The sequence below is a fragment of the Pelobates fuscus genome, chromosome 4 (genome assembly GCF_036172605.1).
Source record: "Pelobates fuscus isolate aPelFus1 chromosome 4, aPelFus1.pri, whole genome shotgun sequence".
Lineage (NCBI taxonomy): Eukaryota > Metazoa > Chordata > Amphibia > Anura > Pelobatidae > Pelobates > Pelobates fuscus.
In genome coordinates, this window is record NC_086320.1 from 203,146,894 (window position 1) to 203,291,072 (window position 144,179).

General features: G+C 41.9%; 1 protein-coding gene across 1 annotated transcript; it reads right to left on the minus strand.

The window, feature by feature from the left end:
* Positions 1 to 36,889: 36,889 nt before the first annotated feature.
* Positions 36,890 to 111,473, minus strand: UBE2QL1 (ubiquitin conjugating enzyme E2 Q family like 1). The gene is made up of 2 exons (XM_063451857.1): positions 109,861 to 111,473; positions 36,890 to 38,025 (listed from the first exon to the last, which is right to left on the minus strand). The coding sequence occupies exons 1-2, from the start codon at positions 110,713 to 110,715 to the stop codon at positions 37,894 to 37,896; spliced, it is 987 nt and encodes a 328-aa protein (XP_063307927.1). The 5' UTR covers positions 110,716 to 111,473; the 3' UTR covers positions 36,890 to 37,893.
* Positions 111,474 to 144,179: the final 32,706 nt, after the last annotated feature.

Sequence of the window (144,179 nt, forward strand, 5' to 3'; positions counted from 1 at the left end):
CTAGCGCTTCTCCCACATTACTGCTCACCTTGCAGAGAGCAGACAGCCAGCCAGCCGTACGATTCACTAGCATTACTTTGACTTCTTTGAACTCTCGTTGGTCAGTCTAGTGAGGGCTACTTCCTCAATCCAACTCAGGAATCTGGAGGACCATACTTTTACATATGGAAGAAAAAAAAATGCAGTGCCTGACTATCATGGTGGAGAGACGTGTTTTATATGGGATGTTTTTTAGAGGGCAAAAATGGCTTTAATTTGATGTGACATATACATATATAAATTCTCATTTATTACAAAAAATGCAAAATAGTGGAAAAAAACATTTCTCTCCAAGTTTTGGCAATAATAGCGTGTGCACAATATATCTAGTTTAAAGAAAAGTTATTCAAAATCAATTCATTTATGTGTCTTGATTTACAGAGTACATCATATGCGTAGGATTTCAGTATATTTTGAAAGTTACAGGTCACAAAATACAAGGACTAAAATTACATTTTAATGTAAAACAATTTTAGAAGTAAGTATGTTTGTCTTGGAAGTTTAATACCCATCACAGACAACAAAATTGCCACACAAAAGTATATATTTATATAAAGTAGACATCACAGGCTATTTACCTAGGGTTATTTTGACACTTTTTATGTAGCTATTTCAATGCCAATCTCTGCCCAATATTGGAGTAAAATTTAGTTTTTTCTCTATTTCTTTTTGACATATTCACCTAACAGCCACCTTAATAACATTGATTTTAATGCCAAATCACTATGGCAGAGTTTTCATGGTGTTTTACCTCAGCGTCTTGTAACAGTGTCATGTACAGTGGTACGTCACCTTGTTTTGTCATGTCATCCTGTCGTATTACCCTGTTGTTGAATTATGTTTACACTAGTGTTGCACATCGTAGTACACATTGTCATTTGCTTGTCATATTGTTTGGTTCTCCACATAGGTGTACACCTAGTTATGTCATCTTGTGTCTCATAACATCCATAGGGTGCTTGGGGTAGGGTACCTTGTCCCTTAATACTAGTGCAGTGTGAGGTAGTTCAGAGGTTGCGTGCTCCGTGACCTGTAGATCTGTTGCGGTGGTGTACTTGGCCATGGGCCTAGGGCTGGTTGTGTGTTTCCAATTTTTTCTGCATGTTGCCATCTTTTGTCAGGTAGAGGGGTGGGGGGGAGAGGGGTCATGAGGACCCGGGTGCAGGCAGGTTGTTGTGGCCTGTGTGAGGGCTTCCCACGTTTCCCACACTACTCTCCAGTATTTGGTTAGAGCTTGTGTGCTCCGTGCCATTTTTTCGTAGTGTTTATTGGTTTCCACCAGCGTTATACATTGGTCTATTGTCGGTAGAGAGGTGTTTTTCCACAGTCTGCTGAGTGCTGTCAATGCTGCAATTGTTATGTGGTAGAGGATGTAGACTTGCCACCTTGGTATGTTTTTCTGGAACAGCATCAGTAGGAACATTTCGGGCAGGAGAGGGAGGTCAACCCCCGTGCATTGTTTAAAGGAACACTACAGTCACCTAAATTACTTAATAAATTACTTAATAAAGCAGTTTTAGTGTATAGATTATTCCCCTGCAATTTCACTGCTCAATTCACTGTCATTTAGGAGTTAAAGCACTTTGTTTCTGTTTATGCAGCCCTAGCCACACCTCCCCTGGCTATGATTGACAGAGCCTGCATGAAAAAAAAAAACTGGTTTCACTTTCAAACTGATGTAATTTACCTTAAATAATTGTATCTCAATTTCTAAATTGAACTTTAATCACATACTGGAGGCTCTTGCAGGGTCTAGCAAGCTAATAACATAGCAGGGGATAACAAAATCTTAATTAAACAGAACTTGCAATAAAGAAAGCCTAAATAGGGCTCTCTTTACAGGAAGTGTTTATGGAAGGCTGTGCAAGTCACATGCAGGGAGGTGTAACTAGGGTTCATAAACAAAGGGATTTAGCTCCTAAATGGCAGAGGATTGAGCAGTGAGGCTGCAGGGGCATGTTCTATACACCAAAACTGCTTCATTAAGCTAAAGTTGTTCAGGTGACTATAGTGTCCCTTTAACTAAGTGTGACACTTTTTCACAGAATTTGCTTAAGGAGGGGCACTCCCACCAGATATGTATCATGGTTCCCCTATATGTTTGGCACCTCCAGCATGTGTCCTGCATGTGGGGAAGGAGCGCTTGAGGCGTGTGGGGACTAGGTAGAGGATTTTGCGGGAGAGTTCTATATGGGACATGGATTTTGTCAATGGTTTATGGGCTTGCAGGAACTCTGCCCATTGTGAGTCAGTCAGGCTACGTGCTGTGTCTTTTTCCCATGCTTTTTTAAAGGTGAGGGAGTCAGGTTGTGTTGAAGTGTGTTCTGTGGCGTAGACTGCGGATTTAAGTTTCTTGGGGGGTTTGAGTTTCATGCTTATTTTCTCCACCTCCAACAGCTGTGGATCCAAAGTGTCATCCAATGGAGGCAACGTTTGTTTGTGTATCCATAATTGCAATTGAATGTAAGGGAAGAGGGCTGTGTTGGGTAAGTTGTGTGTTTTTTAGAGAGTGTCGAATGGTATGGGGGTAGTGCCTTGCAGTATGTGTGAGAGCGTGGTTATGCCATGTCGGTGCCATATCTTATGGTTGAAGTCCTTGATGACGTGTGGTAGGGCAGCCATGGGTAGTGCTGGTGAGAGCTTCCCCATGAGTCCAGTTTTAATGTGGTAGCTATCCGAGGTTTCGAGTGTGAGAGATGTGGTGGGTAGCATAAGGCAGTTAGCCGGCCATTAAGCTTTAGGGAGTTAGGTTACTGTGGTGATCAGGATTCACGCTGCCTGCTTTCGTTCCATGTCTGCCCACGCCAGGGGTTGGTCGTGGTGGAAGGCTGAGAGGAGAGGGCCCATTTTGGCTGCCCTGTAGTACCCTTTCAGATCAGGCATCCCATACCACCTTTGTTAAACAGTGTATACATAGTTGCCCTGGCTACCCTGGGTTTAGCATTGTCCCATTTAAAGGTGTTTAAGATTTTTTGTATATCTGGGAGATACTTTGTAGGCAGTTTGAGTGGAAGTGTGCGGAATATGTATTGAATTTTCGGAAGTATTGTTATTTTTTTTCCCGAACACAAGATACATTTCCCTCTCCACTCTTGTATAATATTCTTTACGTCGCTCAACAGTTTGTGGTAGTTAGCCTTGTACAGGGTAGCAGGTGAGGGGGTGACATTTATCCCTAGGTATTTAAGGTGGTCGTGCGTCCAGTCATATTTGAAGGTATAAAATATCATCTTAGCCATCATCACTAGTTATCATCTTAGCCATCATCACTAGTTATCATCTTAGCCATCATCACTAGACTACTATCATCTTATCCATCATCAATAGTACTAGTTCTACTATCATCTTAGCCATCATCACTAGTTAGCTCCTGGGTTCCAACACCCTCTTTCAGGGTGTTCCCTTTAATATTTGAAGGTATGTTTGAGGTGTAGGGCGTCCTTGGTTGGTACATGAAAACCCAGTGCAAGGGTTTTGAAGACGTTAAGCTTGTCGTATGAACACTTATTGTAGCGTGTAAAGATGTTGTGAAAGTTGGGTAGGGATATATGAGGTTGTTCTAGGGTCAGCAGGATGTCATCTGCAAATAGGGACAGCTTGTGATCCACACCCTGATATTTGATACCGTGTATGTGTGGGTCATCCCGGATCATTTGTGTCAAAGGCTCTAGGGCCAGTATATAGAGTAAAGGGGAGAGTGGGTACCCCTGACACAACCCATTTGTGATCGTGAATTGTTGTGAGATGAATCCCCCATTCGACACTCGGGCAGTGGGTTTGGATTATAACGCCTGTATCAGGGATGTGAATTGTGCTGATAATCCAAACTTTTGTAGGGCCGCGAGGAGGAAGGGCCAGTGTAGCCGGTCGAAGGCTTTCTCAGCGTCTAGTGATAGCAGGACACTGGGTGTCCTCCCCCCCTGTCGGAGGTTTATGATTTTTCTCGTGCCATCCGCAACCTGTCTACCGCTTATGAATCCCACCTGGTTCTTGTGTATCAAGGAGCCTTTTTGAGAAGATCTTGGTTATCAGCTTGACATTTTTTCTCTATTTTGGCATATACGTTATACGTATAACAAGGATTTTGTAATTTGTATTTTGTAAAGCTGGTGTGTACAGAACCCCGTGTTGTGTTCAGCCACATCTGCTGAGTACAACGATACCCCCATCGTATGCCTTTGCCACTATTCTGTGAAGCTCCAATGCCATATAAGAGACCATGCTATTTCAGTTTCTATTGTTAGAATTTTAGATGGTCCTATGTCTGATTTTGTGGCATTATAGCAGTTTAACTGTACAAATAACACCACACAGGCCTTCCATTTGAGAAAGCAGACACTCCAGGGTATTTTATTTGGCATATAGTATACCTTTACTTGACACCAGTTTTTTGACAATTTATTTCAAATTTAGTGGTGAGAAAAAAAAAGATATTCTTTTACCTACATGTTGCATTTTTGCTGGGTATTTCATACATTTGATAAGTTCCACTGTCATAAATTCCCCCCAAGTATGCTCAGTTACATCTTCTGAGTAAAACAATATGCCCAATGTATGACCTAGACACTATTTTGTGAAGTTTCAGTGTTGTACAAGAGACCTGTCAATTTCAGATTTCTAAAGTGTGAATTTTCATAGATGGTTTTGATAGGTCCGTGTTCTATTTTAACTATTTTAGCAGGCTGCTTATTTCCACTACGCCAAAAAGGCATTCTATTTTTTAAAGAAGACACCTGAGGGTATTTCAAAAGACATATTTTAAACCTTAGCGTGAAATCATTTTTCCGCTAGCTTGTACCAAATGTAATGGTAATAACGTTTTTTTTCCTGCCTTTTTTTTTTTTTTTATTCTTTATTTTATCGTGCAAAGTTAGGACAAAGTACGTTTATGTCGGTCAGTGCCACAACAGCATTCTGCCCGGGTTTACACGTTCATACAAATACTGTAATGTGGCATGAATAGACAGTGCACATTTTGTATAGTTAAGACGAATCAAGTATGTAAAACAGGCATAGAAAACAGGCTTATAGTACATTCTTATAAAACAGGCTTATAAAGCAGGTTTGTAAAACAGGCTTATAGAACAGGCTTATTATAGGTGAACATATCCACCTGCAGTGTCACAACATCTAATGCGGGAACATGCAAAATTCACATTAAAACAGATTGCATAAGAGATTGATCTTGAGAGTTATTACTGTGCTCCAAGTCGCTGCATCTGCACATTTTTTGTTAAGGTTATAGTACAAGAGGTAGCTACACAAATTTTCCGTGAAATGGTTAGGGCATAAGTGACACATGCATGTCCTATGTGTACAGGCGTGTGGTTGAAGCGTTAATTGTGAGACCCTCCTATATGTGTGGTTATGAAATGTAAAACTTAAATATACGGCATGCTTTACTGTATAAAACTCGAGTAGAAAATACCAAGAGGTTGCCAGGCAGACAGGCATATGAATATGAGAGTAGGTTACCGGCCATCAGGGAAAGCAACCCGCGTGTGTAACACAACATTATATGATCATTATGGTATTGTTATACAGCTGTCAAGCGCAAATTAGAGAAAAAAAGCAAAACGATCAGGCATTTAGGTTAACTTAAGTGTTCTCTGGTTGTAGCAAGTCTCAGGTAGGGAGGCTGTTGTGTGCTCTGAGCTTGGATCTCTGCGCTTTCCTGGGATGTACGTTCCCATTCAGCCTATGCCCAGCATGGGAAATAACTGTAAAGTTGTGTGGGAGTCCTGATCGGGCTGCAGAGTTGGTATTGGACTGTGGGGTCGTCCGCCGTCTGTATCCGACCGGCAGATCCAGGATTCCCTCCAGCCCTGGTTGGTATAGAAAGCCAGCACCCGTGTTCCACTGACCTGGAGGCCCTGTGGCATCAAGTCTGTCCCCTGTTTGCTGTGGTGTCCGACAGGTGTTCGCCTTTTGTAGGGGCTTTTCAGCCTACTTGGTCGGTGAGTGGAGGCTATGCCTCGGAGTGCTCTCGGCCCAGGTAAGGTGGTCGCTTGTGGTGGCTGTTTCTCCTGAGGGAGTCCGCTCTGCCCCTTCTTTTGCGGGTGTGGTGGGTGGGCTGTGGTGCGGTCTTGGATTTTGCGCCAAAAGGCTTGGAAGATGTCATCCAGCCGCTGTAAAATGTTTGGGATGGTGCTGTGTGGATTTTGCCCAGGCGGGCCATGGTCCTCTGTGGTAGTTTGGCGTTCATCCGCCATTTTGGAGAGTTGCAGTAGCTTGGGAGCAAGTGATATACAGCTAGGAATAGATGCCGATTTAATTTGCTTGTTGGCACGTACAAGCTAGGGTGGACCGGGATAACCCCCACCGGTCCCGGGGGGGGGGGAGGGGGGGGAACAGGGCTGTATTACAGGCTTGGGAGGGCACTAGGTCGCACAGAGCAGGGGATCGGCCGCCTCACCCGTCCGGCGATACTACTAGGCCTCACTCCCTGGACCCTCGACAGATGCTCCGTGCACCCGCGGGCGGCAGACCCGGGGCACCTCTGCTTGCTCCTGAGGTAGGTGTATGTCCTGGTTACAGGCTTTTGTGGTGGTCCTGGCTGGCTGGTGTGTTTTTCGGGCTTAGTGAGATGAGTGAGCTCGGAGCTCACACAAGGCACGTCCAGCCGCCATGATGTCCAGGCCCCGCCCCCTTTTTCCTGCCTTTTTGACTTAAACAGTGAGTTTGTACTGTACATTTTGCAAACCTTATGTGTGCTATGGCTTTATAATATGTCATATGTTGCTCAGCTATATTGTCTGAGTACAGCAATACCCCCATGTGTACCTTTGCCAGGTATATGTGAACATTGAAGGGGCACATTTGAGTCACGGGTATTTACGTTTTTTTTTTTTCAAAATGAATTTTTACGCTGTGTTAACATCCCATTTTGGAGTATTTAGCAGGCTACATATTCCAACTACCCCACAAAGGCATACCATTTCTTAAAGAAGACACCCAAGGGTATTTCAAAAGGCATATTTTTAACCTTTGCTGGTATCAGACAACGTTGAAACATCTCTAATGAGACATGAAGGGGTGTTTTATAAACCCCTACATACTTAACCCAGAATAGGGCTATAACACATACAAATCACCTTGCTGAGATCATTAGAGATGTTTAAACTTTGTCTGATACCAGAAAAGTTTATTGTATGTTTAAAAGCCCTATAAAGGGTTAAATGTGAAAGGGTTTATAAAATACCCCTTCCTGTCTCATTAAAGATGTTTATACTTTGTCTGATACCAGCAAAATTATTTGTATGTGTAGAAGCCCTATAAAGGGTTAAATGTGAAAGGATTTATAAAATACCCCTTCTTGTCTTACTGGAGATGCTTGGCTGATATCAGCATATCTAATGGCTAGTGTAGGAACTCACCTATTGAGGCTTGCCTTGACGTTGCTGGTGAGCATATATATTTAAATGGCCATTGGAATAAAACTAAAGAGCCTCCATTTTGTTTAAATGTACATGGGGATTTAGGCCAGAGCGCAGGTAACGTTCTCTTTGTTTTTAATACCCCTGTATGTACCTTTACCAGGTATATGACAATGTTGAAGGGGCACCTTGGAGACACATCCATTTAAGTCTGAATTTTAACACTGGGTCCATGCCTCACTTTGGAATTTTTTTAGTAGGTTATTTTTACCAATTACTTCACAAAGGCATACCATTTCCCAAAGAAGACAACCCAGGGTGTTTCAAAAGCACATTTTGAACCTTAGCGTGAGATTATTTTTTTTTACTTTTAACCCCTTCCCAACCAGGGACATACCAGGTACGTCTGACAAAAAATGGACGTTAACAACCGCGGATGTACCTGGTACATCCATTACTAAATCCCCACTTACTTGATCGCTGTCGATCCCCCGCCGGTGATCGTGATCCTGGGGTCTGCCTGGAAGTTCAGGCAGAACCCCTCTGCCTGACCCAGCTCTCACGGACAATGTGATCGCGGGGTCCTCGCGATCACATGGCCAGAATAGCCGGCTTGTGCAGTGCCTGCAGGGGGCTGCCTGAGCTCTCAGGCAGTCCCCCTAATATCTGGACAAAAGTTTTTAAAAAGTAAATAAAAGTACTTAGATCATATATATTTATATATGTATGATCTAAATACTTTTATATGCACATACACATACATAAATCATTATTAAATGTGTATTTTAATATTAATCTATATAAAGATATATATTTATATAAATATTAAAATACACTTAGAATAACATTAATTATATATATATATATATATATATATATATATATATATATATATATATATATATATATATTGTGAGAGAAAATGTTGTTGAGGGAATATATATTAGGCCTGATTTACTAAACCGCAGCCTGAGGTTTCTCAATTAAATGCCCCAGGGAGAGATGTTAGGTTTGCAAGATACATTGTTGGTACTCTGCAAACCATGGTAAGGGTCTTCAATAGCACTAGTTGCTATACAACAGCCAGACCAGATCTTGTGTATATACCTTAGGAGTTCCAGAGATGTGAACTAATTGATACTCACCTGTAGCTGGTCAATTAGCAGGCAGACTATTAAAAGAAGGGATCAGTCTGCTGCAGAGTGAGGGAGAAAGAGCCAGAAGAATGACGTGTTTTGCAGCTATATTTTGCTATTGTAAATTGGTAAGTGGTAAAGCCACCCAATTCCAGATAGTGATCACTGTGTTTAGTAAGTGCTCAAACAAGAGCAAGGAATTTTGTTTTGTTTATTTTATTTTGAAGTACCTGTATATTTTGCACCAAATAAATCAGAAAAACTGAGCTGGATGTGTCCTGGACTTTGATTACCCTAGAAGGCTGTGATTACCGTAAGATCTGTGGGGTATTGTTGTACTCATGACTCATGAGACATTACTCTACACAAATGAGTGTTTTAGAGCAGTAAAATTTATTATACTGATAATATCATCGGTGAAATGGCAGTTTGTGTGAAAAATGCAAAAAAAACAATAATATAAATGCTAATTTGGACCAGGGTTTGTGGCTAGATGGCTAGTAAAGAAGACTGGACATACCCCATTTTGAATAACGTTGGTTGTCAACTTTTACAAATGGTATGCATGATGGGGTTAATTTTCATTCCTGGGCTGCTATAATGTCTCAAAGGCAACATTGGCCCAGAAAACCAATCTGCCAAATTTCAATGTGCAAACATGAAAAAGGGGAAAGCCCTACATTTGACCCCTGTAAATTTGCAAAAACCCATAAAACCTGTACATTGGGGGCACTGTTGTATTTAGGAGATGTTGCTGAACATATATTGGGGTTTTCTTTGTCAGGAACTGACACTACATGCCTAAAGTACAATGTGAGAGAAAAATAACACAAAGAAATGACCCAAAGGTTTGACAAAGACTGGTGGTAGAATTAGTGCATGGAAAGTGTTAAAATACCCTAGAGTGTCTACTTTTCAAAAATATATGGTTTGATGGAGGTAAATTACATTGTCCGGCTTCATAAATTTCCCAAATAGGACATGGGTGCACGATGACCAGCTGAGAAAATTCCAAGTTGGAAAACTGGAATGCACACCCCTCAAATAAGGTATTTTAGCCCCCAGAGAACCCATCTGTGAGGGACCAGGAACCAGACAGAGACAGAACTAGATGCAAAAACACCTTTATTAATAAATAACAAATAACCAAAAGCAAAGTCCAGGAATCAAGCAGGGGTCAGTCACCAGAGTGGGTAGTCAGACAAGCCAGGATCAGGAGCACGGAGAGCAGCGGAGTCAGGAACCAGGAACAGGAAACCACACAAGGCAAGGAGGTTCTGGGATTTGCTGCTTAAATAGGCTGACTTGATTAGCAGCAGAGTTGATTACTACTCTCAGGTGAGTAACCATGGCAACATGCTGAAGGAGCTGATAGTAATTACAGCTGAAAACTCAGTCACTGAAACAGAAAGGGTTGCTGTTTAAAACAGCAAAGAAACCCTGACCCTGAAACCCATCACACCTATACATGGGTGGTATCACTGTACTCAAGAGATGTTGCTGAACACATATTGGGGTGTTCTTTGGCAGTCACCTTTAAAGTTCTCAGTACATGTATTCTTAAATTGCTATGTGTGTCAAAAAAATCAACAATGATTTTTTTTTTTTTTTTTTAGTTTGGCACAGATTAGTGGTAAAATGGTTGCATGAAAAGAGTCAAAATACCTGAAAAGTGTAATACCTTAGGTTGTCTTCTTTTAAAAAATATATACATGTGAAGGGTTATTCAGGAATTCCTGCTGATATCCATGTTACAATGTAACTTGCGTTAATTTTGAAAAAAAAAAATGGTTTGGAAATAGCAAAGTGCTACTTGTACTTATTGCCCTATAACTTGCAAAAAAAAAAGCTTAGAACATGTTAATATTGGAAAAAAATTTTTAAATCAGGATAAAATTTAGAAACTATTTAGGATGAGTGATTTTTGGCAGTTTTAGATGCGCAACAGATTTTGGGGGTCAAAGTTAGAAAAAAGTGTTATTTTCATCAAATTTATAATTTTTATTATAGTAAATTATATGATATGATGAAAATAATAGTATCTTTAGAAAGACCATTTAATGGCGAGATAAATGGTATATAATATGTGTGGGTACAGTAAATGAGTAAGAGGAAAATTACAGATAAACACAAAAAACGCACAAATGTAAAAACAGCACTGGTCCGAAACGATAAGAAAATTGAAAAGTGGTCTGGTCAATAAGGGGTTAAAACTTTTTTTTAGCTTTTACATTTTTTTTTTAACTATTTTAAAACTTTGTTTAAACATTTTAAAACTCTTTAAAACTTTTTAAAAGTTTTTTTTACTGTTATCCCCTAACTGGCCTAACAGTAATTCCCCCAAATTTCCACACTAATTTCTACCTACCCTAACTAAATAAATAAATATTTTACAAATATTTAAGTAACTAACTAAATAAACATTTTATTACTTTACAGATTATTGTGTCATCTGCAAACACCGAAACATGGCTTTCAATGCCCATTTCAAGATCATTTATAAATATGTTAAAAAGAAGCGGTCCTAAAACAGAACCCTGAGGGACACCACTTACCACTTTTGTCCAGCATGAAAATTTACCATTAATGACAACTCTTTGTACTCTATCCTTAAGCCAATCTTCTACCCAAGAACAAGAAGAATCATCTAGACCAATTTCTAACCTATTGTGAGGAACCGTATCAAATGCCTTGGCAAAATCCAAGTAGGTCACATCCACTGCAATACCCTGATCTATACTTCTACTTACTTCTTCGTAGAATGCAATTAGGTTAATTTGACATGACCTATGTTTAATAAAGCCATGCTGATTATTGCTAATAATGAATGAATTCCTGAATATTATCCCTTAATATCCCTTCAAATATTTTCCCAGTCACAGAAGTTAAGCTCACAGGTCTATAATTTCCAGGAAAGGATTTTTAACCCTTTTTAAATATAGGAACGACATCTGCCTTCCTCCAATCCTCCGGTACAATACCTGAAACAAAAGAATCTTGAAAAATTAAATACAGTGGTTCACCTATTTCCCTACTTAGCTCCTCAAGTACTCGTGGGTGAATATCGTCAGTCCCCAGAGCTTTATTTACATTACTTTTCTCCAACAGCTGTAGCACCTTGTCCCGAGTTATCCAATCACAAGTTATCGGCAAGTTATTTTTTGCAGCAATCATTTGCATATCGCTTGCCATAGTGTCCTCATTAATATATACTGAAGAAAAATAGTTATTAAAAATTCCGTTTCCTGGTCTTCATTAACTAACAGACCCATCTCTGTTTCCAGTGTACCTACACTTTAAATTTTTTTGTTTTTTTTAGAATAGATGTACTTGAAAAGATTTTTGGGGTTGGTTTTACATCCCTTGGCTATCAATTTCTCATTTTCTAGTTTAGCTACTTTAATTGCCTTTTTGCAAGCATTATTGGCTCCCTTATATCTTATATAGGATGCTTCTGATTTGTCTGATTTAAATGCACTTTTCTTATTTTTAATCTGTTGTTTTACTTCTCTACTAAGCCACATTGGTTTCAATATGTTTGTTTTATATTTATTACCCAATGGTACATACTGAAATGTACCTTTCTAATATTTGTTTGAATAGTTTCCATTTATCCTCAGTGTTTTTTTTCTCTAAGGAGTTTATGCCAGTCCATATGTTGTAGAGCTGCCCTAATCTTACTGAAATTAGCTTTTTTTTTTAATTATATGTTTTAGTATACCCCACGTGTTTTTGCTTTTTTGAGTTTATTTCAAAAATTACCATATTGTGATCACTATTTCCCAAATGCTCCCCTACTTGAATGTTTGTCAAAAGGTCAACATTGTTTGTTATAACGAGATCCAGACAAGCATCCTTTCTAGTTGGTGCTTGTACCTGTTGTGACATAAAGGGGTCATTTAACACATTCAAAAACCTGATTCCTCTTGCTGTTTCTGTTATGCCTATTATATATGTTTGTTTAGTGTGTGCTATTGCCTCTAGTTCCCCCATTTTGTTATATAGGCTCCATGCATTAGTAAGCATACATTAAATATTGTCATGAGTCATTTGTATTTTTGGTGAATTTTCCTCAATATTACATACCTCCTGTTCTGAGCTTTCCCCTCCCCCATCTCCACCCCCTTTATTCTGAGCTAAAGCCCATCTCCTTTATATCCTATCTCCATTTTCTAGATTGCTTTGACCCTCCCCCCTACTACTAGTTTAAAATCTCCTCCAACCTTTTAGTCATTTTATCCTCCAGCACAGCAGACCCTTTTCCGTTTAGGTGCAATCCATCAGGACTATACAGGTTGTACCCAAGTGCAAAATCGGCCCAGTGCTCTAAAAGCCCAAAACCCTCTTTCCTGCACCAAGACTTCAGCCCTCTCTAATCTCCCGCTGCCGTTCTCCTGTAGTGCGCGGCACAGGTAATATTTCTGAAAATATTACCTTGGAGGTCCTTTTCTTTAGCTTACTTCCTAGATCCCTGAACTCACTCTTTAGGACCTTCCATTTTCCTCTGACTTTGTCATTGGACCATGACAGCTTGGTCATCCCCAGCCCCTCCCAATAATCCCTCCACTCTGTCGGCAACATGCCGGACCCGAGCACCCAGGAGACAGCAAACTGTCCAGTTGAGACGATCAGAGTGGCAGATTACCCTATCTACTCTCTTAATAATAGAGTCTCCTACCACCACAACCTGTCTAGCCTTCCTTACCCTCTCAACCCCACCCGTACTAGAGGGGCTGTTCCCACGGCTGTTAGAAGGAACAGCTTCCTGCAGTACAGCTACTCCTGAGCTGATGCTCCCAACATCTTCATTCAAACTGGCAAATCTGTTGCATGAGATCAGGACAAGCTAAACCTTTCCTCTTCCCTCCCCCCTGCTTTCTCGCCCCACTGTTGCCCAGCTATGTGCCTGTTCCCCATCTGTCTTATCTCCCTCTCCACTACCTGCCCCCACTAAACTCTGCTCAGTGAGCAGCAGATTTCTCTCAAGATTGTCAATCTCCCTCAGTGTTGCCAAGCTGTTTCTTGCTCATGATTCCAGTTCCATGCATTCTTCTTTTCTAGTAACCATCTCAGAGGTGCTATTTTCTCTGACAGGTTGAGTATAAACTTTCCCATGTAGTTTACCACACCTAAAACCTCTGCACATCTTTTATATTTTGCAGTTTCTTCATGTTTTCTATTGCCGATATCTTCATGGGATCAGGTCTCACCCTTTCATCGCTGATGATGTCTCCAACAAACATCAGCTCTTTTACTCGTAATTGGCATTTGTCTTTGTTTAGCTTCAAGTTGACTTGTCGAGTAGCTTCTAGAACTTTTCTGAGACGAGAATCATGTTCTTCCTTAGTAGTTCCCCATACGATAATATCATCCATGGAGGTTTCTACACCTTCAATGTGCTTGTTTAGCATGTGAATAGCTTTGTGATAAACTTCTGGGGCAGATGCAATACCAAATGATAATCTCAAAAATCTGTATCTGGCATATGGTGAGTTAAACATACACAATTTTTAACTGTCTTCATCAAACTTCAATTGCCAAAATTCAGAGCAAGGATCTAATTTACTGAAATATTTAGCATTCGCAAATTGCGACATGATCTCTTCACGAGTAGGTAGCTCTCTTTTTTTTCATTGCTTTATTTAAATCGTGAGGATAAAGGCAAATACATAATTTTCCATTTTTCTTATCTACTACTACCAGAGAATTTACCCATTCCCGTTGGTTCATCTATTTTTGCAATGACCCCCATGCTTTCCATTCTATCAAGCCCTGCTTTTGCAAATGGCACTTTTCTGCAGGGATGTACCACTGGCGGTACTGTTTTGTCTATCCTGATGGTGTGTTCACCTGGCAGACAACCAAGTCCATTAAATAAATCACTGTATTCTTCCAGTTTTTAGCACTAGTACTCTTTTCACCAGATTCAGTCTTTCACAAGATGATAAACCTAATATTACTTGAACATTTTTTGGAACCACAATAAAAGATAGAGTATGCACTTCAGTTTTATATGTCACCTTTCACATGTATATTTGCCCCAGAGTATCCTGTAACCTTGATATTCGTCTAGTAGTGTTGGTCTCGGCTTTAACAGGTTAAACACAGACTCTGATATCACATTAACTTAAGCTCCAGTATCTAATTTAAATGGCAACATTACCGTGTTTCTCCGAAAATAAGACCGGGTCTTATATTAATTTTAGTAACACAAAACACACTAGGGCTTATTTTCAGGGTAGGGCTTATTTATTTACAGTACCGGTATGTACATTGAACCCCCCCTTTAATTAATCCACCCCCTCTAATTAATCCACCCCCTCTAATTAATCCACCCCCCTTTAATAAATCCACCCCCCTTTAATTAATCCACCCCCCTCTAATTAATCCACCCCCCTTTAATTAATCCACCCCCTCTTTAATAAATCCACCCCCTCTAATTAATCCACCCTCCCTCTAATTAATCCACCCCCTCTAATTAATCCACCACCCCTTTAATTAATCCACCACCCCTTTAATTAATCCACCCTCCCTTTAATTAATCCACCCCCCTTTAATTAATCCACCCCCCTCTTTAATAAATCCACCCCTCTAATTAATCCACCCCATCTAATTAATCCACACACACCCTCTAATTAATCCACACCCCCCTCTAATCCACACCCCCTCTAATTAATCCACCCCCTCTAATTAATCCACACCCCCCTCTAATTAATCCACACACCCCTCTAATTAATCCACCCCATCTAATTAATCCACACACCCCCTCTAATCCACACCCCCTCTAATTAATCCACCCCCTCTAATTAATCCACCCCTCTAATTAATCCACCCCCTTTAATAAATCCACCCCCCTTTAATTAATCCACCCCCTCTAATTAATCCACCCCCCTTTAATTAATCCACCCCCTCTTTAATAAATCCACCCCCTCTAATTAATCCACCCCCTTTAATTAATCCACCCCTTTAATTAATCCACACCCCCCTCTAATTAATCCACCACCTCTTTAATTAATCTACCCCCTTTAATTAATTCACCCTCCCTCTAATTAATTCACCCTCCCTCTAATTAATCCACCCCCTCTAATTAATCCACCACCCCTTTAATTAATCCACCACCCCTTTAATTAATCCACCCTCCCTTTAATTAATCCACCCCCCTTTAATTAATCCACCCCCCTCTTTAATAAATCCACCCCTCTAATTAATCCACCCCATCTAATTAATCCACACACACCCTCTAATTAATCCACACCCCCCTCTAATCCACACCCCCTCTAATTAATCCACCCCCTCTAATTAATCCACACACCCCTCTAATTAATCCACCCCATCTAATTAATCCACACACCCCCTCTAATTAATCCACACCCCCCTCTAATTAATCCACACCCCCCTCTAATTAATCCACCCCCCTCTAATTAATCCACCCCCCCTAATTAATCCACCCCCCCTAATTAATCCACACGCCCCTCTAATTAATCCACACCCCCTCCAATTAATCCACCCCCCTTTAATTAATCCACCACCCCTTTAATTAATCCACCCTCCCTTTAATTAATTCACCCCCCCTTTAATTAATTCACCCCCCTTTAATTAATTCACCCCCCTTTAATTAATTCACCCCCCCCCCCTTAATTAATTAAGTCCCAGACATAAAATACCGGTATCTACTCACAGTTCAAAGAGTCCGACCACTGGGTGCCTCACTGCCCGGAATGGATCCTTCCGCTGAAGATCCGTGAAGGCAGACTGACGGCGCTGCGCACGTCGTCATCACGCTGCGCACGTCGTCATCACGCTGCTCGATGCCGCGGCCCGCAACGCTCCTCCCCCTCCTCATAGAAGAAGGAAGTCCCGCCAAAGGTAAAATGCCTAGGTCTTATTTTCGGGGTAGGGCTTATATTGCAGCCCACCCCGAAAATTCGGCTAGGGCTTATTTTCGGGGTAGGTCCTATTTTCGGGGAAACACGGTATGTTTTGTACCTGCAGTGTAAGTATCCACTCCTCTGTTTGTTTCTCATTCTGCAGCAGTGTGTCTATATTGAATTCCTCTAACATTTTCCTTCCGTGTGTGAACTTGCTTTCCTGCACTTTTGCAGCAGCGTGCAAAATGATTTAGTTTACCACATTTATTACAGTTCTGTCCATATGCAGGGCATTTTCTCTGTTGATGTTCAGTACCACATCTATTACAAAACTCTTGCTTTTTAGAAAATCTATATTCACTCTGTTTCCTTTTGTTTTTTTGTATCTTTTTAGTCTCAATTTTATTTTTTTGCTCACTCTTTAGTTGATCTACAGTGCATGTTTCAGTAACTAACTCTTTGGCCTGTGATTTAACAGCATCTGCTGCTTTACACAATGCTAATGCCTTTTCCAGATTCAAATCTTGCTCTCTAAGTAGCCTTTCTCCCAGTCCATTAACTGGTATTCCATGTACAATTTTGTCTTTTATTAATGAATCTGTTAATTATCCAAACTCATATGTTTTCCTGCCATTTCTCAGCTCATTTACATACCGATCAATAATTTCTCCTGGCTTCTGCAGGCATGTAAAAAATCTGTGCCTTTCATATGTGACATTCCTTTTACGTATGCAATATTCTTCAAATGTATCCATTATTGGGATTATTTTTAGATTATCTCCTTCTGGAAACACAAAGTTATTGTACATTTCCACCCACTACATACAGGGACAATGAGGATTTCATGTTCTCACTTTTTCTGTCAGCATAAATTGCAGAGAGATATAATTCAAATCTTTGCTTAAATCTCCTCCAATTTTCAGCAACATTCCCAGTTAACTGAAGTTTTGGTGGTGGTTGCAAAGCTTCCATATTGTCCGAGATTACTTTTTTTGCAGACTTTATTCAGCTTTCAGCAAAATGGCAGCTTGTTGGGAATCTCTTCAGCAGACTTTCAGCACACTAAACTCTGGAGTAATCTCTCCCTTCAACCCTGTACTTCTGACAAATATTAAGGCGTGGCCTGCAGCTGTGGGAGGGACATGTTTCCCTACTTAAACCCCCTACTCACCTTCCTCCGTCCCGTACGTGGGTTAGCGATTCGCATGTCGCTATATCCAGTTGCCATTACCTCACCTTCCCATGTCCTCGTGGCTTCCTTGCCGGCCTGCTGGTTTTCCCGCTGTTCGGTCCTTCTGGGCTCTGCTCTGGCTCTCGTGTTATCCCAGGTGATTCTTCTGCTTCGTGAGTTACTTACCCTACCATCGCGCCGTGTCGCAGTCCGAAGGCATCCTCACGGTTTTGGTCTACCCCTCCCCTCTCCCCCCTCTAGTCCTTTCGCATGTTGGTTTGCTTTTCTATTTGTTTATTCTCCCCCTATCGTATACCTGTTCAGGAGTTTTCCCTCGCTCCTCTTGCAGGTTGTTTCGGGCGCACGAATCACGTTTCTCGCTGGCAATAGCAGACCGCTGGTAATAATCACTGGGACGCCAGAAATACATTGCCAGGTGGGAGTGGGACACTAACCACTAGTCCGAGACTCACTCAGCCGAGGCTGCAATTTAGAAGCTTCAGGCCTCTAGGAGGTACTAGGGGGGGAAAAGTAATGGTTAGCGCTTATGTTTCCCAGGCAAGTGACAGGGTTGTTGTAGATAGGCGTATCAGCGCCCTTCTGGTTTGATCGATTTCCACCTGGCTCTCTTCTACAGTTTCTCTTTAACATAGGATCTCTCACATACCTAATTTTTGGGGGGGTGCTTCCTATAACAGTATATTTTCGCATCCAAGACCATGATTGGAGTTTTCCTTGCATGCCTTGCTTTCTGTACTATATTACTTCTGGGGTTTTGTTCACTGCATGGTGAACTGTAGTGAATCGGGAAACTGCTCTCTATAACATTTTGGACTAGACTGTGCATGATGACAGGGAGACTTTTTTTTTTTTTTTTTTTTTTTTTGGTTACACGGTTTTGCTTTTATTTCCACAAACTCTGTTTTCATTAATCACAATTCTCCGTTTTGTTAACCCTGTGTGCTGCGGACTTATCGTTTTCACTGCATCCAAGTTTCTTAGGGAACTGTATTAAATAGAATGCTTTCAGGGTTTACTGGTGGCAGTGGGGTTAACTTTCCACGAGTCATGATTTACAATGCCAAATACGTCTTCACACTTAAAGTTAATTTATTAACATCAAATTGTTCTGGACTGGAATCCCGGTTGCAGAGTTTAGGCCACAATAGCCGAGTTGTGGTTTTTCTAATTAGCTGGTTTTTGCCTGAATTTTTGCGGTTTGGTTATCAGTTTGGCAAAAAATGAGTAAACCCTTTTTAGTTTATAATGGTGTATTGGGAATCACAGTCTAACTTCACTACTTCAATTTATTATAGCCTATAGGGGATATTCACTAAACGACAATAACCAGATTTGCCACAATCATGTTTTCCTAACAGCCAATCCAATCGACATTTCATCTTTTAACTGAATAAGCAGGATATGTCCATTACCATTCCTTATTGTTATTTTATTTTTATTTATTTTTTCTAAATATAGGTTGGTGTATTTACTTTATTCGGATCAATACTGGATTTCTATCACGTCTTGTCCGAAAACAGGCAACGTCGGTAGGGACAGACCAGTTTTTTTTTTGGGGGGGGGGTCCAAATGCCTCTTTCCCCTTTTTTCTCTCTTAATGTCACTCTTCTTTCTCATACCTCCCTCCCCCCACTTACATTTTCATCCCGCAGTTCATCCTCTCTCTCTCGCTATCATCCCCTCTTAGTTAGCTGTTGCTGGCTGTCAGGGTCCTAGGGTTCCACTAGTTGTAATTCCCCCTGGCTTCTTCACCTTAGGTTAGTGGTCCCACGAGGCCAACACCCATCCTCATACTCAGAGGCACTACGCCCCTCGGGCCGTAGTTAGTAGCCTCGCATGTGGCATAGAGAGGGCTTCACCTGTCACTCCCATTCTATCTTATGTTTAACTGTCACCGAGAGTCCGACACCCCATCACAACGTTTAGTGGCCACATTATCCCCTCGCGCCAACGCATAGATAGAGCCTCTCACGCCGCTTGGCATCTAGCAGGGCCTCACCTGTCACCAAACCTAGTTTTAATTGTTTAGCCTTTTTTTGGCATTAGCTAGTATGCCAGCACGCACATGCACATGCACACACATTGGGTCGCTTATGCACAGTTATATATATATATATATATATATATATATATTTTATTTATTTTTTTCTTCTAGCAGGTCTCCACTGCTAAGCGCTGGCATGGTATTTTTCTGCCTGGGCTCTCTGGCTAGGTCTGGTACTCATCACGCTGCAGAGTTTCGGCTACTCCTACCTTCTTTTCGGGTTCTGGTCTCTCCCTCACTTTGCTGCGGTTCGCACGACTCAACTTATTCCCTCCCCGGCAGCTTTCGGACAGCTAAACTCTCAGTGTCTGCCCACCTCCACAAGTGTCGCTGTTGCTGGAGAGGGCCCCGAGTTCACTCTTACTTCTCCGTTGCTCACCCCCTGGTTGTCTTCACTGCTGTTGTCTATGGGGCAGTTTCGGATGGCAGTTTTGGGTAACTGTCATCTGCCGCTTTGGCTGTATCCGAACCACACTTCTTGCGCCTTTTTCTTACGATCTGTCCTGTACCTCCTCTTCGCATTCCACATGGCTCTGCCTACGGTCTCTCCAGTAGCCGCTGCCGTTCCCTGCGTTTCGGGACCTGTTCACGGACTGCCAGCCTTGTTGGCTCGTGGTCGTCATCTATCACGTCTGGCTCTTTTTCTACCATTCGCGGACATGGTTTGGGGCCTTCTTCCCCTTTGAGGTTTCTTTTTCACGCATACTGTTACTTTCTCTGTTGCTACGTTTGGTCTGCGATTGGTTTTCGCTTCTTTTGCCATCTCTAACTTAGATCAACTCTACCTATCCGGTTTACAACGTCACATGCTGTACAGGTTTACCATTATAAGCAGGTTTCATGTCCTCCTACCAGATTTTACCATACCCAGGCATTTCAGGTTCTAGGAGTTTTCACATTTGCAGATTTCCCATCTACATCCAAGTATTAAAATCACTATCAGACCTATTTAAATGTCTGTCATTACGAACCGGGCATCAACCTTCGATGTAGGGCAATAACTGCTTGATCCAAGGATAAATCTGACTGCCATTCTGGGGTCAAGAAGGAATTTTTCCCTAGCTTGTTGCAAATTGGAAGCGCTTCAGACTGGGTTTTTCGCCTTCTTTTGGATCAACCGTTTAAACACAAATATGAAGAAGGCTGAACTTGGTGGGCGCTAGTCTCTTTTCAGCTATGTAATCTAGTTGTTGAGCCTCTGTACCTGCTTTCAGGTTTTTTTGGGTCCCACATCTTTCCCACAGCTGCCACGTCCATCTTGCAGCATTCTCTCAGGAAGTCTCACCTATCCAGGCAGTCTAGCGATTACCTTCTCTACCCCACACATAGTCCACCCTAGATAGCCATCACATTTATATCCCTTACTTCCCCTTGCATAAATTAAGAGTGCCGGTTCTAGTGCAGGGCACCTATTCACTCACTCAGCATTTACCATACAGCTAGGCAATTAAGGTTTTGTTGATTGTTTTACGTTTTGGCAAGTATCTATTTTTGCCCTCTTTTATTACAGGCCTACCACGACGTCGGTTCCGGCACACCTCCAACCGACTTATTTCCCCCTTTACTTCCTATACGGCCTTATTTGCCCCTCACACAATGTTGTGTTTTCTGTGGTTCTTGCAGGATTATCAATGCTGACATTCACTTCAGATGAACAGCTTTACTTCCATAATTCACAAAACATAACTTGCAGAGTCACTGCTAAACTCCTGCTCTCCTAAGCCCTTCTCTTGATTGAATATCCTGCCCTCTTAAAGCAACATAGTCCTTTAATATACACATATATTAAATATGGCCCACATGTCCCTTGTGGGCCGCGAGTTTGACATTCTTGCTCTAAACTCTTCAGGAGATCAACAACAAAGAAAGATGGCTGTGCCACAAAAGTACAGGAATGACAATAAAGTGCTATTTTCAACAATATACAGTAGGTGTGGGCAATCTTAAAAATAGTCCAAAATAGTCTATAAATAATTTTGCAGTGTAATAGGAATTAATGGGTAGGCAGTAGGTCCTTGTATAAGTGAATATGATGGGTAGAAGATTTCTTAGTGTAATCCATACATATATGCAAGATAAGAAAACGAGAAATCTAATCGTGCACTATGTCAACTTAAATAAATAATAGGTAATAAAACCACGGTAGCTTACTCATATTTGGTGGAACTATCACCAGCTCAAGTTTAATTCTTTATTTGTGTATAGACAGTAGGTACATTCAATGTAACAACAATTTGTTACAGCATAAATGATAACATTGATAACAGTTTATTCAAATGACGCCAACATATATACATAATAAATGCTTCTTAAACTTAAAGTTAAATTCAGCTGACAAAATTATAGCAAACATTAAATGGACTGTGCAAGCACTCCCGACATTTTTTGAGCCAGGGAATAGGTTAATTACTCGTTTTCCTAGGCATACCTTGAGGGCGCTACTACTTGGCTATATCAGTCAAACTTCATTAAGCATTTTGCTCCGGTGGCACGGAATATCTTGTTTAAAGATGTGCATGTTTTTATTATAATTTAGTCTGTAATTTCTCTTGTTTCACCTCTGGGCTCACATTTAGTGCGGAGTCAGGGTGGGCTGACAAATAGCCATTGAGCTATTTCTGACATAGTCTACAAGACCCTTATCTCTATCTGCTATATTGCTAACAGTCTAATTTAAGATGCTTTTCTAATAATGCTATGTATTTGTAGGCCTAATGCTCAGTCTCCAATGTGTGCCATGTTGTATAACCTATGTGGCCGTGTCAAACAGAGGTGTGTTCTATGGTTCTACTCACATTCTAGCTCTCATTATCAATTTTATTAAAGCCTAACTAATGACCACTACAGCTGGAACCGTTATATGCTTCATATCTAATCATATGCCTATCTAACCTTTCTCATAGTATGAGTTATGTCTCTGTTTTTGCATTTATCATATATGCATAGGTTACACAGGTCTGACTAGCTTGATAATTTTCTCTTATTTGTTATTTCTCTTTTTAAATAGTTGTACAGTAACTTATACATTCCTGTTAATTTATAAGCTGGTGATTATTGTACATTGTTCTCCATCGCTTGTAATGTACCTGTAACACTCAAACAAAATTCATAACTCTGTGTTATTGTAAAAAGACACTTTCTTTAATACTCAACGTTTTAATTGTTTCCATGCTTTAAAATGTTGAGCTTATTTTTTAATCTCAGTCCAGCTGAGATAGAGGCTACGCTCCTGAGCAGAAACTGCCATTTGCAGCTGTCACCATTAACTCAGTCCTCTCCTGATAGAGGAACTGCAAAGATTGAAACAGCCCAGTTCTGTCTCTTCAGCGTCTATGCTGACATATTATTGTCCGAACAGGGATTGGATTAATGGCGGCTGCTGCCTGTGAGGGTAACACCCCCAAATCTCAGGCCATTCTAAGATTAAACTGTATCGCAAGTTGTAACCCATTAGTATGAGCTAAGTGAGAATATGGTTGTATTCATGTGTGCAGTGACCATTTGAGTATTTGATTGCATTTGTATGCTAGTGTAAGAACATTTCTGCACCACAGTCAACAGAGTGTAAAAGCATTATTGTATATATGTATTTGAGATTTATTTTTGGACTTATTTGGACTTGGACTTATATATGATTTATTTATTATCCATTTATTTCCTATTTTTCTTTTTTCTTTTTCTATTTCTCTACTTTTACCTTCTTCATTTTCATGTTTATGCTTTTATGTTATATTGATACTTTTACTAGGTCTATTTAGCTCCTGGACTCTTTCAATAGTAATATAGTGGTATTATTTTATTTTGTATATATGGATGCTTGTAAATGTCCACCCTCAGTTTGAGTTCATGGTTGTGTTTGTGTAACTGGGATTCTATTTATGTGCTACAGTGGCACAAACCCATATCTTGTCTTAAAAGGAACACTAAATAAAATATTTATTTCCTACAAGCACAGTGAAACTGACAGTCAGCAGCCAGGTGATTTAAGTAACAGGTAATTTAAATGACACTCAAGTGAAGTAAGTGGCATTCACGTAGGACTCAGCACCTTTATATGAAATTACAATTACAACCATATAAAACATATCTTGATGACATTAGCTTTGCCACACTCACCATATGTCCCAGCAAATATGTACTATTCTCAGTTGCCTGGTTTTCACAGATTGTTTTTTCCTGAAACATCTAGTCATTGGTCTCCTCAAAAGAATCATTTGATAGTTGGAGAGATCCTGTTATGTACCCTATAGTTCTATAGCTGTATCCAAGTGTGTTTCACTTGACTCCCAAACACCATTAAGAGCAGGACCCACAAGTCTGTGACAGCAAGTCCCAATGGCTAGTAGGCCCATTGGAGGAACGTTTTACTTGTTTGAGCTGTTACATTCTCTAGAGGAAAGATTTTTTTTTTGTTTTTAAATTAATTTTGATAAAATTTTAGTTGCCTATCACCAACAACGATAGAACATTTTTTTGCTGTTAACTTTGTGTAATGCAGTCAATTTGCCCCAGGGAAATGTATTGTATTAAAATTAATATTGCAGTTTATTTAAGTGTGTGTTTGGGCCCTGGGGTGACACACTTGGAGAATAGGGTGGGCCAGTGCTCCACTCCACATTTTAAGGCTTGTTTGGAAACTGCAGGTGAGGAGTCCAGTTCCAGAGTTTCAACACTCTGATTTACCTCACCTGACCTCACCTGTTAATTGCAGGTTCTATTAAGTACTCCCCTGTCAAAGGAGGAGTGAAGAGTGTGTTTGCTTCCTGTGAGTTATTATTATTGCCATTTATATAGCGCCAACAGATTCTGTAGCGCTTTACAATATTATGAGAGGGGGGATGTAACTATAAATAGGACAATTACAAAAAACTTACAGGAACAATAGGTTGAAGAGGACCCTGCTCAAACGAGCTTGCAGCCTAAAAGAGGTGAGGTATAAGACACGTTAGGGCAGGAAATATCAGTCAAATAGGGTGGGAGTGAAGCAGAGCTGGAGGAGAGAGTAAAGCACTGCCCTATAGGAGAGAGTAAGAGACAGGTGTGTAAGGTAGAGGTTACTCTGGGAGGCCATACGCTTTCTGAGAACCTAAAACAGTAAGGTGGATATTTATGTTTATTTATGTTGGGAAATGGACAAGCAATCCAACCCCGTTGGTTGATTATTTTGTTAAAGCGGCACTGTCATGCCGAACTTACCTTTCCTCAATCTCTTCCTCTTCTCCCCCTCTCTCAGGATCTGTTATTCTTTTCTTCCTGTCTTCTTTAGTTTTCTTTAAAATCATAAGACAAAGTAGGGACTCTGTCTTATGGAGGATTCCTCCGCTTGACCAGCTCTGACCAGCGGAGGAGCAAAGTGTGCTTCATTTCCGCTGGTCAGAGCAATTTTCCCATGATCCCTAGCTTTCCTCCCAGTTCCCACAATGCTTCCTGTCAGTATTGCCGAACGTCCTGTCACTTAGACAGAACGCCGGCAAAACTGCCGAATTGCATCCTAACAGAATGAGCACTGTTTCTCCATTGGTGTTAGGATGCAATTCGGTACTTTGTTCGGATCGGAATTTCATTCTGATGAATGAAACTCCGATCCTATTCATTGCCGCGGCTGCATCTTGCAGCTGCTTAGTAGATAACTCCCTAATTCCCACGTTATCAGGGAGCTATCTACTAAAAGGCTGAAAGACCTAAACTGGTCTTTCAGCCAACTTTACTAATACTAAGTAAAAATGAATAGTAAATAATATGCCCCTACTCGCTATACCGCGAGTAGGGGCATGTCTAATAAGCAGTGAGCAGCCTGTGGCTGCTCACTGTAAAAAAAATAAAAAAAAAATATTGCCCCCCACCCCTAAACGACGGGTGGGGGCTGTAAAGTAAAATAAGGGAGGGAGACCTATTGTCCCCCCCCCCCCCGGCCCCCACCCCTGAGCGGTGGGTGGGGGCCATAAAGATAATGAGGGGGGGGGGACCTACTGTCCTCCCCCCCCCGGCCCCCACCCCTGGGCGGCGGGTGGGGGCCATAATAGTAGTAGGGGGGGGGGGACCTACTGTCCTCCCCCCGGCCCCCACCCCTGGCCGGCGGGTGGGGGCCATAATGGTAATAAGAGGGGGGGGGGACCTACTGTCCTCCCCCCCCCGGCCCCCACCCCTGGGGGTCGGGTGGAGGCCATAACAGTAGTAGGGGGGGGGGGGGACCTACTGTCCTACCCCCCCGGCCCCCACCCCTGGGCGGCGGGTGGGGGCCATAATAGTAGTAGGGGGGGGACCTACTGTCCTACCCCCCCCGGCCCCCACCCCTGGGCGGCGGGTGGGGGCCATAATAGTAATAAGGGGGGGGGACCTACTGTCCTCCCCCCCCCCGGCCCCCACCCCTGGGCGGCGGGTGGGGGCCATAATAGTAGTAGGGGGGGGGGACCTACTGTCCTCCCCCCCCAGCCCCCACCCCTGGGCGGCGGGTGGGGGCCATAATAGTAATAAGGGGGGGGGACCTACTGTCCTCCAGCCCCCGGCCCCCACCCCTGGGCGGCGGGTGGGGGCCCTAATGGTAAAAGGGGGGGGGGGACCTACTGTCCTCCCCCCCGGCCCCCACCCCTGGGCGGCGGGTGGGGGCCATAACGATAATGGGGGGGGGACCTACTGTCCTCCCCCCGCCCCCACCCCTGGGCGGCGGGTGGGGGCACTAAGTAAATTCCCCCCCCCCCCCATCAAGGTGACTAGGGGTGCCCAAGCCCCTAGTCACCCACCCCCCACCCAAATAAAAAATGCCCCTACCTACCCCCCTCACCCTAAAAAATAGTGAGGGGGGAATAAAATTGCTAACCTGTAAAGTAAAATTAAACTTACCATTCGACGTCTTCTTTTTTCTAAAATCTTCATTTTCAGCCCCAAAAAAGGCCAAATAAAAAACCATCATAGCCGTCGAACTAAAAATAAAATAAAAAAACCCGAGCGCAAAAAAAAAACCCGACGAAAAAGAAAAAACCCGAGCGCACAAAAAAATAATCCATCTTCACCCATGGAGGGCTCCGCGCAGACTGAGCTCCGCAGGGCGGGGCAAGGCTTATAAAGCCTTGCCCCGCCCTGCAATTAGCCTAAGAACACTCTGATTGGTGGGTTTAAGCCAATCAGAGTGCTCTTTGTCATTTTACAAGCGTGGGAAAGTTCTTTGGAATTTTCCCACACTTGTAAAATGACACAGAGCACTGTGATTGGATGGCTTGAAATCCATCCAATCACAGTGCTCTGTGTCATTTTACAAGCGTGGGAAAGTTCTTTGGAATTTTCCCACGCTTGTAAAATGACACAGAGCACTGTGATTGGATGGCTTGAAATCCATCCAATCACAGTGCTCTGTGTCATTTTACAAGCGTGGGAAAGTTCTTTGGAATTTTCCCACGCTTGTAAAATGACACAGAGCACTGTGATTGGATGGCTTGAAATCCATCCAATCACAGTGCTCTGTGTCATTTTACAAGCGTGGGAAAGTTCTTTGGAATTTTCCCACGCTTGTAAAATGACACAGAGCACTGTGATTGGATGGATTTCAAGCCATCCAATCACAGTGCTCTGTGTAATTTTACAAGCGTGGGAAAGTTCTTTGGAATTTTCCCACGCTTGTAAAATGACACAGAGCACTGTGATTGGATGGCTTGAAATCCATCCAATCACAGTGCTCTGTGTCATTTTACAAGCGTGGGAAAATTCCAAAGAACTTTCCCACGCTTGTAAAATGACAAAGAGCACTCTGATTGGCTTAAACCCACCAATCAGAGTGTTCTTAGGCTAATTGCAGGGCGGGGCAAGGCTTTATAAGCCTTGCCCCGCCCTGCGGAGCTCAGTCTGCGCGGAGCCCTCCATGGGTGAAGATGGATTATTTTTTTGTGCGCTCGGGTTTTTTCTTTTTCGTCTGGTTTTTTTTTTGCGCTCGGGTTTTTTTATTTTATTTTTAGTTCGACGGCTATGATGGTTTTTTATTTGGCCTTTTTTGGGGCTGAAAATGAAGATTTTAGAAAAAAGAAGACGTCGAATGGTAAGTTTAATTTTACTTTACAGGTTAGCAATTTTATTCCCCCCTCACTATTTTTTAGGGTGAGGGGGGTAGGTAGGGACATTTTTTATTTGGGTGGGGGGTGGGTGACTAGGGGCTTGGGCACCCCTAGTCACCTTGATGGGGGGGGGGGGGGGGAATTTACTTAGTGCCCCCACCCGCCGCCCAGGGGTGGGGGCGGGGGGAGGACAGTAGGTCCCCCCCCCCATTATCGTTATGGCCCCCACCCGCCGCCCAGGGGTGGGGGCCGGGGGGGAGGACAGTAGGTCCCCCCCCCTTTTACCATTAGGGCCCCCACCCGCCGCCCAGGGGTGGGGGCCGGGGGCTGGAGGACAGTAGGTCCCCCCCCCCTTATTACTATTATGGCCCCCACCCGCCGCCCAGGGGTGGGGGCCGGCGGGGGAGGACAGTAGGTCCCCCCTCATTCCCATTATGGCCCCCACCCGCCGTCCACGGGCGGGGGCCGGCGGGGGAGGACAGTAGGTCCCCCGTCCCCCCCCCTTATTACCCTTTTTTTTTTTTTTTTTTTTTTTTTTTTTACAGTGAGCAGCCACAGGCTGCTCACTGTTTAGTGGACATGCCCCTACTCGCGGTATAGCGAGTAGGGGCATTGGGGAGATTTTAATCTCCCTTGTGCTATTATGGGGGTCATATTGACCCCCATAGAGTGAGGAGGGGACCTGGGGGGCTTATGAAGTGGTGGGGAGCACTGCTCCCTGCCGCTTCTGTCTTTACATATTGCAAGGAGGGAGCTGCACGCCGGTAGCTCCCTCCTTGTAATAAACCGAACAAACAAACGAACACTGATACACAGTGTTAGTTTGTTCGTCTGATTTTTTCTATTCATTCATTCGTCTGTCTGATGAATGAATGAATAGGTGAAATTCCCGTTCGCATGTCCAGATGTTTCACTGGGCATGTGCGGGAATCTCAGGGCTATCTAGTGTGGGCAGATGACGTGTCCCACAGGGACTTCACCTACCCACACAAAGATGGCGGCGCCCTGAATATAGATCGGGGCAGAAAATAAAGAATAAAAAATAGGTAATGTGGGGGGCATAGGGGCATTTGGGGGTGACTAGGGGGTCGATTGGATGTAGTTGAGGCGGGAGGGGGGTTAAAAAAAAAACGGAATTCGGCATGACAGTGCCGCTTTAAGTTAATGCTCAGTACAGCAAGGATTTTGTTTTTCTTTATTTTGTTACATTTTGTTATACCTTATTGCACATTGTTGAATTTTGTAACCACAATAAAATGAGCAAGTAATTTTACCTCCTCCAGCGTGTGAAGCGTCTCTGAAGCCTGAAAAGACTGCGTGTAACACCCTAATCCCAGGACAAGGTACAAAAGGAAAGGAGTACTTTTGTCACAATATATAGATAAGAAAACAAAAGAGTAAACAATAAAACTGTTAAAACACCGTTATCTGGCGAGTGTTTAATAGAATTTGGAATGCATTTTGAGGAGACAGAAAACTGAACCGAAGTAGTCAAGTAATGACATAGTTGATCAACTAGTCATGGTTAGCATATGAGTTCAAAATAGTTGCTTGTAAAAATTGGGTGACCTATGTTGGATCTCATTGAAGAGGTGCAGGTCTTGGAGGAGGTGATGCAGGTCCCAGTGAATTAAGTGGTGTACCAAGTAATCCTTAGATGGCTACTAACTTGAAATTTTGAGTTACTTCGTAGAATAATAAAGTAGTGTGAGGTGTGAGATGCTTCAATGATACTTTTTGTCCATAGACTTGAGAATTGGGGTAAAAGGATCAAAAGATTTTTTTCTACGCCATAGAGGCCTGCCTTAAATGCAAGATCCAAACCCTCAAATATTTCTTCATTACTGATTTAAATGCAGTATTTTACTGTCTATTCTGAAACTCCACTATTAAGTTGTTTGAGGCAATAGGGAAGACCTATGTGTTCCCTATTAAGCATGTAGGGATGTATATAAAAAAATACCCCTTTCTGTTTCATTAGAGATTTTTTTTTTGCCAGAAGCTCAAGGAAGCAAGGTGAATGGTTAGAGTTAGGACCCACCTAAGACGTCTGCCTTGACGTGACAGGTGGGCATACCCTCTCATGGCCATTGGAGGTAACTAAAACCTCCATTTGTTTAAAAATACATAGGGATGTGGAAAGAGCGCAGGTAACTTTTTTTCTTTGGTTTTTACTATATGTATTTTGGCTGATGTGTACTATGATCATTGCTGCCGCCCGGGAGTGATGGGAGTCTGAGCACAGTATTAGTAGGGGAGACTTAGAGTGTTGTGCCTGCACAAGACAGCTATCAAGTTGTATTGCTTTTGCTTGTTTTGATAGCAATGCAGTAATAATCTACAAAAAATAAGGTAGTTCAGCTTGAGTAATATCATCAGAGAGATCATGAATCTTAAGAGTATTTTGCCTCCTTTGATTTTCCAGAGCAACGAAAAGTAGATCTAACACCCTCGGGGGCCCAATGCATGTTTAGGACCAACTTTCCAAGCCAGTTGATTCTCACACCCAGCAGGTCTGTGCTCTCTTCCACATCTTTTATCCAATAACCCTGTAACGTTCTCCCTATACTGTTTACCGTCATCTACATCTATAATATATATATATATTGGGGAAAAAAAAAATATATATATATATATATATATATATATATATATATTTTTTTTTTCAATCTTTCTTTTATTGAGGCAATAAAGGTAAGTTACAGAAGAGAAAGGAGTGTTAGAAAATAAGCAGATGACATATGAATGCAATGGTACACCAACTCCAGTGTATGACAGCCTCATTTAAAAAAAAAAATAAGTCAAGATCACGGTACAAACGCAGGTTCATTATTCGACAATTATAAGAATTTTATTTAAGCAGTAGTGAGCTATCTAGGCAAGATTAATTACTGTGATAATGTTGTTTGCAGATTTAACAACTAGTAAAAAGCAGGTTAAGTACACATGCCATAATCCGATTGGTTAGGTAGGTATATTCATCATGAGGGACTGCTGGATAAAGTGGGTTTGGAGAGTTAGTATGCAGGATTCAACTGGCTAAGTTACACAGTGACATTGATGTGCAAAAGGGGTGCAGCAATTCCAGTTAAACAATCAGGTAATGCAAGCTATTGAGACAAAACACTCCACTGAGCTACTGCACTGCTAAAATCAACATGCTTAATACCGCCTGTATAGTACTGAGCTACGCACATCCTAAATGTAAGCAGTGTAGCTACATTATGCTGAGTAGGGCATTAGACAGTACCCCATTTATAATCGACGAGCAGGCTTGATGAATAACGGCATACGGTCAACATGTGGAGCAAGAGTTAATATAAGCCACTGGAGTCTCGGAGGGGGGAGTTCACGCTACCCTCTGGGATCAGCTTCATGAGACCGCTGGTGTAGACACAGGGGTATACACGCTGGATCATCAAGTCTCGGCTTCCCGTTGAAGTGTAATAGCCGCAGGGTACCAACATAACAGGTGGTCTGATAAGCACCACTCTGCCAACCCTAGGCTCTGCTTAAGCCTGCCAACTGTGCCCACAGTTCCGGCTCCACTAGGGGCCAGCAACGGAGATCCTGGCTGGGATGTTCTGTCCAGGAGTGGGGTCGTGGTTGGAGGGTTGTCCTCGGGGGGGCTCAAATCCAAGGAAGGCAGTTGTGGGGACCAGTCCCATACACTGGGCCTGGAGCATTGGACAGCAGAAATGCCATTGCCATTCACTGGTAAGACAGGTCCAGGGGTGAGAGCTGCGGTCAGCACATGTCTTGGTTTGCAGGGAAGCAGAGCTTTGCCCACGGTAAGCCACGTGGACGCCACTTTGTGGATCAAGCACGGGAACCCATTGGCTTGGTTAGATCAGCTGTGGTGGTCTGTGTGGCATCTGTTCCCTCCAGTGGGGACCGGGATAACACCCACCGGTCATCTACAATATTTTTACTTACATCCATAAGGAGATCTTTATTAATGTTGTAGTGACAGATTTTAAATCTCTAATTCATTTTGATGTGTACATTTTTCCATTAGTGGGTTGGCCCAAGCTTATTTGGATTTCCTGTTACCTGGAAGATATTCACTATAGTTAAAGTTTTCCATCTCAAGCAAAATTGACAATTGTTTAACCTTGTTGGGGGTTTCACCATATTAATTGTATTCCACAGATTATTTTAAGACTCAGTTTGATTTTTTCAGAATTTTCTCAATTATATACCAATCACCAGAAGTGGATTTGGCAGGCACTCTCAATGTTGATGTGGGTTTGATCGTTGGGGCATTTGAGGGCCAATGTCAATACTGGAGTACTTCAGAAATTCTAAGTGCATTATCTACCCCTCCATAGAGTTTGTTTTCTTAGCACAGCTAAGCTTGTTAGATGCCAGGCTGCCCCTTTTCCTGTGATATCATCAATGTTATAAACAGCATTACTGGCAGCTCCCCTTTTAATCCTACTAACCTCCCAACATTTATACCTCCCAATTTCAGAAGGTATGGGATTTAAAATCTATAGGGTTTTATTCCCTAAATCTAGCAGAGACTAGTGATTTAACAAGGCAATTATAAATTATAGTACATTTCAGAATGCATGAGATGATATGAGGGAGTAGTGCCATTAGAAAATTCTCAGACACTGATAAATATGTAAAACAAGAGGAAAAGGACAACAATACATAGTGTAGTATTTTTGGTATGAATTGGTGAAAAAAATAAAGAATAAATATACTGCACTAGATTATTTTACATACACCTCAGAATACTTACTACTGGATTAAAATACATACCAGATATTCCCAGGTGGGGATTGTACTGCCAAAGCGCTAATTTAAGCTCTACACACTGTAAATGCATTTCTTCTTTATTTATTTTTTTACCTAATCACAAATGTATTCTTCCTCTTGTTAAACATATTTATCAATGCTTAAAGGCATTGCTATCTCCTTTTATCTCACACTAATTTAACTGGACCAGAACAGCAAGACTCTGCTTTGGTTTGATTGAGCTGCCTCCTATATACAACTGTATGTACAAGAAACCTGTCATCCTTATATTTCACAATACATACTATACATAAACGTAGTCTATTATGAACTGTCCAAAATCTTGCGGTCTCCACACTCATTATATTCATATATATATATATATATATATATATATATATATATATATATATATATATGGTTAATCAACTTCGTACGATATGTGTGTGTGTGTGTGTGTGTGTGTGTATATATATATATATATATATATATATATATATATGTATATGTGTGTGTGTGTATATATATATATATATATATATATATATATATATATATATTTCTTTATTTGCTGTTTCTCTATTAAATACATTCAAGTATATTGTGATTGGGATCTGAAGTGCTCCACTGTCCAACCTCCATCAGCAGTAATATATTCAATGAGTCACTTACTTGAATATTGCCTCCTTTGTGCAGATACTCTTCAGATAACACTTGTAGTTTATACATATATGTCAAAGATAAATCAGTAAAATTAACATTTCATTTCTTAATTTAGTAGCAATTTGACGAGTACATTGCAGAGATGACATGCCAAACTATGTACAGTATATTAGCAGTTGAAATGCACTTTAACAGCACACATTCTTACAACATGCATGAAGATGTCAAAACAGCCAGAGGCGTCACACTTGATATTTAAAGAAGAATGGAGATGGTTGCAAGGTCAGTCAACAATACGGACAAATTATGCTGCCAAGGGCATGAAAACCTGAATGGGTTATGGTGGAAATAAGTGCATTTAGGAAAGAGCTCCAGAATCGCAGCCTGCCCATGATACCTTGGCCAATAACATATATATTCCTCATTTCTGGTAATAAGGAATACATTGCATTATCAGCACCTTCTGATGATCAGAATTATTATTATCTGGGAAATAAAGGTTTGTTCCCCAAGGCAAAAGTCAATAATATATGAATCTCAGGAGTTGTGCAATAAAGAACTTTTTTTTTTTTTAAATACACTATGCTCATACACATTCTATAAAGGTGTTGGTATACGTATGAAAACATGGAGACAGAATGACTAAATTAAATGAGCATTTAAAGGACACAATTGAAATTATGAAAGAGTGTATGTAGCAATCAGCACACACTACAACACATGTAAAAGTGGTGTATTGGTCATGTAATACAGTCAAATTTATACTTAGCCTATCACTGTGCTCAAACACCTGTGGTTCTGTTGCATCTTCTGGTTCTCAAGCTTGTTTGGCAGCGGGTATCCTGATCTGCTTATATATTGTGAATATTTGGTAATGTAATACTTGCCTTTCCGTATTTTGTTTTGCATAAATGTACTTTTATATGTATTAGTCTGTAGATTCATCTCTATTTTAAGCAATGGGATTGCTGTATAATTCACACTTTAGGAGTTTTTTTCACTAAACTCTGAATTGTAGTGCATTGAAATCCAAATGTTGGATTTTAGGCTAAATAGTCAAACACAGCTATAGCTTTACTGCTTTAAGTTAAATTTTGTCATTCGAATTTCAGCTTTGCTGTAATTTGAATTTTGGTGAATAAATTCCTTACATTAAATGAGATAGATGTGGACTGGATAGATTGTAGCATGCTAACTGCATTTTGATCATACTGTATGCCTAAATATCCATTTTATAAGAAATAAGATTAAAACTGTGTTAGATTGTGGATGCTGGAAAAGGAAGCCAGCTGTGCAGCATCTCAGAGTCAGAGGTCATCTCAGCCTTTTATCCTTTCTGAAGGCAATACAAAGAGCACCGTTAATTTGACTAATAATAACATCTAGACCCCAGGGTCTACTTGGAACCTTTTCCTGGTTAAATACTTTGATATTATTATATTTATATCTTTCTTCATAAGAGTTCTAATTCACCCATATTTCTGTACAAGTTTCAGAAGCACCGATTTATTTAGATAATTTTTGTGTGTACTTACATTTAAGCATTTTGTATTGCCGCAATGTCAATCCAGCATGCATACTCTCTTTTCAGGTTCAACATCAATTATTTAATGTACTTCAAGTTCACTGACTTTAATATTCCTGCCTCTTAGTACTCCGTTCATAACCCCCTGACACCCAGCATTCAGTATATTCATCTTGTGCTGCCTCAAAAATTACATGATCTTAGAATTATATATATCCAAGTATTCAATTGGCTTATTGTAGGTATCTCTCCATGACAACACCAGCCCCTTACATTTTATCACCCCACCCCAATACTTAATTTCTTCTCTATAGAATTCCTTCCTTCTTCCATCAATTTATTTTAGGCCACTTCCTTTCTACATTCCTCCATTCATCTATCATAGCCCTTTGTGTCTCATTATGTCTAACGCAAGCGATCTTCTTCATTGGATGTGTCTCTACTAACGCTGCCTCTTATCATTTCAGTTCCAGATCCTTTTGCCATAGGATCATTGCACATTCAAGCATCCCCAATACCCACTTGTTTTCCTAAAAATCACTTTAATTCCAAACCCTCTCCTATAATAACCCTTACAAACACTATTTAGTGGAGGACCCCCATCCCCATCTGTAAGTACCATGTCTTCAATTTAGGACTCTCTGCATCTTTGCAGCCTTCTTTCTAGAACCGCTAGCACACTCCCAGCTCACTACAGCTACGATGTACTGTGTTTAGAACATTAGTGATGTGTCTCGTCAGCAGACAAACTAACCCTCAGGGATTACATGATCATGCCATGTGAAGTATAGACATACCTTTTCAATTGAGCCATACTTTTAATCATTGAACCTCATACAATTTGTTTTGTGCTACTATCTGCCGACTTTATGCATTGTGTTGGACAAATATGGGTCCATTATTTTAAAATACAGCCACCAAATCTCAATGAGAGAGATGTTCATCTGAGCAGTTATGAGATATACCTTTTGAATTACTTCAACATTCCTTTGCCTTGCTTCTGCTTTCATCATTATGCAGCTGATGGATTTGGAAAGGTGACTATCCTACCAATCTTCAGTTTTTTGGGTAACTGAAAATGTGTTCTCTTGCAGCATTTTGCTAAATGTTTGTTAATCCATTCTTTCAACTTTCACACAAATCTTATAAGATGCTAAGTAATGAGATATATTCCCAAGAAGAAGCATGATGACGCCCCCACCATACTTCACTATTGGACTGGTGTATCTTAAAGCATTAATAATGATAGTGCTGTATCATACACAAGAGTTTGAATTTTGATGAAATACGTATTGGCCTCATATAAACATAGAACCTTTTCCTCACATGGGTGCCAGTGTTCATTTATGTTTTATGGCCACCTTCCCATAGAGGTAATTTTTATAAAAAGTTCTTAACACACTTGATTGATGAACCATTACTGCACATCTAGCAACTATAGTCTTTCAAACTTTTATGGTAATATTGGCATTTCTGAATGGTCTCTCCTAAGTCTCCTTCTTGACTAAGCACAGAGCAATAGACATTTGCAGGGTAGTGTAGAAACACTTCATTTTAGATTGTATCCTTTACCAAGTCTATTTGTATATGTATTACTATAGCTTTAACATCTTTACTGTGTATTTTGGTCTTTATTTTCCTTTAGTTCCACAATACGGCCAATACGTCTTCAGCAAAGATAGTTGTATCCTCGTTAGGAAATTTCTTTCATCTGTGTAAACTGGGAGTTTCCACAGCCCAGGCGTTGAATACATATGCAAACTGCATGTCTTCATTTTTCCCTTATGTTTTTCCCAAACAAATATCGAGTGTTTTAATAATATAATTGATTTAGATGGAAGTTTTAAAACAAGATTTTAGATGAGTAAGCATTTACCCTGCTTACTGTAATTCCATTATATATATCTATGACATACATATTTGCACAATTATTTAATGATCAGTGTTCTAATGATCCTTAGGCAGTAAAGCATATATAGCAGAGATTAATAATTAAGAGTTACTCACTTTAATCAAAAGAGGTTGATGCATATATTTGTCATTATTTAGGATTGATAGTACCACTTTGGGGTCTATAACCACGTGTTCCTCGTGTACCTGTTTTATAGAAGCTTATGGTTTTTAATGAGTATAATTAGTGAATAATGTGCAGTAACTTGTTAATGTACAGTAGGAGTGTTTACAAATTAACTTTGTGTCAGTCAAATAATTTACGCACACCCACCACTTAAGGTTAGATTAATCACATCACAAGGGACTGAAGCTTGGAGTTTTATGACCTTTTTTTTCTCTTAATCTATACATCTACAATCAATTATGTAAACAAAATGTGTGTGCATATTTTATATGTTGCGCATCTGTCCCAAGCAACTTTTTAAAAACACAGACGATAACAATAATCAATAAATAAAATACAATCAAAGGACTTACATCTAACATGAAAAGTGAGCCTAGTGCAAGCATCCATAATGCATATTTACTGGCCTTAGAATTATTTTTAACAGTATTCTTTTAAATCCTTTACGCCACACACTTGACTTACTATTAAGTGAATTTTTATTTTTCAATAGCTCCACACTATTACTCTGTATTAATTTTTCCACTGTTATATTTCGTCAGTTATCCAACACAGATCACATCGAACACAAATGAGGTCTAAATTTTGAGTCACAGCGGACCACAGCTCCACATAAAAGACAAAATCTTCAAAGTTGTCTTGACCTGCCAGGAAAAGAGACAAAGATAAACAGCACAGCAAACATGTACCTGCAAAGCACTGCTTGCTTATTAAATATTAACGGCTCCATTTACATTTAAATAAACAGAGAGGCTGCAGATGGAATTTCCACTGCTGCCTTTTGGCATTGCTGTCAGGGAAAGAAGCCGAAAAATCATGCGTCTAGAATGGACAATGAAGTAATTTCAATCTCCGCTCTACGGTGACCTGAAGATGATCCCTCATCAGTCTGGAAAAATGATTGTAACACGACATTCTTTTTCACAATCTGTTTTCTTTCCATGTCTTCTTTTGTAAACACATATGGACATAAATAAATTAAGTCTTCCTGTCAATCACATTCTTAAATTGAAGCTGAAGTAGAAAAGGACGGATGGATGGCTGATGAATGAATGATGTACAGCACTGAGGAGATGGAATTGTGATCTTTTTATTCTTAAATATATTCATTTATTTATTCTTTTTCTTGGTTAGGTTATTTCCATCCCCCTTCCTTGAAGTCTGTCTATAGTAAGCATTCTTGCGTCAGCCATCAGACACAGGTGGGGTGACCCAGCCATACTTCTCGTGAGTCTTCACTAAACTCTTAAATGTCGCTTCTGCCTCCTTGCGGCTAAAGGCCTTTTTGGACTTGCCTGCTTTCCTGCAGATACGTCCCTGTGAGAAGATTTAGGAAAGAAATAGAAAGAGTTACCATCACGTATCTAATTAACAATGTCAAATCCACCATGATGCCAGGACACATAACACATATAAATTGATCAGCGATATATGGAAAGTTCCCCCATGCAGTATGTGGAAGGTGAATGTAGAACATGGTAAATCAGATGATAGGTCAACCAAAATTTCCTACAGCATATACATTCTACATACAACAGGGCTGCATTTTGATGTGCTTCCAGTTAACATGATATAAGTATCTGTGTCCAGGAAAGCATGGTGAATATAGCAACCTGTATATAAGAAAATATGCATTCTACAATGCAAAAGACTTAGTATCAAAATATACATGTATTTACTGCTTCCATAATCAGTGTAACTACATCAATTAATGCATCTTACTGTAATCTGTACAATGACTACTTCTATGCAATTAAATGCATTAAACAATATGTAGTTTTATATATATATATATATATATATATATATATATATATATATATATATATATATATATATAAACACAGAATGAAACAAAATGCAAATGTGGTTAATACGTCAGGTTTACTGATGCACTAAAATATCACATTTTCTGACTTAAATTAATAGGTGTTTTTTTTAAGTGATAATTACACTATTGAATGAAACACCGAAAATTACCTATAACTGGTATATTGTATCAATATGAAGCTCTGCTTTCTTTTAAAATGCATATTAAAGCATTTGAAATGAAATTTGCAAGTGACATCACAATCCAGTTCAGTTCAAGCCCAGCCAGTGCACAGAATGCAAATGAGGAAGAGAACAGAAATAATGTTTCATGTTTCCTCTTCTACTAACTTAATTCAGTGGTAGAAAAAAAAAAAAGGCAATTATAATGATGCTTGACAGGGAGCCAAGATGGAGGTACCCAGTTTCAGGATAGATGTGAAGATTTTTACATTTAGTCTTATTTTGCAAAACTCGCAAAAACACATTTGCTAAAAACATGGGATTGTTAAAAATCCTAGGAAACAACCATTACCCTTTAACTATGCATTATACTGCAATATAATTACCATGTGCTCATGCATCTTCTCCTGTGATCATATCTTTGCATTTGCTTTATCAATATAATCCATCATCTCATCCTATTTCCACTACTTATTTCACAAAGTATACCTTGGACTCAATATTATCATATCTTCCTTCCTCTGCTGTCATTAACTAAGCCATCTCACCTCCTGGGCATTAACCATAGCCCAATGCTTATATCATTATTTTTAACATTTTCATTACAGACAAAGGCATAAAAAATATATGTCTCTGGTGAGGTAACACAGATTTGTTTCAGTCCAAACTGCAATTAGTCTGAATTTAAGCCACTGATTAGTTGAAATCCAGAACCCTGCGACAAAATGTACCTGAATCATGAACCAAATGAGCCGCTCAATACCCAAACATGTTTTGATTTGTTGCTCTGAATTCCACTCATGGTACCAAAAAAAAAAAAACAAGAGATGATTTATGGGGAAAAAGTTGATTGTTGGCTAGAGACAGATAATAAATGTTTAAATCAAGTGAGAAGAGACCAATAGAGGGGGAAAATAGAGGAGTAGAAAAAACATCTAGATATTGTATATGTATAAAAATAAATACATAATATTATAGCATGTTTTTATCTAGCGGTACACTGATAAGCCAATTGTCTCACCCTTTTGATTTGTCTGATTCGTTTTAGAATTGGGTTTTCAGTATCAATTTGTGCGTCCCCCAAAAATTATATTTACAGGAAACCAAATGTTCTCAACAGGCACAAGTCTACTTGTATTCACTTTCCCATAGCAAGTCATGGTTTGTATGGGAGTGTGATTTACAAGGACACATTATGCATTATACGTAGCCAAGGTTAAGATTTTATATATGTGACCTTTAAAAGCATTGTGGGAATTTACCCATTAAGAATAGGCCAAAATCTTTGTTTTTTCTCATAGTATATTTACAGACAATGTTTACTGTAGTAGAAGTTGAATGGAACTTGCAGAAATCTTTCTAGGCGAGTTATCACACAGTCAGTCTCATTGTCAAGGCAAAGTATGAATTATATGCTTACAGGAAAGATGCTTTAATATTGTCTGAAACATCTCATATATGTATTTAGCAGTAGTATTATTGCTGGGCAAAATATATATAGGCAAAACAATAGAATTATTCCTAAAATAAATCATAAAATAGGTCAAAACATTCTATAAAACATTTGCCAAAAGTTCAAAATTTAATGGAACAACCACAGATTTGAGCCATTATTCCGTTTTTTTTTTCTCTGATTTCTCACTTCTAAGGACAAGAGATAAAACTACATGAAGCACAATGTGGTTTTGTTAATAAACAGATTATAACTGAGCAAGGCTTATTCAAGTGTATTAGATGCACTGACTATTATTGTGGTGCGTATGTGCACAGGTGGGCATCATCAATAGCACCAACTACATTTGGGGTTTATGAATTAAAAGCATATACTCTCAGGGTATTCTTGCAAAAATGCATTTAGATGTTATACTTAAAAAATGCATTGCCATGGGGAGGAGCTCACTCACGACTGAGCAGTTGCATGCCTGCGGTGCTTTGTCTAAACAGCTTGAAAAAGCACAAATTGAGGCTTTACTGGGGGCATCTTTGTTGCTTAGACATGCAACTATACCTATGGGGCGTAAGACTAGGAAACCAAAGCCTGATTGACCCAAATATTCTGCCGATATTGGTAACTTACACCGGAGCTCACAAGGCAATAGAAGACCCGACATGGCGTCGTAACTCTGAGACTTCTCATCTGCCTCTAATGATCTGCCTCTGCATTGTATTTAGGATTTAAGCTTTTAGGGACTCTCTAAATCCGACCGATTTAGAAAGTTAGGTTGGCTCACAAGGCCTTCATTCGCGGAGTCATGATCAAACATGCTAGCTACGCAAAAAAGGATGGAGATATATCTAAACATCCTCAGAGTTAACATGCCTTACTCATGACAATAAGCTACAACCTACCCAGGACAAGCTAACTAAACTAATCTCCCTACAGTCCCATTTGCGACAATATGAAATATCTAAAACTACATACCTACTGAAAAGATTCAAGCAAAAATACTTTGCACAGGGCAACAATTCTGGAGCACTGTTAGCCTCCAAATTGAAGGAGAGACTGGCTAACTCAAGAATAGCCTTCTTAGCCCCCCCGGACAAGGCTAAAATTCTAGAACCTCAAGCAATTACAGAAGAATTTGCCTCATACTACGGCTTCCTATATAACCTCGATTTAGACCACCACACTCCTGACCCCACCCCAAATAGTATAGACTTCTTTCTAGACAAGATAAATCTCCCTGGATTGTCCACAGAAGACTCAGCTGGCTTGCTCGCCCCTTTTACTATTGAGGAGATCGCGCAAGACATCACTAAGCTCCCGTCTATTAAATCCCCAGGACCCGATGGGCTGACCAACTTATTCTATATAATCATAGTTAGATGTGCTCTCCCCCCATATCGTCACACTGTTTAATGACATTTTTTCGACAGGATAGCTACCAACAAAGATTTTAAAAGCACACATTTCTACCCTACCAAAACATAGCAAACCATCCACACAGTGTGCCAATTTCTGACCCATATCCCTTCTAAACAGCGACACCAAACTGTATGCCAAATTAATAACTAACAGACTTTTCACTCTACTGCCTAAACTGATAACTAATGACCAATCAGGGTTTGTGAGAGGTAGCCAAGGCTCAGACAACACCAGGAAACTGATTAACCTTATAGACCACTTGAAATACGCTAAGACTGGAGAACTTCCTGACACGCTAGACACGGAGAAGGCCTTCGACAGGCTCCATTGGAGATATATGTCAAGAGTCTTGAAAAAAATGTTGGGTTCCCTCCAGATGTCATAAAGGGGATAATGGCACTATACAGCCACCCGACCGATCAGGTCCTGTCGGCAGGTTTTGTGTCGCAGCCATTTTCTATCACAAACGGCACCCATCAGGGATGCCCCTTGTTTCCCCTCTTGTTTATCCTATTTCTGGAGCCCCTGGCCCAGACATCAGTGGAGACATCAGTGGAATTACCATAGGCGACACAGAACACATGCTCTCACTATTTGCCGATGACATAATTCTCACTTTAAGCAATCCAAGCCAATCCCTGCCAGCCAGCCTCCTGGCTCTTTATGGAAGTCTCATTTTATGGGTTAAACTGCTCAAAATCCCAGGCGATGTCTATTATCCTAACCATAACAGAACTAACACACTTAAAATCCACCTTCCAACTGGAATGGTGTACATCCTACATCACTTGCCTAGGAATAAGTCTTACTAAGACCACGTCAACTATTTTCAAACACAACCATAGCCCACTCCTCTCAAAGTGTAAAACCGAGCCTAAAAAATAAAAAAACAGTACCTTTATTGTGGGCAGGAAAAATCAATACAATAAAGATGATGATACTGCCACAAATATTGTATATATTTAGACTGCTCCCCATTTCTGTACCCCCTTCTTACTGCAAAATGCTGCTGTAGGTGCTCACACAGTTTATCTGGGCTGACAAAAAAAGCCAGACTCCAATTGCCTTTGCTTCAACTACCAACCCAAAAAGGAGGCATGGGCATGCCAAACATTTCCTCATATTACAAGGCCTCCATCTTGCAGGCAGTGGCTACCATTCATGCACCAAATGGCACATTGGGATGGGTAGATATAGAAAAACAACACACAGCAGGAATCTCCTTAATTGATCATCTGTGGACACCCAAACATTATAGGCCAGCGTCGCCTGCCCTATTTCCCACTACCACACTTAAGTTACGCACATGGGGTGGTCATGTGCAATATTATCCTCTATGGGTGAAAACCTGATCTCGTCAATGGAGCTCCCGGGGATGCCCTTCACCCCTAGTAACTACCCTTTATTTATGCCCACAAACATTGGATCTTTCTCAAAGAAGGCGCTACGCAAAATTATTTCCCAAGTTGCAAGCCATCTCATAGCACTAAACTGGAAGATAACTCATATACCCTCACTGCAAAAATGGAAAGACAGAGTGGATATATACCACAGTATGGGACTTATAGGGGCCCCCAATGTTAGACAACGGTACAAAATAGATGTGATCTGGGCGCCTTGGGAGAAATACAAACAAAATAGTGCAAAGCAGACATGGGGCCATGGGACTCGCTTGGGATGTGCCGAGTCGGGCAACAGTGTGGTGACAGTATTGTATGAGCTCTTTTGCTGATATACAAAACCCAGTGATCTCTTCTACTGGTATACAAAACCCAGTGCACTTCACTGATTCTTTCATGTATTCTTTTGTTGATTACTTTGCTTTAAATTCTTTATGTTTCTGTTTGCTAAAAATGTTGTAATAGTGTAACCTAATTGCTTGAGTATGTATGGATTATTGAAGCATTCACGATGTTCAACTGTATGTACCTTTGCTTGAAAATGCCAATAAACTATTAATGGAAAACAAAAATGCACCCATCGCCTGTGCAGAATGAGTGTCATGGCAAGAGAAGCCTTAAAAAATGCTTATTAGAGTGGTGTGATGGGCAAGTCTCATTTGTCTTGAGACTTGCAATAAAAAAAATTGTTACAGGGGCCATTCGGACTTTAGTCAATAACACCAACTCTCAGATCAGCAAAGCTTCTTTTCAGCTCATGCTGTGATGAGGCATATATACTCTCACAGGGAAAAACAGTTTGAAATTTACCTTGAATTTCCAACAATTCTTAATTTGGTAAATATATAGTATTTTAGCACATATGTGTCTGTATGTGAATGTATTTGACATTTACGTAACATGTCATTGATTCATTGAGGTTTTCAGAAAGAATTATGATTTCTTGAATATGAATTTATAGAAGAGTAGGATGATGACTGTAACTTGTGGTCGGGTTAAATTGAAAATCTGTCCAGAACTGAAAATACAGTAGTACTGCTGAAAATGTTCTTTTTTATTTTGTGAACACTCAGCATTTTTTGTCACATAACAGATGAACATGGAACCAGTGGGACTTGCAGTGGACAAAATAACCATCTAAATATTCTCATATTTTTATTTTTACAGGCAAATATTATTTAAGTGCTGCTTAATGCTTTTCCAACCATCTACATATCACATTCTGATTTACATTATTTCATATTCTATGTGTTTTGCTGAATGATCTATCACAGTAGGCAGATTCACATACAAATGATTATTGCTGCCTATGTTCTGCCAAAACTGGGGGATAACAGTAAGAGTTACCTTCTCACAAAAAATACATAAAAATATACAATGATCAAGTAATATATACATTTATCAGACTGATTAATGGTTTTAAAACAAATAATAGAACAAAACAGAATTTACCAATTTATATTCAGATAGCACTCCAGGGACTCCAATTTGTAAAACTAAAACTTAGCTTTTATTGCTCAAAAATAAAAGATTGACATTTCAGCTTGCAATCCAAACTTTCATTAGAATGCAAGTTTGGATTGCAAACTGAAATGTTGATCTTTTATTTTTGAGCAATAAAAGCTAAGTTTTACTTTTACAAATTGGAGTCCCTGGAGTGCTATCTGAATACAAATTGGTCTATTAATGCTGACAAGCACTGGGCAAAATACACCAGTAAGTTGGAGTGCAAGACTATTTTTATATATGTATGTATGTATGTATGTATGTATGTATGTATGTATGTATGTATGTATGTATGTATGTATGTATGTATATATATATATATATATATATATATATATATATATATATATATATATATATACACTGAACACAATTATAAAAGCAACACTTTTGGTTTTGCACCCATTTTTCATGAGCTGAACTCAAAGACTTTTTTTCTATGTACACAAAAGGCTTATTCCTCTCAAATATTGTTCACAAATCTGTCTAAATCTGTGTTAGTGAAGTGAGCACTTCTCCTTTGCCGAGTTCCATCCACCTCACATGTGTGGCATATCAAGACGCTGATTAGACAGCATGATTATTACAAAGGAGTGTCATAGGCTAGCCACAATAAAAGGGCAATCTAAAATGTGCAGTTTTACTGTATTGGGGGTGAGGCGGGTTCTGGGGGTGGAGGGGGGTGTCCAAAAACCAGTCAGTATCTGGTGTGACCACCATTTGCCTCATGCAGTGCAACACATCTCCTTCACATAGAGTTGATCAGGTTGTTGATTATGGCCTGTGGAATGTTGGTCCACTCTTTTTCAATGGCTGTGCGAAGTTGCTGGATATTGGCAGGACCTATAACACGCTGTTGTATACGCCGATCCAGAGCATTCCAAACATGCTCAATGGGTGATATATCTGGTGAGTATGCTGGCCATGCAATAATTGGAATGTTTTCAGCTTCTATGAATTGTGTTCAGATCCTTGCCAGATGGGGCCGTGTATTATCATGCTGCAACATGAGGTGATGGTCGTGGATGAATGGTACAACAATGGGCCTCAGGATCTTGTCACGGTATCTCTGTGCATTCAAAATGTCATCAATTAAATGCACCTGTGTCGGTTGTCCATAACATATGCCTGCCCATACCATAAACAAACTGCCACCATGGGCCACTCAATCCACAAAGTTGACATCTGCAAACCATTTACCCACACAACGCCATACACGCTGCCATCTTCCCTGTATAGTGAAAACCGTGATTCATCCGTGAAGAGAACATGTCTCCAATATATATATATATATATATATATATATATATATATATATATATATATATGTACCGGTATTTGTTATATAACATAAAGGGCATATGTTATAAATATACAAAGTTATAGCTGTTTAACACATTTCTATCATTACGTGCACATGATTGAAGTTTATATGCTTAAATAAAATGTACATTTGCACTAGTCAATGTTATGTATATAATAAAAAAATATAATAGTTCTCTCTTCAGCTTATACCAAACCAAGTCCTTAAAGCCTACTTGAAAATGATTGCAGTGGAAAATTTGATAGGCGTTCTAAGCCACATAATGATAGCAGCTCAGCAAGGTTATGCATTAAAAAGTCTATGGGTTCCCCTATTATTTTCTCGGGCCATTTGGGAGCATTGCTACCATTTCAATGTATTAGTATATAAAAATGCTCTGAAATATGCATTCTTGTTAGCAGTAACTCGGTTTTAGTAACTTAAGAAATCTAGATCACTGGTTGTTGTCTTAACCAACCTATAATTACCGGTAGCTTCACCAAGAAAAACAAGCATAAAAAGGCAGTCAATGCACCATAATGACTACAGCATACTGTAAAGGTACTGTGTCAGGAGCTTTGCAGGATCTCCTAGGTTCCTCCACTCCAGCTTCCTTTTGTGACAACACTAATGCAGACATTCCTTCCTATAAATAAATAATACTAACTCTGCTTGTGTTTGGATGGAATTCTTTGGCTGAGTGTACCAGCAAACATTGAATTTCATCGAAATTTCGACAAAATCAATATATGTGTTGCAGAAGTGGTACTAGAGGAATTTGCGGATGCAGGTTTGTGTCAAACGGCCCAGCTCACTGTAGTGGTTATAGTGCTTACAGTAGTCCTTCTAGTATAAAAAATGGTGATGAAAGCTTATGATGAAAGCTTATGAACAAGACACATAAAAGCAAAGCTAAAAATCAATATTTCTTTAACCCCTTAAGGACACATGACATGTGTGACATGTCATGATTCCCTTTTATTCGAATTTGGTCCTTAAGGGGTTAAAGGGGCACTGTTAGCACCATAACCACTACAGATTTTTGAAGCAGTTACGGTATGATGAGTGAAGGGGCACCACCCCTGTTGATCTTCCAAACTGTTTTGGAACTGAACTGGTAGTGAAAATATTACATGTTCACATTTTCAAGTAGACATCTGAGATTTTAGGGTTAACAATGAGCTATAGTGAATACAGTCCTTCAATTGCCCCCTTAGAAGTGATTTTGAGACTTCAAAATAAAGACAGGATATAAAATGTATCAATACATTGTTCTGTACATGGTTGTTTAAGACTGCAGGTTAACATCAAGTCTCTATGCTATAATTTCGCCATTTATATGCTGATTACATACAGATACATTCTTCTTTGCCGATTACACTGATTTTCTCTTGGATTGTGCCTCTAATTGTTAAAAATGGGTGGCTTCCACATAATTTGTATGAGTACTATATAATATACATCTGGCAATCAATCTACCGCAGTATCTACCGCAGATCTACCGGAGTATACATGGGATGTTTGACTTTTATGCATGTATATCCCACTCTCTTAGATTGTATACTTGATTGAACAGAAACCTAATTCCCCTTTTGTTTCTGAATAAATAATACTACTGTACATCACTATAGAATATTCTGCTGCTATATAAATATTATAGCAACAGTGCTTCTTTCATGTCCTTAATAGCCTGGGGGGTTGAAAAATAACCATAAATTAACAATGTTTTGCTTTATCAGTTAAATATGAGGTACCCTATGTGCTGTATCCATTATCTTATGGTAAATATAGCATGTTTAATTTATGTAAAGGTTTATGTTTTTAAAAATCTTTAACAACCTCTTCCCATTTCTTTGAGGCTTGGTCTCAACAGCAAATTAGGCTCTGTATGTTTCTACTGGTCATAGAGACATTAAGGTTCAATGAAAACGCCAAGTACCACAGGTTGAAGCAGTGATCATGAGCAGAGCAGAATGGAAGCTTCAACATCTTCATGCAACCGGTCAGACATAGAATGAGACAGGTTTGGCTCTGACAAACAGACTGAGGTTGGACACATTTGGCTATTAACTAAAGATATTAAGAACGTGCTTACCAGGAGCATTGTTAGATAAAAAAAATCACAGTAGATTCAAACCAACTGTACATTTTCTAGCTCCTTCCGCATCTGTTGACTTAATCCCCTCCTAAACCCTAACATGTTAGCCAGTAAAAATAAAAATCGTGATTTTTGGACTACATTTTTTTTTGTTTTTATGAACTAACACCTGTTGACATGCTTTACATGTGTTTTTTGGTGGTTTATGGTACTGTAGGCTTTTTTACGCCAAAGTATATGGGTTAGTCTCGTTAGGCTCCACTACCATGCAGGTTTTTTTAATCCATATAGCTCTGCTTATTTTCCTCGATAGGTGATGAATTGTTGTGCAGCAGCAGATAAGATATAGGCTACCCCAATCACAGTCTAGGAAGGAGAGTCGTGATTAGGAACAAGGAAGGCAATAGTTATAAAGGTTTTAAGCTGAGGTATCTTCCAAATCTTCCTCTCTCATGACTAGTGAGCAGGACGGTATAACTGTAGGTTGGTGGGTTTGAGAATCACACAGTCTCGTCATTTTTACAGGGTAATGATATTCCTCAAATACCTACTAGTATTTTTTACATATATAGACCTCCACTGTTCAATGCTTTCCTATGGACACTGTGCGATGGAGGCATAATATGCCTCCAGCGTGGCAGATGCGCCTCTAAATTTTATAAAGTTTAAAAAACATTATAAACATGCATTAAGTAGAAATAAAAAGATAAATGTACGTACATTTATTTTTTTTAAAACACCCTCCTTTCTAAAACATATTCTGCACTTGCGCAAAAACTGGTGGGCGGTAAGGAAATGTTTCCATCAAGAAAGATGTATTAGTGGGCGCAGGGCCAGATTAAGAGCCCAGTGGGCCTGGTGCTGACAATTATGATGGGACCTAATTACAGAATCTTATCGACCAAAAACTCTAAAACAGTCATACCTCTCAAGCATCATGTATCTGATGGAGTTGGTGTTGGGGGGAAACTCAAAGAATGCAGCTATATGAAAACACATACTCTATGCTTATCTCTTTCTAATTTATACTTTCATCTTTAAATCCATACCCCCTAACAGCAGTGTCCAGTGAAGCAGGAAGTCAATGGGTGGGGTAAAAGGGTGGGCCACTGACATGAATCACGTGACCAGAACTGCCAAAAGGGGCGAACATGCCCAAAGAATTGGAAGGCCAGTCTGGCATCAGTGTCCCTATGTATCACAGTGTCAATGTCCCCATGTCGCCCAGTCCCCTAGTATTCCAGTGTCTGTGTCCCCATTTCTCCCAGTGTCCCCATGTCTCAGTGTGTTCCGTGTCACTAGGATACTAGGGGACACAGAGATATGGGAACACTGTGAGACCTGGGGACACTGAGACACCTTGGGGATTCTGGGAGATATGGGGGCACTGAGACATTTGGGGACACTGGGAGAAATGGGGTCACAGACACTAGGGACACAGACATGGGAACACAGACACTGGGAGACATGGGGAGACATAAAGACACTGATACACTAGGGACACTGGCTGGGAGGCATGGGGACACAGACACTTGGGGACACTGGGAGACATCTGGGGACACTGGGAGACATGGGGACACTAGGTACACAGAGACATGAGGACAAAGACACTGGGAGACATGGGGACACAGATACTAGGGACACTGGCTGGGAGACATAGGGACACAGGTAGACATGGGGATACTGGGAGACATGGGGACACTAGGTGCACAGAGACATGGGAACAAAGACACTGGGGGACATGGGGACACAGATAATAGAGACACTGGCTGGGAGACATAGGGACACAGGTAGACATGGGGACACTGAGACACTAGGGGCACAGGCTGGGAGACATGGGGACACAGAGACATTGGGACACATCTCTCTATGTCTCACAGTGTCCTCTAGTGTCTCAGTGTCCCCATGTTTCCCAGTGTCCCCATGTGTCTCAGTGTCCCAACATCTCCCAGTGTCCCGTAGTGTCTGTGTCCCCTAGTGTTTCAGTGTCCCCATGTCTCCCTGCTGCCTTTTCCCCCATCCTTTATATACCTGAGCTGTGGTCTGTCTCTGCAGGCTGGGAGCTGCTGTCTTGACTCTCTGTGCTGTGTAGCTGCTCCCCCACGGACAGGGCCGGATTAACATAGGGGCTTTACACACACTACTCTAAGGGTTGCCAGGTATTTCTCATGTATTTCTTATGGTTTTCAGGTATTTTTCAGAAGTATTTCTCAAGTATTTGAGGCTGCCTAGCCGGTGCCGATATTGCAATAATACCGGCAACACAAATGTCTGTCTCAGTATAAACAGAGATTATTCTGCAATACCAGCGCCGGCCAGTAGGGGTCTGTTTGTGTGGAGAGAGGCAGGGATGAGAAGTTACAGCATCTCCCTCCCTGCCTCTCTCTACTCACTGATCCAAGCCTGCGAGACATGGGGACAGTGAGAGACTTGATGACGCTGAGACATTGGGACACTGGGAGACATAGGGACACTGGGGAATATGGGGACCCTGAGAAACTACGGACACAGTGGCCCCATGTCTCCCAGTGTCCCCATGTCTCCCAGTGTCCCTGGTGTGTCTCGGTGTCCCTAGTGCTTGTGTCCCTAGTCTCCCAGAGTCCCCTAGTCTCCCAGAGTCCCCTAGTCTCCCAGAGTCCCTATGTCTCTCAGTGTCCCCATGTCTCTCCCAGTGTCTCAGTGTCCTAGTGACATTGGGACACTGGGAGACATGGGGACACATACACTAGGGGACACTGAGAGACATGGGGACACTGAGAGACATGGGGACACTGGACGACTTTAAAACCTGGGAGACATGGGGCACTCCCAGTGTCCCCATGTCTCCCAGTCAGTGTCCCTAGTATTTCCATATCCCCATGTCTCCCAGTGTCCCTGGTGTCTCTCAATGTCTGTAGTGGGACAGTTTCCCTAGTGTCTCAGTGTTTTCTAGTCTCCCAAAGTCCCCTAGTCTCCTAGTGTCTCAGTGTCCCCTAGTATAAAAGAAAAAATATCAGGCACTCACTGTGATAGATTTAAGCAGGTTTATTGGATAACGCAACGTTTCAACCTGTACACAGGTCTTGATCAAGTCTCCAGTGTCCCCTATATATCCCAGTGTCCCCTATGTATCACAGTGTCTCAGTGCCCCATGTCCCCTCGTGTCCCAAAGTCAACCAGTGTCCCCATTTCTCCATGTCTCCCAGTGTTCCCAGGTCTCTCAGTGTTCCATAGTATCTCCGTGTCCCCATGTCTCCCAGTGTCCCAATGTTTCTCAATGTCCCCTAGTGTCCTAGTGACATGGGGACACTGGGAGACATGGGAACACAGACACTAAGGGACTGGGAGACATGGGGACACAGATATGCCCCCTGTTTGTGTATGTTCGCCCCTTTCGGCAGATTTGTGTCAGTGGGTGTTTCAGGATTCCAGGTGGGCAATAGGGATTTCCTCAGTTTGAGATATTGGGCAGGCGGGTGCGAGTCAGCGGTACCCCTGCGACCGGGTACCGCCATCACCATTTGCGGCCAAGGGTGGCCCATGATGTCAGGGCCACCCGATGGAAGTGGATTGTAAGGGGGCTTTAACAGCGTGACCAACCTTTTACCTCATCCATAGAGTTCCTGCTTTACTGGACACTGCTGTTAGGGGGTATGGGTTTACTTGAAGATGAAAGTGTGAGATTAGCATAGGGTATGTGTTTTTTCACAGCTGCATCCTATGGGGTTCCCTCCAGCACCATCTACATCAGATACATGACGCTTAAGAGATAGGACTGTTTTAGTGTTTTTGGTAAATAAGATTATGTAATTAGGCCCATCATATTTGTCAGCACCAGGCCCACTGGGCTCTTAATCTGCCCTGCCCACGGATCGGTGAGTAGAGAGATGCAGGGAGATGCTGTAACTTCCTATCCCTGCCTCTCTCCATACACAGTGACCCCTACTGGCCGGTGCTGGTATTGCAAAGTAATCTCTGTATAAACGGAGAAAAATATTTGCATTTGTATTGCCGGTATTACTGCAATACCCTCACAGCAAGGCAGCCTCAAATACCGGCTGTGTCAGTTTTTTTTTAAGTGGCCCTACTCCATGGGCCTGGGCCTCGAGCTGCAGCTCCATCAGCCCCTATGTTAATCCGGCCCTGAGTGGGCGGTAGGTAGAAAAAGGGTGACTACCACTGCTCTAAATAATTTATAGAATCCACAGGCGCCCGGGAGCTGCAATTAAAATATCAGAGATTCGGTCTGTCTGCTATAATGTATGCATGTTCAGGTGAGAACAACCCTCTTGGTTTGTATATATATATATATCTATATCTCTATAGAATGCTTTAGAACACCTATGCTATTATTCCCGTAATGAATGGACAATAATTCATGCATGCATCCAATGCATGGATCACCTCCATGGAGTCTGGATTAGACTATAATTCTGACTCATACTAGCTGCACTCGTATGTCTCAGTGCTCCCCCTACAGCAAAAGTCTTATCTGTACCTCTAACACTACATTATCATACTGCATAGCCCCCTAGCTCATTTTAACATGCAACACATTCATTAAATATTAACCCCTGCAGTACACATTAACCTCTACATCATATCAACACTAAACATTACCCTAATAATTAAGCCTTTGAACAAAAATGCCCTGATTTGACTAACTAAAACATTGAAAGCAGTGAACTACATGTATTTGTACTTCATTACTACTAGTTTTAAAAATATATATATATATATTTCTCTTTTTTTTTGTATATAGTAATTACATGATTTCTGCATGCATGATGTATCCCTTTAGTGTTATTTTCATGTGGGCGTAATGTCTTTGTTATTTCAAGACTACTAAGACATTCTAATAAGGAGTAATTACTATGGCACTGAAAATAATGCACAAAGAGAAAATCTGGGGCAAAGTTCTAAATGTGGAGCAATCACCATGGAAACCAGTAGAATGTACATGCTGAATGCTCCATTGTTTACAATTGTGTCACAGAGGTGCCCTTCATGCATAACCTATCTTATTTTCATTTATATTTAGTGAACTGAAAATAGTGATACATGTCTCATTTTCAGTCATTTAAGAAAAAGAAAAAAAAAAAAAAAAAACCACCATACTTCAGCTAAGTGCACATATCATTGCATTGCAATAAATAAGTCCTGGACCGTTGGTGGGCCATAAGGACTGGTTTGGGAACTACTAATAAATACAAATGTTAAATCAGTTTGCCATTTGCGCTAAATATTTTTTATTTTATTTTTGTATTAAAGGAACACTATAGTGCCAGGAAAACAAACTTGTTTTCCTGGCACTATAGTGGTAACAGGTCCCCCCCCACCCTCATGGCCCCCCTCCCGCCGGGCTTAGGGGGAGGAAGGGGTTGAATCAGTGGTGTATCCTGGTTTTGTGCTGCCCTAGGCAGGACAAAACTCAGGCGCCCCCCCTCCCCCCGCGCCCCCCCTCCTCCCGCGCCACCCCCACCCAACCTTTCCCCCCGCCCCGCATACTAAATACACACACACACATTCACTGACAGATACGCATACACTAGCTAACAGAAACACACACACACACTAACAGACACACTCACACTCAGTAACAGACAAACACACTCACTAGCAGACACACACTCACTCACTAGCAGACACACACACTCACTAACATACACACTCACTAACATACACACTCACTAACATACACACTCACTAACATACACACACAGTCAGACACAGACACAAACACTAACAGACAGAAACACTAACAGACACACACACTAACAGACACACACACTCACTAACATACACACACAGTCAGACACACACACTAACAGACACACACACTAACAGACACACACACTAACAGACACACACACTAACAGACACACACACTAACAGACACAGACACACACTCACCCACCCACATTAACACATTTTTTTTAAATTTATTTTTAACACATTTTTTTTATTTATTTTTAACACATTTTTTTTTTATTTTTTTTTAACACATTTTTTTTTAAAATTTATTTTTAACATATTTTTTTTATATTTATTTTTAACACGTTTTTTTTTTTTTTATTAACCCCCCCCCCCCCAGCCTCCTTACCTTTGGGAATGCTGGGGAGGGGGGGTGTCTCTTCGTCCCTGGTGGTCCAGTGGCTGCTGGGCGATCGGGCGGCACTGCATGGCGGGCGGCCGGCCGGCGAGGGAGCACTTCCCCTGAGCTGTCTGCTCAGCTCCCTCGCGCGCCTCAGAGTGAGGCTGGGAGCCGGAATATGACGTCATATTCCGGCTCCGCCTCCCAGCCTCACTCTGCGGCTGGCGAGGGAGCTGAGCAGACAGCTCAGGGGAAGTGCTCCCTCGCCGGCCGGCCGGCCGCCCGACCGCCCGATCGCCCAGCAGCCCGCCGGCATGTCTGTTAGCCGCAAGGCTAACAAGACATTTGCCTTGGGCATTTGGGGGCGGCTTTTTTTGCCGCCCCCTGGAAAATGCCGCCCAAGGCAAATGCCTTGTTTGCCTCGCGGCTAATACGCCCCTGGGTTGAATGCTTACCTTTCTCCAGCGTCAGGCTCCCTCGGCACTGGTGACTCTCCTCCCTCTTCCGCCAAATGCGCATGCGCGGCAAGAGCCGTGCACGCATTCAGTCAGTCCATAGGAAAGCATTCTCCTATGGACGCTGGCGTCTTCTCACTGTGAAAATCACAGTGAGAAGCGCGGAAGTGCCTCTAGCGGCTGTCAGTGAGACAGCCACTAGAGGCTGGATTAACCCTAATGTAAACATAGCAGTTTCTCTGAAACTGCTATGTTTACAGCTGCAGGGTTAACCCTAGATGGATCTGGCACCCAGACCACTTCATTGAGCTGAAGTGGTCTGGGTTCCTATAGTGGTCCTTTAATCTTGTTCTATACTAACATGAAATATCTTTGTTCTGGGTGTAGGAGATATGGACATCACTCTTATTCTTATATTTACAAATCACAAAAGTTCAGCTATTGTAAAGATCACACATATTAAACATAGGCGTTGAATGCCCGTGATCCAGTCCTCTCACTGTTTATTTAATGTATATATGTATGCTCTCTCTAGCTTCACATAATGCATTTAAAAAGACACTCATCGGAGGAATTTTACATGTGAATAGCTAAATGGCACAGCTATTTTCAGATACTGATAACAAAGAATAAAGTGAGGTCTAATAAAAAGGGGCTATAAGATGGTGAAGAAAGAAAGATAATAAACTCAACATACACCTATACTTTAAATCGTTGCAGTTACAGATTTACATTTTTGCAGTGAAAGCCAAAAATGCTAGAAGATTATTAAAGTGACTTCTCACCTACAGATAACTGTTTGTTAACCATTAGTACACATAAAAACAACTCTATAAACTTATTTTAAATGTATCGGCACTTTTTGAGATGTGTAAGCATGTCTTTCTATATTCTTAAAGCGAAACAGTCTCTTTCCACAATGTTTAATATCATGTTTACTTATTCTGTTGCCTTGGTTTAAAATATTAAGCTTCAATATACAGTATGCATTTATTTTTCAAACTAATATTATATCTTTACATCACCCCATTATCAACCTGAGTTGGGATGTCTGTAACCTATACCAAAGCTGTCCTATATTTCTGAGATTCACGACTAAGAAGTGTCATTCTCTCCATTGCCATTTTAAGTGTTTCTTAAAAACTCATTAACGCTGATATTTCCTTGATAATCTACATCAAGAATGCATGTGTAACGGATCGCCTGGCCTGGCACCCCGACTGGGTACCTCCGTTAAAGGATGCTCCTAGCGTTTCCTGAGGACTCCAAGCACTCTGGCAGACACCACAATCACCGAACCGAAGAAGCATATAAATCCTCTCAAGCATATGATTGCTGTAGACAGTTGAATAAGAAACCATACGAATAGGTTTACACTCCTAGCAGTCAAACTGGAACAGCATACAATAAATCCTCCCCCAAGAATGAGACGACACTTCACTTTGAGGGTTAAAACAGGAACTTCCTGTCCTGGCCCATACAGCCTCTTTTATTCCCAATCCCCAAACACAGTACAGCCCACAGGGTTTTACAGAACAACCAATCAATCTGTACAATACACACAGGCACTCCCACACAAAATCCTCCCTCTGTCTGTGATATAATTACTGAACACAATGGTTAATCTCATTATCACAGGCAGAGGAATACAGTTTTTACACAATATTTATAACTTCTAAAATATACATGTCACAAACATAAAACATAAATTTCATAATCAATCCATTCAGGGGAACAACATATTAAAAAATGGCACGAATCAGACCAGGGGTTCAAAAGTCAGAAAAAGTATTTTTAAAACCCACTGCCAGCATGGCTTTCCGGCCCAAACCAGTTTCACAAGAGTCTGGCAGTGTCCCTGGGACAACACCCTGCTGGAGAACAATGGATCTGGGTGAGGGGAAGAGGAAGTGTCCAAAAAGTTTCAGTATTTCCCTTCACTTTTGTTAAAAGGCCAGCACAGTACAATAAAGTACAATATGTCCAAATGCAGTTCTTTAAAGGGCCCCATCTTCCCGGGACCATAATCACTGGGCAGGAGGCGAGCAAGCAGGAAACTGGGGCAGACTCTGGTGCAGGGTCCAGTCCGCTACAGCATGTACTAATTTTTTTTTAATCGAAAGCTTTATGTTGCTTTATGTGCCATCTTTTGTTGATAAAACCTAATTATGCTGTATAATAAAAATATTTCTTATGATAAAGCATTAAATCCTAATTATTTTGTTCGGCTATTGCTGTACTTTGTAAAACCTAAAAATATTATGCAGAACTAATTTATCTTTAAGAAAACAAAATCATGTGATAAATGTACAATTTGACATAGCATATATTATTGAGCTTGTGCGGCAGTTAATAACGCTCCTACCATACATATGGCCAATAGTAATAGGCATGTTGTACACAAGGGAAATCATTGTCAGTGGAAGATTTAGCAAAGAGCTAGGACACTGGCAGAACAAACATAAATCAGATTAAATCTTACTCGTCTTTGTCTAAAAAAAATGAGCAGATGCACCAGAAAATAACACATTCTAATAGCTTTCCTCAGCCTGCAAGTAAAATAGGTCAGTGTGATTTCTCTCCTGCCAATAATTTATATGTCCCACCTTTTCTTACATAATGAATTCTCATTAGCACCAGTGGTCAGAATTGGGGTATTTAAAAATGTGTATAATAATAATACAATATCTATTTTAAAAAATTGCCTAGTCAATTAAACAGAAAATCACAAATTAACATAAAAAATGTATATAAATACACACAGTTGAATTTGGCATCTGCATTGCCTGTGCATTTCAACCAATTAAGAAATAAGTTGGCACAGGGGGGCATGGCCTGAACGCTGACTCGAATGGCTGCTTGAACTGTGAGCTCCCGCTAAATCCACTGATTATCCAGCACCTGGATAATTTGAATCCCAAACTCTCGATGCGGTTTGAAGCGGCATTCGAACACGTGGCGGCAGCCATCTTAAACCGCAAGCACAATGAGCGGTGTTTGGTTGTCGAGTGTATGGAACTCAAATCGGACAATCGACGGTACAAACACTGCTAACTACTTACCTTCCATGGATGTTCGGCTATTGGAATGGGAGTCGAACGGTGTTCGGTAAGAATAAACTCCCGAACGAGAGACATAAACTGAAACTACTCCCAAAGCTATACATTCGGTATTTTATATTTTACTTTGAATCCCTGAATTAGACCGACCGCACAGCCTGGGGTAAGTCAAATTGTGACTTCCATAGAATTCCTGAACCCCTGAACTGATCTGGGTTTTTTGGATATGTTGGTCACCTAGATCAGGGCTATCAGGGGATATAACATTTGTGGGGATATTATGTGTTTATAGAGGTACTTTTGGGGTTTATAAAAATTTGTTTTTTTCTGCTTGGAGATAATTGAGTTAATCAGTATCTGACTCAATTATCTCCCAGGCAGAGGGGAGGGATTGTATGCTATGTGTGGGAGTGTCATGCATTGTAACTCTGTTATTATTGTTCCGTGACTTTGTACCGTAGTTCCCCACAAGGTCCATGTGGGAGTGCCCTTTGCATGGGGATTGTCATAAAAGGCCAAGTGTGGCACCATTAAAATCGGTCCACTTCAACCTCAACATGCAGCCTTGTCTCGTGATTGTAGGGAACAGCTATACAGGCTATAACCACTAGCTCTTATAAGAGCTCTACAGTTATACTCTCTTGGAGGAGAGGTCTTCCCACTGGGAGCTGGATCCAGGAGTTTGGTCCAAGGTGGGAAGGGACGGCGAGACCCCAGCCAAGCTGCGGCGGCTAAGGGGGGCTACGGACGGTGTCCGGTGAGGTGCTCATGGTCCTCAGCATCAGCTAGGAAGCATCGATAGCCAGAGGCACCCTGTCGGGGTGCCAGGTGGACCATCAAACAAACTTAAGATCGAAACAGAGGCATTCACATATCTAGGGGTTCACCTCACATCTAACCCAGCTTCACTCTTTCGCAGCTATTATACACCTCTGACAGAAGGTTTAGAGAGATGGATAGACAAACCCATCTCATGGATAGGATGCCTACACTTCATAAAAATGAATGTCCGTCCTAGATTATTGTTCTTATTCCAGGCACTACCAATAAGAGTCACTAAGGGCAACCTAGCTAACATACAAAAGGCGATTGACACCTTTATATGGCAGAAAAAACTGCCTAGGCTGGGTCGTAGCCTTTTATGCCTACCTAAAGATAGAGGGGGGCCTGGGGCTTCCTCACCTTTACCACTAAAGCGCATATAGTACATATAGTACAAGCGCATATAGTATAGCGCATATAGTATAATATAGTATAACGTATAATCGGTAGTGATGTCGCAAACATAAAGTTTTCCGTTCGCGAACGGCGAACGTGAACTTCTGCAAAGGTTCGCGAACGGGCGAACCGGGCGAACCGCCATAGACTTCAATAGGCAGGCGAATTTTAAAACCCACAGGGACTCTTTCTGGCCACAATAGTGATGGGAAAGTTGTTTCAAGGGGACTAGCACCTGGACTGTGGCATGCCGGAGGGGGATCCATGGCAAAACTCCCATGGAAAATTACATAGTTGATGCAAAGTCTGGTTTTAATCCATAAAGGGCATAAATCACCAACATTCCTAAATTGTTTGGAATAACGTGCTTTAAAACATCAGGTATGATGTTGTATCGATCAGATAGTGTAAGGGTTATGCCCGCTTCACAGTGACAGACCAAACTCCCCGTTTAACGCACCGCAAACAACCGCAAACAGTCCATTTGCACAACCGCAAACTCCCCATTTCCACAAGGTTGGATACCAAGCTAGCCATGTCCCATTCCTTGTCCTCACTGATGTCATTGAAGGTCTCTTCCTCCACCTAGCCACGTACAACACCAAGGGTCCCCGAAAGGTGACAACAAGCCCCCTGTATTTTTTTTTCAAATGTACACTACTGATATGAGTTGCACTGGTGTGACACTGTGCCCTGGCAGGCCCTGAAATGCACACGTGTGAAGGAAACTGACTGCTATTATTTCACAGTCAAATTTCTAGTTTTTTTTAATGTACCAGTGATTGGCCCATGTCATGCCTACGCCCCCAAAACGTTAGTGTGTGGGGGTGCTGGAATGACGTGGGCCAATGGGAGCCTGAATCAACTTTTGGCTCCCAGTGCCCCTTTAAGAGCAAGCTCGTGACTCGAGCCGTGCTCCTAGTGCCAGGCGGGCCACGTGACCGATCACTGCGGTCAGTGCACACGGCTAAGTCAGAAGAGGAGATCAAGCCGCATGCGGCTCGTGTGGAGGCAGGAGTGATCCAGCCATGCGCGGCTCAAGCTTAGGAGCCAGGTCGGTCACAGGATAAGGTAAATACAGCCACAACCACTTATCCCAATGACACACCTTTCCTAACGTCCTATCCCATTAAAAGCATATTACCGCTGTGACAAAAGTACTCCTTCCCCTTGGTACCTTGTCCTGGGATTGGGGTGTTACACACAGTCTTTTCAGGCTTTAGAGACACTTCTAATGCTGGATGAGGTAAAAGGACTTGCTCTTTTATTGTGGTTCCAAAATAAATGCACAGTAAGGTATAAAAGGTAACAAAATATATAAAACAAAATCCTTGCCATAGGCGTGCGCACGGGGTGTGCCGGGTGTGCCTGGGCACACCCTAATCACACCCCTGTGCTGCACTGCCTCTGGGCAGACTGACATGTCGGGTCCTCGGTCTATGACCGAGGACCCGACACAGGAGGCGGCCGGCGGCTTGCACACAATGCCGCCGGGTGCGAGGCCCCTCCTGTCCATCTGCCCTGATCCTCAGTCTGCAGCTCCGCTGGGAGTGAGCTGCAGACTGAAGTATCTCGCGATCTCCAGCCTGTCAGAGCGTTGCCACGGCAACGCTCTGCCTGGAGATCGCGAGACTCACCATGTGGTCTGCAGCTCACTCCCGGCGGAGCTGCAGACTGAAGAGACCACAAGGACCACTGGACCACCAGGGCAGGTATTTAAACCCCCCTCTGCCCCCTGTCACTCACTGCCCCCCCACCCTGCCTCTGCACCCATACCCCCCCTAACCCCTGTCCCTAGCCCTCTAACCCCCTAACCCCTGTCACTCACTGCCCCCCACCGCCCTAACCCCTGTCCCTACCCCTCTAACCCCTGTCACTACCCCTCTAACCCCTGCCACTACCCCTCTAACCCCTGTCCCTAACCCCTGTCCCTACTCCCCAACCCCTGTCCCTAACCCCTGTCCCTAACCCCCAACCCCTGTCACTACCCCTCTAACCCCTGTCACTACCCCCTTAACCCCTGTCACTACCCCCTTAACCCCTGTCACTACCCCTCTAACCCCTTTCACTACCCCTAACCCCTTTCACTACCCCTCTAACCCCTGTCACTACCCCTCTACCTCCCTAACCCCTGTCACTACCCCCCTAACCCCTGTCACTACCCCTCTAACCCCCTAACCCCTGTCACTACCCCTCTACCCCCCTAACCCCCGTCTCTACCCCCCTAACCCCCGTCACTACCCCCCTAACCCCCGTCACTACCCCCCTAACCCCCGTCACTACCCCCCTAACCCCTGTCACTACCCCCCTAACTCCTGTCACTACCCCCCTAACTTCTGTCACTACCCCCTAACCCCTGTCACTTTCCCTCTACTCCCCTAACCCATGTCACTGCCTCTCCACCCCCAACCCCTGTCACTGCCCCTCTACCCCCCTAACTCCTGTCTCTACCCCCCCAACCCATGCCACTACCCCTCTAACCCCTTTCACTGCCCCTAACCCCTTTCACTGCCCCTCTAACCCCTGTCACTACCCCTCTAACCCCTGTCACTACCCCTCTAACCCCTGTCACTACCCCTCTACCTCCCTAACCCCTGTCACTACCCCCTAACCCCTGTCACTTTCCCTCTACTCCCCTAACCCATGTCACTGCCTCTCCACCCCCCAACCCCTGTCACTGCCCCTCTACCCCCCTAACTCCTGTCTCTACCCCCCCAACCCTTGTCACTACCCCTCTACCCCAACCCCGTTCGCTGCCCCTCTACCCCCTAACCCCTGTCACTACCCCAACCCCTGTCACTACCCCTCTACCCCCCAACCCCTGTCACACCACTCTACCCCCTAACCCCTGTCACTGCCCCTTTACCCCCCTAACCCATGTCACTGCCTCTCCAACCCCCTTAACCCCTGTTACTGCCCATCCCCTGTCATTACCCCTCTATCCCCAACCCCTGTCATTACCCCTCTATCCCCCTAACCCGTCACTACCCCTCTACCACCCCTAACCCCTGTTACTACCCCCTAACCCCTGTCACTAACCGTCTACCCCCGCTACCTCCTGTCACTGCCCCTCCACCCCTCCACCCCCCCACCTCCTGTCCCTCTACCCCCCCAACCCCTGTTGCTGCCCCTCCACCCTCCTAACCCCTGTCGCCCACACAGTGCACCCCTCACAATCATACACACTGTACCCAACACACACACTTAATCCCTCACAATTACACAAACTGTACCCCTTACAATCACACACACTGCACCCTTCACAATTACACCACACTGTACCCCTCGCAATCACACACACTGCACCCCTTACACGCTGCACCGCTCACAATCACACACACTGCACAGCTCAGCTCACAATCACACATACACTGCACCTACGTATACTTGTATTTGTGTGTGTGTATGTGTATATATATGTGTGTGTGTGTGTGTGTGTGTGTGTGTGTGTGTGTGTGTGTGTGTGTGTGTATATAAAAATACATATATACGCGGCGTGTGTGTTTGTGCTTTAGGGTGCACACCCTAATGCAACAGGTTGCGCACGCCTATGATCCTTGCTCTTCTGAGCACTAACTAAACAAAATAATTAGCTAACTGGGTTGGATGGCTTGTCTATTTCCCAACATAAACATAAACAACCTTACTGTTTCAGGGTTTTCAGCTCACTCACAGAAATCAAACACAATCTCCCTCCTTCCTTGGCAGGGGAGTACTTAATAGCACCGGTAATTGACAATCCTTTTCAGGTGAGTTAAATTAGGATTCAAACTCTGGAACTGGACTTCTCACCTGTAGGTTACAAGCAACTTCCAAAATGTGGAGTGGAGCACTGGCCCACCCTACTCTCCAAGTGCTCCACCCCAGGGACCAAATATACACATATTTAAAGTGCAACATTCATTATAACATAACACATTTCCCTGGGGCTAATTACACAAAGTAGGAACCTTGCAAAATCTGGGGAGGTATATAGATTCCCTCCAGCACAATTCCTTGCTTTCGGTCACACAGCGTATTTAATAAAACAGATAGACCCCCTACTTCATCCAGGTTACCGATCGATGGTTCGATATTCTGAGCCCTCTCTGATTTACTGTACACGACTATTCGATATTCCCACAAATTTTATATAGCATTTTATGTTTGTTTGAGACCACCTTAAAAATATTGGATATCGCTAAAAATCATGATCACTATATACTTTCTCTACAAACCTCTAAAACGAACCAAACTACTCATCCATCCGCTATACCACTTTATCCCACCTAGAACTAGTGCCCAGTTAAAATACTTGACTCTTACTTACCCACACTCAGTCATGCCACACACATTTCACCACTACTCTCACTGAATCCCTCTGACTACGGCTAAATTAATTTTCTACATCAGAACACTACTCCTAAGATTGGGTTGTATCCATGTCTCGGGTCTTTCATTTAGAATAGGGGCAGCTTCGGTCTCCTTCAACACTGACACTCCAGTGCATATTATTAAAAGATTGGGCAGATGGAAATCCTCAGTCTACAACCGATATATTCCTCATCCCAAGAAAGAAATGAGGAAAGCTTTTAAAAGTTTGGCTTAGTAAATTTGATGCAATAAGTGTGTTTTTCTTTAATACCTTTTCACCCTCTTTGCATGAACCCGATTTACATATATTACTAATATGTTTCTGAACATATATATTTTATTATTCACTCACTCACTCTCTGGGCCGGCCCAAGACATCATGCTGCCTAGGTCCAACGATAAATCACTATGGGGGATAATGTATAATAAACACAGGTTACTGGCTATGGGAGGGATAATGTATAATAAACACAGGTTACTGGCTATGGGAGGATAATGTATAATAAGCACAGGTTACTGGCTATGGGGGGATAATGTATAATAAACACAGGTTACTGGCTGTAGGAGGATAATGTATAATAAACACAGGTTACTGGCTATGGGGGGGATAATGTATAATAAACACAGGTTACTGGCTATGGGAGGGATAATGTATAATAAACACAGGTTACTGGCTATGGGAGGATAATGTATAATAAACACAGGTGGCTATGGGGGATAATGTATAATAAACACAGGTTACTGGCTATGGGGGGATAATGTATAATAAACACAGGTTACTGGCTATGGGGGGGATAATGTATAATAAACCCAGGTTACTGGCTATGGGGGATAATGTATAATAAACACAGGTTACTGGCTATGGGGGATAATGTATAATAAACACAGGTTACTGGCTATGGAGGATAATGTATAATAAACACAAACACAAAAAAAAAAAAAAAAGGGAGGGAGGGAGGGACTGCTGCTGATTGGCTGGAATGTGTCTGCTGACTGTGAGGTACAGGGTCAAAGTTTACTCAATGATGACGAATAGGGGGCGGACCGAACATCGCATATGTTCGCAGTCCGTGGCGAACGCAAACAAGCTATGTTCGCCAGGAACTATTTGCCAGCGAACCGTTCGGGACATCACTAATAATCGGGCTTTGAATGGCCAGACTTAACATAAACAGAGAAAAAGCGTAGTCAGTAACAAGCCGAGCTCAGGGTAATAGAGACAGAAAAAACAAGAACTAGCTGGAGTCATGTACATGGTAATCAGTCAAACAGACAAACAACACAAGAAAGGGTTAAACGCAGATAAATGCAGCGTCAGTAACAAAGCCAAGGTCAATACCAGAATAATATACAATAGATCAAGAAACGCACTAACATACTGGGTCAGAAACCACAAAAGGGTGTACAGGGCTAGGGATGTTTAAAAACCTTATTTGATTCTTGTAATTGGTCCACGTAATGTCTGTACCCCCAAAACTTGCGTGCATGGGGGCAAAGTGGGCATTTGTTATGGTTGGCGTACACTGCCTGCTCAGGAAGTGAAGTGCTTAGGACTAGGCAGAAGGCTCCCATGGACCCTCATTCAATATAAAACCACTTAACAATTTAATACTGGACAGGGGAATTAAGACATCATAACCACTTCAATGTGTGTTGTGGTCGTGACTTAAATATGAATATTAATCTTTTACTATATAATAATTAAGCAATAAGGAACAACATTAATATTTTTTATTGTTTGTGGTATTATGGTCGAATATGTGGATAGAAAATACACAAAACGTTTCAATATTAAATGTATATTTAATATAACTATAATAAATAAACAGATGCTAGCAGAATGTCAATTTACTACAATAATTATACAATACAAAACTACAAAATGTTACTTACAAAAGGCTATAACAGTTGCTAAATGTTATAATGGTTTCACATGTTACAATACAAAACATGAACAAACTTACACAGGCCCCAGCCTGTGGAGCTGGGGCCATCAGCTGCTACATTCTTAGGCAGTCAAGAGCAGAACCAAAGAGAGAGAGACTGACTGTTTCAAAAGAGCCCTCAATTCCTCCTACAATCTGGTTTTTACTTAGTGTAAGTAGCAAAACAATTTTAAAAAAATGCAGCAATACAAATAATCATTTAACAGGAAAAAGCAGTATCCTGTTTTATTAACTTGTCTGCTGCTTTTGACATCTTTTAAATTGTCTTAAATTATTTTATTTGGGTCCCTGAAGAAGTCCCATTTGTGGAACAAAATGTGTAGGACCAATTGTTGTATTTTACTTTATATACAATTTATTTTATGATGCATGCATACCTTGATGTATGCTATGTTTTGTTTCCTTGTTGATGCAATACTATAAAACTATGGTTTTTATTTTTAATTATATTTTTATATTCTGTAATATGTCTGAACTGCTTAACAATACAAAAGTTAACTAACAAAAGGTAAATCATAATCTGCTTAAGTGCCCCAAAATGAGACAAAAATTAAGTAAAAACATTTTTCAAAATTCCGACTTTGAAAACTGAAATGGGCAAGTCTCTTGCAGATTTGGCCTATACCAAAATCCTGCCTGGGAAGGTTTTATATGGAGGATATTGCATGATACATTGCTAAGAATTATTTCTATGTTTTTCTTTGACTGCAGAAGAACAGAAATCCAACACATAAAAAACACAAAAACTAATATTTTTATGAGGCCTGTTGGGAACTTAGCCCAATCAAATGTGAATTAATAGTTCTAACAAATAACATAGGCTTAAATATATTATTATATTAATAGTGTGGAAATGTTGGTTTCTGTGACAAAAATTAAATATAGAGTTCTAATAGATGTTATGGTGCTAGCAAGTCACTGGAACTACCCTATCCCATGATTTTGCCTCAAACTTTTTTGATCAATTTAAAAAAAATCTGAGGGTTTCTCAGACGGCGGTCCATTATTTGACGTATTGCTAACATAGATTTTACACTTCTGCAGTATGAATACCAATGTGATTCAAGTACAGACAGTAAGGGTCTGGGCAGGGCCGGATTGGCCCACCGGGATACCGGGAAATTTCCCGGTGTGGCGTCGGCACCTGGGAGGGAGCTCTTTTGGCGGCCGCAGGGGGAGCTGGCTGTTCTGTCTCTGCTCCCCCACCCTCGCACGCTACTTAAAGAGACCGTGGCTGGAATATGCAGTCCTACTACGGCCCCAGTCTCATTAAGCGGCGTGCTGGGGCGGGGGAGCAGAGACAGAACAGCCAGCTGCCCCTGCGGCCGCCAAAAGAGCTCCCTCTGCGGCTGCAAGAAGAGCCAGCTCCCCCATGCAGCCACCATCAGAGCTCCCCATGCGTCCGCCAGCACACAGGTAGCAATTATGTGTGTCAGTATGAGTTTGTGTGTGTGTCTGTGTCATTTGTGTGTGTCTGTCATGGTGTGTCTGTCTGTGTCATGGTGTGTGTGTGTGTCTGTCTGTCATGGTGTGTCTGTCTGTGTCATGGTGTGTGTGTGTCTGTCTGTGTCATGGTGTGTGTGTGTGTGTGTGTCGGGGAGCTGGACAGATTACAACGGGCAAAGTTTTATTGCATGTCATGTTTTATAATGGAATGTATGTGATGTATTTTACTGCTGTTACATTCATAGGCCAGACCCATCCACACTAGACACTAGTAGATGCAACCCTGACAATCAGCATACACGGCCCTACTGACCGAATCTGACTGCAAGCACTAAAACAACCTCCATTTAAGACGGGAATGTCCAGACCCTAACCGGCCTCTATCCGCAGTGCCCACACTGAGATCCTCTCCACGGGCCTCGATGTACCCAGTCACATGAAAGAGGCAGCATGCAATAACAAGATACGAAGGTGCCCAAATAGCCACGCTAATGGAAGAAAACATTCTCTCCTACCCCCCAGATGTGGTAAACTCACATAAAGTCTCTGAAAGGGACACCCTGTACATAGTTCTTACACCCTCCCCTAGTTGTTCTCCCCTAACCCGAAATACCCATGGTCGGTCACAAATCACCAATGGAGCCAAAAAAACTCCAAACCCATATTGCCACTCATCCGCCCACATGATGCAACTCTATACCATTGATAAATTCGATTCAACATGTAAAATAATAACACAGTACCCCCCTGTTCAACATGGGGAACACAACTGGCAAGAGCAAATGAGATCTAAGCAGCTTAAATACATAACCCACATAAAATATGAAAATACAGACTATTAATACACGTGGACTGAACACACCACACAAAAGGAGACTCCTTATTGAGGACGCAAAATGCACTAAGTCGGATATAATATGCGCACAAGAGACACATTTTGTACACAACAGAGTGCCCAGTTTTGCAGGCAGAGATTACCCCACGCAATACCACTCAACGTACTCATCCAAATCGAGAGGCGTCTCATTTTTCATACACACCTCAGTAACATTCGAACTTTTACGTCTCAAAAAAGACACGCAGGGCAGATATCTTATATTACATTGTAAAATCAATGACACCTTGTATAATTTGGTGGGAGTGTATGGACCAAACAATAACCAAATAAATTTCCTACAGAAAGTATTAAATAGACTCCCCAACACCCACCAGTCACCCACAATCATATGCGGAGATTTAAACCACATACTGCAACCCCGATTAGACACTACACTATCAGAAGAGTCCCATAGGCGCAAAACACTGTGCAAACAGGCTACAGCACTTGCGAAACAACTCTCGGAACATAATCTCTATGATATAGGGAGGACACAGCATCCAAACGATCGAGAATTCACATTTTACTCCTCTGTACATAAAACATACACCAGAATTGACTTCATACTTATTTCAGGCGACATTTTATCAAATGCTACGCACAGTGAGATGGGAAATATAGTCTGGTCCAACCATGCCCCAGTACAACTAACCTTAAGAGACAAATTCCAATCCCGAGGGTCCGCACCATGGCGCCTAAACGACACTCTCCTACACAACCCAGAATTTAAAACCAAACTCAACGAAGAGATAATTTCATTCTTTACCCTAAACGAAACACCTGATGTCTCATTAGCCACAACATGGCAAACACATAAGGCAGTCATACATGGTCTCTTGATTAGCCACGCATCTCACCTAAATAGGCAAGCAAAGTATATAGATCTCCTGAGATCACTTAGGGACGAAACGTCCGCGCAGATTCTAAACCCATCCCCTTCCACACAGCAGCGTATAGACCAACTACAAGGGAAATTGAATTATATACACCAGCGAACTACAGCCATCATGTCACATAAGCTGAAATTAAAAACATACACCCAGGGAAATAGGGCAGGGAAAGCCTTGGCAACGCTCCTGCGGCAGAAAAGACAAAATGCAAAAATACCATTTCTCATAAACAAAATGTATAACCCACACAATATAAATGACATGCTGGCAGACTATTACGATACGCTGTACAACCTACAAAGAGATAAACACACACACCAACCTCTTGCAACGGAAATAGACACATTTCTAAAAGAAGCTCAAAAACAGCCATTATCGCAGGCAGACCAGACTCTACTAGAAGAACCCATTACTTAAAGCGAAATTGCACACACAATCAAAGCCCTCCCAAAAGGAAAATAACAAGGCCCAGATGGCTTTACCAATTTGTTTACAAGATCTTCTCACATATCCTAACCCCCAAACTAGAAAAGCTATACAATAGTATTCTAACTACAGGCACTATACCAAAAGAGATGCTGCTAGCCCACATAACAAAACTGCCAAAACCTGGAAAACCACCACACAAATGCCAGAATCTGCGCCCTTTATCGCTCCTAAATACAGATTTAAAGATATTGGCAAAAATTTATGCTAATAGGCTGGGAGACATCTTACCAACACTGATACGAGATGACCAGGTAGGGTTTGTCCGAGGCAGGCAAGGCTCGGACATGACCAGGAAACTAATCAACATCTTACACAAGATCCAGAAAACGGGGGAACCCAGTGTGGCACTGTCGCTAGACGCTGAGGAGGCGTTCGACAGGCTACACTGGGGATACCTGGAAGCTGTGCTGCGAAGATTTGCTTTCCCCAAGTGCTTCATTACACTGGTCTCTGCGCTATACAATAATCCGATGGCAAAAATAGCTAATGGAGGCTTTACCTCCAAGCCATTCCACATTTCAAATGGGTCCAGACAGGGCTGCCCACTCTCACCTTTACTCTACATACTGACACTGGAACCTCTGGCCCAACACATAAGGGACTCACATGACGTCCATGGAACACAAGTAGGGGGGAAAACACACAAGATCACCCTGTTCGCTGATGATGTAATGCTTACACTGTCTAAACCTGACACCTCCCTGCCACAACTCCAAACTATACTAACAAACTTTAGCAACTGTTCATACTATAAGCTTAATATCACTAAGACACAGGCTATAGGCCTCAACATCACTAAAGCACAACTTACCCACCTACAAAGCAAACACACATACGACACACATACGACTGGCGGAACGATCATTACATTTCTAGGAATAGACCTCACACCCACGACACAAAAGCTGTACAAGACAAACTATTTAAAACTACTCAGTGCAATTAAACAACAGCTACAAAGCTGGAAGGGAAAATACATTTTGTGGACAGGTAGAATAGCGGCAGTAAAAATGATGATACTGCCAAGACTACAGTACCTGTTTAGAACACTCCAAATAGAGTTGCCAAGGCAGTTTTTTAAAGAAGCCCAATATCCCCTAAATCAATTCATCTGGGAAGGGAAACGACCTAGAATAGCGGCCAAAACCATGTATAGGCCCTTTAAGGAGGGTGGGATGGGGGCACCAGATATCACAAGATATTATACAGCGGCCATGATGAGCACACTCATATCCACCTTTTATTAAACCACTCCGCCAACATGGAGTCAAATAGAAGCTGCACACACAGATGGACTCACGATGTCCGTCTTAGTTTGGATGCCCAAGCACAAAAGACCAAAATACAAAAATATATGCCCCACTACGGCGGCGACACTCCTCATATGGGACAAATACATTATGAAACACTATCCCGCCTCACACATCTCCCTGACACTACAAATCCAAGCGTTCCAACTCCTTATTCACGGATTTGACCATGGTTTGTGGTATGAAAATGGGGTCACATGTCTATCCCACTTAACGGCAAATGGTCGCTTACTGGACTTCAACTCTCTAACCAAACGGTTTAACCTCCCTCCTAAAGCCTACTTCTCATACCTACAACTACAGTCATGGGCGAGAAAACACATTGGTATAGATGCTGCACAAACACAGGTCTACACACTGACAGAGATAGAAAAAGTGTGTATGGCTCAAAAACCACCCCAAAAAATGCTGTCACTCCTGTATAAATTGACCAAGAAACACGATCAACCAGGGAAACTAAGCTTCATGAGGGCATGGGAAAAAGATCTAAACCAAACTATACCCAACGAAGTATGGTCAAAACTGCTAATGGCACACAAGAACCTCACACTAAACACATCCCATATCGAGACTAGTAGGAAAGTGTTATATCGCTGGTACATGGTGCCCACTAGGCTACGCAAACTTGATCAAAATAAGTCGGGGTCTTGCTGGAGGTGTCTGAAGGAGCCGGGATCAACGCTCCACATCTGGTGGACTTGCCCGGAACTCAAATCCTTTTGGGAAAACATCTCAGATATCATAACTGACTCCACTGGCAATACACTACCGCACTCTCCAGAAACTTATTTACTGTTAGCACTGCCACACGAGCTTCAAAAGGTTGACTTATACCTAACGTACCACATTATCATCACAGCACTAATGACAATAGGCAGGACATGGCTGAGCAAAAACCCGCCTAGCATTAAACAATGCCTGGACACGATAGATACCACCCAAGTATATGAGACAGAGGCAAGGCGACTGAGGACCGCAAATAAAGTTTGGCCAACAGCATGGCAAAAGTGGGGAAAATGGCGACAACAATGCCAAACATACACGTAGTTCTGTTATAAACCAACACTCCGAGACACTACCTCGGGAACACCAAACCGACCTTCTTACCCTCCCCCTCTCCCCCCCCCTTTTTATTTACACAATGTTACAACGTTATGATGTTATGATGGTGTATTATGTCTCCTCAACAATATGTTGGGGATAAATATTATCAGGTGAAGTGTGATATACTTCTACAATGTGAAAAATGTGTAAAATGCTTAATGCAATTCTGCAACTGTACAATTTGTTTACAACTATCCTAAACTCAATAAAAAAAAACATTTTACTCTGAAAGGACCAATATTTTATATTGGAAAAAGCAATATTATATATATATATATATATATATATATATATATGTATATATATATATATATATATATATATATATATATATATCATCTAGGGTCAGGGCCAGATTAAGAGCCCAGTGGGCCTGGTGCTGACAATTATGATGGGCCTATTTACAGAATCTTATCGACCAAAAACACTAAAACAATCATACCTCCCAAGCATCATGTATCTGATAGAGATGGTATTGGAGGGAAACTCAAAGGATGCAGCTATACGAAAACACATTCTATGCTAATCTCTAATTTATGCTTTCATCTTTCAAGTAAATCCATACCCCCTAACAGCAGTGTCCAGTGAAGCAGGAAGTCAATGGGCGGGGTAAAAGGGTGTGCCACTGGCATGCGAATCACATGACCAGAACTGCCAAAAGGGGTGAAGATGCTCAAAAAGGGGACATGTCTGTCCAAAGAATTGGAAAGCCAGCCTGGCATGAATGCATGTCCAGCTGCCCACCAATCATGCATACTATGCAGGCAGCACCCTGAGCTTGACATAAATGCGTCTAATGATGTGTTCGCTCCACGCTTTCTAAGGACAGTCTCCTAGAACTCATATGTCCACTTGTCTCCTTATCTTCTTACTAGCAGGCAGAAGTTCCTGGTATATAGTCTGGGACAGAAAAAAGGTGTATGTAGTGAGTGTAGAAGAAAGGGGTTAGAGAGACAAAAGTCTGCATTATCTAAACTAATTTTATTGTCAGCCTGTCCAACAAGTCTTGTTCCCATGCATCTATCTTAAGCTTCCAAACTTAAAGGGACACTATAGTCACCAGAACAACTACAACTTTTTGTTTTTGTTCTGGTAAGTAGAATCATTCCCTTCAGGCTTTTTGCAGTAAACACTGTCTTTTCAGAGAACATAACTCCAATGGCCACTCCTTAGATGGCTGCTAGAGGTGCTTCCTGTGAAAGTACTGCCTAGTGTGCAGCACTGCCATTCAGTGTCTCCACCCTCTGCATGCAGACACTGAACTTTCCTCATAAAGATGCATTGAATCAATTTTTCTTTATGAGGAGATGTTGATTGGCCAGGGCTATGTTTGACCTGTGCTGGCTCTGCCCTGATCTGCCTAGTTGACAGTCTCAGCCAATCCTATAAGAAAGCATTGTCATTTGCTCAGACCACCACTTCTGATGATGTCAGCAGACAGTGTCAGTTCAGAGGCAGAGCCTGCAGCTGCAGACTTAAATACAAGTAAGATTTTACTATATTTAGGGAGGCAAAAGAGGGCCAGGGGGGGCTAGAGGTTCGTTTAAACATAATACATAATTGTGTTCCTGACCCTATAGTGTTCCTTTAACCCCTTAACGACCGCTGACGGTTCAGGACCGTCAGCGGTAAAACGTGCGTTTGGACCGCTGACGGTCCTGAACCGTCATAACGGTTTTGGGCTACTTACCTGATCGCCGTCGGTCCCACGGCGGCGATCAGCTCTCCTCCCGGTCCAGGGGGGTTGCCTGTCTGCCCAGGCAGTCCCCCCTCGGCAGATCAGGACCCCACGGCCATGTGATCACTTGATCACATGACCGCAATAGGGGTCTGTGTATCTGCCTGCAGGGGGACTGTCTGTGCTGACAGGCAGTCTCCCTGCAAGTGAAAAATCCAAAATAAAGTGTAAAAAAAAAATCTGTGTAAAAAAAAAAAAATAATATGTGTATATATATGCTATATATACATGTATTATATCTATATATACCTATATATAATATATGTATATATATCATATATATAATGTCACACTAAGTGTATTTTTATATTTATATATACGTATATAATTATAAAAATACACTTATATTTAAATTACACACGAATATATACAATATATATAATAACTATATATATGGTATATATATATTATTATAAAATACAAATAATATGTTAATAAAAATAAATAACAAAAAATAAAAATAATTTTTAATAATTACAAAAAAATTATATATATATATTCAGTTTTATTCTAACAGTATTTTGATATTGATATATATATATTTATATCAAAATACACTTAGAATGTAATGATATATATATCTATGTATAAATAAATAAATAAAAATAATACGAAATATACATATGTCCACATACATAATTACATAAATAATTTCATAAATATACACGTAGACGTCAAATATATAAATATGTATATATATTAAAATTCTACGTGCATATTTATGTAATATTTTTACCTAATTAAGTAATTTTAATGATTGCAATTTGAGGGACCTGCCTGCCAACCCAGGCCAAAAGTCCAGATAATTTAATTTGCTAGCACTGTGTTTAACCCTGTAACTTTCTATGACACCCTAAATCCTGTACATGGGGGTACTGTTTTACTCGGGAGACTTCGCTGAACACAAATATTAGTGTTTCAAAACAGTAAAACATATCACAGCGATGATATTGTCAGTGAAAGTGAAGTTTTTTGCATTTTTCACACACAAACAGCTCTTTCACTGAGGATATTATTGCTGTGATATATTTTACTGTTCTGATACACTAATATTTGTGTTCAGCGAAGTCTCCTGAGTATAACAGTACCCCACATGTAGAGGTTTTATAGTGTTTGTGAAAGTTACAGGGTCAAATATAAGGCTTGATTTTACTTTTTTTTTTTTTTATTGAAATTTGTCAGATTGGTTAGGTTGCCTTTGAGAGCGTATGGTAGCCAAGGAATGAGAATTAGCCCCATGATGGCATACCATTTGCAAAAGAAGACAACCCAAGGTATTGCAAATGGGGTATGTTCAGCTTTTTTTAGTAGCCACTTAGTCACAAACACAGGCCAAAGTTAGCGTTTTTTGCATTTTTAACACACAAACAAATATAAATGCTAACTTTGGCCAGTGTTTGTGACTAGGTGGCTACTAAAAAAAACTGGACATACCCCATTTTGAATACCCTGGGTTGTCTACTTTAAAAAATATGTACATGTTAGGTGTGTTTCAGGGATTTATGACAGATAACGGTGTAACAATGTCACTATTGATACATTTAAAATATATATATATTGAAACAGCAATTTCCTACTTGTATTTATAGGCCTATAACTTGCAAAAAAAAGCAATAAAGCATGTAAACACTGGGTGTTTTTAAACTCGGGACAAAATTTTGAATCTATTTAGCAGTTTTTTTCATTAGCTTTTGTAGATAAGTAAAAGATTTTTCAAGTAAAAGTCCAAAAACATGTTTTTTTTTTTATTTTTCACCATATTTTATTATTTTTTTTAAATACAATATATGACATAATATATATACTGGTATGTAAAGAAAGCCCTTCTTGTCGTGAAAAAAACAGTATATAACTTGTATGGGAACCGTAAATGAGAGAGCGGAAAATTACAGCTAAACACAAACACCACAAAAGTGTGAAAACTGCTCTGGTCCTTAACGTACAAACATCGCAAAAACAGGCCGGTCCTGAAGGGGTTAAGCAAGAGTATGTGAAGAGTAGTTAGGGTTGCCACATAATTAGTCATGTGTGACATCACATGATGTAAATCACAAGGAGTGACACAAGAGAAATTCTGTAAAATCACCAACAAACTACTTACAGTTTGATTCTGCTGTATAGATGGATTGCTCCCAGTGTCTCCCTGTCCCCCAGTGTCTCAGTCTCGCAAGTCACACAGTCTCTCAGTGTCTCTATGTATCACAGCGTCAGTGTCCCCACGTCACCCAGTACCCTAGTCTCCCAGTTTCTCAGTGTTCTCATTTCTCCCAGTGTCCCCATGTCTCAGTGTGTCCCCATGTCACTAGGATACTAGGGGACACAGTAAGACATGGGTACACTGAGAGACCCAAGGACACTGAGACACTTGGGGACACTGGGAGACATGGGGCACTGAGACACTTGGGGACACTGGGAGACTGGGAGACATGGGGACACTGAGTCACTAGGGACACTGAGACATGGGGACACAGACACTGGGAGACACAGTAAGACATGGGTACACTGAGAGACCCGTGGACACTGAGACACTTGGGGACACTGGGAGCCATGGGGACACTGATACACTAGGGACACAGGCTGGGGGACATGGGGACACAGCACTGTGTCCCTATGTCTCACAGTGTCCCCAAGTGTCTCAGTGTCCCAATGTCTCACAGTGTCCCCTAGTGTCTCAGTGTCCCCATGTTTTCCAGTGTTCCCAAGTGTCTGTGTCCCCAGGTCTCATGGTATCTGTGTCCCCATGTGTCATCCAGTGTCCCCATGTCTCCCTGCTGCCTTTCCCCCATCCCTCACTTACCTGAGCTGTAGATCTGCTGTCTGGATTCTCTGTGCTGTGTAGCTGCTCCCCCACAGATTAGTGAGTAATAGAGAGAGGCAGGGAGGGATATGCTGTAACTTCCTATAACTGCCTCTCTCCACACACAGTGACCCATGCTGGCCGGTGCTGGTATTGCAGAGTAATCTCTGTTTATACTGAGAAAAATACCTGCATTTGTATTGCCGGTATTACTGCAATACTGGCATGGCCAGGCAGCCTCAAATACCCAGTAAAATACCAGTCAGGTGGCAAACCTAAGAGTAGTGTGTAAAAAAAAAAAAGAAAACAACATTTTTTTTTTTTTTTAAATGGGCCTATTCCATGGGCCTGGGCCTGGAGCTGCAGCTCCATCAGCCCCCATGTTAATCCGGCCCTGTCTAGGGTGGCAAGACATAGCCTTACATATTACATGCGACAATATATGGCACAATGACTTATGGGGCTGGCATAGATTTTTTTTCCAGGGCGGCTTTGGAATCCCCGGTCCGGCCCTGGGTCTGGGACAAACACTCCCGGAGTGCTTTTCTTTCAGTCAAATCACTTGAAAACTGTTTAGCAAAGGACCAAGCTTTTGAAACAGTGTTGACATAAACATCCTAGACATGTGATGTACTGCATAAATCAGGACATTCACAAAAATGTATTTTATAGTACTGTTCATTCACAACTTTTAACAAGGTACAACTTTTGTATAGGCATTTTTTGTGGGGGTGCTTTTTTTTTTTTTTTTTTTTAATTTATAGTTTTTATTGTAGCATAAATATATAATTGTACAAAGATGTAAAGCATATTGAGCTACATTTTTTGTTCTTTTTTTAAAAAAATGCATGCATGAGTAATGATAGACTCATTTAAAATATTTGTGTTTATACATTTACATAGGAGATCTCGTCTGGTTGAGCTTAGTAAAGGCTACTCGCATTTCTTAGTATATATCCGCTTTACTATTGATCTGCAATCGTTGCTTCTGGGGGGGTATTAGGTGCTCGAGAAAGTGCTGACAATTATAGTGAAAAACATCCTAGTATTCAACAATTATCGACAGTGCTTAGCTACAGAGGCACAATCAGTAACCACATTTAAAGAAAGAAAGCTATAACGATAATGCTATATCTTAATGGGCGACTGAGTGGATGTGATCCACGGCTTCCAATAGGGGTGCAGCCTTTCCAACTAGCTTATTTCAACATGGGGAGCATAAAATGAAATTAGGAGTATTGAAACATAAAGTATTTAAACATAAATCACATCTGACATAAGGCTGAGGAACTAAATTCTAAGTTACTGTTATAAGCTAAACAACAGTAGAAAAAGTCCAAGGTGTTCCGCGGCCAGATATTTTTGCGCCTCGTATTGATTAGGTGCCTGAGGACAACTGCATCCGCGCCATCTGATTAGGCTTGGGGTAGAAGGGCTTGATGTTATCAACATCCCATGCTGGGGCGGAGGACGCCCTTGAGTCTGTTGCTACTGAACACTGGGTGAGGTCTGGTGCTGGTAGGTCCAGTTCTCTGCATATGCACCCAGCGTCTGAGAGGTGTGTTAACTGCATTCTCTTCTCCGCGTGCAATATGGTCAGTTTGCGACCTGGTCCCCAGCGGTACTTGATATCCTTCTCTCGTAACAGCTTAGTCACTGGTTGTAGGGAGTGCCTCCAGGTCATTGTGGACCTAGAAAGGTCTGCGTAGAAGGCCAGGTCTGAGCCTTCAAAATGGCAGGTGGGTGTCTTCCTTGTCATGGCTGAGATAAGCTGCTTACCTTGAAGCGATTGAAAGCATAGCAGTAAGTCCCTTGGAACCCCAGCTGGGGCTTTAGGTGATCTCGGGACTCGGTACAGATAATCCAGGTGTATGGACTTGGCTTTAGCCGGTGGGAGTATAGAGCTCCACAGTCTGCGGAGGTAATGAGGTGCTTCGTCCTCCCCGATGTTCTCGGGGATGCCTCGGACCCGCATGTTACGTTGCCGCCTAGCATCCTCCAGCATAGCAAGCCGTCCTTCCATAGTTTGGTTGGCTTGCTTCAGACCTTCTATCTCAGCTTGCATGGCCCCCTGTTGGCTTGTCGTGACAGCGTCAGCCTCCTCTAGCGCCCGCAAGCGCGCTGTGATGGCTCCCATATCCTCACGCACCAGCGCGATATCGGCTGAGAAGTAGGCCTTCAGCTCCGCCATCATATTTTGGATATCCGCTTTACTGGCGGGAGCGTGGTCTGGTTGCGCAGCTTTACTCACCCTCACAGGCTTCGGGTCATAGTCACGGAGGGGTGAGCTTTTACTGTGTTCCCCTCGATCAGCATAGCAGCTGAGGCGAGGTCCGAGTCTTCCCGTGCCGGCGCCATCTTAGCAGGCCTCTGCGAGGTTGTAACACAGAGCAGGGCCCCTATATCTTGAGAGGTGGGGGTCGTTTCAATCCTGCGGATTTTGGATTTCTTCCCCATAGTGGTAATATATTTTGGAAGGGGGTTAGAAGTTGGTCAGTAGCAATTAGGCTGCAAAAGGTAAAATCTTTCTCGGGAGCTCCTGACATGTGCGACTGCTTCGTTCAGCATCTGGCTCCGCCCCCCCTGGGGGTGCTTTTTTAGCGTACTTCTTAATTTAATATTTTTGGATCAGCTTTTCAAATGATTTAATATATTTGGATAAACTTTTCAATATCTTTTTTCAAAATATATTTCATATATAACAAAATGTATTAATATATCAAAAAATATAAAAATATTTTTTCAAATATTGAATAATGTGAAAAGCTTATCCAAAAATATTACATTGAGACCTTAGTTCTTGAGCATTTCCTAGATTAAAAAAAACATTGTATATCCTAATTTTATGTGGTTAATAATACTTGATCCATCTCCCAATACTAATTCAATGGTTGGTTGAATAAATAAATGAAGAAAAAAAAAATATTCTGTAAATTAACTAAATTTTTATGGACCCTGTACAACTACCAGAACAGGTCATTGTAGTTTTGTCATATACTTCTTTAGGTTTTTTTGAAAATACTTAAACTTATAATACTTAACATGGCACAAATTCTGTTGTTCTTTTCCTTCAAATAGTGCAATACAGAAGGATTTAATATAACCATAAGTTATCCTGAAAACGTCACATCACATTAATTGCATACATCCTATAGTGTTTACACTTAGTAGGATGCCACTCACAATTTTGTGGAAGAAGGTTCTTTTTGCAACAACAAGAAAGAGAGTATAATATTTGAATAGAAGATCTGCTGATATTTCACTTGTAAAATCTGCAGATTCAACTATAATACTTGCTTGACAATGCTCTTGACATGACATCCACATACTTGATGGATGAAAGATTCACTTCAACTGAGTCTGGCCACAAATCATATTCAACAAAACTGAATTAGAAAATACATGGAGAAATTAAAGGATCGCTATAGGGTCAGGAACACAAACATGTATTCCTGACCCTATAGTGTTAACACCACCATCTAGCCCCCCTGGGCCCCTCATGCCTCCATAAATATAGTAAAAATCTTACTGTATTCAAACCTGAAGCTGTAAATCTGCATGCTGTTAGACTCAGAAAAACAAGCAGTCTGCTGATATGTGGTAGCCTGATCCAATCACAGTGCTTCCCCATATTATTGGCTGAGACTGACAAAGAGGCAGATCAGGGGCATTTTCAGCATGATTCAAACACAGCTCAGGCCAATCAGCATCTCCTCATATAGATGAATTGAATCAATTAATCTCTATGAGGAAAGTTCAGTGTCTGCATGCAGAGGGAGGAGATACTGAATCACAGGATGCTGTGCACAGTGCTGCCCTGTGCTCTGCTGACAGCAGATCTGAGTGGATGGAGGCATATTATGCCTCCATCAACTCCGAAGTCCCTCTGGTTCACTCTGAGTGACTGCAACTGGAGGTGTTCCTAGCTTTCAATGTAAACACTGTATTTTCTCAGAAAATACAGTGTTTATATGAGAAAGGCTGCAGGGAGCTATAGTTCTCACCTGAACAACCTCATTAAGCTTAAGTTGTTCAGGTGACTATAGTGTCCCTTTAAATACTGTATCCTGTGAATTTTACAACAACATTTTTTTAGCATACCTTCCAACCTTGGCCTTTGTGTTCTTAGAAGTGGGACACTAGGGAAGAAACCTGAGATGGCATGATGGAAACCTGAATTTGTAATGGTCCCAAATTCAGGACTGTTTAGAAGGTATGTTTGAGTTAGTAAATCACCAAGAGTCTGCTTTTAAAAGTTGTCTTACCTCTACATTTATTTTTTTCATGCAAGATCGATTTTATTGTTTCCCCTGAGTACACTAACCAGATGGTAAGCGATGGAGGATGGTATAGCACCGTATGTCTCTGTGCCTTCTAGAAATCAGCATGGTGTACGGAAAATGATTCAGGTAGAAACAACAAAGCTGATACAGTATCAGTATTACTAGAAGTGGGTTATATTATACTGGTGATTACACTTTCAAAACACAAAATTAATAAATAAAAGTATACACACAAAAATGCATTTGGTAACTGTAGGAAGCAAGTTTTGTGAGACGTCCAAATAACAGGAAGGGTCATCATTGAAAATATAAGCTATTTTATTTGACAGAATTCAGCTTTCTTCCTTTTCTGGGATTCTTGGCAACTAGAAGCTATATTTAAGCTATAATCATTCTTTGGTTTGATTTCAGTGGCTCCTTAGTCAATACAAGGGTATTGGTAACTGCCCATCTTGGCCTTACATCCTTCTAGTTTACCAATTACTGTGTTTGATCCCACAAGTTATGATTGCTTTTAGAGTCAACTTTAAAGGGAAAATTTACATTTTCTGATAGCAACATTTTCTCTCTTGCCCCCCCCCCCCCCCCCCCAAAAAAAAAAAAATCCTTAAGAATAAAATTGAGTTGAGTACAAATTTACGGGGGTATCATCATCTATTCAATGAGCACCAGGCTTCTGCATGCACCCTTGTGTATCTGCTCTGAAAAGAACATGTAAGCTTCACAGCGCCACCAAACGTGGCATCAAGGGGTTTAGATAATTTGCATCATATGCCACACTGTGCCAGGCAGCCTTACATACAATACAAATAAAAAAAATGTAAATGCTTCTAGCCTTCCCTTTAAACTAGTTTTGTGTTTCCTGCATATACTGTTCTCACAGAAATGGTAAAAGCTGAGTTTTTAAAAGAAACTATTTCACTGTTATTGCTGTTAGTACTATCAAATTAAAAATAGCAAACATAACAGAACTTTTTTTTATTAAGGAAAAAAGGGAGTACATTGAAATCAACATCCTAAATCTGAAGCAATGAGTAGCAGCATTCCACTAATGTCAATCTAGGCTTTGCTTAACAAATATTATAGTTCTCATGAGCTTATTTTGTTCTCTTTCTCACTGTGTTGACCTAAATTGTGTAAGGCAGATAAATTCACCACAGGTCCAGGTTTAGAGAATATACCTCAAACATGGATCAAATTTTTTTTTACATACTAATTTTAGTAATAGTAATTACTCTTCTGGGTTTAAAAAATGTAGTGTGTATTAGCAATCAATCGGTTTGTCCAATGCCAAATTTGTATTATTCTTTGTTGTAGAGTATTATTGGAAAGTGGTGTACATTAGCTCTGAATAGCCAATGTCACATGTGTGGTTTTTTTTTTTTTTTTTTAAATCACTAGGCCAATCACTGCTCCGTTCATTAGTTCACCATTGAATGAACATATGGATAATGTAAAATTCCTACTGTTAACTGCATAATAGAATGTGAAATGCATGTATATTGACTGGGAGTATCTGCCGAGAGTAAAAAAAACGCATTCTGGCAAGTCATCTATTAGAAAACTACCAACCTGCTCATTAAGTTGGCAATTAGCTTCTCACCTGCAACCACTACAAAATACTTGATTTCTCACCCATTGTGCAAAACCATTGTGACATATTTCCAGGGCCTTAACTGCCCAATTTGTGTACTCTCATGGTTTTTGTGTTTTGTTGTACTCATGACCGCCATGCCTTTATATCTTCATCCAATCTCGGCTGCAAATTCTTGTATTTAAAACTAAATTCTACATTCAATGTCTTACTTGGGTATTTGAATGACTTGATTACTTGTTTGCTACATTCCTACTGGACTCCAGTTTTTCAAGGTCGGTTAACTTTGCCACTCATATCTGGTGTCACAATAGCGTGCCTTTAAAAAGAAAAATAGTTTTTCACTGTAAACTAATAGCAGTCAGTGTCCTTCAAGCGGGTGTCAGGCCTTCAGCGTGTACTCTGCCAACCTCTGCAAGTGTACATTGCCACTCATATCTGGTGTCACTATAGCGTGCATTTAAAACCAAAAAACTTTTTCCACTGTTATAGATTGAATAGCAGTTAGTTGTCTTCAAGCGGGTGTCCGGCCTACAGCGTGTACTCTGCCAACCTCTGCCAGTGCACATTGCCACTCATATCTGGTCTCACAGTAGCTTGCACGCATAGTACCACTAATCCAAAAAAAAATGACAGGCAGAGGCAGGCCACCCCGCAGGGGCCATCGTGGTCGTGGTACTGTGATTCCCTTTTGCCCTAGAATAATGCCCAGTTTTCAGAGGCCAAGTACCCTAAACTTGAAAAGTTCTGAGTTGACTGGCTAACACAGGACACCCAATCTTCTACAGCTTCCGCTCGGAACCTTGACGTACCATCCTCCTCCAGCTTAGCTTTGGGCACCTCTCAAGATACCACTCACCCGCCTGCCGCCACCACCAACACTAGCACCACAGCCGCTTCACTTGGTATGTCAGAGGAGTTATTTACACATCCGTTTGAAGAAATGAGTGATGTGCAGCCATTATTGCTAGAGGATGAAGATAACAGGGATATGTCTCAGGCAGGCAGCATTACACACAAGGACGTACGGTGTGATGATGATGATGATGTTGTACCCGCTGCTGCTTCCTTTGCTGAGTTGTCAGATACAAGTGAAGCGGTTGATGACGACGATGCGTCCATGGATGTCACGTGGGTGCCCGCTCGGCAAGAAGAAGAACAGGGCGAAAGTTCAGATGGGGAGACAGAGAGGAGGAGGAGGAGACGAGTTGGAAGCAGGGGGAGGTCGTCGCAAGGAGCTAGTGGCACAGTCAGACAGCATGCATCGGCACCCGGGGTCAGCCCGACAGCACGCCAATCAACGCATGCTGTGTCCACCACCAGAATGCCGTCATTGCAGAGCTCAGCAGTGTGGCATTTTTTTGTGTGTCTGCCTCTGACAACAGCGATGCCATTTGCAACCTGTGCCAAAAGAAACTGAGTTGTGGGAAGTCCAACACCCACCTAGGTACAACTGCTTTGCATAGGCACATGAACGCACATCACAAACGCCTATGGGATCAACACATAAGTACAAGCAGCACACAAACTCAAAGCCGCCATGCTCCTCCTGGTCCAGCATCTTCAGCCACGTCAAGCACTGTTGTCCTCCTTGCCCCCTCTCAACCATCCGCCACTCTGTCTCTCGTCTTGAGCAGTTCCCGCTCATGTGCCCACAGTCAGGTGTCTGTCAAGGACATGTTTGAGCGTAAGAAGCCAATGTCAGAAAGTCACCCCCTTGGCCAGCGTCTGACAGCTGGCTTGTCTGAACTATTAGCCCGCCAGCTTTTACCATACAGGCTGGTGGAGTCTGAGGCGTTCAAAAAATTTGTGGCTATTGGGATACCGCAGTGGAAGGTACCCGGACGAAATTTCTTTGCACAAAAGGCAATCCCCAACCTGTACTCGATTGTGCAAAAGGAAGTAATGGCATGTCTGGCACACAGTGTTGGGGCAAGGGTCCATCTGACCACTGATACCTGGTCTGCAAAGCATGGTCAGGGCAGGTATATCACCTACACTGCGTATTGGGTAAACCTGCTGACGGCTGCCAAGCATGGAATGCGTGCCTCTGCAGAGGAGTTGGTGACACCGCCACGATTTGCAGGCAAGCCTGCTGCCACCTTCTCTACTCCTCCTACTCCATCCTCTTCCATAACCTCCTCGGCTGAGTCCTCTTCTGCTGCTGCGTCTTGCTCCACATCAACGGCACCCCCCCAGCTCCCCAGGTACTATTCCACATCCTGGATACGGCAGTGTCACGCCGTCTTGGGTTTGACTTGCTTGAAAGCAGAGAGTCACACCGGACAAGCACTCCTGTCCGCCATGAACGCACAGGTGGAAAAGTGGCTGACTCCGCAGCAACTGGATATCGGCAAAGTGGTTTGTGACAACGGAACAAATTTGTTGGCGGCATTGAAGTTGGGCAAGTTGACACATGTGCCGTGCATGGCACATGTGTGTAATCTGATCATACAACGCTTTGTGCAGAAGTACACAGGCTTACAAGACGTCCTGAAGCAGGCCAGGAAGGTGTGTGGCCATTTCAGGCGTTCTTACACGGCCATGGTGCACTTTGCAGATATCCAGCGGCAAAACAACATGCCAGTGAGGCGCTTGATTTGCGACAGCCCGACACGTTGGAATTCAACACTCCTAATGTTCGACCGCCTGCTCCAACAAGAAGAAGCTGTTAATGAATATTTGTATGACCGGGGTGCTAGGACAGCCTCTGGGGAGCTGGGAATTTTTTTGCCACGTTACTGGACGCTCATGCGCAATGCCTGTAGGCTCATGCGTCCTTTTGAGGAGGTGACAAACCTAGTCAGTCGCACCGAAGGCACCATCAGCGACATCATACCATTTGTTTTCTTCCTGGAGCGTGCCCTGCGAAGAGTGCTGGATCAGGCCGTAGATGAGCATGAAGAGGAAGAGTTGTGGTCACCATCACCACCAGAAACAGCCTTATCAGCATCGCTTGCTGGACCTGCGGCAACGCTGGAAGAGGATTGTGAGGAAGAGGAGTCAGAGGAGGAATGTGGCTTTTAGGAGGAGGAGGAAGACCAACCACAACAGGCATCCCAGGGTGCTCATTGTCACCTATCTGGTACCCATGGTGTTGTACGTGGCTGGGGGTAAGAACATACCTTCATTGAGATCACTGAGGAGGAGGAACGGGAAATGAGTAGCTCGGCATCCAACCTTGTGCAAATGGGTTCTTTCATGCTGTCGTGCCTGTTGAGGGACGCTCGTATAAAAAGGCTGAAGGAGAACGACCTGTACTTGGTGTCCACGCTACTAGACCCCTGGTATAAGCAGAAAGTGGTGGAAATGTTACCAAATTACAAGTCGGAAAGGATGCAGCATTTGCAAAATAAATTAAAAATTATGCTTTACACAGCGTATAAGGGTGATGTCACAGCACAACGGGAATCTAACAGGGGAAGAGGTGAAATTCATCCTCCTCCTCCCACGACCACGCCGGCAAGGACAGGACGCTTTAAAGACGTGTTGTTGATGGAGGACATGCAGAGCTTTTTAAGTCCTACGCATCGCCACAGCCCTTCGGGATCCACCCTCAGAGAACGACTCGACCGACAGGTAGCAGACTACCTCGCTTTAACTGCAGATATCGACACTCTGAGGAGCGATGAACCCCTTGACTACTGGGTGTGCAGGCTTGACCTGTGGCCTGAGCTATCCCAATTTGCTTCTGGCCTGCCCCGCTTCAAGTGTCCTGTCAGAAAGGACCTTCAGTGCAGCAGGAGGTATTGTCACTGAGAAGAGAAGTCGCCTAGGTCAAAAAAGTCTAGATTACCTCACCTTTATTAAGATGAATGAGGGATGGATCCCGAAGGGAGTGACAGTGGGCGATACATTCGACTAAAAAAGGCCTGATGAGGTGAGCTGCCTTGGGCTAAAAATGGTCCACACGCTGCTGTATTTTTGCTATGAATGCCGGTTGACTTGCGTGACTTATCCGCCACCAACTAGGGTTCAAGCCGCAATGTTTTAGGGCACTTTCTGCCTGGGAAACATACATCAATTTTTCTGGCCGCTGCTATAGCAGCGGCTGCAACAATACCTAATTTTTCAGGCATGTGTACATGCCTAACTTTTCGGGCCTCTGGTGCTGCACTGTGGCTTCAAAAACCAAACCCCAAAAAAGGCACATAACAGAGATTAAACTGATAGGAATAGTACTACTTAACACACCACTCCTATCTGGTGGCACATTAGAGTGCACGCACAGTGCCCCAAATTTGAAGTAGGAGGACCGACCAAGCATCTTTTTCCATCTCCCGCTTCCTAAAATCGATGCCATATACACGTCCCCTGATAGGGCGCCAGCTCGTTATTCTCTTGGGCGCCAGCTCGTTATTCTCTTTTTCACTTCACTAGGGACACTTTCCTGCACTATGGGCACTTAGACCCACTCTTTGTCTTGCATAGTGTTATTCCTAGCCAACATCTGTGATGGGAAATCAGGCAGTCATCTAAACGTTTAGATTGAGCTTTAGCTTAAAACACCCTTGAAGGTGTTTAAGGAGATTAGGGCTAGTTTAGAGGATTCTTCTTAGACCTCTCTGAGTCTTTATAGCCCTTCTACCTATCCAGCATTTCTGGAAACTAGCTAAGAGAAAGGGTGGCTGTGTGTCTGTGATACATTTAACTTTATATCACCTTATTGACACTTTATCACCCCGGTCTCCTATACCCATCTATTTATAGGGAATTTCCTTGCCCCTGCCAATATTATATAATAGTTAATAGTATTGCCATTATTACACAATTAGCCACTATAGGGGAATGAGTATAGTATCCCTTTGTTATTTATAAATGGTACAATAAAGACTTTTGTCCATTACTCAATTTACTTTAACAAAGGGTACTAACCACGGTATTAGGAAGCATTACTCTGCTTTCCCTTTCTCCCTCTATTATACACCTATGCTCACTAGGATTTGTAGGTATCACTTTATTATAGTTGTCTAACCTTTTCCTATACCAGTTTTAGATCTCCGTCTTGGGAGATTTTTTCAGTTTATTAGCATACTTTCGGGGACCCTTGGTGTTGTACGTTGCTAGGTGGAGGAAGAGACCTTCAATGATATCAGTGAGGACAAGGAACGGACATGGCTAGCTTGGTATCCAACCTTGTGCAAATGGGAAATTTGCGGTTGTGCAAATGGACTGTTTGCGGTGCGTTAAACGGGGAGTTTGGTCTGTCACTGTGAAGCGGGCATAACCCTTACACTACCTGATCGATACAACATCATACAGTAGGTACCCCCCCTCATTATTTTTATGGCCCCCACCCACCGCTCACAGGTGGGGGCGGGCAGGAGGACAGTAGGCCCCCCCATTGTGATTCATGGCCCCCACCCACTGCGCAGGGGTGGGGGCCAGGGGGAGGACAGTAGCCCCCCCCCCCCCCTTATCCTTATTTACTGAATATTCCCCTGTATAACAATGTTTGGCATTTAGTGAATATTCCCTATTCTGCTCTGTGTCAGTGTGTATCAGGGTCTCTGAGGACAGGTGTCAATCCATATCTGCCAAGTGACCCTATGTAGGGGGAACAGTCCCTATTCTGCTCTGTGTCAGTGTGTATCAGGGGCTCTGAGGACAGGTCTCACTCCATATCTGCCAAGTGACCCTATGTAGGGGGAACAGTCTCTATTCTGATCTGTGTCAGTGTGTATCATGGTCTCTGAGGACAGGTGTCAATCCATATCTGCCAAGTGACCCTATGTAGGGGGAACAGTCTCTATTCTGCTCTGTGTCAATGTGTATCAGGGTCCCTGAGTACAGGTGTCAATCCATATCTGCCAAGTGACCCTATGTAGGGGGAACAGTCCCTATTCTGCTCTGTGTCAGTGTGTATCAGGGATCATTAGGACAGTTGTCAATCCATATCTGCCAAGTGACCCTATTTAGGGGGAACAGTCCCTATTCTGCTCTGTGTCAGTGTGTATCAGGGTCTCTGAGGACAGGTGTCAATCCATATCTGCCAAGTGACCCTATGTAGGGGGAACAGTCCCTATTCTGCTCTGTGTCAGTGTGTATCAGGGATCCTTAGGATAGGTGTCAATCTGTCAGGGTTTCTTTGCTGTTTTAAACAGCAAACCTGTCTGTTTCAGTGATTGAGTTTGCAGCTGCAATTACTATGAGCTGCTTCTGCTTGTTGCCACGGTTACTCACCTGTGAGTAGTAATCAACCCTGCTGCTAATCAGTTCTGCCTATTTAAGCAGCTAAGCCCAGAACCTCCTTGCCCTTGCGTGGTTTCCTGTTTCCCAGAAGTCTCCTTGTTCCTGTGTTTCCTGTTTGATCCTGGTTCCTGACTCCGGCCTTGTTCCTGACTCCGCTGCTCTCCGTGCTCCTGATCCTGGCTTGTCTGACTACCCGCTCTGGTGACTGACCCCTGTTGATTCCTGGACTTTGCTTTTGTTTATTATTTGTTATTTATTAATAAAGGTGTGTTTGCATCTACTTCTGTCTCTGTCTGGTTCCTGGTCCCTGACACAATCCATATCTGCCAAGTGACCCTATGTAGGGGGAACAGTCCCTATTCTGCTCTGTGTCAGTGTGTATCAGGGGCTCTGAGGACAGGTGTCAATCCATATGTCAAGGTGTCAATATGTCATATGTCAGGTGTCAATCCATATCCATTGTGATTTAGGAATGTTAGGTGATTTATGCCCTTTATGGATTAAAACCAGACTCTGCATCAACTGTGTAATTTTCCATGGGAGTTTTGCCATGGATCCCCCTCCGGCATGCCACAGTCCAGGTGTTAGTCCCCTTGAAACAACTTTTCCATCACTATTGTGGCCAGAAAGAGTCCCTGTGGGTTTTAAAATTTGCCTGCCCATTGAAGTCAATGGCGGTTCGACCGGTCCGCCGTTCGCAAACCGAAAATGTTGTGTTCGCGACATCACTACTGCTAATTTAGAGGACAACTGTCAACTAAAAACTATTCTTAATATAATAAACCTTTCTTTAAGTGTTGAAAGGAAAGACATTTTTTGAAGTAAATGTAACACAATTGTGAAAAACCTGTAGTATATGACAGGATCCTTCAGCGATATACATGCACATTTTGTCAGACAGTTAATGAAAACCGAAAGTGGTCTTCCCAGCTTCTGTGTAGGAAGTGAAGAACAAAAGACCATAGCGACTAACCGTAGTTTTTCAAACACTGTCTGACCCAAGGTGCATGCAGACGGCTGAACGATCCTGTCATATACTAAAGGTAGAGATGATATTTTCACTTTTTTTTTTTTTTACAACTTGATGAAACGATTATTATAATAAAAATAGTTTTAAGTTGACAGTTGTCCTTTAAGGGCAAAATAGACAGGCTAAAAAAATAGCTAAGGATCATTCCAATTTGTGCAATTCCCTAGTCAAATGTGCAATTCCCTAGTCAATCTCTAACAATTCCTAGATTGGTTAATAACCTTACCTGCAATGCCCTTTGTGTTTATCTATTACATCTGTGCCTGTACATTTTATATGTTCTATGTGGCTCTCCATCTGTCCTGACAGATATTTGTCTGACTTTTTACCAGTCTGCAGCTCTGTAGAATGCCCTTGAGCTCTTAAACTGAACTGAAATCATTTTTGCATTCGAAGAAAAAAACAATCGCGTTAGTCCAAATGCACATAGTTTACATATTGTAGAAATCATATGTAAATATTTGAAATGTGTAACAATGCTTGCATACCACACAGCCGTAACATGCTACAAATTCTAGCCAGTTCATGCTGGATTAAATACATTGCACCATTACATTTAACCATCTGACATTCTACCTTTGCTTTTAGCAAGGATGAATCATACAGACAAAAAAATGTGGATTACAAAGCAAGCTTCAGGGTAATATTATAATTTAATGTATTCTTGTTTTACTGAAGTTGTGAACAACTGTACAGATTAAGTATTGATGCAGTGGCAGGTTAAATTTATGTTTAAATCCCCATTTATTGCCATGTGTATTTTTGCCTATGTATTTTTGATAAACTCTGGTGATTGCGGCAGCAAATATTAATTTTATCAGCATATAGTACTATTTGTCTGTACAGATTATTGTTATTATTCCTTGTTTTTTTATATATTGGAGATATGATCAAACACCTAGGAGACTATTGTATAAAACATTAAAAATGTATATGTATAATCACAATCAGGTTCAATCCTGGCACAACCAAGGCACAGCTTGCATTGGAGGTATAGAACCATAAACATTGTTTTTTGGTTTCCCTGCTCCGCTTACAATGTTTCAGTTGTTATCTTTGCTTGGATTGAGAGATTTGAGGCAAGTTGTGGGAAGGCCTCTCTCCTGACTGACAATTGCAAGTGCTGTTGCAAATCAGGCAACTCATAACATGAACAAAAGTAAACTAAGATGGAGGTGCTCAGTTCAAGGACAAAACTAAATATCATGAAAGTGTGGATTGCTACATTTAATTTTATTTTTCATTCAACAGTTATTTTTTATGTCTACTACCATAAGTTTCTTCTGATATTATACACATTAAAAATGTAGGACAATCTCTTGGCAAGAATCTTACCTTCTTCTTAACTGTTTGGTTGAAAATCCTAGGAAAGTGCAGCTCCGATTTAAGTAACTGGGCCCTCATTTAGCACTGTAGCAAATGCAGATGCACGCACACTGCCTGTAATATTCATCTCTATGCTAATGGTAGTGATTAATGAACAAACTGTAACATGAATCTAAAATGAAAATGTCCTAAGAACCATTGGAGCAGTTTTTCATGGAAACAGCCATACCTTCACTCTCTTATAGGTACTAGAAGTGCAGAGACTCTTTTATTTTTTTAATTTATATTTTTAAAGAGAACCATAGGACCCATTTAAAAAATAATAATAATACTGACCAAGTTTAATTCTGCAACGAGTGTCTGTCTGTCTGAGGAGTGTAATAAATAATTACAACATGATTACAATAACAATGTAACTATAAACTTCAATGGATGAATTGCTATTCAGTGAGCAGTATAACCCCATATTTATTTATCCGTGAGAATCCAGCCCGAGATGCCTCAAGGGCTTACATAATAACATATCTCTAATGCTGGCAACTATTCTTGACACATTACTATTATTGTATGCAAATCATCCTGAACTCCTCTTATGAACTTCTAGGAAGGAAAAATTAGGGGACTTAGTTCCCACTAAATAGTCATTTTTATGATAAGGCAAAAAATTAAAAATCCTAATAAACCCCTCTTCTTCTAACAACATTGTGTTAACTTTTGTTTTGGGTGAATTTGCAATCTTCTACCTCCAACTGAATGTGACAAGTCCCCTTCAAGAGCATATGATTTAGAGGTATTTTTTTTAGATTAATTGTTGGATTAGTGTATTTCATGTTAAACTATGTATTGATTGGACCTCAGTTGCTTCTACCTTAATCTAACCTTTTTTATGAGCTTTGGAGTTCACTTCTAATGGCACTTCTACAGACCAAAAGCTGTTCATTCATGTATATCTTACCAATATTATGTAAATCTGATAGAAAAAAATGCTATCTTCAAGTTAAATAATGTATGATGTACTCTGATCCGGAGTATATGTTGCACATGGTTTGCAGCTCAGAATAAATCCTTTGTTGTAATATTTTTGCTAATCATGTACAATAACATAAAACTACAATAACTAAAACAAAGTCTGGATTATTCTCTGTTCTCTATGATAGCTGAGATGATCCCTAATGTGTTTCAAACTGATAATTCAAAAAAAAAAAAGGACATAAAATGAGCTTTCCAAAGCTACCTTTTTTTTTATTTATTTATTTTTAAATTAATACTAGTATTTGTTAACTCACAGGTTTATTCACAAATTAAATTTTAAATTTAAGGTCAAAGTAGCCAAACTAGAACATTTTTCTAATTGATGGGTTATCTATGCTTTCCATTCAGCGACTCTGACCTTAAAATTGATTCAGTTGGAATTCTCACTTTAGAGAATAACTCAAGGTTAAAAAAACACAGAGAACCAGTTTCTTGATTTGTGAAGCCTCTTCCTAGTTAAAGACTGTGCATGTGCAGCAGCTTTAGAAACATTCAAATTATTTTATTTTCTATATTTCTAAATATTTTTATATTTTTTATTATTTATAATATATATATATATATATATATATATATATATATATAGAGAGAGAGAGAGAGAGAGAGAGAGAGAGAGAGAGAGAGAGAGAGAGAGAGAGAAGAGAGAGAGAGTTTCATTTCCAGTACCGTTTATATACCTTGCCATTTTTTTTTCAAAGCCACAGTTCAATTTCATGTGGTAGCTAATTATACCTATTAAGTAAAATTTGGATTTGAGCTGCACTTATGCAAACATATTACTAAGATAATAAGTGTCAGTGTGTTAACAAATATATACATAGTACAATACGATAAATGGGTTATTAGGTGGAAGGCCTCAATGCGTTTGATAAGCAGGTTTTAATCACTATTTAATATCACACGGCATAGCATAAGACTAGAATGCATGTCAGTGGTGTAAAGGTAGATGGTAAGGAAACAAAAGGAGGATATGCAGCAAATACATACAAAAAAATGTTTTTCACAGAAAAGTGCTTTACACTTATATACTGAAGGTCAGATTCTCTTTAAACATTTCTCATGTTTAACATTTAGTAAGAATAACAACATCCGTGCACAGAGACAATAAAAATAAATACCCCTGTATGTAACAACCTGGAGTTATATATAATTCTGCAGCTGTCACTGGATTTCAACTTCCATAAATGGAGACTGTATGAATTATATCTGCTTCATCTAATTGAACTGGTTATAGCGCCTGGAGTCCCCTGGTGTTGTCCTATCATTCAGAGTTAGCCTATAAGAGTGCCGTTTGCCTGTATTCATGAGTATGACTACAAAAAAAGCACATAATCTTTTGTTTAGCCAAAATTCCAGTAGGGGCTGCGTGTGGATGGCCAGGTACCCTTATTTACTGTTAAACTGTTTGAAAATGGTTTGACACGGAATGGAAGGACAGTGTCAGGGGACTTCAGGTACAATAACCAATTCAACGTGATGAAATGTTTATAGTGACTACAATATCCTTTCAAACATATGCTAGTTCCCTAAACATTCTGAGAATTGAACTCCAAATTAGCTGGACTGCCATACATTGTCCATTTCTGCTAATTTGGAGAATTAAGGACATTGCAGCTAGTTAAAACTTCTATTGTATTTCATTCTTATCAATTATGGGACACCATTTTAATCATCATTATGACAGTTAATATATATTTATAAAAGGTTAACATATGTTCAATGCTCTCTCCATCTTCTCCAATGTCCCCTATTTTCCGCTACACTCTCCCCTTATGTCACTCCCACTTCTCTCCACTCTACCTTATTCTTTCCCTCTTACATAATATTCCTGGGAAACAAGGGATGTTTGTAGATGGTGTTCTTATTTCAGTACTTCAAATAATGGGCATATTAAATGAGCTAGATATGTGAATTTAACCTTGCATTGATTTTTTTCCCATTCATCATAGTTTACTGTGTAGTGAATAAACCCCATTGTGAACAATTAAAAGCAAGTTTAAAAACATCTTTTTTTAAATTGTATTGAATTTCTATCTACGATAGCCTTCTAAGGAAGTCATAATTTAACAAATGGCTTGCTTAACTTAAAAGGGCATTGAAATATGATACTGAGAACAAATCAGCAGATGGTAAGAGGAGATGTAACGTGGAGATTATCTTGGCATGAGCCACAATCTCTTTCGAATAGAAGGTTTTGTGTCAATACAAAGATGTTACAGGATCTCATTAAAAGAAAATAATACCAAAGCCTACGGCAATGTGAAGTGTGTGAATGGGTGGATGAACCTTTTTTAAGTTGTGTACTTTCAAAAACAGGTTTTTAGAGCAAAAACGAAATTTGATACCATATACGAAAACTGCCCCAGATTTCCACCGAGTGTCCCAAGTTAAAGCTGTCAGAGGCTCCTGATGCCCAGCATTTATCCAAGGCCTGAAACCTATGCTCGCCTTTCAAGCTACAATCGAGAACTAGAGCACAGCAGGGGTTCTTCTGTATGAAGGTTTTCAGCAATACTGTGTCTGTGGGAAGTAACTGAATTTTATACTGACAACTGAAATATTAATGCATGCCTGTATGTTAGTGAGTGATCTTAATTCTCTGTCCAGTTATATTTCCGCATTTTCATGCACACAGACACACACTCTCTCTCTCTCTCTCTTTGCAAGGGTACGGACGTAGTTCCTTTTTAATGGATTCACATCACAAGAGCAATTATTAGACCTTTGTCATATTATATTGCACAAATATATAGATTAGAACATTTGCATGCAAGAGTTTATTGTCTCAATAAGCTTTTCCTTGTTGGCCTCGAATTGATGGTATTGTGAAAAATGTATTTTTGATTTGTGAATTTCTATTTCTTTGTTTTCAACTTATAATCATTATTCCACATATTGCACAGGCCTGTGCTTCATAAATAAATTAAAACAATACTAATCCTACATTAGCATGTTGTGGGGAAATTACCAGTGTACTGAAATGCATTGCCCAGTGGGGATTATCTAATTCAATTTATGTGAACTGCAAGTCCCATTGGAATATACATAGAGCAAACTAAGATATGTTTGAAAGGAATACAGAATACATATGAACTCAGAGACAAACAGACACTTGTAGGCGTGCTGACATCTACAGCTGTACAAACAAGGAGAGGTGCATGAATGCAAATAATTAATAATGTGCAGACACGTGTTCGATACATAGGTACGTAAAGAGACCTACAGATATTAAGAGACATTTAACCAATCATCTTTCCACTCTGCTCCTGCATTGTCTAGAAATACATAATAAGAAGTAGCAGCAGTCTGTGGAGTTTTCTTGATCAAAGGAACTTAGAGGGATGCAGTTTCCAAACAGGGGAACACACCAGCTTATGATTGGTTCATTTTCCAGACATGTAAAGTTATACCACTGGAAAGGAGGTACTCATGGGCTGCTACTCATTTTTGCCCTGCACCTAGTGAGAAGATCCCTGTCTCAGGTATGCTGTGGATATGCAGGAAAGCCTTCTGAAAAGTGGTGGTTAAATGCCGTCATTATTTTAAATTTATTAAATAATCTAAAAAGCGTCTTTTTTTTATAGTAAATTCTGCCAGTTTTCACAGAAATTTCCATTTTAGACCACCAGATTTCTTTGGTTTGAAAAACATTGCCACATTTTTGCTGGAAAAAAATCATTAGCTAGTAGAGATACCACAGTACATTACTAAAGAAGTGCACAGTGGAAAATAGCTACAAATAATAGTATTTATAAAAAGAGGTTAAGTGCAAACACAATAAGTATCTTAGAAAAAATGAAACCCTACGAAAACCAAATTATTAGGCAGTGCGGAATTGTGATTCAAAGAACATATGAAACCTGAAACCAAACCGAGCTTTGAATTTCATCAGTAAAATAACATTTCTTATGAAAAGCAGAAATGTGGACAAGCGTCATAAAGCTCATTAAGGTTGAACAGGTCATTTTCATTTTTTGTTGTAATAAAGGGCCATCATTAAGTGGTGAATTTATTTTATTACTGTTACAAAGGCTTAGAGTAGAGGACTCTGCAACTACACCTGTATGTTGCTTATTGCTTATAATTAATTGTTGCAAAAAAATATATATTTTTTTTTAATAAAAGTACAAATATTTCCTAAGCCCTAAAAACTTCCACTAGCTGCAGAACTGGCTTTGGCATCTAATAAAAATCCACCTCTTTTTACCCAGTATTTACTTTCTTGAGGCACTGCCCAATAAAATGGTTCTCAAAACTCAGTCCAAAGTGTATCATAGATATGGGCAGTTTTATTGAGATGTAGGGATTTGTATATAATAAAATCATACTTTAGGGCTGAATTAGTTCAAGTGCCATTTTACATATTAATGTTGAGGTGTCCACTAAATAGTGACTAGCAGAGTTATTCAAAAAGTGAGAAATTAGGGTGAATTTAAAGTGGATTTCAAATTTAAGGTCAAAGTAGCTGAACTGGAAAAATTCTCTCTGTCAGCTATGCTTTCCAGTCAGCTACTCTGGTCTTAAATTTGTATTCTTAGTGTAGTGAATAGCCCTGGTATAGGTATATGATGTTTTTAACAGAATAAAATATACATCAGAAGTATATTTAAACAACCACCAGACTAAGCCAGATTCTTAATGAGCATATGAGATTTAGCCTATTCGAGACAAGAAACTTCTTACCCTCAATTTAAAGGGACATAAATCCCCAAGAGAATGTCTTATGTTATGACTTCTGATCTCTGCAGAAGTCAGATCAGATCAGTTTATAAAAAAAAAAGAACAAATGTATATTTAATTTATATCAGTGAGTTAGGGAGTTAAATTTCTGTAGAGCCATTGTGTCACTGTGTGGTTAACTCACTTAACTATGATATGATCACAAAATATACACAAAACGGATTCTACGTGTCTATGACACATAGCCTTATATCACGATGACCCCCATCTCAACCCCGCGTAGACAGGGGTGACACACATCTGAAAGAACTGAACGGCGGGTACCTACATGGACTCTGGGTCAACCACTAGTTAACTCAGTACGCATAAGTACTACCCCCACCAGCAGGCACATACCAAGAACTCACCCTGACTTGCCCGGGGATCCCGACTGAACCCCACTGAAAAGACTAACCCTACGCTACTGACATGTCCAAGCTCTTGAAAATCCTGAACTGTATACAAGTTTATTGAAGTTTGTCAAAGGACCACTATAGGCACCCAGACCACTTCAGCTCAATTAAGTGGTCTGGGTGCCAGGTCCAGCTAGGTTTAGCCCTATTTGCAGTAAACATAGCAGTTTCAGAGAAACTGCTATGTTTACCTATGGGTTAATCCAGCCTCTAGTGGCTGTCTCATTGAAAGCCGCTAGAGGCGCTTCCGCGCTTCTCACTGTGATTTTCACAGTGAGAAGACGCCAGCGTCCATAGGAAAGCATTGATAATGCTTTCCTATGAGACTGGCTGAATGCGCTCTTGCCGTGTATTCTGAAGAAGACGGAAGAAGAGGGAGGAGAGTCCCAGCGCCGAGGGAGCCCGGCGCTGGAAAAAAGGTAAGGGATTAACCCCTTCCTCCCCCTTCAGCGCCATGGGAGTGGGACCAGAGTTTGTTTTCCTAGCACTATAGTGGTCCTTTAAAATGTGGCAATTACCATTGTTAAAGTTGTAATACCACCAAGATGCAACAAAAATAAAGAATGTAAAAAAACAAAACAAAAAAAAAAACGGATTCTACAATCCAGTAAAAGAGTATTCTAGTTTCTGATTCACACATTTAAAAAAAAGTGTCTATCTTTGGTTTTAGGGACAATAACTTTGAACCATACTTCAGTAAGATAACATTCGGATAGCGTTTGGAGTGTCCCTTTAAATAGCAAATATAAAGTGTAAAACATATTTAAATGAAAAGGATTAGTGTATACATTACTTTTTTTTTACAAAGTGTTTTATGTTAAATTTAGAATTATACATGACTGTTTACACTAAGTGGTTTTCTAAATTAAGTATTTTATTTCTGGGGAACAGTTTTGTGGTAATTTTCATATAATTTACCATGAAAACGTGGGACTTTTAAAAGCATTTCCAAGAAACATTATGACCACTTATTAAAGAGCTTTAGAGAGTGACAAGTGTGGTAAAATGTTGAGGACAGTACTTTCCTCTATGTGAAAGAGTTCTTTAGAACCCAGAGCAAAAAAGCGTGTGATTTTTCAAGCTGTAAAAAAGAAAAATTACATCAAAGTGTAATGTCTATAACAGGCTGCTAGAAAATTATATAATAAGTCTCATGTAGGCCGGTCTGGATAACAGGAAAAAAATTTAAGTTCCACTTTGTAATAAAAAAGATTGAACAGGCTTGTGCAGAGCAAAAAAATGTATTGTCTGAAAAATGTTTTGGTTCGGACAAAGCGTGTTTCATCCATGTGATTTTTTAGTTTGGACAAGTTTCGTAGATGTGTCGCTTTTGGGAAAAACTATTTGTATGAACCAAAGTGGCGCCAGAAGCATTAACTTATGTAGTGGCTGGCCAGTGCTCAATAGGCAGCCACCACAATAAAATGTGTTTTTATTAATCTATGGAGATCAATAAGACCTCCATATTAATAGAAGCCAAGTAAGAAACCTCCCTTATATCCCAGCCTACCATGCATGTCTACTAAAATTGAGCAGCCAGAGGCTGCTGTGAGATCTATCAACTGGGCTATTGCTGCCCAGTTGATAGTAAAATATTTGGGGGCATGGGTTTAGGGGAGAAATGAAATAATATTAGGTGGACAGCTTACTATCCACCCAGCTGTCCCTATGCTTGGCCAGCAGGTAACGGCTTTGTTAAAAACAAAATGCACATTTTGTTTGTTTCATGATACATCCATATGGTGTTTTGGAGACATGGATGAATCACTAATTGGGGCTACATGATTTGACAAATCTGCAATTGGTGGCACTTGAATAGAAATTGCTGGTAAACTGGCTTAAATTGTAACCTGTTGTAAATGATGGTACACAATATTTCCCACTGTAGTCTGCAAGTCTAAACGTTGTATACATATTTTTAACTCATAGAACATTTTTAGGCTGGCAAAGTATTCTGGGAAATAAAGTTTTTAAATATCACTATATCAATATAAATACCACTCTTCAAATATTTAAATAGCATTAATTTTGCATACCTCCCATGTGTCCCTAATTAGGAGGAACTATCGATATTTTGGGACCAAATCCCTCTGTGTCTCTTTTCTATTCTAATGTCCCCCTTTTCTATTCTAATGTACCTATTTTCTAGGAGCTACGAATTGTTGATGTGTCTGAGGGTATAAAGTGCTCCCCAGCAATAATACTCACAGTAATGTGTCTTTAAACTAAAGTAGATGTGTTAATAAATCAGTCTGTGTAAAAAAGACATTATGTTCTTATAAATTTTAGTTGCATAAAATGTTATTAGTAAGTCACCTAATATTTCTCCAAACAGCTCTTCCCTGGCCACCGCCACTAACACACCTAAAATTAAAGTGTCCCACTTTGTCCATTTGACATTTTGAGATGTATAATTTTGTATTCACGATTACACAGAATATTCTTATCTTTAGCTGCATAGGAAAGTGCAACTCTGAGATGACATTATGAAATATAAGCATCTTAATGCAAAAAAAGTTAATGTTAATGCTGATACACCTGCAGTTGGTTGAAAACAAACAGTGCTTCATATTCCACCTGGGTACTGTGTTATATTTAGCACTAAGGTGGATGGCAAGTACAGGTCAATCCTACTGTAATAAACTGGATCACACTCTTATAAATCCCAGATTACAGATCTGTTAATTACACGTGAAATAATGCAAACAGACTTAAGAAACACACAAACGATGATGTTCATGATGAAATCAAGAGTTATAAAACAAAGGATAGAATAGTGCCTTAATAAAGAGCAGTACTTTGGACGTGTATGTAAATACCACTCCTAAAACCCATGGCATGTGATTAGTTACAGTAAACCTTGCATATAAAAACTTGCCTATCTATGGATCCAGGCAACAGAGGCTACCAATAGTTTTATATATAAATATTGTATGTTATATTTTGTGGGGGCCTTCTATACATATAACAAGTGTTATGCACTAAAGAGAGAATTGTTGGGAATTCAAAGTGAATTTAGAATTTTATACCATAATAGACAAACCGGAAGCATATCTGACTTTAGCAGATACAGAGAATTTCTTCCAGCCATTTTGGCCTTGAATTTTAAGTTCACTTTAAGTTCCTGACAATATTCACTTTAGTAAATAACCCTGAATATGTTTTAAAAAGGCTTAGGCTGTTAGGATATAATGTATTTGTTAAATGTATTAAGGGGTGATCAGGTGTTAGATTGATTGCTACTATTCTCTCAAAAAAAAAGTATGTAAAGAGAGAAAAAGGTGGCTACTCCCACCAATAGTTATCATCTTTGCAAGGAGACTTTATTGAAAAATCCAGTGTATCAGAATTGCTGATAGAGTTATAAAGACAGTACTGTCAATATGAACAAGATACTAGACCAGTGATTCCCAACTGTCTTCCAGGCACAACAACAGTCCAGATTCTGTCAGTAAACCTATTGGAACACAACTGGGAAATACCCAGTAGCATAACTACCACAATAGGAGGGACCACTGCTGGAACCGGGCCCGTTACTGCAAGAAGTCCAGTCATCCTGTCGACCCCTGAAACCATGGGCCAACGGTATAACTTTAGGGCTGCTTCATGGTTGCAGGGTGACCGGCAGGAGGGGAGCAGCACAGCACAGTGTGTAGCATGGCCGAACAGATCGCAGTCTGACAGTGCTCACTTCATGTCAGACCGGACCTGGTACCGCTATAAACTCGTGAAGAAAGGAATGGGACACATGGCGGAGTGGGGGCAGAGGGAATGGGACACACGAAGGGGCTAGAGGGGAAGTGGACAAATGGAGGGGCTGGGGGGAATTGTAGATTTTTTCTACATTACCTAATTTAAGTAATTGTCATAATTTGATCATCATTTCACTGCAACTCACTGCTTAGTGAATATACCGCCTTTTTAAAAGAAATATTTAGAATTGATAATTATTCTATGTGTTCCATTATGTGGACATGTGATTAAATGTTTTTTGTACTGCAAGAAAACTGCCTTTATCTAATTAATCTCAAGAGAGAGATCAGGGAGAATGCTGGTTGAGAGGAAAACACGAGTGGCGTGGATGGACTGTGAGAGGCGTGCTGCCATTGGCTTTCTATCAGATAATAATTGATGAGAACTGACTTAAGTCAGCCTGGAACTGTGTTCTGGGCTGGTTCATGCTGCTGCTTTAGGAGTATATGCACTGTATGTGCACTCTTTCAAAGCTATTTTCATCTTAAAGGGCAACGTAAGACACCAGAACCACTACCACGCTGTGCATTGAGATGCTGAATGATCTCCATAGATACATTGATGCATAGATGCATTGATACAGTGCATCTCTATGAGTATATGCTGACTGGCACAGAGTAGCAAATTGCTGCACATGTGCTCTAGCCTCCCAATGCTTACCAATGATAAAGATTGATGATCTAAGCCAAGGACGTGGGACTGGCTACACAGAGACTGGGCAGCGGGGGCTAAAGGTAAGTCAAACTATTTATTGCACAAAAGAGGGGGGAGTGGACATTCAAATAGTTAGCATATGCCTCTCAACCATCCCAAATTCTTAGTTCAGAAACAGGAGAAAGCCCAGCCAGCAGCCAGCCCACCAGCCACATTGGACCCCAGGGACATCAGCCCCACTGGACCTCAGGTAAAGAATCCACTCCAGTTCTCTCAAAGGTAGGGAGGCTGTGTGGATTTAAATTTAAAAAATAATAATAATAATTTGTGAGTGTAGGAAAAAATGTGTATGAGATTGCCTGTCAGTGAATTTGTGTGAGTGAGTCTGTGAGTGAGTGAATCTGTGAGTGTCAATCAGAGTGTGTCAAATCTCTGAGTATGTGTATGTCAGTGTATGTGTATCTAAGAGTGTGTACCTGTCAGTGAGTGAGTGGGTGTAAAGGTGTGTGTTGGTTAAACAGTGAATGTCAGTGCATGTATCAGTGAGGGCATGTGTCTGTCAAAGTGCGTGTTGGTCTTGGACAGGAAGAGGTGAGGCCTTGGCAGGAAGGGCTGGGACGAATTTAGATCAGGGGGATACCCACATTCATCATGCCTAGGTCAGCACAAATCCAAAATACATCAGAGCCTAGGACCCTGCAAGGGCCACTGAAACAGTGCTCTCTGCATGTCCTGCCTTCAGTGGGTCGGCCTGATCGTGTCACTGGCATGCCCCCTTTGCCTCCTCCCACCCACTGGTGTCCCGATACTTCAGGAGGTATGTTAGTGAAGCACCATAATGTTAGGAATATGTGTTTATATTCCTAACTAATTTTGTTTAATTTCTCACTTGAGTGAATAACCCTGTATATGTTAAATTCACTTTGAATTTACTAAGAATTCCCAAGAATTCTCATTTTAATAAATAACCCTTTAAGTGTATAATAGGGAGCAGAAATTAACTTGAGCACACACACAACATCAGAGTGTAACCACTAAATATTTATTTGTAGTGGATTGAGAACTTTCAAACTGAAAGTTAAAATGGCAAGCCTGGAAAAAATACACCAGATAGCTTCTTGCATACTTCAACCTGTTACTTGATTTACACTTTGCAAATTGGTTTTCAATTGATCACAAAATTAATTTTTAGTGAATAAGTGTATTGCTCTTTTGCATTTTATTGCAAGAGCGATAGAGACGATTGCTAGTCAGAGACAAAACAATAATGTTATTGCAAATATGGAATCCTGATTAAAATGCAAGTGTTACATCACACAGTTACACAACACACATAAACTAGGTTGGATTTGCTGTGTTTTTTCTTTTTTTTTATATAACAAGTCTTTATATCAGTTAGAGTTAATTGACAACCAGCTGTAAAGAAGCTACAATAAATATTCCATCTGAATTGAAGATGTGTTTTCTAATTCATCAATTTTCCTTTACTATTACAAGATGGTTGTCTTATCACCACATTTTTTTTAATAAATTGACTCTTCAGTATGCTCTATCCCAGTGATGGCAAACATATGGCACGCGTGCCACAGGTGACACGCCAGGCCCTCTCTGTGGGCACGCGGCCATAGGTTTGCCATCAATACAGAGTAGGCACCTGCCTGCCCAAAACAGCAGGTTCCTACTTTGCTTTCTTGCCTTGAGGACCAGAAGCAGAGAGGCATCTCGGAAGCAACTCTCTTGTCCTCCCGCGAGCAATCTGTGTGGAGCGTTGCCGCGCATTACCATGGAAATGCTCCACACAGCATCGCGCAGGAGGACAGGAGAGCTGCTTCCCTGTCACATACTTACCACCAGTAAGTGTGTGTGTGTGTGTCCCCTCCTTCACCAAAGGTTAGAAGAAGGGAGGGGGGGGGGGATCCTGATTTGATATACTTTTTTTAATGTATCTTCCACCCCACACACAGCACCCCTACCCCCACCCACACACACACAGCACCCCTACCCCCCACACACAGCAACCCTACCCCCACGCACATCACCCCTACCCCCCCCCACACAGCACCCTACCCCCCACACACAGCACCCTACCCCCCACACACAGCACCCCTACCCCCACCCACACACACAGCAACCCTACCCCCCACACACAGCAACCCTACCCCCACGCACATCACCCCTACCCCCCCCACACAGCACCCTACCCCCCACACACAGCCCACGCACAGCACCCCTACCCCCACCCCCACACACAGCACCCCTGCCCCCACACACAGCACCCTACCCCCCACACACAGCACCCCTACACCCCACATAGAACCCCCCACACACACACAGCACAGCACCTCACACACAACACCCCACAACACAGCACCTCACACACACACTCCTCACAAACAGCACTACGCACACACTCCACAGCCTTACACACAAACACATACACTGCACCCCTCAATGCAGTATATGTGTGTGTGTGTGTGTGTGTGTGTGTGTGTATTCAGCAGTCTATATGTATTCAGCAGTGTGTGTGTGTGTGTGTGTGTGTGTATTCAGCAGACTGTGTGTGTATTCAGCAGAATGTGTGTACTCAGCAGTCTGTGTGTGTGTGTACTCAGCAGTGTGTGTGTACATGTATTCAGCAGTGTATGCACTCAACAATGTGTGTGTATTCAGCAGACTGTATTCAGCAGACTGTGTGTATGATTAGCAGTCTGTCTGTGTGTGTGTATTTAGCAGGCTGTGTGTGTGTATTTAGCAGTCAGTCTGTGTGTCGGTGTGTGTATGTATTAAGCAGTCGGTGTGTGAATGTGTTCAGCAGTCTGTGTGTATGTATTGCATTTGTTGGAAATACTAATAAATATAAGCTTAATTGTATCTATTTATATCATTATTTAAAATTTGTATCATTGAATTCTCTGTTGTGTTCTTCTTTTAAAACAAAAGATGTTAATTAATTCAGACAACTGTACGAGTTGTTTTTTTCTAAACTTAAACCTCAGTATTCAGGTTTAATTGTCGTGTTGGCACTTTGAGGAAAATAAAGTTGACATGTATTGCGGTTTGGGCACTCGGGCTCAAAAAGGTTCACCATCTTTGCTCTATCCCATTCCTTAATATCCCCTATGTTTACAGGAAATCCTGAATGAAGATATTTCAATATTTTGTGTTCTAGCCATTGATAACCATGGTAACCTAGTGATGTAGCAAAGTGTCATTACCACACAGATAATTACTGTAACCAGAACACTATGTTACTGCTACATTAGCATCAGTTGCAATACAGAGGGCTATTTAAACTAAAACAGTAAAGCCTATTGATTGGGTTAAAAAATCTGCCAATGAATAGCACCATCTCTATCATTTAGTTTTAAACCACAATGTACTGTTTGTTTTGAATTACATTTTGTGCAGTTATATTTTCTTTACTATTCATTACAGGAAGAGCCAGTTAAAGTGTCCCTCTATGTATATACCAACATTATGTTTTAGTGAAATACACCTCCAAGGGTTCTGGCAACTCTGTCAGCATAATTTACTAAAGAGAGAATTTAAAGTTAGTTTTAAATTTAAAGCCAGATTAGACTACTGCAAGGACAGACTGTAGACACTAGAACAACTACACAAAGCTGTAGTTTCTCTTGTGACCATAGTGTCCATTTAAATCTGAAATTTACTTTGATTTCTCTTTAGTAAAAAAAACAAAAACACATGTGTAAAGTGTTTCAATGGCTCTGCTTCCTCTACAAGCTCGTGTGTCCATTGTCAGGTATAAAGGACAGGTGTGTCTCTAAGAACATGGGTATTGGCATCATATTCCTTAGTGTAAAAAGGCATAGCCTGGCACACTATGTAAACGTTCTGTTTCACACAACCTAAAGGTACAATACTATGTAGAGCTTTTGGAACCTACAATAAAATTTTTAAATTTATATCAATGTACTTTTTCATGTTTTAGTAAATGAAACCATGCCAAAGTATAACTTTCTTTAGCAATTTTGTATATTCTTTATTAAATAATTAGTGCTAAATGTTTTTCTACTGTCTGTTTGTATATCTTATATATGGATTAACACCCAGTAATATCATATTGGTAAGTAGATAATTTATACTAAAGAGATTCTTCTTTTTTTCTGAGATGGTTAGCCTGTGCGATGACAGTGACCCTGAGCTTGCCGGCTGGACCTGTTTTTACTCCATAACCTTTCCTAATTCAAAGTATTTGAAAACGGCATCACAATTTCTATAGCAACCACTGCATTGTTCTTCAGGCAAAATTAAGCATACCCTTTCATAAATACAATTTCTGCTGTACTATATTAAAAAGATAGTGTTCCAAATATGTTTTCAATTTTGCATAGAAAATAGTCTTTGTTGACTATAATGTGGAATAGAAGCCCAAACGTACACCTCCAGGTAATGCAATATTACAGCTCACATGATGTTTTGCCAGGCCTAGCGTTGTTCAACAAGTCTTGCAACTATTGGGATCTATATCTGGACACTCTTAACATAATTGGATGGACTGTTCCTTTTTTTTTTACAGTGAATAATTGTATTCGTATCTGTTTTTCATAAATGGTAATTGTTATCAAAAACTATCAACTATTTCTTAAATTCTAGCTTCCAACCCAGCTTTCTTACACAGCAGATTTCATATTTGTTATGGGTTTTGCAGTCATGAACCAGTGACTATATTAATAAAAGTGATATATCTATGTATATGACCTAATGTAATTCTTGCAACCAGGAAGGAACCTACAAAATATTATACTATTATACAATATAAAATATGTATATATAATACATATGCAATATTATCTCATCAAATTACAAAATATGTGTTTGTTTATTGTTTGTATTTATTTTATATGTGGTAAATCACAAACGGTAATATTCATATGTGGTTTAATTATAAAATGAATGGATAAACAAAGAAGAAGTAGAGACATCTGTCATGTTCCTGCCATTCATGCAGAGGTGCCTGCTGCAGTCATGAATGACACGGCTCACAAATGGAATGTGTCTTTGTGTTTGGCATACTAAGCATGTGTTGAGTCTAATTTTCTCACTTATTAGTGCAGTCATCTGCGATCTTCTGATATACAGATAAGTACCGTAATAATAAACATGTACATTTCTGGGGCAGCCACCTGGTTTTCTCTACCAGTTCAATGTAAAGGTAACTTAGGTAGTACTGTTTTTGATTACAAATGTTAGACTTCCAATGCTGACAAAGGAAAATAATATTGGGTAACCAAGGGTTTTGATGGCACACTATGTTTTGATCTCTTTATTAAGTAAAATATGTATTATAGTTTCAGAAGAACTTCTCTATGTTAGCTGGATATAAAACAAAAAGAAGCAGTAAATATATAACAGTACAAAGAGCGGCAAGATGAATGAACACATTTTAATGGCACACGTTTTTTATTCACTCAACTTCAAAATGTATAGTATAAAAAACCTCTAAATTAAAATCTAGGCCAAAATAGCCGAACTGTGACAATAGCTGATCTTTTATCAAATTTAATATTTTTTTGCCTAAATTATCTAATCTGTAATTCACAAGAACGCAGTCCTTAGTAAACAATCAACTAAGCATTACATTTTGCTTAGCTACAATCCTGGGTTAAAGTGGCCCTTTTGCAAAGTCTCCCAAAGGTGTGGGGTGGCTTGGGCATAAGCTGGTAGGAGGTATACTAGCCTGAAGCTCTTCCCAGCCATCTTCCTCCTTCAGTTCCTGAAGCTTCATTCTCCAGGAGCCAGCATCACGTGCAAGAGTATAACATTAGGATCTATGGAGGACCCCGCAAAGCCGCAGCATCCTCCATAACCTCTCACGGTGCTTGAGGTGACTGTTGGAAAATGCCAAAACTTCATTGTAAAATCTCTGACTTTTGTTATGTTTTGCTATCCTTCCAGTTGACCACAACACATAATAGCCCCTGATTTCTGTTATTTTATCTTTTGAGTGCACTGGAATTTCATTGAAGTTCCAACACAGTCAATATGAGCAACTCATAAAGATAATTTTCTGTGATATTATTGTAACAGAGTCACTTCCAGTAACAAACAAGGACAGAACAATTATACTCATAATGCTTGTTTTACTAAATGAATACTACAGAAAATGGAAAAGTATGATAAAAGTATGAATATTATTTTTTATAAAGAACCAACAAATTATATATAAATGTTTATTCACCAAAGGGCTATGAGTTGATAAAAAAATATGCAAAATGAAGGCAAAAATAACGAGGCCGTACATAATATCCAACTTGACTGATTTACATTTTTTTTTTTAGACTAACTAATTTGGTCCAGTGGATAAAAATATCTTTAGTAAACAAGTATACACAATTAACCTTAAATGTGTATTGCTTTTAACCGCAGAAGCAAAGAGTAGTCTTGCCTTGAAGGGAAACTATTGCCACATAAAACACATTTTATTCTAACAAATTGTTATAATTACTTCTTGTAGAAAGGATTCCAAACTTTGAAAGAAAATGACATATTAAATATCTAAATTCCACCTGTTGTTTTGTAGCAGGATAGGAGAACCAGTGACCACTTTAACAAGTATTCTGTTCATTTCAAATACTATTAACCCCTTAAGGACACATGACATGTGTGACATGTCATGATTCCCTTTAATTCCAGAAGTTTGGTCCTTAAGGGGTTAAACAGAAACAAGTATGTATCGTTTGTATTATTTTAGCACCTTCTATTTATTTAGTAGCCTTATATGTAAAATTCACTTTGAATTTACTTGTAACTCCTGGAAATTCATACTTTAGTGATGACACTCTTTCTTACTAGTGTCTTTACCCATTGGAAAAAAAAAAAAAAAACCTCAAACTATTCATAAGCAACTTCCAAAATGAAGGTAAACATTGTCAAAATGACAAACATGCCTAAGACGATTTTTCCATTGCTTAGACCAAAATCAATAGAAGTATATATAAATATAACGTTGAATTATATAATGCTGTTAAACAAATATTTGTTTAGGTGATCCATCCATGTTGCATTAAGGATCCGATAGGTTAAAGCTATCTACAGGGATACCTTAAATGGGAACATTCATTTATCCAAACAATTTTGTTAATAATAACAGTTATGAAATGTATCCCTACTGGAGTTCATATGTTTAATGTGAGCTCAGAGAAAAAGGAGATTTGGATAATATTTATCTACTAGTGATTGTAACACAGAACCAGGATCACAGCCAAACTGTAATAGATAATTATTGTAAATGGAAAACCTCCAAGCATTGCCACCAGTTAATTGGGGTGATTTAAATTAATAAATAAACACCTGATGAACTCATTTGCATAACTTAAATTTTAATGAGGTAAGGGAAATAAACATCTGACATATATTTAAAGGAATATATCTCTATGATTCAACACTAGGTAAGCAGAAGCTCCTCCTTATATTTCCTCTGGCCAGCCTAATGGATGAACATATAGCATATATATTCCTGTCTGGGAATCTCCAGGAGTCAGAAGAGAATAATATTTACCTCACAGAATCTCTCTCTCATCTCTCTTGAAACACTACAAAACACAACCTTTGGACATGCTAAGCTATATGCTGACAGGAAACAGTATTATATTTAAAGAAAATGAATTTCAAATAAGTACAAATACAAAATAATATCTTCTTCCTTTGTATCCTTTCTTACAGATCAAGTATACTTTGTATTCAGTCAGTCTACTTCGATGCTATGTCTATTATTATTGTAATGCTCCCAGCCAACAGTCACTCCAAAACGCCAATATATATATATATATATATATATATATATATATATATATATATTAAAGCTAAAATTCTAAATTTTTGCTTTAAATCACCTATGGATGGTTTGTGAAATAATGGACACATTGCATTGATTATAATGCATAGATCTTCATAGGGACCATCTCTATGGCCCAAATGAACTAAGAAGTATTTTGCTTCATAAAAAATAGACCATTACTTTGTGTAAGATAATTGATCCACTGGGCCAAATTAAATAGTATTTGTCTTCCCAATAAAAGATGATTATTTGTTAAAATGCTACATGTAACTCAAACTAAGGTATCATGTTTCAAAACATTTCAAATTCTGATATCACTGTGTTATGTTGCATGTGAAATAAATAACTTTTATTACAAAATATTGGTCTGCTCTGTCTTAAATAGTTCACTGATTCTTTGTACTCAAAGGTGAAATTATCTCCCCTTTAATGAGTTATACATAAATTGACTAAAAACAAAATACGAAAGGATAATGTAAAAAAAAAAAAAAGGAAAAGACAATTATTAACTTTTGAGGTTTATGTATTTGCTGGATATTTCAAAGAATTGCAACCACACCACTAATGACTGAAGCCATTCAGCCAATATTTATGCTCATATATTTCTACAGGACCATTGTTCATATACAATATTTCTATGCACTATATGGGTAGATAGGGATTGTTATTCATCTACCATCACTTTATTGAAAGCTATAAAACCAGCTAGGATATACAAACATCCTTATTCATATAATTCATACAACATGGAATGGCTTGTATTGCTTTGCACATGGCTTAATTCATGTTTTTTTTTTATTAGGTGAGTGTAGCCACATATGTGTAAAAAGGATGCATGAGGTTGTGTATGAGAGGTTATGTAACATCTTAAGGTATGTAAGACTATACATAATAATATCCCATACAGCTGTACTGTAGGAACAAAAATGAAACAGACTGGGATGAAAGAAGAGAGAAAGTTGGCATATGGTGCAAAAGTAAATTATTATGCTTAACAAATGCAAAAAACATTGAGGATAAAGAAAAGAAAAAAGAATTGTGTGTCTTGTTACTTACCTGTAGTGCAAAGTGGGTTAAATGTAATATCATACATGTATCTTTGTCTACTAAACAGCCAGCAGATACAATTACAGAGAATAAGGTATCAAATAACTGCTTGATACACTTAGACATGGAACTTTCATCAAATTATGTGACTGTGGAAACGTTCTATCACTGTATAATAATAGACCCAAGGGACAGACCCTAGTGTCAATTCTTGCTATCACTGACCTTGGGGTTATTAGGGTTAATTACATTAGATCACAAAAGAAAAAAATAATATAAGATCTATGCAAAAGTAGCATGTGTGGAAGTTATCCAACTACAATGTTTGATGGGCCATATTGGCTGAAATATTAAATATCTACATTTTGGTAGTCATTTGTACACTTACCTGCCCTTTGACCAGGCTAGCTGCAAACTGCCTCATAACGGCTTCAACCGTGTAGGCACTGGACCAACCCCTGGGGGTGAGCAGCTCCATGCAGATGGCCCCACCATCCAGCACATATCCATTCTCCAGCCTGGGGCTCAGCACTCTCATGAAGGGTGGGGAGAAAGGGAAGTTGTCCGGGAAGGTGAGGTTGAGCAATATAAACTCAGTGTTGGTCTCCTTCATGTCCTGCCAGAGGGTGGAGTCCTTGTCCACCTGGTGGAGCTTGACATTCCAGTCAAAGAGGCTGTCATCCACCAGCTCCACTGAGATGAAGTGGTCACTTAGCTTGCGGATGTCTTGAAGCTCCTTCATCAGGCGTCTACTCCTTACCTGGGTACAGTTCTGCCTGTTGGGTGGCACCGGTGGTTGCAGTGAGGAGCCCCCTCCTTGCTTGCCCCCTACTCCTCCATTACCCCCTCCTACACCACTTTGCTGCTTGGACTCCTTGGTGATGGTGGGGGTGCTGGTTTCCTTGGAGTTGTTTTTATCCTTTCCTCCTGCAGTGCCATGTTTATCCTTGTGACACTGTTCGGCCTTTTTGCCCTTGATCTCAGCCTGGCCATTGCCTTCATTGCCTGGGGTGGTGTTGCTGCAGCAGCCACTACTGCCTCCTCCACTGCTGCCGCCGCCACCACCACCACCACCACCACCACCTCCTCCTGCCATGCCCCCTAGCGGCTTGTTGTTGCTATTCTTCCCTTTGCCGTTTTTCAGTGAACCTTGCTGGCTGCGGTGATGGTGGTAATGCTTGGGATCTTCTGTATCCCTGTCGTGAAGACGGATCAGTCCTATTTTCCGCAGGAGAGTGGCCATTTTCCCTGGGACTCCAATGTTTAGAATGTGATCCCAGTCAGTATCTCAGGATACAGAGCACAATACTTCTGCAATCAGTCACCAATGCTGTGGACAGTGGATGCCAAGCCTCAATCATGCAATCTGCTCCACAAACTTAGATCACGACAGGCATTGCCCTACCGGTGACACCATCAAAGTTGAGCCATAGTCTCTTCGTGGTAAATATAGAGGGGGTGAAAACAATAATGCAGTTTTACTCAGCTCGTCACCAATAAGAATCCCGGTAAACACTCAGTGATTCATAAACAGTGGAGAAAGTGGATGAGTCTGAGGCGGTTGGGGGCTAGCATTGCTCACTGTGAGTCAATCCCCATTTAGTGTTTAAGGCTGCAGCCTGCCCAGTCTCCTAAAGATCCGGATGGATTTCCTTTTTCTGATCATCAATCAGTAGAGAGCATCATGCTCCCTGAGGGGTGAGTCTTCTCCAAGCAGATACCTTATTATTTTTCAGCTTATTTCTAGAGGTGAGCTGTTCTTGATCTCTTCTGATCGCCCAGTGGAGCAGACAGGCTTCTGAATCCCTTTCTTGTCTGCAGTGACCCTGGTCTCTTCTCTCTGTTTCTACCTCCTCCTGGTGCAGTGATACAGTACTGATCGCCTGCCAGCTCTATCCCTTCTGTCTCTTATCTGCAGACCTCACAAAAGAGGGGGAGGGTTGCTCTAGAGGGGAGAGGAGGAGTAAAGGAGCACTGCAGCTCACATGTAGGCAGCAAGGAAGGCAGGCACACGACTGGCTACGTTAGAATTAGAAGGTCCTATGATTAAACCACACTGGGCCCGCCTATTGTAAGAATACGTCATGTGTGCACAGCCCCCCTCTCTCTCCTCGCCTTCACCTCGTTACCTGTGCTGCATCCCAAGTAGCTGGGTCTGCAGCGATTCTGCATCATCACAAGGGGGTCTGTGTGAGAGAATCAGACAGATGCTGGCACTGACACTTTTAAGATTGTATACCTAAACAAATTCAATGTTACATTGTTCTGTTTTAGCATAGACTAGATCATGTCCATCACCCTATTTTTCCCACCGTGTCAGCGATTAAAGGATACCCCACGTGTTAGAACACACGGTATCTTAGAACACTCTATATTGAAAACCACTGGCATAAACATTCCATCACTGATTGCTTCATACACATACAATTCGTTAAAAACAAAGACACTTGGCACAATTACAAGTCTAATGCTTTCATTAAACTAACATTTCTGAGGTGCCAAGGCTTTCACTTTAAGAGCAGGAGAGAATTGTTTGAAGGGGAAGGAAAGGGCAGCAGGCAAAGATACCCAACTGCACATCAAAGAGATCTCGATGATAAACACATTGACAGCCAATACATGAAGGTCCTTGCTGAGACTTTCCATTCTAGAAAAATGCAGTATGTCTGTTAAAGCCGCTGTGGCTCACTTTAAGGGTTAAAGGCTTACAGTACAATGTATAAGTAAGCTGGTCTGTATACTTGGGATGTAAATAACCTGGGATTTATTTTCCAGGTGGAACAGGCAGGCTATAAAGCAAGGAAATAGGAAATAATGCAGACACAATGAGGTCTCTAATCAGCATGCCATTTAAAATAGGTACAGTGCATCACCCTAGCTAAATGAGACAGTGATATATACCATCTTTGTGGTAACATATGATTTGCCTTCTCATAATGACTTCAGCATGGCATTAATTTTCAGTAGGAAATGGCTAATGATCCACACACTAATAAAGAAGATGCTAATAATTGTATTTAACTACATATAGTATAGGTCTGCAAATAGACCACATATATAAAAAAAACATCTCCCACATACGTGGATGTTTAATCATTTGGACAGCACCCATAAAGCTGAATATGCAGGGTTGCTAAATAATCACTCCTTCAAGGTCATACTAAGCAGGTCATCAAGCTTCAGGAAAATTTCCTAAGTCACAGTCTATTGCCTTAGCAACTGAGCCAATTTCTCCAAGCAGATATGATCAGTGGTGACGTATGACTAGATTCCATTTATGAATGAGGTCAATTATGAGGTCTCGCTAAGGTAATATTTTAAATGCTAAGCATGTCAGAAATAAATCCTGAAAATATTGCTATGTTTCTAGATCAAACCGTCATCACAATGTTTAATAATCAGCGAATCTGCTGTAATTGTCTTATTGTAATATTTTTCTAATAAAGTACGACTATCGTTTTTATAAAACATCTACGTGTTCCCTGTATTGGCCTTATGCATAGAAAATATTTTACATCAAATATTTTTTTGATAGTACGAAATACAAGTAAAGGAGAAAATATGTGTAATGTTAACCCATACATATAAAGAGGATTAAACGTAACAGAATGGTGTATCACTCAATCTAAAACACTAACATGTGAATTGTCAGAATTAAAAGTGATTTTAAGTGAGTTTCACATTTTATACAAAAGTAGACAGAATAGTTACCTTCTTCAAGTCAGCTAGGTTTTTAGTTTGGTTACTATCTAAAATTTACCTTGAATTCCTCTGATTTACTAACAATTTATACTTCAGTGAGTAACCCTAGTAAAATTCCCAATAATTCTCACTTTTTTGAATAACTCTGTCTGTCATAGCAATCATTGGTTGCTAGTTTCTCTATAATAAGGTTTAGCTTCATTATGTCCCCCTGGGTAGTACTAACCACCCTTCCATTTTTATAATAAAAATAATCTAAAAGTTTAAATAGTCTTTAAACTATCGTTCAAGAGGGTGGTCTTTAAACACACACACACACACACACACACACACACACACACACACACACACACACACACACACACACACACACACACACACACACACACACACACACACACACACACACACACACACACACACACACACACACACACACACACACACACACACACACACACACACACACACACACACGCTCAGAATCTCTATTATGTTAATGGAATGTAGAGGAGAAACAAAGTTGGTTAAGGTGTTCCAAAACCAACATACGAGTAGGCCTGTAAAAAGAGGGCTTACAAAGTGAAATGTGTAAAGGAGGGTGTAGGTGAGTGGGGTCAAACCAGCTTGAATGGCAAAGGTAAGTAGGGGGAGAGGGTTTATATAGGGTCATAACTCCTCCCACAAATTAAACAAAGTAAACACACTTTATTGCAAGTTAAAACTGCAAGATTTCTGAAGGCCTGCCTGAGCTCCCTTTCTGGTTGAGGGATGTAGGAGTTGTATATTGAGGATTTCCAGCGTCCCAGTCTCTTAATGATGTGTACCGGAGTTTTAGTACTTGAAGCTGATGATGCTGCGCCAATGCGAAACGAGTGACCAGAGAAGGAAGCTGGGTTGTAGCCTAACCTTGACAATAGAGTTCTGATGTGTGACATAAGTTTAGCTGTGGTGAGTGGGTGTCCTTGGAGTAGAAGTAGTGGAGTGTCTGGTGAGTGTGTGAGGTGAGAAACCAGGAGCATATCCAGAATATGTACAGGGCACTACAGATTCTCGTTAGGGAAGAGGGGAATGATAGTGGGATAGGCAGAGTGATTAGTTTTGGTGGAAGGCAAAGAGTACATAATGGTCGTCTACTTTAGTTAAGTGAGAAAGTTTGAGGCATTGTACTGTGTCTCCTTGACGTATCACAGTGAACTCTCTAGGTCTGAGGAAACCGGAAAAAGCCAAAAAGATGGCAGATTTCATGACTAAATTAGTATTATGGTCAAACAGGGATTTGTCCAATAGGTCGCTAAGGAGCCAGAATATTGGACCGTCTATTGGTAGCCTAGTCGTGCTAGGAGGGACTGTGACCTTGAAAATACCTTTTGAGGATTTTATTAACGGGGTAGGAAGAAAGAAAAGGAGCATGGCTAGGGAAGTTAGTGAGGATGTGGTGTTGTACTCCGGTAAGGTAGAGTTTGATGGTATTATGTGAAAGTTTTAGGTGTAAATGGCAAAAGGAGGCAAAAGCCACCATGGTTTTGATGGAAAGGTCACCTTGTAAGCAAAACCCGGCTCTAAATTTGTTAAAGATAGTCAGTGCCCTAGCGTAAGAGATAGTGGTGTTGGGAGACAGTGCGTGGTGAGTGAGTGTTTGTGTGTGGAGTAATAGTTCGTTTAAGCCGGTGGAACGATGGTGTCCCGGCTAATTGGAGGTGGGCCGGAGGGGGAGCCTGGCCAGAGACCTGAAATTCAAGAGCATGAAAGAGTGTTAGCAGCTGAGTAGAGGAGGTGTAGTAATTGAGGTGTAAGATATATCTTCCTTGCTTAACCGTGTATCCCTACATGCTGGAATAGTAGAATGTAGGTAAATTACAACAAAATTATACATTGGGTATGAGAGAAACTACTCCAGGATCTGGAGGGAAAGGAAAAAATATACAAAATGTCAATAACTTTTATTACTTGGAGTGCAAGTAAGCAGCCACCCATGACGGGTTAGGTGGCGAATGGGATGGGACATGGTCTGGACGTGGTGTCGTCGTATGATTTGAGGGCAACTGGTGGACCACCGTACATGATGCCGTAGATGCGGGTAGCACCTGGTGTAGGTCGAGTGATTTGAAGAGTGAGGGGAAGGTCGTGAGACCCGTGTGAGCCTTTGGGTAGGACCCAGGACCAGCTAATTCTGTGGCGCCCAGTTGATGGGGAGGGGGGCGTGATGAATCCTCTTATTTGTTAGGTGTCAGACGGGATGGGCACATGATCTTGGTGTGGGCTCTGAAGCATATGGAGCAGATGTGCAACAACCTGCATGCGCTGTAGCTACATGCGCCTGTGTTAAAGTTATTGCACACCTGCGCCTTACCCAAGAATGTGATGGGTCTGCCCAGCTTGTCTCTCTGGACACCTTCCTGTCTTGGAAATGGGGTGAGGGGGTGGTGGGGTGAGAAGGTGGAAGTGGAAGGGTCTGCATCCCCAGGGCATATACCGGTGGAGTGTGAAGTGGAACCACAAGAGGTACAAGACGGGGGCCTCAAACCAGCAAAATGACGTCAGAATAACTCAGTATCTGACACCAATCAATTCTAGTATTGAATTGTGTCAGATGAGTATCTGCCTTGGCCAAAACTGATTTGTGGTAATCGTAAAATTAGGACCCTCAGTACTTGATGCCCAAATCAACCACCTTGTGCATATATAAATCAAGCTCTTCTCTCCTATGTGGGTACACAGTGCAGATAACGTCGTGATAAGTGCCAAACGCGATAACAAACTGTGGGATAATGAGTTTTTTATTCAAACGTGGGTCTCTAGCTCTTAAGACAACAGAAAAGTCCCCGTAGTTATATGCTCTATTTTCTAGGACGTCTTGGGAGGCTATGAGGAGGGACGTTAAATTGATGTCCTTTCCATCAAGAATATCTTTCTTGATGGAAGCCGGGACAGAGTGGGCTGGTGAGGAGTGGGCAGTGGGAGTGGTAGTGGCTGGTGGGGGAGGGGGAGAGGAGGTGAGGGGTATGGCAGTCAGAGCGGTCGAGGTCACCGGTGTAGGGACTGCTAGGGCTGTTAAGTCACCTGGAGTGGCTTTGGCCGATTCCACCTTTAGCAACCTGCTGTTAATGGATTGCAGATTGGCCAGTATAGCCGCCAGAGTTTCCTGGGTGGAATCAGAGTAGCCAACTGGAGGCCCTTGTGAACTCGCGCCAGGCCTTGGGTCATTGGCCTGAGTCGTCAGCAGTTTATAAAGTTCTGCCTTCTAGCCCACAGGGCAGGGCTTTCATACCTACAGTACTCAATCTGTTTCCCCGCTTTCAGTCTGATATTTCCCTCACTTCACAAGACGTGCCGGCTACCGGATTTACGCATGTGGCAGGAATTTCTCATGAGATGGAATGGGAAAAGCATGTTTATCCCTTTACTTACCTCTGACTCCCTTGCTATTTTTACAGATGCAGCGGCCATCTCAGGCTTTTCAGTTATTTTTGGTGATAATTGGCTGTGGGGGGCTTGGCCTATAGAAGTGTACAATGTACCAGGCCGCCACTTCTGCCCTGTTCGAGCTCTATCCTATTGTAGTTCTTGCAGTAGCATGGGGAACAGCTTAGTCAGGTCAGGCGGTGAGATGTTTTTCGGACAATTTAGCCACCTGCCATATAATTTACAACGGTCGTTCTAAATCTCTGATCATCATGAGCTTTCTGAGGAAATTTACTTGGCTGGCGGCTAACTATAATTTCTTCCTGGTGTGCATATTCCTGGCATTCAGAATGTTACATCTGATCATTTGTCTCGCTCTCAATTTCAGGAATTCCACAAAGGGTTACCGACGGTAACCCTGCTGGCTACCCCGGCTCCGTCATGGCAGGACATGACATTGGATTCGGAGATCTGTAAACGCATGGCAGACTCCTTTCACAATTAGCTTTGTCTGACAATACTAGAAAGTCATACGACAGGGCATTCCATATTTATAACAGATTCTTGTTGGACTTTTAGGTTGTAAATAAACATTCAATGGAAACTATTGTAGCTTTCACTTCTTTTTGCCACCTTGAATTAAAATTATCTTACAACACCATCAAATTATATCTGACAGGGATACAACACCATATACTTCCACTTTGGCCAAACAACCACAGTTTCCTATCTTCTTATCAAATCAAAACCATACTTAAAGGCATAAAAAAATTCAAAACCCCACCATCTTCTAGATCACCGATTCATAGTCAACTTTTCCAGTCATTATCAGACCTCATGGATACAACCCCTTTTGAATCACACACCAATCATGTCATTAAAACCGCTATCTACTTAGCTTTCTATGGGTTACTCAGAGTTTACCGCTACAAGCATCACATCCCAAGATAGCATTAAGATCACTACATACTATTCCTCAACCACACTAAAACCTCACCGAGGGATCAACTGGTAAAGATCCCCTATTACCATACCAGCAACAAATGGTGCCCGGTTCAAGTACTAGATAAATTCCTAACCACTGTTCCAGGTTCTCCTAACCAACTTTTGTTTACCTAACATGGCAATGCTCTCACCACTAGTAAAACCATGCTCTATATTAGAATATTGCTGGCTAAGTTAGGTCTTAATCCATCCCACTCAGGGCCGGTGCTAGGATTTTTGACTACACAGGTGAAGATGCATTTTGATGCCCCACCCCCCAAAAAATAAAATAAACAATGCATCTTCACCTCTGTGTCTCGTAGCCCCCTTTTGAATTTCTTATCCCCATTAATGTCGCATATCCACTCTCTTGAATGTCTTACCCCTTTGTGCCTTACACCCCCCTTTAGTGTGTCTCCTACAACCCCTCTTATGTATTTCTTACTTCCCCGCCAGCCCCTCTTTCTTTTTCTCCCACATAGACATAGATACGGGAAAAAATACAAACATACAGACACACAACCATACAAGCACACAGACATAATTATTCAGGCACACAGTCACAAAGATATACAGACACACAGTCATAAAAGGCACACAATCAAACAAACACAGTAATACAATCTACACATACAGGTACAATGCCGTACAAACACAGACATACATTCATACAGACAGGCACACAGAAATACAGACACAGACATACATTCATACAGACAGGCACACACAGAAATACAGACACAGACAAAGAAACATAGAGATAGGCATATAGAGACATACATACACAATGATACAGAGACATACATACACAGACAGTCATAAAGAGACATACAGACAAGGCATACAGAGACATACATACACAGACAAACAAAGAACCCTGCACACCGATACCGTGTAAATGCTCCGTCCATCCACAGTGGTGGATGCTCCATGTCAGGCGGACGTCGCTGGATCCACCAGTAAAGTCTTCAAAAGGAATAAATGCAGGCAACACTCCAATAGTAAGGATGGTATATTTATTGGTAGGTGAACCACCCCATAGAAAGTGTGACGTTTCAGCTCATGCAATAAGGCTCTGCTGAGCCGAAACTTCAAACTTTCTTTGGGGTGGTTCACCTATCAATAAATATACCATCCTTACTATTGGAGTGTTGCCTGCATTTATTCCTTTTGAATACATACACAGACCGTCATACAGAGACATACAGACTGTATGTCTCTGTATGACGGTCTGTGTATGTACACAGGATGGCTAAAAGATAGATCACCATCTGGCGTGCAACTTCTAAAATGCTTTGAATGCTGGGGCTCTACCGACTCCCCATGCTTGCAGGATTGTATTTAGCATGGGGCAGTATTTGTGTGTTTGACTGTAAGCATGTGTTTGTATAGAGTATGTTTGTATGATTGTAGGGGTGTGTTTGTATGTATTGTTTGCGTTTGAATGCAAGCATGCATTTATGTGTAGTGTTGGTTTTTGAACGCAGGTGTGTGTTTATATATCATTTTGGTGTCTGATACAGAGGTGTGTTTGTATGTAGTGTTGACATTTGAATGCAGGGGTGTGTTTGTATGTGGTGTTGACGTTTGCATGCAGGTGTTTGTGTGTAGTGTTGGTGTTTGAATGCTGAGATATATGCACATATACATATACACATACACTGCCACACACGCACACACTGATACACATACACAAAGATACACACACTGACACAAATGCAGATACACATATACACAAACTGATACACATTCAGATAGACAGACACACAGATACACACACTGACAGACAGACATATACACACAGACACACTGACAGAAAGGACATATATCTATCACTTAGACAAGGAGCACAACCACAAAATGTGTATGAAAATATTTTATTAAATGGGTCACAATAGTAGGCTCTCATTAACTGTATCAATGAATGAAAAAGACATGAAATGTCAAAATAAAAAGTACAATATAACACATACAGGTGTTAAAAAAAAGACTGGGGGGGGCGGGGTCGGACCGCCTGGCTGGACGGTCCCAGGCAAGAGAAGCTCCTGCTACACAACTCAAAAACCATTAAAAACCTACATTTCTCGCCAGAAAAAACTGACCGACAGCAACACTGACCAAAGCAGAAGGCCGGCTGAAACCAGGGAGAGGCTGGCTTACCAAGCTACAGTCCCCTGGAGGAGAATACTCCGTGGTCCCATCTGGGGCCCTCTCCGGTGGTGAGTGGGGCGGACGGCCGCCGCCCCACTATCCTGCCATACAGCGCCTAGCCTGGAGCATGAACCTGGGCGGACCCGGCCCCGTTTCTCCCCCCCCCCATGGACCGGGGGGGGGGTGATCCCGGTCCCCACCCGGAGATCTGACCACCGGAGCTCAAAGGTACCGCAACCACACTCGAGGGCCCGACTGCACCACCTAAGATGGCGGCTGCCGCGTGCGCCGGAGTCCTCAGAGGGGCCTACCTTCCAGCGGAGCCCGAAACACTCAGCGTGACCGACAAGCACGGGCTCATGGGACCAGAGGAACTGGTGGCTCTGCCTCATCGCTGCCCAACAGGCAACCTTAAACCTGCACACCCCACGAGACAGGCGAGCAGCAGCAGAGGCCTAAACGGAAGCCTGCCTCAAGTTACACACACCGCACGACCCACAGCTACCAACAACCCTGCGACAGCCAGGAAAGATGGCGGTGAATCGAACTGCCCGTTTACCAGCACAGAACGGCGGAACCACAAATGCAGCCGAAACAAAGAGCAGGAGAGCAGCCTTACCCCGGATAAAAAAACCCACCTCAACGACTCCCATCACGCCCAGAGATCTACCGCACCGAACCCCCACCGCAAGACTCTGACATCTGGCCACAGTGAGACCTGCTGGCGACAAGCACTGGGTGACCATAGGACTCTGGGCACAACGCTAAGCCCGCTAATAGGCGCACATAATCTGCAGCCGGTGGACTTCCTCTGGGTGGTAATGCCCTCATTTATCCTGTAACTAAATTTGCCTGCAAGGCTAAATCTCAATACTTGTATACAATCTGTGTTTAGCTAGACTAAGTTTAATTTCGTCACTATCTAGAGTCGGCAGGAATTGTATGTGTATGACTACTAGATCAGGCTGACTACAACTGTACATATTGCATATTACGACTAACTAGCGTCTAGTTTACTTGAAAACAGCACATATACGCAATCTTGAGAACTTCAGCCTACCACACATTTAAGCGTAACTAAATCTGACATACTCACTACTAGCCTAGCATGCTTAATGTAAAATGCTAATGATACACACGCTGTTGTTTTCATGTCCTTTTTTAAAAGACAAAACAATTTGTGTTGTTTAACCTAACGTGGGCAGCAACTGATAATTCTATTGCAAAGCTATCTTCCTGTTTTTTCTCGTGATGTTAATAGAATCTCAATTTATACAATGCCTAAACAGCGTGATTTAAGCGTGTTCATATATATATATATAAAAAATAGTGCACCGTACTACTATACCCTAATGCTCTCTATGCTATGTATTCTTTGTTTTGAAATATGCATGTGGATTGCCTTTGGGGTACCATGTGCCTGTATGTTTCTCATGTGCACTGCAAAAATAAAGAATTAAAAAAAAAAAAAAAAAAAAAAAAAAAGACTGAACAATGTATGAATCTCAGAATACAAATATCCAAAATAGCCATATGAGAAACCAAATAATAGTAATAATAAACCCCAAAATAAATTATATATACAAGAAAAGAAAAAAAAAAGCATACCAGACCTAGTGAGAAGAAGGACAAGGGTCAACCAAAAAGCCCCCAACGTTTCGGCAAAACTGCCTTTATCAAGGGAGCCTGTGACATATACACACACAGACAGACAGGTTCAGGAGGGTGGCTTACCTGGGTTCCAAAGTGCTGCCTGAGGTAGTTGGGAGTTGGAGGAGCTGGTCCTGCACAGCCCCCCTCCTCTCTGCCTTCTCGTGCTCCAGTCTTCTTGGGAGGAAGTCCTCCCATGCTGATTAGAAGGGGGCCGGCAGTAGCTCCGCCCCTGCTGGGCGCCAGCCGCGCTGTGTGCTACAGAGGGAGCAGGGATATGACGTGTTCATATCCCCGCCCCCTCCACACAGTCCATGGCACTGTAGTTGGCGCTCAGCCACGCTACAAGAAGTGACCGGCAGGAGAGGGGAGCTGTGCGCTTCCCTCCTGCCGGCCACCCGGACTTTTGCGCTCCCGGGCCAGTCCGCCTGTGCCGCCTTATGGACGCGCCGGCCCTGATCCCACTACTCAGGACACTCCTTCCGCATTAGAGCAGCCAACAGTGCTTCCAGCAGAAACATACCAGTACATATTATCAAGACATTGGGATGGTGGAATTAATCGGCATATACCAGATACACACCTCATCCAATACAGGAAATACATGAAGCATTTTGTAATATGAACATGTGATATATGCTATATGACTGTCATTGTAGGCTGAATAAATCTTTTTGCCCTCTTTATTACAGGCCTACCGCATCGTCGGTTTCGGCACACAACAACCGACTGTTTTAATTGTTTTCTATGTTATTATATGTTAGAAGTTATACAAGTTATATACTGTCATTACGGCTTTCTATGCACTGAACACAAATGGAAGGCTGGGACTGTAGTCCATGATTTCCCTAATAAACATTTTACATCATCCAGATAAGCAATCTAAAAGTGTTATGTACATCCTGGTTTCACAACCTACAATACACATACTTTGCCTTCACTCACGCTGCACACAGAGCTGGGTGTCTAATTAGGTGAGTTATGCAGTGTCCAATGGCTGCCGAACTCACCAAACTGTATAGCTTCCTCACTTCTGGGATGACAGGTGAGTGCATTGCGTCATTCCAAGGTCTCTATGGAGGTCTCTGTTGCGATACTCTCATCTTCTAGGCCGTCCACATGTTGGGTCCTGGGAGGTTGAGAAGGACAAGTTTGTGGGTGAGATCAGCCTTGCACTGACCTTGGCGGATATTACATGCAACGGGAGGAGCTCAGCTTTCCAAATGCCAGCCAATTTTTGCATAGATAGGGACAAATTAACTCAATTTCATATCGAGTTTCCCAATTTTATTTAGTTTGATTATTACTTGTTGCATTTTAGACACTCTGAACTCAATTACATTTATTTACCATAGCTTGTACTTGAGTACCTACAGAATTCCAAGTTGTAACAGGTTCTGTTTTTGGATTTAGTCTTATATTTTGCCCCAAATCTATATGTTTGTGTGTCAGTTTCCTTTGTGTGTACACGTGTCTACACGTTTTATTTGGAATTTAAATTCAATGAAACTACTTTCTCGAGGCAGGGGTACTTAGAAGTTGTTTTAACCCCTTAACGACGAGTGACGGACGAGGTCCGTCACTCAGGGGATTGCCATAACGACGAGTGACGGACCCGTTAAAATTAACCCCGGATCGCCGCTACTGCGGCGATCGCTGGGTTAATGGTGCTCCGGTCTCCCTCTGTATTAGAGGCAGACCGGGAGCACCCGATAGTGCTGCCCCAGCACATGTGCTTGCGCTGACAACATGTCAGAGCGAGCACATTTGCTTAATATACTTACCTTCCGCCTCCCTGCACTTCCTGGTTCTGTGTGAAGTGCAGGGAGCCGGAACAGTGCTGATCCTGCCCCCTGTTAAAAAAAAATTAAATAAAGTTTATTTAAAATCCCACCCCCCTTTACTCATTTTAATTAAAAAATAACCCCTTCGCTACAGTGATCAATTGGCAGGGATTACATTTTACTGTCATCTGATTTTTTTTTTTTTTTTACCCCCTGAGAGTTAATTCTTTTTTTTTTTAACCCGCAGGGGTTCAATTTATTCAATTAATTAATTTAAATATTTTAAAATTATATATTTAGCTAGCTGGGGTGGGTGGAAGTTAGTGGGGAATTGGGGGATTTGGTGTTAGGCTAACTAGGGGTTAACGTTAAAAAAAGTTTTAAAATAAACTTTAAAAAGTTAAAAATTAAGCTAAAACATGTAAAATACAAAAATAAAAAAACACCCCCCTTTACCCAGTACAAATAAAAATTAACCCCTTCCCTGCCAGTCGATCACTGCCTACAGTGATCAAAATACAGATCACAGTATTATACTGTGATCTAATTTTTTTTTAACCCCTGACGATGGACTTTTATTTATTTTTTAACCCTCAGGGGTTAAATTTATTTAATTAATTAATTTAAATATTTTATAATTATATATTTTGCTATCTGGGGTGGGAGTTATGGGGAAATGGGGAATTTACTGTTAGTGCTGCTTACTGCTAGTTAGGGGTTAATGTTAAAAAACAAAAGCTTATTAAAATTTTAAATCTGTAAAAAAAAGTTTTAAGAAAGTTTAGGAAAGTTTAAAAAAAATTAATAAGCAAAACAAAAGTTTAAAAACTAGTTTTTAAAAGTAAAAAAAGTAAAAAAAATACATTTAAAAACGCTCATTACCACTACACCTGTAACAAACTAGAGAAAAAATGATCCCACGCTAAGGTTCAAAATATGCCTTTTGAATTACCCCAGGGTGTATTCTTTAATAAATATTATGTGTTTGTGGGAAAGTTTCAATAACCAACCATCTAAAATACTCCAAATTGGAACATGGACACAGCGTAAAACTTCAAAGTTAGAAAAAAACTGAATGGCAGCGTCTCAAATGCACCCCTTCAACATCCACATATACCTGGCAAAGGTTCATACGTTGGTATTGCTGTACTCAGACGACATAGCTGAGCAACATATGAAGTATTATACAGTTGTAGCACACATACGGTTTGCAAAATATACTTTGCAAACTCACTTTGTGTGTCAAAAAGGCAGAAAAAACACTTATTACCACTACACTTGGTACGAGCTAGCGGAAAAATGATCCCACGCTAAGGTACAAAATATGCCTTTTGAAATACCCTGGGATGTCTTCTTTAAGAAATGGTATGGCTTTATGGGGTATTTGGATTATATAGCCTGTTAAAATACTCTAATGGGACATGGGTACAGCGTAAAAATGTAAAGTTTGAAAAAAACTGGAATGGCTGTGTCCCAAATGTGCCCTTTCGATGTCCACATATACCTGGCAAAGGTACATACGGGGGTATTGGTGTACTCAGCCGACATAGCTGAGCAACATATGAAGTATTATACACTGGTAGTACACATAAGGTTTGCAAAATATACTGTGCAAACTCACTTTGTGTGTCAAAAAGGCAGAAAAAAGGGGGCGGAGCTTGACCGCCGAGCAGGATAGACGCAGCCAACATGGGCTCCGGTCGAGCGGGCACGATCCGAGGCCAAAGCGGCGACCACCTCACCCAGAGCAACTCGGGGGTGCGTCACCCACGTCGGGGATGCCCCCCTGAACCCAGCGATACCACTCCAGGGTCCGTGGAGGCCGGGAAAGTCAAGAAACGAATGCGGCCTACTGAGGCTGAAACCGGGGAGAAGCGGCCGCTATCCCAGACACAAAAGCCACTAAACGACAACTCTGCAACCTACACCCCCCCCCCCTTTGGACCGGCGGGGGATATCCCGGTCCACGCTGGAAGCAAGCAGGCGACCTAGACACAAGCCACTCTGGGGAAACAAACCCACAGAGTAAATCTTTAATGGCGGCTCGGCGCAAACACGGGAAGCGGAGCACACACACCCAGCCACCCAAGTCACCTTTGGAGACCTTTGATCACCTCTGCAAAAGCTTCATGTATGCCCTGCAGAAGAGGGGTGCTACCTATCGGCAAGCAGAGAGGACGGTGACCTCGTGGATGCGGCCCGCAGCACGACGGAGCTACTACAGGCAGACACCACGAGGCTCCAAAATGGCCGCCCGACTATGCAGACGCAAGCGGGCCCAGCGACGAAAAATGGCGGGAGGCCTATCGGGTGCATTCCCTTACCCACAGCTGTACTCATCCAAACAACCGCTGCACGCCAGCGACTTCTCTGATCAAGCTCTCGGCATGCAGAGCAGCTTGCGCCGACCACATGCACACGACGAGACACAAGTGACTGTGCAGCAGATGTCTCCATGACACACCGCCGGAGCTAACACCCGCAGCGGCAACAACGGACCAGTGGGCGACAGGAGAGAGACTCAGAGGGAAGATGCCATGCGCTGGCCGGCAATAGGTATCGGCTAAAGCACCAAGCATACCGCCCTCCACAGGTACTCTTAGCCTGGACAGTTAAAGTGCTATCACAGCAAAGAAGCACCCAGACTTTGATGCCTAGTACACCCGAGAGACAGGCCACGACCAGCACTAATGTGTGCTCCTTTGGACATTCGAGAATACCTTTGTTCCCAGTAGCCTAAGAAATTTACCCCAAGAAATGTTAGGCTTTACCCCAGGCCGCCCATGTTTCACGAGACTAGCATGAAAAGCAATGTTTAACCCATAGTTTGCTACATCCTTGCATCAACCTAGCTGGTATCATCGGGGTGCACCCCGTGGGCTCTTTGCTCTTACTTAACCTACAATTGCATACTACTGTTGTGATGATGTGACCCACCAAAGTGTTCATGTTTCATTCAGCTTTCAATTTTTCCAGCCTTAGCATAATATGTGCCCAGTAAATCTCGTATATTAAATGTGTGAGCATAAGCCAATACCAGTTATACCGTGCCCATGTTACAATCAGCATTCTCTATGCATGGACCCACTTTGCACCTGCTGTTACCCTCTACCACTTAAAGTTCCAGTGATATGGGCAAAGCAATAAGCTACCTGAGTCGCTCCCTTCCTATACCATGTCTAGGCTCCACACCCAGTGGGATGCGTACCAACACTAGCATAAGTCTACCATAGGCCCAGCATGTTTACTTCTACATACCTCTAGCTTAAACAATCGACGGTAGTATGTCCCTACCATTATAATGTTCCTATATTGTCTCACAACGTATAAGCTTGTTTTCACTTTAAAAAAAATGTGCACTGTTTCAATTCCATAACTGTATAATACCTGTATTGTGTTTCGGCTTCCAAACGCTGTTGTGGCGAGGTAAGCTGTCTGTTATCATTCATGCACGCAAAAATAAAGAATTCAAAAAAAAAAAAAAGGCAGAAAAAAACACTTACCACCACACTTGGTACAAGCTAGCGGAAAAATGATACCACGCTAAGGTTCAAAATATACCTTTTGAAATACCCTGGGGTGTCTACTTTAAGAAATGGTAGGCCTGTGTGGGGTAGTTTGAATTTAAACCCTGCTAAGATGCTTGGAAATTGCACATAGGCCCAGCGTCAAAATTCAAAGTTCTGTAAAAACTGATATGGCTTGGTCTCCTATATGGCACTGTAGCTTCACAAAATAGTGCCAAAGACATTCATTGGGGGTGTCTTTTTACTCAGAAGACTTAGCCGAGCATAATTTGGGGGGTTTGAATTTAGTGGCACATGTGAAATATACAAAATGCCCAGCAAAAATGTAATCCATATGTAAAAAAACGCACAAAATTATTTTTTACCACATACTTTGGCATATATTGGTGAAAAAATGGGGGCATGTTAAGGCACAATATGCACCTTATGAGATACCCTGGAGTGTCTACTTTTACAAATGGTAGGCCTTTGTGGTTTTTTTTTTGAACAGTTAAACTGGTATAATACCCCAAATGGAAGCATAGGCTCATTAAACCCGTCTCTCAAAATTCTACTGTGAATACTGAAAAGAACAGGCCTCCTATATGGCACTGTAGCTTCATGAAATAGTGCCAAAGACATACAATGGGGGTGTCATTTTACTCAGCAGATGTAACTGAACACAAAATAAAACTTTGTACAGGAATAGCACACACCAACTTTACAAAATACACATGAGAAGTTCTTTGTGATAAGTTTGTGTGCCAAAAAACAAAAAAAAACACAATTTTACTCCAATATTTAGCAGAGGTTGGCGGTGAAATGGCTACGTAGAAAGTGTCAAAACAACCTTAGGTAAATAGCCTGTGGTGTCTACTATATATAAATATATACTTTTGTGTGGAAATTTTGTTTTCTTTTATGGCTATTAAGCTTACAAGAAAAAAACATACCAAATTCTAAAATCGTTCCACATTAAGAGTTTATTTTACTCCTTGTGCTTTGTGACCTGTAACTACCAAAAAAAACGTAAAATCCCAGATACATTATATATTCTGTAAATCAGAACAACTAAATGAATTTATTTTTAATTACTTTCCTTAACCTGCACTAATTATGCACACATTATTATTGCAAAACCTGTATAAAAAACACAAGTTTGCTTATTTTTGGCATTTTTCTGTATTTTTGTTATAATAAATAAGCATTTATATATATATATATATATATATATATATATGTGTTGCATCAAATTAAAGCCCTTTCTGTCCTTTAAAAAACGATATATAATATGTGTCGGTGCAATAAATTAGTAAAATGCAAACTGCAGTTGAACACAAACAGCAAAAAATGAAAAAAATTCTGTTGTCATTAAGTGAAAGACAAGCTTCTGAAACTCTGTCCTTAAAGGGTTAAAGACCAGCAGTGGTACTTATATGTAAAAAGTTGATAAACAGTAATGAAAGTGTTATGTATTGAGGGAACCTCTCATCTGTTCTTAGATCTGTAATATACAGGTAGTCATTGCCCTGGTACTTGTCTTTTGTATGTCCTCACGGTTGTAGTATAGATGCATACATCCCATCAAGTATAGTCATTAGCAGGACTTTTCCAGCTGATGCACTTCCGTGATTTGGAAAAACCTGCTGCTCAGTTGCTGCTGCACACGGAGGGGAAGCAGGAAGGAGTCCTTGCTTCCCCAACAAGACCAGGGACTGCTGTGTCTCCACTCTTCTACCAGGGACCATAATGAAAAGATTTAAGTGTGTGTGTCTGCCTGTAACTGTGCGTGATTGTCTGCCTGTAACTGTGTATGTGACTGCCTGCCTGTAACTGTGTGCAACTGTTTGCCTGTAACTGTGTGTGTTACTCTGTGTGAGTGACTGTGTGTCTGGAACTGTATGCATATGGCAGTATATATGTGTATAACTGTGTGTCTGACTATTTGTCTGACTGTAGGACCGTGTGTATGTGACACTGCAAAAATACACACCTGCATTCACACATTGGCCTACATGCCTTTTTTCAAATCTGAATTAAATACTTATCACAAATATCACGCACAGCTAGTACATGTCAGGATCCTGCGGGCGGCTGCGAGGTGAGGCTTCAGTCCGCTCGCGGCATTCACCCTCCAGCCGTCCGCGGTCCCCTTCCCGGCGTACGCTCGGCGGGCGGCATCCTCCCAGCCTCGGATGCCGCCCGCGTCTTCCTCTCCATCCCCCAGCGGCATCATGCGTGACGCTGCACGCTGGGAGACCGACCATTTTTGTAAACGCCGGGGTCAGCCACCTGACCCGGCATTAAAGGCACAGTGCCTCAATCACAGTGGGAGGTATAGATATCTCCCACGTGTGATTGTTAATTCTGATTGGAAATTATCCAATCAGAATTAATCAATGGGTTTAAATACTTACCTTTCCTATCTCTCTCTGCCCTGTTGTGGTCTTTGCTTGCTAGTATTGCTACTGAACTTGTGTTTCTCTCTGGTTACGTACTCTCTGGCTTGTGTATCTGACTTTGCGACTTTCTCCTACCCTTGACCTCGGCTTGTCTCTCGTTATTCTGTCTTCTGGTTCCCCTTACTCGGCTTGTTTCCTGACTATTCTTTGTGTGCTTAGCCCGGCCACTCTAAGGTCCGGTACTGCACCTTTTCTCTGTGTGTGTGTTAGCGTGTTTGTTTCCAAGAATCGTGACAGTACACACATATTACACACAGTCAATACACCCAGCACAGGCCACCAGAAATCAGCACGTCACCCTCCCTGTAAAGTAGCAAGTGGTAAGAGAAAATTAATATTTTTTTATTTTGTGTAATAATTATTAATTTAGTAAAGCCTTCTATGCAAACAGTACACCCCTATGCCCACACACTATACATGGATGAGCGGGTGTGACCAGGGAGGGCACTGCTTAGATTTTCCGCATAGGTTGCCCAAAGACCTAAGGCCAGTCCTGAGAAAAACTAGATTTAAACAGAGATTTGAACAGAGGGAACAATCCCAGCATAAGTATTAGTTCAAAATCTATCAAATTCACATATTTATGTTGGTGCCCAGAGTGTTCCTATAAAGGAACATACCAAGCACCATAATTATAGTGTTAGGAGTGCCCAAGTGCCCTTCCAAGATATGTAGTCAAAGAACAGTCTAAAAACTTACCTGGGGTCTGCCAAGTACCTGCCTGTTACAGTACCTGCCCACTTCTGCCTCTTTGCTCTGTTTTAGCAACATAATAGTGCAATTTCTAAAGCCTCGAGCCATTCTGTCATCAATTCTGATGGTGGATACTGCACAACAAATGTTATGTATGAGACAGCATCAGTGTTTCAAAATCACAACACAGCCAATGTGGCGCCATCTCATTGCCAACACTTACACACATTTTAGAAGCAAAGACATGGTGCAAATCATGTCAATAACTTGGCAGGGCACACTCCTCCCTCACCTGTGACTCCCTCAAAAAATTCTCTTTATGGCTGACTTGGTCCCTCTTTGGCACTTGCCAGGCCCTTTGGCGTGTTCAATGCAGGGGAGGAAGACTTGTTTATGGTTATTCCCAGGGTCGGCGCTTCCTATAGGCTAAGTAGGCGACCACGTAGTGCGCTTCTTAAGGGGGGCGCTGGCAGTGGCTTTACTGCTCGTCTGGCTGCCCCCTATCAAGTTGTCTTCATTATATAGAGTGGGCAGTGGCTGCCGCAGGCATTCACTTCAGCTTTCAAAGTCAGGCCCCCATCCCAGACAAGCACCACAGCAGCGCAAGGGCACATCATTCGCTTCCGCCCCTTGCCCTGTAGATGGGGAAAAGTGGGCGGGAGAAAAACAGAAAATAGGGCTGAAAAAATTGTTGGCCGGCGGCCGCTATAAAGGTAACAAGAACGAAGAGCAAAGTACAATGAAGGTAAGAGATAACTCGCAGTGTGTGTGTTTCATAGAATGTGTGTCAGTCTGTTTCAGTCAGTATGTTTCTGTATGTTAGTCTGCTTGAGAGTGTGTGTATGTATGTATGTATATGCATGGGTCTGTATGTATGTATGGTCTGTGTGTGTGTGTGTGTGTATGGGTCTGTGTGTGTCTGCATGGGTCAGTGTCTGTGTGTGTGTATGAGTCAGTGTGTGTGTATGTATATATGGGTCTGTGTATGTATGTATGGGTCTGTGTGTGTCTGCATGGATCAGTGTGTGTCTGCATGGATCAGTGTGTGTCTGCATGGATCAGTGTGTGTCTGCATGGATCAGTGTGTGTCTGCATGGATCAGTGTGTGTCTGCATGGGTCAGCGAGTATCTGCATGAGTTAGCGTATGTCTGCATTGGTAAGCGTATGTCTGCATGGGTCAGCATTTGACTGCATGGGTCAGTAAATGACTGCATGGGTCAATGTGTGTGTATGTATGGATCTGTTTGTGTGTATGGGTCTCTGTGCATGTGCATTGGTCAGTGTGTGTCTTCATGGGTCAGCGTTTGTCTGCACGGGTCAGTGTGTTTGTGTCATTATGAATCAGTGTATATTAATGTATGTATGGGTCTGTGTGTGTGTGTATATGGGTCAGTGTGTGTCTGGGTCAGTGTGTATGTATGGGTCAGTACGTGTGTATGTGTGTGTATAGGTCAGTGTGTGTGTATGTATGGGTCTGTGTATGTTTTTATGGGACTATATGTGTCTGCATCGGTCAGCGTGTATCTGTGTCTATGTATGGATCTGTTTGTGTGTATGGGTCTCTGTGCGTGTTCATGGGTCAGTGTGTGTCTGCATGGGTCAGTGTGTGTCTGCATGGGTCAGTGTGTGTCTGCATGGGTCAGTGTGTGTCTGCATGGGTCAGTGTGTATTAATGTGTGTATGGGTGTGTGTGTGTGGGACGGTGTGTGTGCGTGTATGGGCCTGTGTGTGTGTGTATGTGTGTGTGTATGTATGTATGTGTCTGTGTGTGTGTGTGTGTATGGGTCTGTGTGTGTCTGCATGGGTCTTTGTGTGTGTCTGCATGGGTCTTTGTGTGTGTCTGCATGGGTCTTTGTGTGTGTCTGCATGGGTCTTTGTGTGTGTCTGCATGGGTCAGTGTGTGTCTGCATGGGTCAGTGTGTGTCTGCATGGGTCAGTGTGTGTCTGCATGGGTCAGTGTGTGTCTGCATGGGTCAGTGTGTGTCTGCATGGGTCAGTGTGTGTCTGCATGGGTCAGTGTGTGTCTGCATGGGTCAGTGTGTGTCTGCATGGGTCAGTGTGTGTCTGCATGGGTCAGTGTGTGTCTGCATGGGTCAGTGTGTGTCTGCATGGGTCAGTGTGTGTCTGCATGGGTCAGTGTGTGTCTGCATGGGTCAGTGTGTGTCTGCGCGTGTATGGGTCAGTGTCTGTGTGTGCGTGTATGGGTCAGTGTCTGTGTGTGCGTGTATGGGTCAGTGTGTGTGTCTTTATGAGTCAGTGTGTTTGTGTAAGTATGAGTCTGTATGTATGTACAGGTCTGTGTGTGTCTGCATGGGTCAGCGTGTCTGCATGGGTTAGCACAGTGGTGTATCCTGGTTTTGTGCTGCCCTAGGGCAGCACAAAACTCAGGTGCCCCCCCCCCCCCCCCGCGCGCCACCCCCACCCAACCTTTACCCCGCCCCGCATTCTAAATACACACACACACACACACACTCGCTAACAGAAACACACACTCGCTAACAGAAACACACACTCGCTAACAGAAACACACACTCGCTAACAGACACACTCACAGACACACTCACAGACACACTCACAGACACACTCACAGACACACTCACAGACACACTCACAGACACACTCACAGACACACTCACAGACACACTCACAGACACACTCACAGACACACTCACAGACACACTCACAGACACACTCACAGACAAACACACACCCACACTCACAGGCAAACACACACCCACACTCACAGGCAAACACACACCCACACTCACAGGCAAACACCCACCCACACTCACAGGCAAACACACACCCACACTCACAGGCAAACACACACCCACACTCACAGGCTCACAGACACCCACACTCACAGGCTCACAGACACCCACACTCACAGACACCCACACTCACAGACACCCACACTCACAGACACCCACACTCACAGACACCCACACTCACAGACACCCACACTCACAGACACCCACACTCACAGACACCCACACTCACAGACACCCACACTCACAGACACCCACACTCACAGACACCCACACTCACAGACACCCACACTCACAGACACCCACACTCACAGACACCCACACTCACAGACACCCACACTCACAGACACCCACACTCACAGACACCCACACTCACAGACACCCACACTCACAGACACCCACACTCACAGACACCCACACTCACAGACACCCACACTCACAGACACCCACACTCACAGACACCCACACTCACAGACACCCACACTCACAGACACCCACACTCACAGACACCCACACTCACAGACACCCACACTCACAGACACCCACACTCACAGACACCCACACTCACAGACACCCACACTCACAGACACCCACACTCACAGACACCCACACTCACAGACACCCACACTCACAGACACCCACACTCACAGACACCCACACTCACAGACACCCACACTCACAGACACCCACACTCACAGGCAAACACACACACAGACACACACACACACACTAAGACACACACACACACTCACTAAGACAGACACACTCACTAAGACAGTGACACTCACTAAGACAGTGACACTCACTAAGACAGACACACTTACTAAGACAGACACACTTACTAAGACAGACACACTTACTAAGACAGACACACTCACTAAGACAGACACACTCACTAAGACAGACACACTCACTAAGACACACACTCACACACACTAAGACACACACACACACACACTAAGACACACACACACACTCACTAACAGACACACTCACACTCACTAACAGACACACACACACACACACTCACACTCACTAACAGACACACACACACACTCACTAACAGACACACACACACTCACTAACAGACACACACACACTCACTAACAGACACACACACACTCACTAACAGACACACACACACTCACTAACAGACACACACACACACTAACAGACACACACACACACTAACAGACTAACAGACACACACACACACTAACAGACACACACACACTCACACACACACACACTCACACACACACACACACTCACTAACAGACACACACACACACTCACTAACAGACACACACACACACACACTCACTAACAGACACACACACACTCACTAACAGACACACACACACTCACTAACAGACACACACACACTCACTAACAGACACACACACACACTAACAGACACACACACACACACTAACAGACACACACACACACTAACAGACACACACACACTCACTAACAGACACACACTCACACACACACACACACTCACTAACAGACACACACACACACTCACTAACAGACACACACACTCACTCACATTAACACCTTTTTTTTTTTTTTACTTTAACCCCCCCCCCCAGCCTCCTTACCTTTGGGAATGCTGGGGGGGGGGGGGTCATCTTTCTCCCTGGTGGTCCAGTGGCTGCTGGGCGGTCGGGCGGCGCTGCTGGGCGGGCGGCGAGGGAGCACTCCCCCTGAGCTGTCTGCTCAGCTCCCTCGCGCGCCGCACAGTGAGGCTGGGAGGCGGAGCCGGAATATGACGTCATATTCCGGCTCCCAGCCTCACTCTGCAGCGCGCGAGGGAGCTGAGCAGACAGCTCAGGGGGAGTGCTCCCTCGCCGCCCGCCCAGCAGCGCCGCCCGACCGCCCAGAAGCAGCCCAGCATGTCTGTTAGCCGCAAGGCTAACAAGACATTTGCCTTGGGCATTTGGGGGGCGGCTTTTTTTGCTGCCCCCTGGAAAATGCCGCCCAAGGCAAATGCCTTGTTTGCCTCGCGGCTAATACGCCCCTGGGTCAGCATATGACTGCATGGGTCAGTATATGACTGCATGGGTCAGTATATGACTGCATGGGTCAGTGTGTGTGTGTGTATGTATGGATATGTTTGTGTGTATGGGTCTCTGTGCGTGTGCATGGGTCAGTGTGTTTCTGCATGGGTCAGCGTTTGTCTGCATGGGTCAGCGTGTTTGTGTCTTTATGAATCAGTGTGTATTAATGTATGTATAGGTCTGTGTGTGTGTATATGGGTCAGTGTGTGTGTGTGTGTGTATGTATGTATGTATGTATGGGTCAGTGAGTGTGTGTATGTATGGGTCTCTGTGTGTGTGTGTGTGTGTGTGTGTGTGTACTGAACGCAGTATTACAGTGGCCATTACAGTCCTCAATGTTATAATTAGTACTGATCTGTTCGGACCAGTTTAAATGCCCGGCGGAAGTGAAACAGCACTTCTTTTCTTCTTTGTCAGCAGTTTTCGTCCATATAAAAGGGCAAAAGTGATGGAAAACAAAAGGATGGAACTTAGTATATCAAATAATACATACTTGTAAAAGTCAGTGTTATTTAAATTCCAATATGGGGTGGATTATATTTTACTAAATAAATATAGTAAGATAAATTAACTGACTGTGATGTAAATATAATTAATATGATTATATAAAAAAACTATAAAGAATAAAAATTAAAGGGACACTATAGTCACCCAGACCACATCAGCTCAATGAAGAGGTCTGGGTGCCAGGTCCCTCAGGTTTTAACCCTGCAGATATGTTTACATTGCAGGGTTAAGCCAGCCTCTAGTGGCTGTCTTCTGGATTACCTTCTGATTTTCCAGAAACTGACATTCCTGCTTTAATTGTCCGTTTGGCCTCTATCCATGACACTTGCGCTTCGGTACACGAAGCATTACACTCTGCCTCCAGACATACTAAAGTTCAGGCAGGCAAGTGGCATGGTGCCAATCTGTTGTGCCTAATCATCAGATTCATGAAGCACCAATATTCAAAAAGCAATAATCAATACCTAATAAGGTTTAAAGCGATGTTGGCGGGCACACAACCCAGCTCGGGATGAGTATCTTGAACTATAGGAAAGAGAAATCACACAGAGACTAAGTTAAATATAAGAATTCACCTCACACTTTATTGTCCACAAAGGGACCTAATGCAAGGTAAGTCGTACTCTCATTTAAGTTATTGCATGCATTCACTTCAAACAGCTTAGTATCTAGATATATCAGCTTAAGTATACATCACCATTAGAGGGGCTTAGTTGTCACTCTGCTGCACACAACTGGGGGAACTCAGGCAGTCAGACTTGGAGGGACCCTCTCTTCTGGGAACAGCAGAGACCAGCAGCACACATCCGTATTACAGCCAGGTAGTTTTCCAAACCAAGTGCCAAGTTTCTCCGTCTTCTATAAGTTTTCTTATCAGAGGAGCCCAGCATGTATATATCATGCACATTAAGTAATCTTTATGGTTGATCACACCAATCATGACCACCCAAGGCCCATGCGGTATCTTTTCTATGTACCTATACTCTTATCTTTCTTAACATTGCTGGCACCAAATCCCACTTTTAAGCACGTAGGCCCCTTTGGATAATGGCCAGACATGTTATTTATCATTCTATGCTGTGTCATCTTGTTTTTCTTTTCTGCCATCTTAGTCATCTATAATAGTTTAATTTGCTCAATAGTGATCAATCAATCATGCTCAATAAAAATTTAATATTATTATCATACAATCCTGTCTATCAAGTTGGGGACAGGGTCTGGCTTTCCACACGTCATATCAAATTGAAAGTACCTTTGATGAAACTGGCTCCTCGCTATATAGGTCCTTTCCAAGTCCTTCAGCGCATTAATCCTGTGTCGTACTCTCTCGCCCTTCCTGCACATTTACGGATATCGAACACATTCAATATGTCTTTGTTGAAACAGCTTTCTTGCAACCGGTACACTAAACAGTTTGTACCTCCTCCTCCTCTGGTTGTTGGAGGCAAGGAGGAATACGAGGTCCATTCCATACTGGATTCCAGGGTGTCTTGGGGAGTTTTGTCTTACTTGGTGGATTGCAAAGGATATTGGCCTGAGGAACATTCTTGGATTGCTGCTGATAGAGGCCACGCTCTTCGTCTTGTCCAGTCGTTCCACAACCGGTTTCCTGACAAGCCTGCTCTTTCCTGGTGGGTGGTCTTCGAGTGGGGAGTACTGTCACGGCCCCCAGCTCGCGGCTGCACGTGGGCGCACCCAATCGGTGCGACCATGCTGACAGTTTGGAAGACTTACCTGTTCAGCAATGAGCCGGGAGCTGACCCGCTGGGGCATCCGTCCCCTCCACACGCGGGAACCAAAATGGTGTCGACCACGTGGCCATTTGTAGCTCTGTCTCCAAAGTTCATGTGATGTCTTGACATCGACGCTGACACATGTTCTGGGGTCAGAGGCTAAGCTCTGACCAATCACAGCCCAAGGAGGGGTATTTAAAAACCTGAATTTCCCTAGCTCATTGCCCTGTTGTGGTTTCTGTTCCTGGTTCCCGAGAGTGTGTTTTCTTGTCCTTGTTAATGATATTCCCGGTATTCTGACTTTGGCTATTCCGATCTCTGGTTTCCCTGACTTGGCTTTCTTATCGATCTTGTGTATTTCTGGCTTCCTTGACCTCGGCTTTCCATTGACCATTCTCTGTCTTTCAACGTATTAATCCGGCCATTCTAAGGACCGGTTTATGCTCTATTTTTCTATTCTATGTAGATGTTACATAGTTTTGCGTGTTGGATCACATAAGTAGTCGTGACAGATAGATAGATATAGATAGCAGATATAGATAGATAGCAACATAGGCGTCCGCATGTGGCATGCGGCCCGCGCTATGTGCCTCCATAGGCCGGTGACGAAGGTCAGAGATCTCCCTCACCGGCCCACAGGCAGGGAGGAAGGAAGGAGAGGACCCAGGAAGCTCTAGCCAGCAGCTCCGCCGGGTTCCTCTCGCGAGGTCAGAGCGTTGCCGCGACAATTCACAGATCTTGCGAGAGTGAACTCTAGCCCTGCAGGCTAGAGTTCACTCACCACTGGACCACCCTGAATGGCAGCAGCAGCACGTCCTCCTCCCTACAAAAGGCAAGAAGGGAGGGGGGCTATTAACTAAATGGTCCCCACCCCCACACAATACACACACACACACAGCACCCTTACACAACACACACACAATAACAGCACCCTCACACATACATCACCCTTACTCACACAGCACCCTCACACATACATCACCCTTACTCACACAGCACCCTTACACATACAGCACCCTCACACACAAAGCACACACTAACATCACCCTTACACATACACACACTCACACACTAAAAGCACCCTCACACACACACACTAACAGCACCCTCACACACAGTACCCTTACTCACACAGACTACCCACACACACACAGCACCTTCACACACACACAGCACCCTTACACACAGCACCCTCACACACACACACACACTAACAGCACCCTCACACACACAGCACCCTTACATACACACCACCCTCACAAACACACACACACTACACCCTCACACACACACAGCACCCTACCAGCAATGTGTGTGTATATATATATATATATATATATATATATACACACACATATACATACATATACATACACGGCATGTGTGTTTGTGCTTTAGGGTGCACATCCTTATGCAATAGGCTGCGCACGCCTATGGATAGCAATGGATAGATAGAAACAGAAGAAATAGAGATAGATAGATTAAAAAAAACTAAATAAAAATGGATCGATTGAGTGTGTGTGTATGTTTAACAATATTTTTTATAATATGTGCGTTTGTATACAAACTTTTGGCTTAGGAGGGTTGCGGTAGGAGGGGGCGGGCATAGACACAGAGCTGGGCTGTAAGTCAGCTCAGCTAGCGAAGGGCCATACCGCGCACATGCTCAGTGTTCATCCATAGGGTGGCATTCAAAGAACCCAATTGGTGCAGCGCTAAGAGAAGTGTCTGATTGAGCCTTGCTATTTTATCATTTTCCTGGAAAAGGGGGCGTGGCCTGCCGAGGATTTTGGCGCTGGAATGGAGATAAGTTTATATGATAAAAAGCACTCTGATTTTTAATTTTTTTAATGGCAAACTATTATAAAAGCAAGAAAGAAGGCTAGGGGACCTTTCTGACTATAGTGGTCCTTTAACAAACATACCAGTCATGAAAGAACTATAAGTGTTCACCTAATACACATGGGGGGAAAAAAAACACAAAATAATGAAATTGCTGCAAAAAATAAAAAAATGTTTTGTTTTTTTAATTGTACTTTCTTGAACTTAGAAAAACAACAAAAAGAAAGTGACACAAATTGTGTTTGCAATAAACAGTGTAAAGAAAACAATGTGTAGTTATTGTATGCGAAAGCTATGCGAAAGTACTTGAAGCCAAAACTACTTGGTAAAGAAATCACTAAACTTCACATTTATCATCTTGAAGCAATGCTAACACCTTAAAGTATTGTGGTGCCTAGTAATATTGCACTTTAGCTGTAGTAAACATTTGAATGACTTGTCAAAGTATTGATAATATACTTGCAGTTATCGTATCAGAGGGTGTTAATCACAGGAATCTATGTATCAGAAACTGTAATACACAGATGCACTGCCTTCCAATGAAGTAACAACATCTCTGAAATACAAATAGTAATTTGTGAACTAAAAACAAAGTTCTAAAACTGCATAATTGATAGCAATAGGGCCTGGAGTAGTAACTTCGTCAGAGTATCTACGAGTGAGAAGTGTTTAAAACGATTCCACCAGAAAAGAACAGTGTCAAAGGTCAGGAAAAGTTGTGCCCTGCACTTTTACACTTCCCCTTTAATGAACTGGAGTATCATTAAAACATACAGTAACTTCTTCAGAGTATCTCAGAGGGAGCAGTGTAAAATGATTTCACCAGAAAACAGTTGCAAAATACAAGAAAGATTGTGCTCTGCACAATTGCACTTCCCATTTAATGAACCAGAGTATCATTAACTCAGACAAGTTTACTATCTCTGAGATAGACCAGATATAACTACTGATAAATATAGGTTTTTGGAAGTGCTTTCATTACTGAATTTTAGAAGGGAAGCCCTTTATTATTAGGAGTTGATGCATGCTCCTCTGAGAGATCACTTACATTGTACCCATTGTACAGCGCTACGGAATTTGCTGGCAATATATAACTAATAAAATAATAATAATTGTGAAGCTATTTTTTATTTAATTTTGATAACACACACACAAACTGCTAAAGTCACACATACACTGTCTCATTCACAGACATACACTGCATAATACGTAAACACACACTCTATAATAGACACACACACATACTTTATATAATACATACATGCACTATATAATACATACAAACACACACTTTATATAACACACACAGACTAAATAATGCAAACACACACACACACACACACACCAAGCAGCCCTCTTCCCTTACCAACTTGCTTAAAGGCTGGAAGCACAGAAAGGAGCACATTACAGGTACTGGGCAGTAGTATGTTGTAGTTCATCTTCCAGGCACAGGACAGGGGGCTTCAGCTCTGGAAATGCTCCTCCACATAGTCCTGATCTTCAGGAGGCATGAGCTGTCCACATCCTGCCTGCTCCTCACGCAAAAGCCGCCTACATGTGCGTTTAGTGTGGGCGCTCCAGACAGGCAGTAAAGCTGTTGAGAGCGCCTCCTCTACCTAACTGAAGCTGGCAACATAGAAATCAGACAATATAAGGACATGCAGAGGCAGCAAAATGCCGCCCCTGTCAAAGTGCCGCCTGGAGCCATGGTCCCACTGAGACCTATGGACAGGCCGGCCCTTGACTGGTGGACAAGACGTCTGTTCAATCAGGATGACTATATTGCCTGTCTAATCAAGAGGTAGAAATCATAAGGTGATTTATAGTTTTGGGACAATAATGGGAAAAAACAAGGAGCAGTAAAACAGTCACTTTTACAGCAAATATCAAAGGAAATAGACCAACAATGACACTAGTAGACAGGCTTTTTTTTTTTTACTAAAGTGAGAATTGAACATTAATTTCTTATTTATAGCCAGAATAGCAGACTAGCCTGAATTCTCTTTGAATTCTCACTTGCAGTTTATATAAACTATTGGGCACAGTTTTTTCTTATGGAAGAACATTAGCTACAGAATCAATATGTTGGGAAATGTTGCTCTTTTCAGGGTGGAAAGTGTGAATGAGTTGTCAATTGAAGATTATGCTAGCTTTAGTGTACTTATAATCTTAATTTTAGTAATGACAGGAGGCGAGTATTTTGCATTAAACTCTCTTTACTAACTCACATAGCAGTAAAGAAAAGTGAAACATTAACCAATCAAAATGCAATAGGAAGCATAGTATTCACAGAGATAAGGCTCCTCCCCCTCTTTCGAAAGCGACATCATGAATACAGGTCCAAAGAGTCCAAAGTTCCATAACATGCGCCAACGGGCGACTATCCAATAACGAAAGTTGGACAGGCGAAGTTGCAACGGTGTCCATCCTGATAATGAGCTGTAAAGCCACGGAATTACGCTGAAAGAGAATGTGAGATAGGTTAGGAACCGGTCTGGAAACTGGTTGAATAAAAGGTAAAAGCCCACCCCCGCCAGTGATAGAATCCATCTTATACATCTGGCGAGGGTAGTAACCGAGACTGACACGTGTGGTCTAACGTAAGACACCAAAAGTTGCCCCGAAGAGGAGACCCTGAGTGGGGATGTGACCTCCACATACCGACGTAGGGTAGCAACCACGCAGAGCTGTGGGTCAGAAGGGAAAAATGGATAAAAGACCGACGTAGAGTCCGATTTCGTCCGACGTGAAACTCGAAAGGTAACTCCCTCTGGTGAGACCGAAAAGGCGTCGACGTCGAATGCACGGACGTCCGAGACCCGACGGAATGATACTAGGCAGAGCAGGAGCGTCAGTTTTGCCGAGAGCTGTCGTAAGGATAGTCTGCTATTGTCCGGCCAGTCCCTCAGGAATTGTAGGACGACTTCAACGTCCCATAAGCGGAAGTATTTGGGTTGAGGGGTCTCTGTAACCGAATGCCAGACCAGGGGGTCTTTGCCTACGGGGATCCCCATGACCGGGACATGGGTCGCCGAAATCGCAGAGCGTACTACGTTTAGAGAGCGATAAGAACGACCCACGGAAAAAAGAAAGGAAAGAAAATTCAAAATGGCAGTTACAGGGGCAGTAAAGGGATCGATGTTCCGTTCACTGCACCAAGAGGACCAGGAATTCCAAGCTGATAGGTAACATCGCCTGGTACCTGGAGCCCATGAATCCCATATGAGATCTCTAGCTGCCTGCGATAACTCGCTGGTTTGCCAGGCACCCCTGAAAGAGTCCAAGCCACTAAGGTGAGACGGTCTTTCAGGATGAGAGGACGAGGGTTGTCTTTCGTGTCCGTGAGGAGCGTTGGATAGGATGGTATGAGGAGCGGATCCATGAAGGACGATGCCAGGAGGTCCGGGAACCAGGGTTGGCCCTGCCATAGGGGAGCGATGAGGAGCAGAGACCCTCATTGGGTCTTTAGGTACTGAATCGTCCTCGCTATCATGGCGAACGGGGGAAAAGCGTAAGCTCCTCTGGTTGGCCATGGTTGGAGGAATGCGTCCACTGCCTTGCTCTCCGGGTCCGGGAGCCAGCTGAAGTAGTTGGTTGTCTGTTTGTTGGTGTGTGACGCAAACAGGTCCAGGTGAAAGGGACCCCTCCTGCACGAGAGGCGCCGTCAGATCTGTGGGTCCAGTCTCCAGTCGCTGCTGTCTTGCCAGTGGCATGAGAACCAGTCCGCAGTCAGGTTCGTTTCTCCTGGGAGATATTCTGCTATCAGGGAGATTTTGCGTGGTAGGCAGAAGTCAAAGGTCCGTTTCGTTATCTCCGAGAGGAGTCGGGATCGTGCACCTCCCAAGCGGTTGATGTAGCGGACCGCAGAGATGTTGTCCATCCGGAGGAGGATGCAACAGTTCGACTTGTTTCCTGCCAGGCTACGGATCGCAAACGACCCCACCAGGAGTTCCAGACAATTTATGTGAAGGTTGAGGTCTTGGGAACTCCAGGCACCGCTTGTCGACCTGCCTTCGCAAGTTGCGCCCCAGCCCCAGAGGCTTGCGTCTGATTCCAGGACTGTGTCGGGTGAGCTCCCGAAGATAGCCTGGCCGTTCCATGCCTCCATGCTGTCCAACCACCATCTGAGTTCCTGTTTGACTTCCTCCGTTACCGGGATGGTCTGATCGTAGGAAGGGTTCCGGCGAAGGAAGGATGTCTTCAGGCGTTGCATCGCTCTGTAGTGGAGCGGTCCCGGGAAGATTGCCTGGATGGAAGTGGATAGTAGACCTACAATTCGCGCCAAGCTGCGGAGTGGAATGGAGTGGCAGCGGAGGACCCGGCGTAGTTCCTTTTTGATGGCTGTGATTTTTGAAGCTGGCAGTCGCAGAGTGCTGGACGTGGAGTCTATCTCGAAGCCCAAGAATTGTATGGTCTGGGCTGGAGATATCGCCGACTTTTGGTGATTCACCACAAATCCTAGGGACGTCAGGAATCGGATGGTATATCGCGTGTGTTGAGTCAGTCTGGACTTGTCTGAGCAAAACAGAAGCAGGTCGTTCAGGTAGATAATGCAACGAATGCCTTGTGTTCATAGATGTGCAACTACTGGCTTCAGCAGCTTGGTGAAACACCACGGGGCTGAGCTGAGTCCGAATGGAAGGCATGTGAACTGCCATGGTAGGCTGTTCCATTGAAACCTGAGGAATTGTCGGCATGAGACATGGACGGGTACTGACAAGTATGCGTACTTGAGGTCCAATCTCGTGAACCAGTGCCCGTCTTGAAGGAGGTCTCTTAGAAGGTGGATGCCTTCAATTTTGAAATGCCGGTACATGACGTACGCATTTAGCCTCCTTAGATTTATGACTGGTCTGAAATCTCCCGTTTTCTTTTTGACCAGAAAGATATTGCTGAAGAAACTCCCTCCGTTTGGAGCGGATTCGATCGCCCCTTTCGCCCGGAGGTCTTGCAGTTCACCGTCGATGAGTCGGCGGTCCTCCGTGGAGCATTGTATAGGGTGTGGGATGGTAGTCTGGCGCGGGATGTCCACGAAATCGATGATGTAGCCTTGCACCGTCTGGTGGATCCATGCGTCCGTGGAGATGGTGGTCCAGTTCTGAAAATATAGAGCGATACGACCTGCAGTACGTGGGGAAAAAGGTACGGGAGTCAAAGAGCTGCTTACCTGTGGGGAAGCGTGCTCTTCCACGACTACGTGGTCCTCTGCCTCGGTCGGCTCCTCTGGTATAGGAGAAGGGTTGTCTGAAGCCCACCTCCGGGTAGAAGGGCTGAGGTCTGGGGGAACGGGGGCCTGATGGCCAGAAGCGGCTGGCTGCACGGCCCCTATGGCGGCCAGCCCATCCAAAAACACCCCGACTGGGGTAGCCCCTGAAGACCCGCTTCATCAAAGACTGAGCCTTATTAAGGGATGTGAATATATTAACATGTTTGTTCAGTTCTTTCAAGAA

What these genes read in the sequence shown, in the direction of transcription:
- UBE2QL1 (XM_063451857.1), bottom strand. Translation starts at nt 110,715, where the DNA reads ATGGCCACTCTCCTGCGGAAAATAGGACTGATCCGTCTTCACGACAGG. An exon ending in CTAGCCTGGTCAAAGGGCAG is followed by an intron (nt 38,026 to 109,860) that starts GTAAGTGTACAA and finishes ATCTTCTCACAG; the next exon opens with GGACGTATCTGCAGGAAAGC.